Here is a 144,179-nt window from a genome sequence, read left to right on the forward strand (position 1 = left end):
CTGACATCTTAACCATATTGACTCTTTCATCCAAGAACATGGTATCTCTCTTCATTTATTTAGATCTTTAATTTCTCTCAACATGGTTTGTAGTTTTCTGTGTTCAGGTCTTGCACATATTTCATTAAATTTATCTCCAAGTGTTTCATGGTTTTTGATGCTATTGTAAATGTTATTGATTTCTTCAATTTTCAATTGTTTGTTCCTAGTATATAGAAATACAAATATTTTGCTACATTGACCTTGTATCCTATAACCTTGCTAAGCTTGTTAATTGTAGTATCTTATTTATAGATTCCTTATCATTTTCTACTTACACATGCACGTCATCTGCAAATAAAGTTTTATGTGTCTTTCTTTCCATTTTTTAAAATGTCCTGTTTTATTTCATGTTTTTTGTTTCCTTTTTTGTCTTGTTGCATTGGCTAAAATCTCCAGTCAATATTGAATACAGGTGGTAAGAAGAGACATTCTCACTTTGTTTGGTGTTATTAGAGGGGAAGTATTCAGTCTTTTTCCATTAAGTATGCTGTTAATTATCCTTTATCAGCTTGAGCAAGTCCCTTTTATTTGTAGTTTGCTGAGAATTTCTATCATGAATGTGTCCTGAATTTTCTCAAATGCTTTTTCTGAATATAATGAGATAAAATGGTTTTTTTTTTTTTTACTCCTAGTGTTGAATTACATTGATTGATTTTCAAATGTTTCCTCTAAGGTATCAATTTCATTGGCATAAAATTTTTCCTAAGATTCCTTTTTTTTTTAAATGTCTGTAGGATCTGTGGTGATATCTCCCCTTTCATTTCTGATATTGATAATTTCCGAGTTTGTTTTTTTTCTGATAAGTCTGGTTAAAGTTTATCAATTTTATTCATATTTTCTAAGAACCAGCTTTTGATTTGATTGATTTTTCTATTTTCAGTTTTCTATTTCATTGATTTCTATTCTCATCCTTATTGTTTCCTTCCTTTCTTGCACTTGCAACTACTTCTTAAATTGGAAAGTTAATTTGACCTTACCTTCTTTCTAATATAAGTGTTTAAAACTATAAATTTCCTTCTAAGTACTGCCTTAGCTGCAGCCCACACATTTTGGTATGTTGTGATTTTCATTTTCATTCCGTTCAAGATATTTTCTAATTTCTCTTGTAATTTATTCTTTGGCACGTGGGTTATTGAGAAATGTGTTGTTCTTACCTTTCTGTTACTGATTTCTAGGTTAATTCCGCTGTGGTCAGAGAATATCCCTTGTATGATTTCAATCCCCCTTAAATTTAGTGAGCCTTTTAAGAAGCAGGGGTACCTTTTCCTTGCTCACTTTCCCCTTCTGCTTGTTGGATACAGATGAAAATAAGGCCTTGGGTGATGATGTAGCTACAAGATGGGAAAAGTCCCAGACTTGAATCACCACACAGAAGAGAGAAGCACACTTACCTGGAACACCCATCCTGGTCTATACATGAGCAAGAAAAAACTTCTGTTGTTTGAACCATTGCAGGTTTGGTTCTGTTTGTTAGAGCAGTTTAGCTTACCCTGATTAAAACGCCGCTTCTCTCTTTAAGGCTCCCTTTTCCCCTCCACTACCCTGAAAGTGAGTTTTCATAAAACATGTAATCTCTATTTTAGTTCATACTATGCAAAGCATACCCAGCACATCTATTCAACTATTTTCACGTGTTCTATTAACAGACAAAAACTTCATATGAATATAAAGAAACACATATGAAGTTTATTACATCAACCAAGGTTCTTTTTGTAAAATACATTTTTATTGAAGTATAGCATACATACACAAATGTGCAAAATATCTATCTATATATACATTATATATAATACATATGTCTGCAGAAATTTACAAAGCTGTCTACATCTGAGGCATTCTCTTCCTTTCCATTCTTTCTTTCTTACTTGCTATTTTTGGAGCCCTAGTAACTGAGGAAGTCAAGAAAACAAGAGATAAAAGGGCACCCAGAATGTGTCACAGAGAGGCGCTTCCAAGAAGGTTGAACTCAAGGCTAGAAAGCCAAAGCTGGTCCTTCATGATCGCTGACATGCAGCTCAATTCTTCTGCCACACTCCTCCAGTGCCACCTTCTCCCATTTTTTAAGGGAAAGAGGATATAATGCACGTAGGGAAGAATGTAAAGACAGAAGCTACATCGTCTCCTTTCCCAGAGCAAACGCAAGACTCCAGGGCTGCCGCTAGCCCATATGGCATCTTTGGTAATTTTAAAAAACTCCCCCAAAAGGACTCCTTCCTCAAATCATTTTACTTCCACTTGTCAGATATTTGTTGCAATATAACTACACTAACTTTATTAGTAAGAACACTTTCCTGCCACTTGCTGGAAACTGGTGATAAGTCCCCATTTCCTGTGATGTGAATAGCATCCTTTTGCATGTGGCACTGCTCTGCTCTGTCCAGTCTACATGCTGCACTTGGCCTCAGGCTGTTGGCCAAGTTGTAGTTTTGATATTTTTTTAATGCATTGGGGTTATTTTTTAAAATACTTTTTTATTGAAGAATCACATACACACAGGATAAAAAAAGGGAGATGTACCTAAGAAGAATAACAAAAACAAGAATAAACTATCAGTTTGCACAGGAAGAAATGTAAGAATGTTCAGAATTTCAAAAACACATAAATGATGCAAAAAAACCATAAACATAAACACACACCTGAAATTTGCATGTACCTATAGGAATAGTGTCAAAGTGAAAATTCCAAATAAGTTGAGTTATACACAAGAGATAGGGCCAATAAGAACTTTGCTTCCTATTTTATGCTGATGGAAAAGAAAATGATACTGAAAATCTAAGACTATTTCTGGGTGGCCCACTGTAAGTTATACACAAGTGTGGAGTGGGGTGCCGGCTACAACATCAGAAAGGATGAATGCCATTCCAATTTTTGGAAGAGGTAAAAGATGGTGACAACTTGATACTGATCCCAGGAAAGGCCCTAAAATAGATCCTTATTATAATGATAATGTTTTTTAAGCCTTTAGGAAAGAACATAGTTCACTGTGAATCAGCAGATTTGACTTAATTTCACGAACATTTGGGGGCAGTTACTTGACTAACATTTGGGAAACGCAGGACTTCAGCAAGGAATGTAAGATCCTATGATATCCTTACAGATAACCCTGGAGAGAAATGGGCGGAGAGAGGGATCAGTAAATTGCTGAAATTCTTACCTAACGGTGTTGACTAATACGGTCAATCTGTACCACAATGAAGTTTCTGAGGCCTTCTACAAGCCGTTGTCCTCAGACTTGTTTCATTCAATATAGAAAGTTTACATATCAAACTCTGGAGTGATCAGAAAGAAAAAGATGGCAAATATATCTTAGATGAATCCAAAAAAATCTGAAAAAGTTAATGAATCTTACACAAAAAAACTTAATAAGAATATATAAAGGTCCTGCAAAGTAGGTTAAACAAAACACCAACTGCACAAGTGCTGGATGGGGAAAGAATGCTTAACAGCAGAAAAAGCTAACCTCAGAGGACTCAAATAGTATCATGTGGGTGTCAAAAAAGCTAGTCCAATATCTGGGTGTTAAATAGAAGAAGAGTATTAACTAGAACAAAGGACATGACAGTTTTGACACCTATAAATGTTCAGTTCTGGGTTGTATACTTTAAGAAAGAGAAAACTAGAGCATTTGGAGAAAAGGGTCTTGGATGGTAGACAATTGAAGCCATGATATATGATGAGTGAAATAGCTGGGGATAGGAAAGAGGAGATGCTGGGAGTCATCACAATAGCTGTGGTTTAATGTTTGGCCCCAAGAGTTAGTAAGACAAAGGAAGGGAAGAAACAGAGAACCAACTAGGACGGCAGAGCTGCCCCAAGATGGAAGTAGATTCTGGCCCCTGGAGAGTGAGACTGGAGGTTGCTAGACCACCTGGTATTCAGGTTTACTCCAACTTTGAGATTCCATAAATATAAAGATCTGTCCAGCTATAAAATTTATTACACTATCTTTGAAGAACACACAACTGACAATTCTTCAGAACTACTATGTTGAAACTTAGGAGGATGTAAAACTACAAATCATTCAGAGTTTGCCTTATTGGCCACTCTTTCGTCTCTCAAATGGACAAACATTTGTGTTGTACCCCCCGACCTCTCCGGATTTTTGATATAATTGAAATGTGTGTGTTGTTTTTTGATGTGAAATCAGTCAAGAAAATGTAGTTTACTTTGGCTTTTTTTCCCCAGTGTTAAAGCAATCAGCACTGATGTGCAAATTTCTGGTGGTGAAAGACATTTCACTAGTATAGTGTAGCACACCATTATACTATAATAGGGGACATTCCATCTGACCTGCCAGACTCATGCATGTCCCACCTTGAAAAAGCCCAAAGCCCTAAAAAAATTCTATATAAAATTGTATATATACGTGTATTTATATGTGTGTGTGTATATATATACGTATACACATACCCAATACAAACATGGGTTATTATAAAGGAATTCCTTCCTTTTCAAAGACAATTTTACACAGCCAGTCTTCCAGGTGCATTTAACTTATGGTTTTATTTGTATAATTTAGGTTTTCCCTAACTACCTAGAAATGTGTGGCATGAACCTAACTCTAACCAATCCCAATTTTGTCTTAGCTAAAGGTATGTCTCAATGCATTACAAGCCAGCTCTGGGCATAATTACCACATAGCTGAGATCCCCATAAGTCCATTTCAACATTCATTCTCAGAGATTATACAAAACGTGAACCCACGCCACACACTAAAGAAACATGCTATTCCATGTAACTACATCATGGAATTATCCAGAGATCAAAAAATGAAAGGAAAGTTTTCCCTAAAGGAAATTACTTACTGTCAAAATTTTTGCTATACTACCTCCTAGAATATTTACATCAATTTTCTTCGGAAAAGCAAGAATTAACCTTGGCATACCTTTGTGCTCAAGGACCAAATATGTGTTCCTTTTTTCTTACCATACTTTCTTGCACCTTTCAATCTCAGAGTGGAAATATAACCTCTCAGAAGGAATGTGCACAGTTACAGCCATTCACTACTCCCTGAGTATTTAAAAGCAAATTAACAAACGGAATTATAACAACAGGTACAAGAGGGGAGCTACCTAGGTGATGTGACACTGTCCCAAAGCACTATTTTTTGGCCACTGGGAAACATATCTATGAGAAAACACTTGCAAGAAATTCACTACTTTTTATATTCCTAAACATAGGTCTTTGAAGTCATCTAAATTAAGTGAAGAAGTGTCTAATTTAAGAGGGTTATTCAGATATGTATTCATGTAGAACAAGCCAGTTACAAATCTACTTCTCTATATATTAACTATAAACACCATAGCTAATTTCAGAAGAGATCTGGGCATCATAAAAACCAGAACCACAAGATGCTCTTACACAACATTTGGAAATTCAGTAACTTCTGATTTAAATGGTGCTTTCAGGAGAAGGAAACAATAATGACAGATTAAAGCCTGCCTTTAACCATGAGTCCCTGGAATAAAACCAAAAGTACTGCCAAGAAGCCACAGGTGTTTATTACACGGACAGAGAAAAGTATGACCTTGCAGGGTGCTGTGACAGTTCTTCTCTGCCTCCACTAATGGGGTAAGATTAAAGGTTAATAGCAGCATGAATACTATAATTACATAATGTTGGGCTCATTTTTCTTTCAGGTTTACGAAAAAACCTTTTTGTCCTTGTACTTTTAGGGGCTTGGAAGGTCTGCCAGCCACTGCCTTTCTTGTTACCAGAGCTCTCAGCAGGTTTCCAAACGGACGTGCCCAAGACTGCCATCTGGTGGAAATGCTAGAAATTGAAATGATTTTTGTAAGTGATTAAGTCAGTTATCTGCTAAAAAGATATGAATTAAAAACATATTAGAGGAAAACAGTTTATTCGTAACAGCAACAAGAAATATAAAGTAACAAGGAATTAACTTAAGAAATATGCAGAACATATGGAGAAAACTACAAAATTTTACTGGGGGCATTTAAAAACACGTTTATATAAATAGAAAGATGTAGCATTTTCCTGGAATGGAAACTCATCTCTGCTAAAGAGATCAATGACCCCCAAATTAATCTACACATATAACTCAACATTAACAGGATTTTTATTTGGCAGGGAAATCTTGGCCAAGTTATTCAAAAGTTCATCTGGAAGAATAAATATTCAATTTTTGTTAACACAGACTAATAAGGGAGCACTTTCCCTACCAGATAATAAAATGTATAATAAAACTATGATGATTAAGATGACATACTAATACACAATATAAAGCAATGAAATAGAATGCCCATAAAAATACAAGCATATACATGAATATATCATAAAAGGACATTTTCAAATAAATGAGAAAAGACTGGCTGATGTATTAGCTGGTGTGAGAGATAATGGAAAATATTAGATCTTTGCCCGTAGTAATTCCCCAAATAAGTTCCACTTGTATTATATATTTATAATAAAAAAGGCCCAAGTCATAAAAGAAAATATATGTAAATATTTACTTACTCAGAATGTGAAAAGACTGTCTATGTACACAACTGAAGGTGGAAACTGTTAAAGAAAATGATAAAATTCTAAAACTTTTGAATGTAAAAAACTAAGACACTTCTCAAAACTCAGCAAATTAAGCACCTAAAATCTTTGCAGTTTACTGTATGTAAATTTTACTTCAATATTTTTTTAAAAAGTAAAACAAAAAATAAACTCCACTATATTTGACTTAAAACTCCACTATATTTGACTTAAAACAACAGTATATGAAGGGTAAAAGCGAGTGTTTTTGACCAAGAAGAGCCATCCAGTACTGTTCAGATCAGAGCATCTCAGCTCTCTCTAGTGCCTCTCCAACCATAGTGAGTAGAAAGTCTTTATTCTGTCTGTAGGAAAAGCTGGCATAGAAAAAAAATGTTATTGTGTAAGAAAAAGCACAGAAACAGAGTGGCATGACACAAGATTTGGGGGGAAAAAAACCTATGCAATTGAGCTTGTAGTTTTTCAGGAATTAGGTCATTTCATTATTGTTAGATGTGCTTTGTTCTTAGTCCCATCCCTCAACATCTTTATTTAAACAAACAAATAGCACTGAAAGGCAAGTGGTGAACTGGGGAATTCATGACATGTAACAAAATAATGGTTAATTTCCTAAATATATAAAGAGCTCTCACAAACCAATAAGAAAAATGATAAGTGCGTTAATAGAAAATAAGCAACATACGTGAACGGGCTTTAAGAAAAGACATATAATTTAGCCAAAATATGAGAAAAAAATGTTTAACCTCACTCATAATCAAATAATTGAGAATTAATATCATAAATTACAGTATTTTACCCACCAGATTGGCAGTGTGCAACACTGGCGAGAAAGCAGAAAACAAGGGCATTTTTGCATACTGTTGGGATTATAAATTGGCACCCTCTTCTTGGAAGGCAATTCAGGACCACTTCATTTAGTTTCTGTGTTTTATTCTTTAATCCAAAATTTTTATAAAAAATTCAAACATAAGAAAATCACAGAAAAGACATGACACCTTTACCTACTACCCAGATGTAACAGATGTTAACATTTTGATATCTTTATTTTTTTGTGGTGGGGGAGAAAATAAATATCTCACTTCCCAAAGCTTCTGAAAAAGTAACCACTGTCCTAAATTAACGTGTATTATTTCTATGCGTGTTTTATACATACTATGTATCTATAAATTATGTCATATGACATATAAAGTATATGTCATAATTATGTATAATTAAGAAAAAATGCCAACTAAACTATTAAGCAATGCTTTAATAACACTTAGGATTATTTATACCTTTTGTAATAGGTTTTGTTTTTTGTTTTTTTGTGAGAAGATCAGCCCTGTGCTAACATCTGCCAATCCTCCTCTTTTTTCACTGAGGAAGACTGGCCCTGGGCTAACATCAGTGTCCATCCTCCTCCACTTTATATGGGACGCCACCACAGCATGGCCTGACAAGCGGTTCATCGGTGTGTCCCCGGGATCCGAACCGGCGAACCCCGGGCCGTGGCAGCGCAGTGTGCGCACTTAACCCCTTGCGCCACTGGGCTGGCCCCCTGTAATAGGTTTTTAAGATAGACTTTTAAAAAATCTTGTTGTTGTTTCTGTTTTGCTTACAGTAACTTTGCTTTTACGTTAAATCACAGTGTAATCATTTTGAAGGCTTTTTTTTTTTTTTGTGAGGAATATCAGCGCTGTGCTAACCAATCCTCCTCCTTTTTTGCTGAGGGAGACCGGCCCTGGGCTACCATCCGTGCCCACCCTCTTCTACTTTATATGGGGCGCTGCAAAAATCTTGTTGTTGTTTCTGTTTTGCTTACAGTAACTTTGCTTTTACGTTAAATCACAGTGTAATCATTTTGAAGGCTTTTTTTTTTTTTGTGAGGAATATCAGCGCTGTGCTAACCAATCCTCCTCCTTTTTTGCTGAGGGAGACCGGCCCTGGGCTACCATCCGTGCCCACCCTCTTCTACTTTATATGGGGCGCTGCCACAGCATGGCTTGACAAGCAGTTCGTCAGTGCGCACCTGGGATCCGAACCTGTGAACCCTGGGCCACCGAAGCGGAACACGCGCACTTAACCGCTGCACCACTGGGCCGGCCCCCTTTGAAGACATTTTAAACAGCATTTAAACTTAACCCATGTAGTCCCAACAGTGTACAAAGCCCAAAGTATGCAATTGAAATATGCATAGCTATGACCACACTGGTGCAACTATGCCATGACAGCTGCCTAGCCAATGGCAACTGTAAGATGCCACTGACCTAAGATGCTTCTCAATTTCAAAGATATTAAAATATGAAAAGTGCATTTTGGAATAAATTTTGGTGATTTAAGCTTCTACAAAATGACATCCTTTTGGACCCTGCTGATTCTCTCAGCATTATGTTTTCAAATTATTTAAAGATGGCTCACTGTCTAAGGAAGCAAAGCCAGAAGCAACTAGTGACTGCTGGAGCACAGGACTTTCTTCTCAGTCCAGCCTCTCCTCCATCTCACTAAGTGCCCCACATAAAAATTGTGTTTATGCTAAAGGGTACTAGTAGGTAGCGTTATTCCTCTGTGGTAACATCTGCCTTAAATCAGGAAGAGTCTAGAGACAGTCACTTCAAAGGCCCAGGAATTTACATACTTATCATCTGGGACTAGGGTGATGCAAGTGAGGCACACTTGCCTTGGTGACAAAATTTAAGGGGTGTCAAAAAATTCAGTCATCAGGATAAACACTTTAATGCAACATTTAAAAGAATCAAAACTAACGCAAAAACCATGATGAACAAAATATCAAAATTTTAAATAAAGACAGAATCATGATTATTGAATTTTCCTTTTGCCTCAGGCTCCAACAAAATGTGGCAGGGCACCGTTACTGGTCCCACCTTACAGGGGAAGGAGAGCAGTCAGCATGATCAACGGGGTACCTCACTACAGTTTAAAATGTAAATGTACAAGAGGAACACACAAGGTAATTTTCATAGGTAGGGTGAACAATTTTCAATATTAGACCCCAAAATGGATGCAGGCTGTTAAGAATTAGACAATGTGAGTTATTAATTGTATTTTTATTAAAAGGAACTAGGTTTATATAAGATGAAGACAATGCACGCCTGCCAGGCATCAGTATTTATGCGGCTCCAGTAATTAAAATGGTGTGATAGTTGCATAGGATCAGACAATAGAACTGAATTTAGAAACTAGAAATGGGTCATATATGCAGAGGAAATTGGTATTTGACAGGGTTAGCATGGTACTGACACAATTAGCTAGCTGTATGGAAAAAAATTAGATTCCTTATTTCATACTATATATAACACTCAATTCAAGATGGATTAAAACCCTAAATATGTGTGCTTGGGAGAAGGGAAGAAGCCTTTAAAACCACTGAAAGAAAGCAAAGAATATATGAACTTGAGATGGTGATGATTTCTTAAACAAGACAATAGCACAAACCATAAAGAAAAAGATTTATAAATAACAAAACACTCCATACACAAAGTAAAAAAAAAAAAAGACCAGGTTATAACAAAGGATTAGTATCTAGACTATATAAAAAATTACAAATAAATGAGAAAAAGACAAACCCAAAAGGAAAATGGGCAAGGGATATGAGCATTCAATTCAGACAAGAGGAAACTCAAACGGCCAACACATATAGGAAAAGATGGTCATCTCACATGTAATCAGAAATGCAAATTAAATGAGATGCTATTTCACGTTTATCTAACTGGTAAATTTAAAGTCTGACAATATCAAGGTTATTCAGGATGGGGAGGGACAAAGGAACATGAATTTTTGTAGTTTTAGTGCAAGTGTAACTCAGTACACCTTTAGTATAACGCATTTACAGTATTAACTTGAAGATATGTGTACCCTATAACCCAGCAATTTTATTTCTAGGCAAATGCTAGAGAAACAGTACATGTGCTTAAGGGACACATGCCTGGATGCCCATTTCATCAGTTTTTTAATAGTAAAAAGTTGCAAATAATCTAAATATCACTTAATAGGGAAATGGATACATACAGTATGGTGTAGTCACACAAAGGAATACTATGCCAGTTTATTTATTTGGTTCAACCATTAGCTTGTTTTATAGAATGTATTACTTCTACATCCTAACCATTAGGATAACATTCTTTCCTCCTCACAATACCCCCTGCAAAATCAAAAATAACCAAACATGGCAGGGGGATGTGTGGGGGAGGGATAATGAGGTGACTCACCTCTTATGGTAGGTGATATGTGACTCTTGTTCCAAGCCCACTTCCCCTTCCCCACCTTCTAAATATAACTAAATCCCCTTCCCCACCTTCTAAATATAACTAAATCACAATACTTGGGAAGATCACTAAATCAAAACCTGTAAATATGGTGCATAACTCAGCCAAACACTGTTAACTTATTGAGTTTCCCTTCTTGTAAAAAAGTTTCTAGTTTCATTTGCCTAGTCACATATATACTCTGAGCCTAGTGATTTTCAAACTTTTACAAAGTCAAAAAATCTTTATTCAAATGAAATCTTAGATGGAATCCCAACAAGTAACAGAAAAAAGCAGAACTGCTCTGGAGGTTGACAGTTGGTACCCGGGTAACCTCCTCTGGTAATTATAACATTTTAGAGAGTTTTAACTACATGAGAATTCTTAAGACTATTAGTTTGTTTTCGAGTATACGTAATTTTATTTATTTTTATTTTTTTGAGGAAGATTGGCCCTGAGCTAACATCTGTTGCCAATCTTCCTCTTTTTCTTTTTTCTCCCCAGAGCCCCAGAACATAGTTGCATATCCTAGTTGCAGGTCCTTCTAGTTCCTCTACGTGGGACGCCACCGAAGCAAAATGCTCAAACTTAACTGCTACACTACTGGGCCGGCCCCTACATAATTTTAAAATGTGAAGTCTTCATGAAAAGCTTTGCAGGTTCCTAAAGAACCTATAACAATTAAATTCAGTAACTTTCAATTCAGGAGTATGCTTCAATAGCATCAAAGTGCTATAATAATTATAACCAGTCTTACCTAAGATCAATTTTCTTTTTGTGAGGAAGATTAGATAATGTGGGATTATATAATCCCACATATAAAACAGATTATCTTCCTGTTTTATATGTGGGAAACCACCACACATAGCTTGATAAGCAGTACCTATGTCTGCACCCAGGATTCGAACCTGCGAACCCTGAGCCGCTGAAGTGCAGTGCGCGAACTTAACCACTACGCCACCAGGCCAGCCCCCTAAGATCAATTTTAATAGCAAATATTAAATATAAATATTTAAAATAAGCTTTATACTGTATGAACTTATAAAAAGCATATTCATAGGCAAAAATCTCATGAAAATAAGCTTCATGTCTTCAAGACTTAGGGAAAAAACCCAAACCTTTGACTCTACCCCTATATAAAAGTTATGGTTCTTTATTGCCCCACTAGAGTTGTGGATTCTAAGAGATAGAAGAAATAATAACTAATCTCCTAAAACCAAGATTTTGGACCCCTCACTCCTGAATTAGAAAAGCATGGCTACCGGCCACATGTGAGTGGGAAACAATGTACATAGCTAATAGAAGTGTTTGCCAGGTAGAATAAAACTGAAACAGAAAATAAGGGAGAGAAGACACCTTAGCCAGGAAAGCTAACAAGTGAGAATTGGTAGTGATGCTACCTGAAAAGCAACTTATTCTGTATCAGTAGCTACAGTCTTACTTCTAGACCACAACATAACATATGTAAATCACCAAGACAATGGGCAAAAATAAACACTTGCTTATAGCACTTTCATTAAGGCTCACAGAATAATTCCCCAAGTCGAACAGAAAAAAATCTTAAAGAAATTGAGCATAAAAAATGACAATGCAAATTGTAATGCCCACTAAGAATTTATCTGCAAAAGCAAGTAACTCTCAGAATTACCTTGAAATGAAATCGTTAACTTAAATTCTGGTCTTCACAATTACTATATTAGCATTTGACTGTCTTACAAATACAATGCATTTTCTGTACATTGTATGTTCCATTGTTTAATATGGGAAAAAAATCACAATACGCTATTTTTCACTAAATACTATTTAGCTACCCAAAACATGTTCTAAGATCTTTATCAAATGCTTTCCCTTACTAAACCAGATTAATTTCAAAAGTTGGAAATGTGAATTTGACATGACATTTAAAAATGCAATCTGAATTCAAGACGAATAAAATTTGGCTAGCAAAAGAAATTTAATGGACACATTCACGTTAATTTCAATGACTGGGGCCGAATAAAAACTCAGTTTAACTCAAGCCACATATATTGACGCTCTGCTTCAATTGCACACTATGCAAGGTTTTAAAAAACACACAATTTGTTTTCTGCGTGACTAATTTGTTTGGAAACAAAAACTTGGTTTATAATGTCAGAATACTTATTTACGCATGGTCTCATGCCATCAAATATTTCAGGTAGCTGTTTGGAATATAAACTAGAAAGGCTCTTTCTAATTTCTGGCTCAAATGTTGGGCTAATATTATTACAGAAACATTTCGTCCCGACTGATACTACTTCCCTTGTTACTACAAGCCATTTTGAAGCCTGGCTAGAAAAGAAGGACCTCAAGGGGCCTGGCAGCACCATCATTTTCATACAGGAAGACCAATTCATTATAACTTTTATCAATGACAGTGCAACTCCCCAAGTATTACTGCATTTAGCAACGAAGAAATGACTCTTGGTCTTAAGCTGTACTCAGGTTAATAAACTAATGGTGCAGAAGCTGGAAAGCATTTGTTGCTTAGATTGTTTCTTCTTCAAAATGAGATCTTTAAAAATAAATCTCAGAAAATATGCAACTTAATGTTTCTCTATCTGCTACATTAATAAAGGAGCCCAAATAAACTAAGCTTTTAGATAGGTATGTTAATGTTTTGTTTACTGGCAACCTTCATCTTACATGTTTTTAATTTTGCTATGATTTCTTATGAGGACTCAGTGTCTAGTTAGGTGGTTGGAGAGTGCCTGATAGCACTGTGAAAAGACATCAAAACTCATCTGAATCCCGCACATCTGAAAATAAAGCTGACTTAAAAAAGGACTTAAGGAGAAATCAGTTGCTGTCACTTTTGGCTATCCAAACACATTTAAACCCCCAAACTCAAGTAATCTTAAGTAAATATTATAATTACCAAGCCTCATAATTGGGCAAGAAACATGTGACAGAAATTATGAGTGCCTTTTATTTTTTCTAACACCTCCATGGTAACTTCCCCCAAGCCTGTTCAATGTTCAGAAAATTGAAAAACCTAACAAAAAAACTTCAGCATAAAGCCTGATCCAGTTAATTGTCATTAAAAAAGAAAAGTCCTGTCTATCTGACCAAACTGATGTGATATCTCAGTTGTGGTAAAATTATTTTACTTAAAATATGAATTTAAAAATTCAGTGTAGAAGTGTGAGACCTTTTCAAAGAAATAACATAAATCTACAGTAATTGAGGACATCTTAAAAAATTAAAATGATCTGAATATATGCCATATGAAAATCAAACTCTATTGTTATGTTTAACCTTAAATCATGAGTTTCCCAAGCTGAAACTCATCACAGAAATATTCTGGGAGAAAAAAGTACAATATTACAGATTCCACCTTGTTCCTCTTGCTTTCTAAGTTTCAGTAACAGTGACCATGTAGCCACCACCTCTCCCCTCAAGTAAATTTTATGTCAGATGTGTATGTGTTCAGATCCATTTACTATTATACTGTGATATTTGGAATAAATGCACACACTATGAAGCTGTCCAAAAGGACAGGGGCAGCAATTCTGCAAGTCTGGGGGTCCCAGAAAGCCTTTCAAGGAGGCCCACGAAATGAAAACTATTTTCTTTTTTTTAAAATTATTTTTTATTTATTTATTTTTTTTCCCCAGAGCCCCAGTAGATAGTTGTATGTCACAGCTGCACATCCTTCTAGTTGCTGTATGTGGGACGCGGCCTCAGCATGGCCGGAGAAGCGGTGCGTCAGTGCACGCCCGGGATCCGAACCCGGGCCGCCAGTAGTGGAGCGCGTGCACTTAACCACTAAGCCACGGGGCCGGCCTGAAAACTATTTTCTTAACATTACTAACACTTAAGTCTTTTTCAACGTATTGACATTTGCACTGGTTGTGCAAAAGAAAATGTGAATAAAACTGCAGGCACCTTAGCATGAATCAAGACAGTAGCGCCAAACTAAATTAAAAAAACAAGGAAAAAAAAGCCAGTTTCAGTTAACAACGTCCTTCGTTAGGCAATAAAAAATTAATTTTATTACACCTCTATCCTCGAGTACACATCTTTTTGATATCCTATATGGTGAAATGGGAAGTACTGGTTCCATAGCACGTGAAGTGTTATGGCTGTCTCTCATGCTATTATTTGAGATGTGCCACTCAATGAACCAGCCACTTTTCATGCAACACCATTTTTTACTTGAAAGAATGACTGACAGACTATGGTTATTCAGCAGACATTTTCTCTGAAATAAATGAAGTAATCCTGTCACTTAAGGAAAACAACTGACAATATTTGTTGCCAATGGTAAAATTTCACCTTTCAAGTGAAAATTACAATTTTGAAAAATGTGTATCCATCACCGTCAGCTTGACAGCTGCCCAATACTTAAGACTTCTCTGATGAGATCAGCTATATCAAAGAAATTTTTAAACATTGCATAATAACATAACTATATTCTAAAGAATTATATAATTCAGTGAGCCAGTATTTTCCAAATGACCAATGCATGATGTTACAAAATCATGCAAAACTAGATCCATTCAAACTGCAAGGTAGATCAAATGGATTGTAATGTAACAGAATGCAAAGCTGATTGATAAAAGTTTCAGATTCCACACTAAATAACCTTCAAGAAACTACTAGTTCTGAAGTTCTGATAATGTATCAAAGAGCTATATCCACAATTATCTGAAGCTTTTAAAATATTCTTTTCCAAATACATATCTGTGTGAGGCCAGATTTCTTCGTACACGTCCAAGTGCCACACTGCAACAAGATCAAATGCAGAAGCAGATACAAGAATCCAGCCCAACGTTAAAGGATTTACAAAAATGAAAACCAGTGCTACTTGTCACATAAAATTTTTTAGATTTGGAAAATAATTATTTTTCATAAACAATGCTATTTATGTTAACAGGTAATGGTTTTATTCTTTTAATGAATTAGTATGTAAAATATCTTGGTTTTAATTTCTAATACAATAAATATCAATAGATATAATCCACGAAAGCAAAAGTTCTTTGGGATCTTCAATTTTTAAGAATATAAATGGATCCCAATACCAAATTATTTGAGAACAGCTGGACTAGGGAATTCAGATTAGTAAACTTTGAATATAGGTTTTTCTTTTGCTAACTCACACATTATTTGTATTTCAAAGATGGCTAAACCTCTTGAAAAAGACTTTTTAAAGTAGTATAAAAAATGTTTTTGGAGTGTAGAAGGGGTTAATTAGTATTGTCTTGTACAGTTTGGCTAATTCCTCCTTGGAATTATAATTCACCTGCATGGTTCTGTATGATAAATAAATATTCTAACTAAATAAAATGTTTAAAATAACATTCAAAACTGGACTTTTATTTGTAAAAATCATACCAAATAGTAATATGTCACACTGTTTTTATCAATTCTTTATTTAGGTAACAAGTTGGTTATGTTCACTGCATTGTATGAAACATCACAACATCATACTGGAAAGGTACTGTCAGTACAGGGTTGGATCAGAGTGGACAGTTTGAACAATAAACCATTTTGCATTCTTCATTCCCTATCTTTTAACAACCCTCAAACCCAGTAAAGGGACAAATAGCTTTTAACATCATCATGTAAAGCACTTTAACTTACAAGGCTAAAATCTAAAGAATAAATAAAATATATTGTGGCAATAATTCCTTTTAGACCGAAAATCAGGTGCACAATAAATCAAATGATCAGGAAAGTTGTCTGTATCCAAATGTGTGGTTCTCCAGAAACAGCTTCAGGAAAATGTTACAGAAAATACCATGAATTCCATTTCACACAGGACCAGATGATGACTCATTTTAACTACACACAAGGGCAATTACATCCTGCTGAAACACAATTTAAACGCATAGGAAAATGTTTACAAAGCATCCACAACATGTAAACCATGTACAAATGGATACATTCATTGCCTTCTCCTACCCCATAGCTTCCTTTAGATAAATATTTTACTCTTCATGTTCAGCATTAATCGGATACATGCAAAACTCAAAAGAACTCAAGAACTCAAGGTTGTTGTAAAAATAGAATTAAACTAATAATCTTCAAGTACCTTATGTGACAGCCACTCTGTACCGTGCCCAATGTTATAAAATGAAAGGTTACTGAACCCATGAAAATATCTCTGTAATATTTTCTTAGATCTAAAATAGATAATTTTTAACATATTTATAGTCATTTCAATGTGATATTCTGAGCTTTTTAAAATAACATAAACAATTAAAAATTTTACCAAATTACACAAAACTTGTTGTATCTTAAAAGCTGAAAAATTAAAACTATAGAAACCCACATGTAAAAGAAAAATCACAATTTACATTATAAAGGCAAGTCTCATCATTTAAAAAAATTTGCAGCAGTGAGATGTCAAAGCAAATTATAAATAGCCATAAATTAATCCATTTGGTTTCAAAAGATTTTCTAGTGTGAGTTGACGGATGTAGTAGATACATGCATAAAATCTGTAAGGGTTTATAATATAATTGCCAAATACACTTTATCTTGAAGCAGGCAACATTACAATTTGGACATTATTGGAGAACCCGGTTTGGTAATACAGGTAAAATGGGAAAAAAATTAAATAACAATTAATAATAAATATATATCCTATAGTAAATTGCTCAAATGAAATTTCAAGCCATAGAGCTGCAAAAGGCTTCCAACTTGGTGAACTGAAAAAAGGAACATCTCATACAATTCTTTACTCTTACATGCTTATATGTTGTGTGTCTTGTTCAAAAAACAAAACAAAACAAAACAAAAAACCCATAATGTATCTTCAGAGTACAGCTAACTATATTCCCGGGCACCTCAGGCACATTTGTTATTTGTGGTGAAATAACTCCATCGGTTTCTAGGGCCAAAAGTTCAATACAGATGTAACCAGTATGCCTGAGGTTGGCGAAAAATACTGTAGTACAGGCAATGCTACAAGTGGCAATTATCAGAAAACACAAATATGAACAAATGATGGGAAATGCTAATGATTTTCTGCTCATATCACAAAACGTTGGGAATCCACAAGAATATTTTTCCCTTGTATTGAAGAAAATTGTGATTAAAAGTTTTTTCCCCCAATTTTCAGAATCAAAAGCATTTTAGAAGGTTTATAAGGCTACCATGGGTCTTCTAGATCTCCAGCACCCTACAGGAAGAGAAAAGGAAGAATATAATTATTATTTACCTACACCACTTCCGGGTTGGATTGAATTTCAAAAGAAAACAAAATTAAATGAACAAATTACCTTCCTTTCTTTGTCTGAAAAGGTACTTTTATAGAGAAGTGTGTGTATTGTATATTGTGTGTACACACATGGATCTATCTATAATATAGATAGATAACTGGTTGGGTTTTTTTCTCCCCTCTCCACCAAATGCCTTCCTCTTTCTCAAACCACTTAAAAATATTCTGGCATTGGAAAAATAGATCAAAACATCAGCTACATCCGAAGATTCCAAAGTTTGAACTTACAGTACCTTAAGTAACTTTATATATATGATAAATGTAAACATGAAGAAGAAAAGTTAATGTTCTATATTCACAAAATAATTGTTTTAAAAAATATTTTCCCATTTGACTAATAGTCATCTGCATTTAAAAACTCCATTTTAACAAAAACAAAACTCACATCTGCCACTATTTAAAACATCCTATAATTCTTGCATTTATTAATATCTGATGAATACTTATGGTAAAGTTGACAGTCTTGCAATCTTTAATATGCTTATCATGGCAATTCAGACATGTCTACCTGTGTCCAATATTTTGTATCACAAAAAGGGGAGAAGAAATAGACTTACTCTGAGTAAGCAAGACTTCTCAAAAATTTTTCCTTCTAGTTAATAAAAAAAGCCAACCCAAAAGTTTTCTAAATTTTATATAAATACAAATGAATTTCTAATGGGTATGTTTCCAAAATACCAAACCTGATAGTTTAAAAAAAATTAACTTAAAAATAAGTACAACATGCATAGATTATTCCACATCACATGCTTTATTTGGACTTAAACACTTATAATTTCATTCTAAACACTTGGTTGACATACATTTTGATGTATGTAGTTAGGCTATACAGAAGATACAAACCAAAGCTGTATGAATAGTACATAGGTTTTTCAAAAATTATGTTTCATAAAGAATACAGAGAAAGGAAAAATAACCACACATCCAATATCTCAGAACTTTCTAAAAATAAAGCTACAGAGATGTAAAATATAAACAAGTCAAAGAACACACAAATTATCATCCTTGAAAAAAATACAGGCCAGCATCTGCCATTCTTTGAAGAACTAAAGAAGACACAAATTTATTACAAAACTAACTATGAGTGTGCTAATATGTAAAATAATGTGAAGCAGTATAATTCTACATTAACAAGTTTTTCCACAATATAATATAATTTCACTAATCAGTAATCTCTAATCCTATCTAGTATGAATTTACTTACTTTAATAACTAGTAGCCTCATTTCTGGCATACAATATGAAATGACATAATTTTATTAAATTCAAAGTACTATAAATAATCAATTTTAAGCTATCTGATAAAGGTGTATGCAAAGGCCTTCTTAAAAAACAAGGCTATATGAATATAGTAAAACTAGTTTACCAAGATTCAAATAACAAAACGGTTATATAAATGCATACATTATACTTCCTAAGTAAAAACCATCAAATCAAAGATCACAAAAATATCACCACAAAGTCAAGTCATATCTTTTCACCACTCATCTTTGTCCCTGCATCTTCATTAGAGCTGTCTAATTCAGCAAGATCACTTTTTGATTCAGTATGGCTTTCCTGCATTGTCACTGGGTTTCCAGCATCACTGTTCGAAGAAGTAGCTGTGGCAGCTGGTTCAGCAGGGCTTTCTTCTCCCTCTACTTTAGCTAGCCTGTAACTAGTCAGCATCTCCTCCAGAAGTTGTCGGTAGTTTCCCCTATGATTAATTCTCATTTGCCTGAGAGCTTCCACCAATTTCCCCTGTGATCCACTTTCCTCTGCTTCATCGGAGGCCTTTTTTTAAGATTCAAGACCCCAGTGTCAGTAGACAAACTAGGATATCACACGTATTTCAAAACATATCACAGCAAAACACTCATTTCTCTACCATGAGGAATATAGTCTAAGCATGAGAACATTTCATTAATAAGTATCAAGTCTTACTTGTGTCAATTAATAAAAACTTCCAATTGAAATATCTCGTTATTTTTAGCAAATTACCATTAACTAGTTTACGTCTTATTTCACATTGTCACTTGAAGTTTAATCTGAAATTTACTCTGCTATTAGAATTCAACAGCAACACAAGCATTTCCTAAAGCTAACTTATAAAAACAATAATTGGTTATAATGATTTAGTACAAAAGAAAATTAGTTTTTAAAGCAATAGGAAAGAACAGAAAAGCAGGCCATCACATCATTAGTTTCTTCATCATTTCTCCTGAATGATAGGTAGGAGAGGAGATACAAAATATAAAACTATATAAATTTAAACCGGATTTTGGGGGAAATTTTAAAGCTTTCATGGATAAAAATTTCATTTACTTTTTGTCTTTATTTTAATTAAAATATCTCTAGATAAAAACAAATTATTTTAAACATTATAATAAGATATGAATAGTAAACTACTCAATCCTTTTATATTTTATTAAATTTTGAAAAACCTACAAGTTTCTATAATAGTAGCTACTTAACACTGTTAGCAGAACAAGGTCTAACATTCAAGCTGACCACAGTTACGTTGACAGACTAAAAGCAAGACAACCTCACATTATGTGCCTCCTGATGTGATGCCTTAGGGAGGAGTGAGCCGTGTCCTGTGTTCTTGCCAAAAATGTTTAATATAAATCTAAGAAGCTAATTCCCAATTTACAGGAAAACAGGGAATAGAGAAGCAAGTTAAAGGACACCACGAGGAAATAATCATAGGATCCAGATTGTAGGATATGCCATAAAAAGCTGGCTCAGACTCTTCATATTCAGTGTCAAGGGGGGAAAAAAAAGCAGAGGCTTGATTAAAGATTTGCTTAATTTGCCTGATGGGTAACCTGAGTAGATCACAGTTCAAAATAACAATTATAATAGTTATTCTAGGGACAACTGGGAAAATTTGGACTCCATATTAGATAATATTATTAAATTTATTATTAATTTTCTTAAGTATGATAACAGTATTATGGTTATGTAGAAAAATGTCCTCATTCTTAAGAGCCGCATGCCAAAAGATTTAGAGGTAAAATATGATGTCTGCAATTCGCTGTCAAAGGTTCAGTCAAGAAAAAGAAAAAAAAAGTGTATATACATATAGACATATAAAGAGAGATAAAGCAAATATGGTAAAATGTTAACAATTGTTGAATCTAAGTAGAAGGTATAGAGGTGTTTACTATGATCATTTCAACTTTTCTATATGTTTTGAAGTTTTCATCATAAAGTGTTGGGAAAAGAAAATACAAAAAAAGTTACTAACATAGATGATGTGACACAAACTCTTAACCATCTTTGGAGACTGTTACTCTACAATTCTGCAACAAAGATAACACTAATATAATTACGAAATAAACAGCAATATTTATTAGAAAAATGAGAACACCTGAATGCTTTAAAAAAGAAAAGTGCCTTCATGGCAAAAAGAGATAATACTGTGTATAGCATATATTTTATGTGTATGTGTTACATGTCTGTGTACCTGTTCATTTTAGGATATTATATGTAAAATGCCTGGAAGGAAAGGAAATACAGCAATATATTAATAGTGATAATGTGTAGTGAAGTTACAGATGCTTTATTTTCTTTGAATTCTCCAATTTTCTACAAATAAGCATATTAATTGTCAAATAACTTTTTTTTTTAATTCACAAAATTTATTGTGTGCAGAGAACATGATAAAATGTGCTCTATGTTAAGATTTTTCTTAGTTTTTTTCCTCCTTTCCTTTCCTTCTGTACTAAATAAACATGTTTCCCTAAATAAGGATTCTCATTTGAATCAATTCAGGAAAGGTTAAGAGGGAACAATAAGGTAAGTGCTCGCTCATCACAAACCTTATCAGTCTTTGTAATCAAGTCTTCCAAAAGGAAATTTCTACTTGATAGTGTATCACAAAGAGCTTTTAATGGAGGGCATAAGACTCTACTCCTCCCCAAAAAACCCAAACCCAACAACTCCCTTTTTATTAAAAAAAACAAAACAAAAAACCAAACTTCTAGGACATTGAAACAAAATCTGTTTCAAGTGGGCAGGTGACTTACACAGAGAGAGAAGTGATTATCAACCCTGATTTCACATCAGAATCACCCATGGAGCCTTTAAAATTATATAGATGCCAAAGTTCCATCCCAAGATAGACAGATTCAGTGGGTCAAGATTATTTTTTGAAAGCCTGACAGGTGATTCTGAAATACAGCCAAGTTTGGGAACCACTGATATGGACTAACCAACATAACTCGACTTAACTTGAACTTGTTGATAAGTTGGATTGAAGGTTGTTACATTGGTTGTATTTGAGTCAATTTTGGTGGGTCCAACAGATAAAGCACCTCTCACTCTCCATCTGACACCTTAATTGTTACAGTAATCATCTATGTTTCTGGGAACTGCTGTAGTAGTGGCAGGTGGGGAGAAGTAGTTAGCTGCTTTTTAAAAAACATACCAAAACCAAACCTGTAAATCAAGTAAGGATTTACAATGGCTGGCATCATAGAGACATTGAACTGAAAAGAACTTAAACTAATGACCACATTTAAAAGTCATTTTATCTTATATCAAATTACATTTTCCCATTGTGCTGGACAGACAATGGATGGGCGAAACCTCTTCCAGAGCCACTTCATTTGATTCTTTACAATACTGTTACACAACTTTCTCATGAATTTTCACTAATATCAGAAAAAGAACCTATTGTTTAGCTGCACTTTCTTTACCTAAACTCATACATATAGTACATCATGTTTATACATCTATTATAGCAATTAATTCTACCTTGCAACTGTTCACAAGTCTCTTCAATTACACTGTAAACTCTTTGAGGTAAACATAATTTCCTATTCCTTTCTGAATCTGCCTACCACCTAGGGAAGGAAAATTAATGTTTGTGCTGAGAATTTTAATACATAATCTCATTTAATCCTATCAGGTACCCTATGTAATAGGTATTGCAACCTTAATTTTTATAAGTGAAGAAACTAAGGCTCAGAGAGATTTCAGTTATTTGTCAAGGTGATAATGCTAGTAAAAGTGACAGCGCTCAGATTTGTGTACAGGTGTAATTAATAACCATGTCCCTTTGAATGTTCTTTTGAATACATTATGGTAAATAACAGTTTTTGCATAGATAAGTGCCCCATATAAACAGACACTTACTAAAGAAATATTGGTTAAAACTGTTATAAAACCTGATCACAAATTATTTCATATTGAAATCTATAATGTATTTCCTTGATACAGAAAGATTAATGAAATTATAGGACAAAAAAATCATATTATTGGGATGATTAAAATTATTCTGCAAATAAATTTAAGACAATTACAGAGATGAGAATTTAGGACTTATCCCTCAGTTTTTGTTTTTAAGGCTGACTGTCATCTAGACTAACACAGCTTAAGAATCAAATCTCTCATCATGAAAATACTGCCTTATACCAAATATGACATAGGAATACAGATAAATCAAGCAGACAGCCAACAGAAGGGGGAAAAAATATAAGCACATTTAAAAAGTAAAATTGAACTAGCTAGCATTTATTTGCAGCAATTTTTTTAAAAGGCAGTTGTCATAAGCAAAATTCTTCAAATGACTAGCTTGTTAAAACAGTGGAGAAAAAGAAAAGAATGCTAGTATAAATATTTACTGTGTTTTTTTGTGGAGTCCTATGCCCTGCCTGTCAGCTAAAAATAATTTCTAGAATTAAAAATTCTCAAATTTGACTTCATGAGATACAATTAACAATAACTAATGGAGAATCTAATAAATTAGATGTTATTTGAAAGGATCATGTAAAATTTAATGAATTTGAAATAATTTCAGTCATTTAAATGATCAAGACCACATAGCTAAAAGAAGTGGTATGTCAAATTGTACCTTAAAAAACAGTGACTCAAGTTACTGCATTTTCAAACAGTGTAGGTCTTCTCCATAAAAATGCTTTGACAAGTGAAAAAGTAAACAAGAAACAATTTATAAAAAACTAGTATTCATATAGTCCTAAAACTTATATAAAAATGTAAAGGCAGCTATGTTTATTGCAATTAATCTACTGAAATAAAATAATAGAGGAGATTGTATATAAAATTTAATGTGAAAACAGAATATGGAGATTCTTTTGGGTTTTTGTCCTGTTTTTCCTCTCCTTCTCAAAAATGCAACCACCTTAAAAAGTGTTTGGATTAGGATAAATAAAATGTGTATTTAAATGAAAAATAACTGATAAGAAACTGGGCTTACTGCTTAGTTTCAACAACTTTAGACAAACAATCCATCTTAAGACAAACCTGAGATTCACAAAAAATGGGAAATGATTTTTCTTGGATGGTAAACAGATGTGAGGGTACAGACACATATGTTATCTCTAAATATCTTAGGCAGCGTGGAAAGGTGTAAAGAGAATAGTTTTTGAAGTCACTCTGACTCATTCAAATTTAGGCAGCACAATATATTTAGCTTTTCGACCTAAGCAAGCTACTTCATCTCACTGACTCTTGTCTGTAGAAGAAGAGTGTGGAGGAGATTACCTATGATTTTATATATATATATGGCTTGGCACAAGTGGAGGTGGGTAAATATAAGTTTCCCCTTTATCCTTGGAAAACCATCAACTTATATAGGTACCTGATCAGTGGTATACTAATTCAAAAGCGTTGTAAGTCTTCTTTAAGGGAAGAACTTAACATTTTTGCATGGAAAATATGAAACTCTAAAAATATACTTTCATACCAATCAGCAACCTCAAATTATTTCTTTAAATATATGACTTAAGGATAGTCTTAGCAAACTATTAGAAATGAACAAATAGCAATATTTCTTATTTAGCAAGTGTTTTTTCAGCTCTCACCATATGCCAGGCACTACTGTAGGTGCTGGGACTATAGCCATAAATAAATCAGATGAAGTCCCAGATCTCACAGAATTTATATTCTAGTTATAAAACACAAACTAGCATTTTAGAAGAAGGAAAGGGAGGTGATCTCAGAGCCCTGCCTGATATAAGAACAACTTAGAGCAAAATGTATTTTTACTTTTTCTGGTCCTCTAGGCAATTATTCTTTTGGGGTCACAGACTCCTTTGAGGAACTGATGAACATCACATACATACTTATCATTAAAGAAAGTCTATGTACACACATAAATATATTTGCAAAAACGTTTTGGGCATTCACGAACCCCTTGACCAAGAATTTCTGCTAGATTCTTTTCCACAGATTTTGATTTCAAAAGTTGGGAAAATATGAATATTGCTTCCATTAAGAAGACTGAACATAGTCTAAAAAACAGATTTAGTAAACAATTTAAGATTTCCCTAAAGGTGAACTTTCTAAATATATTTTAAATCATTTAATTTCTAACTTATATTCAACTCAGCTTTTTGAAATACATTTACTAACCAAAAGATTTTTTTTAAGAAAAATGAATAAATCCCTATTTCTAATGGTACTACTTATAGGAATTTACAGCAGAACAATTCTGTCTCTGATATAGAGTAGATGTTTTAGGAATCTAAATAAATCTCTGATTGACTGACGAGGACTCTCTGTTTTTTTTTTGGTGAAGAAGATTGGCCCTGAGCTAACATGTTGCCAATCTTTCCTCTTTTTGCTTGAGGAAGATTGTCCCTGAGCTAACAACCGTGCCAATCTTCCTCTATTTTGTATATGGGACGCCACCACAGCACAGCTTGATGAGCGGTAGCACTCCATTTTTAAAAAATATCTGAATAATGATTTTTATTATTAAAAATAATTAATTTTTATAATACCTCCAACCATCTCCTCTTCTGTATTTCTACCACACTTTCGTCTTTCCCATTCTGCAAGTTAAGTATCAGCTTCTGCCACTGTACTTCCTGGCAACATCTTCCACGTGGCACAGATCTAAGTCGAGAAGCATTTATGGAGCATGGCTGTGCCTAACTTGCTGCTATAGTAGGTCAAGTTAAGAGCTAAGAATTTAATTAAACGTCTACAATTTCTTCATTTTCTCTGCTTCTTTTGTATTTTTTAGGACATTTCTGCTACTTGTGATGATGGTTCAACATTTTTCTAAGGTCGTGATTATTCTGAAAGGTAAAGTAATGTTTTCCAAAATAGGATTCTAGGCTGCAAAAGTTAGTTTTTCGTGTGTGTGTGTGAGAGGAAGATCTGCCCTGAGCTAACATCTGTCAATCCTCCTCTTTTTTGTTGAGGAAAACTGGCCCTGGGCTAACATCCATGCCCATCTTCCTCCACTTTATATGGGACACCGCCACAGCATGGCTCGCCAAGCAGTGCGTCGGTGCACACCCGGGATCCGAACAAGCGAACCCCGGGCCGCAGCAATGGAGGGTGTGCACTTAACCGCTTGCGCAACCGGACTGGCCCCAAAAGTTAGTTTTTATAGTAAAAAAGAAGCTTCTCTAATCCATCTATCTATCTACTGAGTATATACACTTGGTCATCTATCTCTGCAATTATTTCACAACTACTTGACTTCCAGTATCTCTTCAATCTAATACTGCAGGATGTTTCTAACAGACTAAAATACCACACATATTCCTTTGCGCCTATCATTCTTATGCTCCAAACACACAGTGGTTCCTCACTCTAAAATAAAAAGTTCAAAAGGCTTCTCCAGTCTCTTCAAATTTTACTTCTGGCATCCTAAATTCTTATTTTTCACCACAGCAGTTCTCTGCTCTAGTCAAAATGATGTCTTTTCTTTCAAAGACAGCTTAGACTCTGTTCTTGCCTCTCCCATCCTCTTGAACTATCATCCTCATTTCATTTTTGCCATTCTAATCATTCTTCAAATCTCATCTTTTCTCTGAAAATCTGACTTTCCCAGCAATCATTATACAATTCACATGGCAATTAATCACATTCTATATTTTGTCATTTCTTTTTATTCTTTACTAAACGATGTGAAACATTTTTATTATTTAACTTGTGTTTATATCTATATTGTGAGCTGCGTTAAGCGCATGGGACCATGCCTTGTGTTCATAGTCTCCTCCTGACATCAATTCACTACATGGCAGATTGCCAATATTTAATCTGCTGCTGATAATAGAAAGCTATATATAAATGTAATTAAGTATACATCTCCTTAATTTATATAGTCATATAATAAACCATATTTAAAGCAAGTTTTATATCCTGAGGATTTCCCTTCAGTGTCCTGGTTCTGCTGCCTATTTATTCACTGTTTATATGGCTACTATGTATAAGTATTTCCTATTTTTAAAAATGTTTAAAAGTCATCCTTGATATATGTTCAACAGAAATTTATGGTTATAAAACATGTTTTAGAGCTTGTTTGAAGTAAAAGAAGCCAACTTTCTTCAGGGACCAAGGAATTCAGGAAGATATAATGAAATAATTTTTTAAGATTACACACAGGGGTTGCATTTTCAAACACATGAGGAACGGGGGTACTTATACGGCAACAATGAATCAATAACTATCTTTCGAGGGCTTATTTCCTCTAACCATGGTGGTGGATGTTGTGTGGAACCTATAATCTAGCTGAAGAGGTACGACTCTCTTCACTCCACCTCCCCATTACCATCATCTTTTTAGTTTCATCAGTATCCTATCCACATTTGTTTCATTTAGGGTTCTCTAAATGTATCACATGACATATCTTTATTTTTAAATTAATTTTCACAGCTTTGGATACAATTCTTAATACTTTGTGGTACCTGCCACAAAAGAAAGACTCAGAAGCACTGCTCTAGATCAAGATATAAATTCTATTATTAGCAACATATAGTATCACCTTTATTTAACTCACTAAAATGTATTAATTGTAAAATTTTCCTTTTTGCCACGATACTCTTATTGTTAAGAAAAAAAGAAATTATTTGATATTGCTGTGCAATAACGACTCCTGGAAAACAATGCAATTGAGATGATACAAAATTTCTCCCAGTGGCTGATGTCTCTCTCAAGACCTGCCAAGAGAGGGCAGGAGACTTGGAGGATGAGTCTATTTCTTCTCAACAAGTTTCATTACTAAGTTTTGCTCCCTTAAATCTTTGAAGTATATATGTTAAAAATTAAGGTATTCATTTTTAGATGTCTGAAAACTTGAAAACCCTATGAGAAAATACTTATTTGAATTACTGACTTCGAAATTCAGGGCAATTAAAAAAAAAAAAAGACACTATTTTGTCTCCTGGTACTAGAATTAAAATAAAACAAAAAAACTACAGAGGAGCAGCTGAGAGCTCATCAGTATTTCTAAGGAAGGTAACGGGATAAAGAGTTTTGTTCTGATGAAGCACAGCAGGGTACAACAAAAATGGTTATCTTAGTTCAACACATATATCCACAGCACAACAATAAGATTAGAAACAAATTATCCTTAGGTTTTCAACTGGGCACACAGGGGCACTGAAAGGTCAGGTCTTTAAAATAACAACTCATTCACTAACACTAACTTGCAGTGATGGCAGCAGCCTGCTGGAGGAGAAACTGAAATATTTAAAAGCAAATTCTTTGCCTCGAAATTGAGATTTAAGGGAGAAGGAGAAGGAAAAGCAGACATACAGGGAGGAAATTAAGTATAGCCCAAACAAAAAGGTATTTGATGCCCATTAAGAGTCAACAAACCTATCTATTAAACAGAACTTAATCTCTATCTCCATTTCAACACATTTTCCTTAAACTTTAACTGATTCCTTAAAAAGGAAAAGCAGTAATAATTTATTATAGATTTCATTATGTGAACGTATTCATACCTAGTATTTATATTATAAAATTATTTACAATGCTTAAGAAATAAAAGAAAACTTACCCCATCACTTTCTCTATGTGGATTCAGCCTACTATAAACAGCTTCAATAACATTGCGCCTAAAAAAAATTATGCTTTAGTTTTATTAAATTACATACAATTATTAAGCTTCTGAGTATTTAAAATAATACTTCATCTTGACTACACTCAAAAATTAATTGCCACACTAAATACTTGCCAAGAACATAGGTACCACATTTCCCTCAGAATTTGATCCTGCACAATCCATTTGTTTTCATGTACCAAGGAAAGAAGGACCTTCATCCTCAAATAGTATGATGAGTAATTTTTTTTTTTTTAAATCTCTTTTGGATGACATTTTAGAGCTCTTCTCTAGTATAAGAACCATCAATCCATTTAATCTTTAGATAACTGATCTACTTCTTAACTGAAATTATTTAATTACTAATTATAAATGAACTCAAAATTAGTTCTTTTTGTTCTACTTACTTGCTAGCAAGTCCTCCCCCAGGAGGCAAATTTGGGATATTTTCTGCAGACAAGATGCGCATGACGTGGGCAAGATCAGGCATTCCTTCCTCACCAGACTTCTCCATAATTTCTGTAGGTTTTTAAAAAGAGTTCCTAAATTAATGTGATAACTCAGTATTCACAAAGAAGTGAAACAAGAGGCATTATTTGGCAGTTCCTAATTTAAAATATAAAAAGCAAACAGTACCTTACTATCACACAAGGAACAAAAAAAGTAATATAAAAAGTTATTTGCATATATATGCTCATTCCAGCATTATTCATAAAAGCAAAAACTGCAACAAATTAAATGTCCAACAATAAAGAGACAGTTAAGAAAATTTTGGTATAGCCACTGAGTGAAATGGTTTATAATCACTAAAAATGATCCCTATGAACATAGCACAGCTGTACAGAAAAACATTTTTGGTCTAATTTTATGTAAAAATAATATAAAAATTATTAATACCATAATTAGAGGAAAACAAAAGCAATGAAGGGATAAGGATTCTAAGGAGAAGGGGAAAAATTAAAAATAGTTTTATAGATTTTTTGATCCTAAATAGTTACATTCCACAATTTATTTAAAAGAAAAATCACAGAACTTTGCTATAGCATAGAACAAAATAAAACATTTACACATTCCACTTATATTTACCATTTATGAAAAACAGATTTTTACAGCATGATTATTTGGCCAGTATCAAGACACAAACTCCTCAAAAATCAGACAATGGCAACTTACTTTCAAGACAACCAAACACAGCAGTGTCCTAAGCAGCCCTCAAGATGCAAAATGCAAACCATTTACACCATGCTTCACAAGACCCTCACTGTGACCTTAACTTTCAACACTCTCACTCAACTCTGCTCCTGACTCCTGTATCTCCAAAGACTCTATTCAAAGAAGCCTTCTCCTCCTTCTAGATCTTCACATTTACTTTTCCCTTGGTTTGGAACACTTTTTATGCCAATCCAACCAACCTCTTTGTATGGTTAACTTGTATTCATTCTTCAGCTTTCAACTTTGTATGTCACTTTCTCACATTCTTCTCTGACCCAAGCCTGGAGTAGGTGCACTGCAACATTGTCCCATTGTACATGATGTTTACTATATCACAGACTGCAACCTTCATGAAGGCAAGACAGTAATTTTTTTGCTGAGGAAGATTCGCCCTGAGCTAACGTCTGTGCCAATCTTCCTCTATTTTGTATGTGGGTCGTTGCCAAAGCATGGCCGCTGATGAGTGGTTTGGGCCGCAACCTGGGAACTGAACCCAGGCCACCGAAGCAGAGCGCACCAAACTTAACACTAGGCCACGGGGCCAGCCCTCAAGACCATAATTTTTCTACCTTACACTTGTATCTCTATAGCACAGGGTTTCTCAACCTTGGCACTACTGACATTTTGGACCAGACAATTTTTTGTGTGGAGGCTGTCTTGTGCATTGCAGAATGTTAAGCAACATCCTTGGCCTCTACTCACTAGATGCCAGTGGCACCTCCTCATTTATGACCCCAACAAAAAGGTCTTCAGATATTGCCACATGTCCCATGGGGGACAAAATCTCTCCCCACTGAGAACCACTGCAGACTGGTGCTTTATAACCATTTTCGCACCCCTCCCCTGAGGCCATTGCCGTTCAAGCCACCACCATCATCTGCCACCTACATTAATGCATGCCTCCTGATTGGTCTCTTGGCTTCCTCTCTTGTTCCCTCTTTACAATCTCTTCTCCATACAGCAACTGAGACCGATCCTTAGAAAACAGTTAGAACAAGTCCCTTTTGTGCTCAAAATCTCCCAATGACTGCCCAAAACCATTTGAATAAAGTTCAAAGTCCTCATTTTGTTCTACAGAACCCTACATAATCTGCTTCTTAGCAACCTCTCTTAGTCTTCCACTTTTCTACCAGCCCATTCTAATCCAGCCACAATCTCTAAGCACATTCCCTCCTCAGCCTTGGCTGCTCCCTTTGCCTGGAATGCTCTTCCCACAGTGAGCCACTCTCTCCTATATACTGTACAGTGAGCTATCTACTCAAATGTCTTTCCTTACAAAGACCTTCCTAACCAATATTCCTTTTTACTCTCTGCTTATTGTTTTATTTTTCTTCTATATTAAAAACAAATTTATTGGTCTCTTCTAGAATATAAACTCCATGAGATCAAGAACTTATTTGCTTTGTTTTCTGCTATATCTCCAGTGACATAGGTACTCAAGAAAAGCTGAATAAATGAACACATGGAGAAGGTACTCACTAAATATCTATTTAATCAGTTTAGGTTAAATACTATTCCCCGTTTATTTAACACCACACCTCCCCAACTTGCCCACTCCTACTACAAACACATACACAGACCTGCCCAATACACCAGAATGCTTTTACCTCAAAATTTAATGTCCGATCACATGATTTAAAACCCTAATAGAAATACGAAGCTCTTGAAGAACACTGCCTTACAAAAAGAAGTTACATAATGCAAATTGATTTGTAGTGGCTGCTTTGTCAAGGATTTTAAAGTCTTTTGATTGAATGATTTTAAGCAAGTATTTGCCACAGGCCCCAGAGATCATAATGTTACATATTTGCCATCTCTGCCATATAACATACACTTTGGAAAGTTAAAAACTATACAAGAGAAAATTAATATTAAATGTTAACTACCCATACTGAACTGAACTGGCCACACGTTTAAGAAATTAAAATTTAGCTGGACAGAAGAGTTAATAAAAGCTACAGCTTGCTGAGGACTTACGCGTCAGGCACCATACTAGTACTTAATATCTATGTATTAAAACAACCTATATGGTTGGTATTTTATCTTTAAATAAAAATACCGTGAGAGCCGTTACAGGTTAGGCAAGTTGGCTGAGATCATAGTAAGGAGCTGACCAAACTGGAGAGTTCTTCCCAAAATGAAAACTATGCAGTTTCTTTTTTATGAATGAGGAAACAGGACAATAAGAAAATTCTTCTTGCCTTCCGATAAACTTTAGGCAGCAATCTCCCACCCAAATACACTATAGTTTATCAGAAAATGTGTATTATTAACAACTCCTATAAACAGCTTCTCTTAATAATTATGATAGCATCAACAGGAATAGAGTGCCTCTGACACAGTCTTCAAAGTGTTCCCACACGTTTCTTATCTTTCCACTACCCTAAAGCAGAACTTATTGACAATTCAGAACTGAAGAAACTGCAGACCAAAAACAAAAACAGAACCATTAGGCACTTGTTTATAGTGTGTAGCTAGATAGCTGTATACCAAGAAAGATTAATCTGCTCCCACCCCCAAATATGCAAAAGAATGTAGTCCTATGGTAATTACACATTTGAAATTGCAATCTTCGTATTTCAAAACTCTCACCAATTACTATCGCTACTATATTCAAACTTTGACTCATAATAGGCCAAATTCAACCATCCTATCACACCTTAATCATTAATTATATCATTCGAATGTATTTACTATTAAAAAAAAATCAAGCCATAAAACTGTTAGCAGAAAATATAGGTCAATATGTAAGCTTGAATGGAGGAAAGAACTTTATAAGAATGACATCAAGGCAAAAAGTAAATAAGATTGACATAATATAACTTCATAAAAACTAATTTTATATCTAAAAAACAGGACATATAAAATCAAAACCTAGTATTAAGTTAGGGATCCTGTCATAATCTCTCAACATGCATTCTCAATTTATCAGGGTAAACTAAATAAATTTTTAAAAGAATGCATAACTAATAAGCAAATGCAGGGATAAACTGGAATAGAAAACAGTGATTGATCCAAAAGAAGGCAAGAAAGGAGAAAAAAGGAAAAAGTATAGATGGCAGATATGGAAACAAATAAGATCATAGATTTAAACCCAAACATACCAGCAACTATATTAAAGATAAAGAGACTGGCTTCTCCCCTCCCTCATTCGTGAATAATAATGGATTTTTAGCAAAAAACTTTAGATAAGGCCAAGCAAGTTAAGTCTTTCAGGATGGAGGGGACAATGGTGGCAGCAGCAGGGTCTAGCATGGGGTATCCAAGCCTGAGAACAGTAAGCAGAGCTTTAGCACGGGTGGGGGTGCCACCTGAAATGGGGTTCAAAGCCAGTATGGAGTGAGGAAGGCATCCACACAAGGGCTAGCAGGGACAGAAGATTTGTTTGATTGATCAGTAGGAGCCAGGTCTCTCACTGTAGAAGGCAGTAACAAATATGAAAAGGGCAGAAACTAGAATGAACTCTAGAGCATTGGACAAGGGTTAGAGTTACTGGTGGGATGGTGGGATGGACATATAGACAGACAGATAGGTACATAGATAAGACAGATAGAAGGAAAGGAGGGAGGGATAGAGACATAAATGCGTGTGCGTGTCTGTCTATCCTTTGAGAGGGTATGGGGACAGAAATACCCCAATGGCACATCTAATGCCCAAATCCCAATTCCTAAATCCCAATCTCCCCTAAATAAAGGAAAGGAGCAATTATTGGAAAAGTGGCCAATTTTAGGGTTAGTGCAGGGAAAATAAAGCAAGATGAGCCTGGAATATCTCATTATGCCAGAAAATAAGGCACTACTCAAAAAGTTATGGAGACAGGTCAAAAAGACACTGCAGCAAGCTTGAAGAGGTTTTCACTGACCAAATCTAGGACAATATAAGCATCAAAATGACAATAAAACCAATAGATTATAACAATATGAATACCATAGGGATCTGAGTCCATGCTCATATAAATCAAACAAACAAATGGGTAGAAGAGAAAACTTTTCTTTACAGTAAAATGCTAACTAACACATATAGAAGGAATGACAATTAGAAAATCACCATTTGGCTATGACCCCAGTGGCAACTGATTTAGGCAAGAATAATCAATGGAAACTGAAACTGATAGGTGAAAAATATGAGAATAGGTTATTAACATAATCTCAAAGTATCTCCCTATTGAATAATAAGTATAACATACTTATTAACTTTTCAATGGAGGAACCTGAAAGACAACATCTCAAGCAAGTGATAAAAGTTAGGATTACCACTAATGGGACAAATTAACATCATGTGCCTCCTGATATGATGCACTGAGAAGAACCAAGCATCACTTCTGTAGTATTCCTGCCAATGTATAACCTAAATCTTATCAAGAGGAAACATCAGCCAACCCAAATTGAGGGATATTCTACTCAACTAACCTGTACTGTTGAAAAATATCAAGGCCAGTAAAAACAAGAAAAAGACTATGCAACTTTTTCACACTGAAGGAGACTAAAGAGGCATGACAGCTAAATGCAGCACATGCTCTGGACTAGATCCTGGATCAATAAAAAGTATTACTGCGACAACTGCGGAAATTTGAAAGAAATCTGTGGATTAGACTATTATACTAATGTTAACTTCCTAATTTTTTTCATATTTTTTATTGAGTTCATATTAGCTTATAACATTGTGTAAATTTCAGGTGTACATTATTATATTTCAGTTTATGTACAGATTGCATTGTGTTCACCACCAATAGTCTAGTTTTTATCCATCACCATACATAAGTGTCACTTGACCCCTTTCACCCTCCCCCTACTCCCTTTCTCTCTGGTAACCACTAATCTGTTCTCATCATCTATGTGTTTATGTTCCACATATGAATGAAGTCATATGGTAATTGTCTTTCTCTGTCAGACTTATTTCACCTAGCATAATACCCTCAAGGTGCATCCACATTGTCGCAAATGGCACAATTTTGTCTTTTTTATGGTTGAGTAGTATTCCATTGTATATATATACCACGTCTTCTTTATCCATTCATCTGTTGATGGGCACCTGGGTTGCTTTCATGTCTTGGCTACTGTGAACAACACTGTGATGAACATAGGGATGCATAAACCTCTTCTGAATTGTTAATTTCATGTTCTTTGGATAAATACCCATCAGTGGGATAGCTGGATCATATGCTATTTCTATTTTTAATTTTTTGAGAAATCTCCATACTGTTTTCCATTGTGGCTGCACCAGTTTGCATTCCCACCAGCACTGTATGAGGGTTCCCTTTTCTCCTCATCCTCTTCAACATTTGTTATTTCTTGTCTTGCTAATTATAGCCATTCTCATGGGTGTGAGGTGATATCTCATTATGGTTTAAATTTTTGTCATTGACTCTTGACAGCTGTAATATTACACGCCTTGGAGAAGGTCTTTTTCAATTGATGTAATTAGGAGTTCTCTAAGCTTCATGTCCAGTTCCATCCACAGGTTTGGGAAGTTCACGGCTATTATTTCTTTGAATAAGCTCTCTGCTCCTTTCTCCCTCTCTTCTCCTTCTGGGATATCTATAATGCTTGTTACTTTTCCTAATTGACTTGATATTTCCTGAAGAATTTTTTCATTTTTTAAAAATCTTAGTTCTCTCTCCTTCTCCACCCGAATCATTTCTAGGTTTCTATCTTCGAGCTCACTAATTCTCTTCCATAACGTTTACTCTATTTTTAACGCTTTCCACATTGTTTTTTTAATTTCACTGTGTTCTTCATATCCAGAATTTCTTTGGTTTTTTTTTTTATAGCTTCAATCTCTTCGGTGAAGTATTCCTTCTGTTCATTAATTTTATTCCTGAGCTCATTTAACTGTTTTTCTGAGTTTTCTTATAACTCACTGAGTTTCTTTTTTTTTTTTTTTTAATTTTATTTATTTATTTATTTTCCCCCAAAGCCCCAGTAGATAGTTGTATGTCATAGCTGCACAACCTTCTAGCTGCTGTATGTGGGACACGGCCTCAGCATGGCCGGAGAAGTGGTGTGACGGTGCGTGCCCGGGATCCAAACCCGGGCCGCCAGCAACAGAGTGCGCGCACTTAACCCATAAGCCACGGGGCTAGCCCTCACTGAGTTTCTTTATGACAGCTATTTTGAATTCTCTGTCAGTTAGACTGTAATCTGTGACATCAGGTTTAGTTTCTGGAGAGTTGTCATTTTCTTTTTGTTCTGCCCTAGTGTAGTTCTGCCTTAGTGTAGTTCTTCATGGTGTTTGATGAACTGATTATCTGCTGGCACATTTGTGGTAGTAATTACCTTTTGTTATTTGGGTATGGCTTTTCTTACTTTGGTTCTCAGCTGCTTCTGATTGCATCTAAGAGCCTGCACTTTCCACCTTCCACTGCCTCTGCAGAAGCGTCATCAGTGCTGTCCTTGTGCCGCTTGTGCCTCTGGGGTGGCTGGTGCTCTGCAGATTAGATGTTGCGAGCACTTCTGCTCCTTCTGGGGTTGCCTGGGTCTCATGTTCCTCCACTAGCTCTCCGTGGGCTCAGATGCTGCCGTCCTGTGCACCACCTGTGCTGCTCTTCCCGAGTTGTCTGGGGGTGCTGGTTGCACTGCTGTCAGAGTGCTGGGTTCACAAGTATCGCTGTCATTGGCAGGGGCCCAGGGACTTATATGCAGCCCCCGCTGCTGGTGGAGCTGGTGTTGGGGGTGCTGCTGGGGGCTGGGTCACCAGTTCTGCTATTGTTCCTGATGCTTCTGGTTGCAGGTTCCACCTGCCACCACTGGGGGGGGAGTGCTGTTTTTTCTGCTCCCATTCCGTGTGCTCACAGTTGTGTGGGTGGGGCCACTGCCACCTGCCACTACTCCACAGGTGTTCACACGCGCGGGGCCACAACTGCTCCATGGGCATTTGCATACACGAGCCTGGGCCACCCTCGCCTCCATTCAGAGTTGCGCAGGCTGGTGCATGAGGATCCTCACCCTGGATCACTGCCACCAGGGGAAGTAGAAGAGGCTGCTCCTCTAGTTCCACTGCTTCCCAGGGGTCCAGTCCACTCACCTCCAGTTGTAAAGCTGCATGGATCTCTTAGGTGTCCTGTTGTGCTGTGTAGAGAATCCTCTGTTGGTCAATATAGTCTGTTTCCTTGTAACTTAGAGGGGAGAGACACAGGGTACAACTCACTCTGCCATGATGTTGACGTCACTCAACTTCCTAATTTTGAAAGATGTACTACAGCTATGTAGAGACTATCCTCTTTGTATTAAGGGGGACTGGGATGTCCTATCTGCAACTTACCCTCCATTGGTTCAGAAAAAAATTTAGTAATATGGAGGCGGGAGAGGGAGCGGGAGACAGAGAAAATGAGAATGCATGTTATAGAAAGTATATAGAGAGAGGAGTCAAATGAAGTATAATGCAAACAAATGGGGAATCTAGGTAAAAGGTACTCACGTACATGGGAGCTCTCTATGATATTTTTGCAACTTCTTTAAGTTTAAAATTATTGCAAAATTTAAAAGTTAAAAAAAATAAGTAAAACCAATAATCTTTCACATCATCAATGCTAACTGTATCAGTAGATGAAAACCATATAAGGGGCTGGCGTGGTGGCGTAGTGGTGAAGTGCGTGCGCTCCACTTCGGCGGCCCGGGGTTCACAAGTTTGGATCCCAGGCGCGCACCGTCGCACCGCTCGTCAAGCCAAGCTGTGGTGGCGTCCCACATAAAGTAGAGGCAGATGGGCATGGATGTTAGTCCAGGGCCAATCTTCCTCAGCAAAGAAGAGGAGCATTGGCATCGGATATTAGCTCACGGCTAATCTTCCTCACCAAAAAAAAAAAAAAAAAAAAGATGAAAAACATATGGTAATAAATTCCTATGATTAACTTGGGAAGTGAGAATTAGTGTTAATGGAATTATAGCACTCGGTGTTCATGATAACCTGAGGCAAACTGCACTGGATTCTTCGCTTACTACCAAAAATGTAATCGAGGGGAAGAAAAAAGCAAGCTTTAACAGACTATTTTCAAATTATATTTCTCTTTAGCAGTATAATAGACAAATTCGTCTTCTCCCTGCCAATAAATTGCCACGCGTTGGTCCAAGATGTGACAGCAAATTTTAAGCAGATAGATGTTTGTTTTTTAAGGCCTTGTTTTGAAATACTTAATTGTTTTTCCTAAGGAAATTTTAAAATAACTATCTGATAAACAAGGAAGAATACTTTTCCTTCCTTCTAAATTAAAAGAGCATCTTTCTTACCTTCAACCCGTGATTCCAAGTACTTATCCAACTCTGAATCTTTTCTCACTGCTTCTTCTGAGACTTTAGGGGCATTTGAAAAGCAAACTAGTACAATACTCATGTTATCTCGACTTCCCTGTATATTAAAGAAAGAAAAAGAAAGAATTATATTTCTATAGTCTACCAACTTTCTATTATTTACTTCAAAAGAGTTAATTACAGTAAGCAACTATAGTTTATTTAATCATCCAGTACACATTCAATTCATTCATTTTCATTCCAAAGAACTATTTGAAGCACTCCCTGAAGAAACAAGGTGTCTAGATATGTGTAGATGTTATTATTTTATGACTTTTGATTCTGTGTACCTATTCTTACCCACCACCATTCCACAACCTGAGAAATGAAGATATCTTCATATATATTAATTTTTCTAAACTGTTTCCCTCTCAAGACTGTATTTTCTCGAAGTTATTTAGGTCCAAAATGCATCCTCCCAAATAAATGTGCTATTTTTTCCCAGCTAATTAACCTGCATCAGAGCAATTCTACTAAACTCTACCGAATTTGACAGAGCTTAAAACTGTTAATCATTAGGATATCCGAGACACTAAACTGAACTACAAGCAAAGAAGAAAAAGTTAAATTGGAAACTGTTCTGAGGGTACAGAATCAAACAATGGAATATAACTGGATGGCTGAGATACACTGTAGTCAGATCTAATAACTTTTGAAGAAAAGACATCAGATTGTTGTCTAGAATCACAAATACTGTCGGGGTCTGCAGAGAGCAGCTAAAACTGCTAATTTAAGGACAAATTTTACTGCTGCCTTTTAAATCACACCACCACAGATAAATGATATATGAAAGGAAGCACAGAATATATACTACTCTATTACCATGAGATTATGAGCAATAAATTTAAAACATTTTCTCATTATTTTTCCTATAGGTATATTACTTTAACTGAGTTTCTTAGAACAGAATGAAACTGTTCTTGGAATAGCGATTTTTTTCAACCTTTGTTTTGTTTCTTTTCTATTCACCACTCTAAAAAACTAAGTCCATGGAGGTGGTAAACTATTTTGTTTGATAGCGGGGTTTGCCAACCCAAGTAAAAAAAACCCAAGGCCACACCCATTCTAGTCTTTTCAGTCATTATGGCCAGAATCTAGACAGGCATTGTTTGGTTTTGACTTGCCACCTTTTCAGAACCCACATGACGCAGCCAAAAAGACAATCAGGCCTTGAAGAACTTCTGCTATCACCTCCTAAAACTCAGTGGAGCAAAGTTTGAAGGCAATGAAGGTCAGGTTTTAAGAAGGTTTCATAAAGAGTAATAATTCGGGACCGGCCTGGTGGTGCAAGCGGTTAAGTGTGCGCGCTCTGCTTCAGCGGCATGGGGTTTGCCAGTTCGGATCCCAGGCGCGCACCGCTTGTCAAGCCATGCTGTGGCGGCGTCCCATATAAAGTAGAGGAAGATGGGCATGGATGTTTGCCCAGGGCCAGTCTTCCTCAGCAAAAAGAGGAGGATCGGCAGATGTTAGCTCAGGGCCGATCTTCCTCACACACACAAAAAAATAAAGAGTAATAATTCTCTCCACAGACTCTCACTCATGCTTTAGTGAGAAGAACCATCACGAGTATATAATCAGATTCTCAATATCTGGAAAAAAAATCAGGATTTCCAAATTGGCCCAAACTAATTTCATTCCTTAATGAAACCCACACAAAACTTTCATAATGACTTAATATTGCATTGGCTATATGAATACACACAGACACACACACACATACATATATATACTATGGTTCCAAATAGCGAAAAGAGGAGTTGATACATTCCACAGGAATCAGGATTTACCATATAAATTCAGGTCAGGCAAAAATTTTATACCACAGATATTCAAGAATCAAGCACCACTTGAATACTAACGATTTTTTTAAAGGAATTTTATGAATAAAGAGAACTAACACCTTAGATTTTTAGAAATCCAGTTTCTTCTAATCATTTCCTGTTTTGGTAACAATAGCATGAGAGTTGTTTAGCCATTCCTAATCAATATTTATATAACTTTCATTAGATTTTTATAAGTTATAAAACATACATTCTATCAGTTGGAAAATTAACTGAAAGACAGTTTCAAGAAGTTTAAATATCCAAAGATATTTAAAGGAAATAATTTACATTTACACCTCAGCATGTGTGATTTCAACGATGCTGCTTCTATTTCTACATAAAGATGACTTTCCTCTAAACACAAAGTATGAGTGTGTTTCAATAATTTTTACACAGCAATTAAAAAAGATCCTTCCCTTTATGCCTCTTCAGTTTTCTAGAGATAAATCATCCTTGCATAATCAGTATAAATTTTTCATTAAGTCCAGAAATGAAAGATGATTAAAAAAAAAAGAAGAAGAAAACCCAGCTTGGACAACTAAAGCAATTAGCCATATATTTAAAACTGATTATTTCAGTACCTTTTCCTTTTCCTTTTTAATTTTGACAATAGCACAGCAAGTATAACTATAAGGAATTAGATCATTAATAGACAGTTATAGGTCAAAGTAGCCAGTGCCCCTGCCATAAGTAAGGGTATCTAAATTTAAGCAGAAAATAATTTGATGCTGTTATAGTTTTAAAGTTGAATGCTACATGGTTGTAAAGAAGTGTCCCGGATCAAGTCTTAACACAGCATATGAAATAGGTTGTGAACAGAATCTCTATCACTGCCAAGGTTAGTAAGTGAGTATCTGATAAGTGAACCATCAATATTCCTCATTTTTTAAATCAATATTTTTTAACCTGGCACTCACTCCAGTTATCTCATTTACATATAGTTCAAAAGACAGCGAAGTTTAATGAATAGACCAAATTTTCACCTATCCATGAAAGATGATGCCTATGATTACTCCCTTTCAAGACTACTCACTTCTCTCACCATTACCTTATTGCTTGAACCTATATTTCCTACATACAAATTCACCTCTTTGTTTCATAACTATCATCAACAGAACTAAAATTTGTTGAGGTCTATAAACCAGATATCGTCCAGGCACTTGCCAAAAGCTTTACTCTCAACAACTCCATGAAAAAGATATTATCTCTATTTTATAAAGATGAAGAAACTGAGGCTTTGCCCAAATTCACACTAAGTGACATAGCATAACTTAAAACCCAGCTGTCTGGCTCCAAAGCCTATGTTCTAACACTAATTCCATGGTTCTCAAACAGTGCACCTAGAAGCCCCAGGGTGCCATGGTGTGCTCACAGAGATATTTTAAATGAGGGGGAAACACAGTGATACTCAATATCTGTGGATACCCCACAAATTAGCTTGAGGTAATTCATAGTTTTAACATTAGATAACAGTATATTCCTCTCAATGACACCCTATCTTTTCAAAGCTGGGGTTTTAGGGGTTGCTGTGATATAAAGCAAGTCCCCATAAAAATCAATGTGATACAGGAAATGAGGGTGGCAGTGCCCAATGATTCCAAGGTTTGGGAAGTTGTACAGAGTCCAACAGTTGCCACATCTCATTAGTATGTAACTGTAGTTTTTTAAAGAATGAAATAAAATATACTTTTTCAATGTATGTGAATTATTTTGTTAAGACATATATACTCATTAAACTTGGATCTAACTACTTAATACTTGTAACTGTTAGGTATTAATACAGCTAAGTAGCACTGTGAAAAGATTAGTGAGATATTTGGGCACCATGAACCAAGAAAGTATGGGAATCTCTACACTACATACACTGTACTTTTACAATCAGTCCTTCTCTTCCATGCCTCAAAATACCCAACCACACTCCACTCTAATACTACTGATGTCTACTTTTGCTTTATTTATGATTACATTTTCTGAAAACTATAATGGAAAAACTCCTGAGTTTAGAGCTAAACAATTATTTTGGGGGGTATACAAGTGCATTCTCCAAGTTGTATCAATAATCTAGAATGATATTGCCTTTGGAAAATAAGTCATTAATTTCCCTCAATTTTATCCAACTATCAGATACTAACTTGTGTTTTAAAATAAATTAGGGCCGGCCCCGTGGCTTAGCAGTTAAGTGTGCACGCTCCGCTGCTGGCGGCCCGGGTTCGGATCCCGGGCGTGCACCGACACACCGCTTCTCAGGCCATGCTGAGGCCAAGTCCCACATACAGCAACTAGAAGGATGTGCAGCTATGACATACAACTATCTACTGGGGCTTAGGGGGAAAAAAATAAATACATAAAATTATAAAGAAATAAAATAAAATAAATTAACTTCTGATAGGTGGTATGTAAGCTGAATTTAGGGATAAAATAGTATTTTAAAGAACAATATAAAGGAATATTGACTTTTATATTTAAGAAAAACAAAGCAGGTGGCAAAGCAACATGATTCATTTCTGTAAACAGCAAAAACAAAAAAAGGGGGAAAAAACCCTATTTTTATACTTCTATACATTTGTATGAATAAACACAGAGAATTATTTGGAATGATATATAGCAAATTGTAAACAGTGGTTACCTAAAGGGGATGAAACTGGAAAAGAGGGACATAAAGATTAATAACTTTACTGCAAGCATCTTTGTATTTGTTTAAAATTTTTTTTATATTAACCTTATAATTACTGAAAAAAGAAAAGGAAAGTCTTAATATTGCCCTTGGGGAAAAATTTTTCATCAAACCCTCTAGGAAACACTGGTAACAAGCATTCTATACTTGAATAAGAAAACTTGGATTCTAGTCTCTGCTTCAACAATCATCAACTATATGACTTACAGCTAGCTGTCTTTTAATGTCAACTCTCCATTTCCTTACCTCCAAATTGGAAATAAAAATTTTAATTTTGTTCACCTCAGAAAGCTACTATGAGGATAAATAAAATGAGTGTGATTTATAAGTTATGAAAGGCTATGCAAATAGCAGTTACTCTATGCAATCTGAAATTAGTGTAAACACCATGAATGCTAGCAGTGGCAATGAACGGGAAGGCTGCTTTCTTAGGGACCATTCTCCCTTAGAGTTAAATATCTCAATAGGATAATACCTGACCAGAGTCATCCAACACTTACAGCTTCGTATCATTAAATGGCAACCCTGAAAAATAATCATCATCAACAATAATAATGCTGACTACCTTTTACGGTTCTTGTGAAAATCAAATGAGTTAAAATATGTGTGAAGTGCTTAGAATAGCATTTGGCTCATAGAAAGCAATAATTTACGGATACTATTGTGTTATAATAATTATCATCATCTCCCCAGATTTCATAAGTTAACATATAAAACTGCTTGTAAACCATTAAGGCATGATAAGTATTAGAAGTGTTAGAAAATATTAACACTTCATTTAAACCTATTATCAGGGAAACATATATTTAAACATTGGATCCACTCTATGAACGCTTTTAAAATTTATATTCACTCTTTCAGACTAAATTCAAAGCAATCATATTCTATTTTAATCATATTGTTTTATAATATTGCTAACCCTTGATTTTACAATACAAACAAGTGGAATGACAAAATTATGGGGTTAGGAAAACAAGAATGATAAGAGGTTTATTCAATTCCGTAAGTAACATATAGCAATTCAAAAAATTCTTAAGTCTGTTACGGTTCAACACAAAACAGCTAACTAAGCTTCTCAAAACTGATTTCAATTTGAATGCAGCTTCATTCAAAGGAACTATGACGGTCAACTTCCACTAATATTGAATCAATCATGTGTTCCAATCTCTTGTCCCTATTACTATCATTGATCACTTCTGAGATTCGAGGACTCTGCCTAGAATCTTTTAACACCATCAACAGGAATATTTAATCACTTTAAACTGATATAAGCTATCAAGTGATGATCTGGTGATGCCACCAGAATCATTTAAACTCCATTCAGAAGGGTGAGGTCAAAACTGCTGAAAACTCACATCCTTTCAATGGAAAGGGAGAGTGCAGTTTATCCACAATACAAACTTCTTTCTTTACTCCAATTTACAGACCTAATAGATTTTTGGCTGTTCCCTAAAAACTACATGTCATTCATTCAACAGAATGCTATGCAACCATGAAAAAATGACTTAGATCAACACTTATAGACATGGAGATCTTTCTATAATATATTGTTGAATGAAAAAGAAGATTCTATTTTTTTTTTGTGTGAGGAAGATCAGCCCTGAGCTACCATCCATGCTAATCCTCCTCTTTTTGCTGAGGAAGACCGGCTCTGAGCTACCGTCTATTGCCAATCCTCCTCCTTTTTTTTCGCCCCCCAAAGCCCCAGTAGATAGTTGTATGTTATAGTTGCACATCCTTCTAGTTGCTGTACGTGGGACGCAGCCTCAGCATGGCCGGAGAAGCAGTGCGTCGGTGCACGCGGGATCCGAACCCGGGCCGCCGGTAGCGGAGCGCGCGCACGTAACCGCTAAGCCATGGGGCTGGCCCGAAAAAGAAGATTCTAAAATAATAAGTATAATGATCTGATTTTTATAAAAATATACACAGTCACAGGCAGGCAAAAAAGACTGGAAAGAAACATACCCTAACAATGGAAATAGTTGATTTAGGTGGGTGACAAAATTTTTGAGTGTTTCTTTGTATATTCTGTATTATCTGGATTTTTTTTTTTAGTAACAAACATATACTATTTTAATAATCAGGGAAAATGCTGTTTTCATTTGCTAGTCAGGCAAAAAACATATGCTTGCTTTTGTCTCAAAAAGCTGTAGGTCAGAATCACTCCATTTAAAGTCCAAGGAGAAAGACATTTTTAGAGCCACTCAACTATTTGATCACCAACAACCATCAATACTTCTGTACGTAACTCATCCAGAAAAGTAAAAAGGATACAGGGTACTTAAAAAACAAACAAAACAAAACACAGAAGAGCTAGTGGTACCACCATTTAAATCCTTTCAGAAAAAAGCTGCCAACTGGAAACACCAGCCCACCAAGAAGATTTTCTCTTCTTGAAGCTGTCTCTTCCCATTCTATAGAAAAGAAGTAGATACCTCACCAAAACCTGGGCATTTCCATAGACTCAGAGATCCTTCTTGAGACACTTTTTAGCTGTGCCTGTACCTTTCACAGCAACTTACATGGTGGGGAGATAGAATGGTTCTAATCTACACAGAATAAGCAAATCAAAACCTTTATTTCACATAAGCAAAGGTTAGTTTTGCCTTGATTATCTTTTCAGTCAGAGTCATAGAATACCTGCATATTCTAGGTACTGGCCAGATAACACAAATTTTAATTGATAACTATATAGACGCTGTCAAAAACCCACCTGAAACTACCGAATATTTTAAAGACATCCAAGGGAATTGCTAATTATGTTACTCCGGATTTTTTTTCCTATTACTGTACCAAGTTAGGATTCATAGAGGGGCCAGCCCCGTGGCTTAGCGGTTAAGTGCACGCACTCTGCTACTGGCAGCCCGGGGTTCAGATCCCAGGCGCACACTGATGCACCGCTTGTCCGGCCATGCTGAGGTGGCGTCCCACATACAGCAACTAGAAAGATGTGCAACTATGACATACAACTATCTACTGGGGCTTTGAGAAGAAAAAAGGAGGAGGACTGGCAATAGATGTTAGCTCAGGGCCGGTCTTCCTCAGCAAAAAGAGGATTGGCATGGATGTCAGCTCAGGGCTGATCTTGCTCACAAAAAAAAAAAAAAAAGATTCATAGAATATCACAAATCTAAATTAAACTTTAGTGTTCCACAGGAACTATTCACAGGATTACATTTTATATTAGCCTTTGGTTTTTAATCAGTGATGATAAAACATCTATTATGAAAATAATTTTGATATCTCCTACAAAAGTAAGATATTATCTACCATGTCATATAGTACTTACATAGTCACAGGTAAATTCCTTTTAGATTTTATTGCTAGGAAAAAGCTTCTTTTACTAGACAATAAGAAAGACACAACTCATACTTTTACTTCAGTTTTAGTCTTAGCTGCTAGGAGGCTCAGAACTAAATTATAAAACTTTACTTAGCCTAGATTTCTGGTATATCTTCTAATATTTCATGTGCCTCTTGATCTTTTGTATATTTAGTACAAAATTATACTATATACATATTTTATCAAACTCCTTCATAATCAGACATACGACAGCTATTGCCAATATTGAGAATATTAATCAAAAGTTACAATTCTGTATAGATGCCTCTGCTACAGCAACAAGCCATGAAGTACTTAAAGGACAACAAATGCCACAAATTTATTAAACAATTTTCAAATTAGAAGGTTGAGGCAAATGAGGATGGCAAAAAAATATGGTTTCATTTCTGGTGAAGAAAAGAATTTTAAAATATACAGATCTTTCCTAAGGAAAATAATAAAAGTTTAAAAAAATGTAAGTTTGCTTAGTTTTACTTACCATGCCTTTTCAAAATTAATAGGGTATTTTAATTATAACAAAAAGACTTACATACCTTATGTAAACAAGTGTCCACTACCCAATTGCACACATTTTCCAGGTCATCAGATACCTCAAGCCTAGATTTAACAAATTCACAGAGCTCCTCATTACTCATAACATCCCAGATCCCATCACAAGCCAAGATGATAAATTCATCCTCTTCTGCTCTTAAAATTTCATAAACCTCAGGCTCTGGAGAAACAAGTTGTTCTGTTGGGCCCTTGCCATCAACACACTTGTAATCATAGTCCCCCAGAGCACGAGACACTGCTAATGAACCATTAACACGCTGTATCATTACGCTGCCTCCTGCATTTTGGATTCGCTCCTTCTCCCTTGGATTGCAAGGTTTGTGATCCTGGGTAGAAAAGCAGACTTGTCCATTCCTATACAGAACAGCACGTGAATCACCACAGTTGATAAAGTAGATATGCTTAGGTGAAATCATAACTCCCACTGCAGTTGAACCGCTCCTGTCCATTCCATTTCTGAGGTCTGAAAAGTTACGCATGTATTCATCAATTTTCAAAAAGCCCGTTCTGATACCATTCTTGACATTTTCCACTGAAGGCTCAAGAGCAGATCCTGATTTTCCAGCTGCCCTGAAGTCTTCATTATTAGTGATGTGTTCTAATAAATGTGTTGAGCAATAATTTGCTACTCGGGATCCGGCATGACCATCATAAACTGCAAAAAATGACCAGTCTTCCAAGCCGTGAGGAATACCTACAACCGCTGTGTGTGCGTCTTCCATTTCCACTCTCCATCCTTGCATGCTGCTCAGGCCATAACGTAAACCATTCCCAGCACCATGAGCATTATGTTTCTCAGTTTTGGGTTTATCCAAAAATGCACCCATGTTTAGCAGTGAATCTGAAAGAAAAAAAATTGTGGGTGTTATACATTTAAATTTGATAATTTATCTATTCTCTAGTAACTTCTATCTCAAGAATATTTTTCAGTATTATCCGAATTTACTGGAACAACAAAAAAGAAACCAAGAAAATCTCCCCCACATCCTTCTAGAACGGTGTTTTGCCAATCCTAGCACGTTAGAATCATCAGACCAACTAAATCAGAATCTCTGCGGGTGGGACCCAGATATCAGCATTTTTTTTAAAAGCCTCTCTGTTGATTCGTATGTGCAGCAAGTAGAGAACCACTGTTCTAGAAGAAAGGAAAATAAATACCTGGTTACGTTTTTTTAAGAGTTCAATTTATAAGATAGCTCCAGGGTTCAATATATAAGACTGAACAATGAGAATATTCAGAATGGTGCAACATCTTGTTCAATATACTAAGGTAGAAGAGTATGCTACCACATTTTAGAAAGACTTTCAAAAGCAAGTATAATAATCAAGATTTCTTCCCCTCAGTGATCCTGAAGACAACTCCAGAATTCAACTAAAACAAACCTTCATTCTACAAACATTTGCTTTTATCAAGGTTTTACTGTATATCAAATTGGAAACTTTACTTGGATTGACTGAAATCTAGTACTTGGATTCTGTTAAAAACAAATATAACTTCAATGACATGCTAAGGACATCATTAATATTGCTGAGTTTTGTAATCTATGAAGTAGCATGAGGACAACCTTTACTCAGTGCTGGCTGACAAAGACTTCAAGCCCAAAGATAGAACTGTAAAGTACCACTGTGCATCACCCTCCCTCCCAACTTTACTATTATTTTAGACGAAAGCTTTTCCAATGTGAAATGACTTAGACTTAGAGCAGTGGTCCTCCACAGTAAGCATGAGAATGTCTTGGTATGTTTCCTACATACAATCCTGGCCCTAATACTTGCTAGCTGTATGACCATGAGTAAGTTTCTTAGTCACCTGTACCTCAAATTCCTCCTCTGTCAAATGGGAATAATAACAATAGTAGCCACACTTCACAGGGTTGCAGTGAAGAATGAGTTAATGCATAGTGCTTAGAACAGTACTTGAAACACAGTAAATACTATAAAATGTTTGCTGTTATTATTTGCTCAAAATTTAGAGCCCCATTCCCACACCCAAAGATTTGTTTTCAGTACATCCTGGATGGGACCTTCAAAAAAAAGCACGCCAGCAACTGAAGAATCACATTTTAAGAGACACTAGTCTAGATCAATTGACTTTGACTTGGATCTAGTCATCTTTGTGAGATATCTTTTTCAGCACCCAACTTCACAATAAAATTATATATCCCTATGTGTAAAAACCCAATAAGCCACCACATATACATAATATTTATACATTATAGCAATTTTATAATTTTTCATGAGTTATATATAATGCTGTACTAATAAATTACATATACAAATATTTATAACAAGGAATTTTGAAAGGATAAGATTTTAAAAATACATAAAAATTATTTTTCTTTCACATATAATACAAAATTATATTTTGTATGGAAAGCAGTGTAATAATATATGCTTATTTTTGAACACAGTTTAATACTATGATACAATGATTTGAAAGTCTAGTTTTAAGTATATTTTAATTTAGATTCTTTTTTTTTTTCTTTTTGTGAGGAAGATTAGCTCTGAGCTAACATCCGTTGCTGATCCTTCTCTTTTTGCTGAGGAAGACTGGCCCTTGACTCACATTCATGCCCATCTTCCTCTACTTTATATGGGACGCCGCCACAGCATGGCTTGACAAGCAGTGCGTAGGTCGGCACCTGGGATCCAAACTCGAGAACCCCGGGCCTCCGAAGTGGAGCGTGTGAACTTAACCACTACACCACCAGGCTGGCCCCTAGATTCTTGTTTTTGTTTTGTTTTTTGTTTTTTTGTGAGGAAGATCAGCCCTGAGCTAACATCCATGCTAATCCTCCTCTTTTTTGCTGAGGAAGACCAGCTCTGAGCTAATATCTATTGTGAATCCTACTCCTTTTTTTTCCCCCAAAGCCCCGGTAGATAGTTGTATGTCATAGTTGCACATCCTTCTAGTTGCTGTTATGTGGGACACGGCCTCAGCACGGCCGGAGATGTGGTGCATCGGTGCGCGCCCAGGATCCTAACCCGGGGCACCAGCAGCGGAGCACGCGCACGTAACCCCTAAGTCACCGGTGGCCCTAGATTCTTGTTTTTAATAGCTATTTCACTTGAAATAAAAAGACAACTTGTAAAGATACCTAAATGAAAATGAAACTGAATTGTCGACTGTATTTATCAAACCACTTTTCAATCCCATCTACCAATTATGAAAAAAAGAAAAATTTGTTGTCGTTTCCATCATCTTGATGTTCTTGCAATTAAGGTGCTGCTCACCTTAATTATTATTTATTTCAACAAACAGGTTCGAAATTCACAAGAACTCTTCATTTAGAAGATTTTTAAAAATAGTTTAGAAATTTCTGTTTCCAAATTTGTTTTTACTTTAGGAATAAAGGAGGGAAGAAAGGAGGTGTCTTCAACAGAAAGCTGTAGGGGACCCTAAGAATCCAAAGCAGCCTGCAAGGCCAGCTTGGAAAACCATCAGGAAACAAAGGAGACCCTGAAGCTGAGCCCCAAACACTGTGAACGTTACACCAAGAACAGCCCTTCTTGCCTGCTGCTGCTCATCACTGCAATCATTCCTACCTGCCGTCTCTTCCCCCTCTGAAAGGCACCTGATCAAGATTCAAAGTCCTGGGAAATGAGTATCTAATTGACTGAGCTTAGGTCACCAGCACATCTATTGGCTGTACCAGGGACTGCATTCTTTCACAAACTGGTAATTTTTTTAAAAGTTCTAAATTAATCTTATTTTAAAGTTGGGGTTGTCTCACAATGATTTAATTTTTTTTTCTTTTTTTGGTGAGGAAGATCGGCCCTGAGCTAACATCTGTGCCCATCTTCTCTATTTTTGTATATGGGACGCCACCACAGCATGGCTTGATAAGCAGTGCACAGGTCCGTGCCCAGGATCCGAACCCTCGAACCCCAGACCGCCAAAGCAGAGCACACAAACTTAAACACTATGCCACCGGGCTGGCCCCTGATTTAATTTTTAAGCATCATGAAATAACATATACACAACAGTTTATATAATATATACATACAGCTAAAGAGTAATAAAACGAACACCCACCTACCCACCATACAGTTTAAGAAACAGATCATCATCAAGACCACTGAGGTCTCCTATTACCCTGAATTTTATAATTAGTATCCCTTGCAGTTTTGCCATATTCAGGTATGGTTGCTTAGTTTTTTATGTTTGATACTTTACATTGATGTGAAGTACAATATGCATTACTCTAGTACTTTTTTTTAAATATAAAACAGTGCTGTTTTGAACAATCTTGGTGCACATGTATGAATTTTCCTAGAACATATACCTAAATTCTCAAGTGCTTAAAGTATGCAAATTAGACAGTTAATACAGATGATTTTTTTTCCAACAAAAATCACAAAACAAACCATTTCCAAACATTTATTTCCCAAAAGCTCTTTTGCTAACATTACTTTCTTTAAAGTAATTATTTTATCTTGAATGGGAAGATTAAGAGTGTGTGTGTGTTTATCCAAAAATATCTGCATACTGTTGAGGAACCAGCAACTCCTATTTTAAGTTCCATAACTCTTCAAAAGCAAAGAACTTTGCTATGAGATAACCAGCAAACCTCTACATGGTAAAATGTACTTTCTTGGTCACTTCTCATTTCATTTATAAGTACGGTCAGTAACTCAGGTCTTGTTTTTATAAAATTAACTAACTTGATGACACCCTAACAGCTCTTTGTAAACTCCTGGTTCAATTTCTTGCTGCAGCCATTTGCCACTGAATGATGCAGTGAGTGATTTTCACCTGAAGCAACTACGATTTTTCTTCCATAAAAGGTTGTCTTGATTAAAGAAGCCATTTACTGTTGGGAATATACATTTGTCTAGCATCTCTTTGCTATTATTATTCACTCCCAAAACAAAGTCTTTATTACTGAAACACAACTTAGCAAATACTAAGGAGAAGGTATGTTACAAACAATTGTACTTAAAGCAAATCTTCCACAATGTGTAATTATTCTGATACTAGTTTCTTCAAATGAGCAACGTTTACTACACGTTTCAAAGGCATTTGATGACAAAGGAATACATTTTAATTTTTTGCCATATATTCTAAGTATTATTTCAATCATTTTGACCAAGGCAGGAAAAACAAGTGTTTCCCCGGTGGTATGGCTTTCTGTCTTTTACTATGCAACAGGAAACCTCAAAGGGCCTTGTGAACATTTATAATTAAATTTAGTGAACATCTGTAAAGTACTATATTGAGTGTTGTATGGCTTTATCCAATATCTCTGAAAAAAAAACTCATAAAGGTTAGTTTTTATCCTCAGAATGCATAAGTTTTTTTAAAATGCCTTGCTAATTTGTTACGATTTCATGCTATCATTTAGCTACAGGTCAAGCCACACTGTACACTTAGGTAAGGTACAGTTTCAACAATAGTAAATATAGATCCCTATTTCAAACAAACTTCTTTGACCGTCTCAAATTTTTTTGAGAGGTTGATATTTTAGATCTGATTACATCATAGTTCTTACCCCATAAGAGCTCATACTGGGATTAGGAGTTCTAACATTTTTTATGTTCTGTACCTGTGTGTGCTTTATTATAATTATAATCAATCTGATTTTTTGATAGGAATCTTTTATAGTCACTTTATCATTTTTTAAGACAGTTTAGTTAAAACTAGATCATATGGAAATCAATGTAATTATGTGTAAACTTCAATGTAATATAACGATGAAGACAAATTAAGCAGTGAAAGTTCCACCCTTCCTCAGGATCTCTCACTGGCCCATCTGACATACTAACAGTGTGGGGAAGCCAGTGTCAATCTATTAAATATAATTTGCCTTTTTCAAGATGAAAGATAATAGAATTTATTATAATTTTTAAAAAATTAATACTAATAGATCGTCCTGCATACCCACTTTAGAGACCACTGGTCTATACAACTCTGTGGGCCTTGGAGTTTTTAAAAGGCTGAGAATATATGCATAGCAAGCATTGTCTAAAGGCTGAATAAACAATGTTCTCTACATATCTGTCTTTTTCCATTGCCTTCTTTGAGAAAAATACATTACTAAACCCATAGCAGCGTAATGTTATTTACTTTCTCAACCAACTGTACATACTAATTGTACTATGAAGTAAGAATCTGAGAAATGGTATTTTAAAAGGTGTTCTCATACCTGGAAAGACTGGGGACTACTAGATGTCTTTTTTATTTACTTTAAGTAATTTGCTTAAATTACTTTAAGTGATTACATTTTAAAAATCTCTTAAAAGGTTTCACATGTGTTTCTATATTACATATAAGCATTTGATTCTGGAATGATTCTAAAATTTTTAATTTATAATCACTGCATAAAATACAGCAATAAATTATACAGTTACTCATTCAAGCATTTTCTCAGTGCCTACTACATGCCAGGCACCATATTAGGTACTCAGAATAAGATGCCCCTTCCCTAAAGTCTGGTGGAAGATAAAGACCAGTACACAAGTTATGAAGGCACACTGTGATATGCAGTACAATGGGATAACTACAGGTATGCCAAGAAGAGGTGTCAAATATAGCTTTATGTGGTTAAAATTTTTCCAAAGGAAGAAGTCTAAGCTGAGACCTAAAAGATGGAAGTGGGAGAAGGAGTTAGCCAGCATATAGAAAGAACAAAAGAGTAAGAGCACAATTAATTTGGTAAGGGTGGTGTGTGTGTGTGTGTGTGTGTGTGTGTGTGTGTGTGTGTGTACACAAGCATTTCAAGGGGCAAAGCAGAAGCAATGAAATCCTAATAACATTACTTCCTACTGAGATGTCCATTATCTATTCATCTCAGAATCATGGATCTGGGAATACAAAGATATGTCATCTCCTTCTTGCCTGAGCAAGTAGCAAACCCAACTGTGAACAACTGTGCTTTTCACTTGGAAGAACAAATTTGGAAAAAAAGTTCTAGAGGCCCTAAAATTTAGACAAGTATTTACAGTTTACATTCTTCTCTAGAATAAGCCTCCACACAAAAAAACTCTGATACCTTTGAGTTTGCTTACATACCAACTCTGAAAGGGGGTGAGGGTGGAGGGTGGGCAACCTTTACATATAACAAGTCAAAATTCAGTTAAAAGAAACTTAAGGGTTGTTCCAATAGTCAAATTGAAATATTACTACAATGTTCAAAATAAGGTCAAATACATGCAAATGTGCATATTCCAAAGGTAATAACACTACTCATCACTAGATAATTAAAACACTTGCAAAACTGAATTTCAGGTTCCTGTTTTTCCTAAATCCCCCTTTAGTTCACTCAAAATCATCTCTACTTCTTAGATCAAATGGATCCATTTTACAGAGGTTTTTTTCTCTCTTTCCCCCTAAACATACCTTTGTCTAAAGAACTGGATTTATAGTTGCTGGAGAAGAAAAAAGGCTAATCTCCAACTACAAAACACCCAAGATTCAATGGATAAAATTCTCTACTATTCCTAAAAACATTAAATATAGTGTACTTAGTTAATAATTTATTTTGACAATAAACTCTCTGACAAAGAACAAGAAAAATTATCTGATGCACAGTTTTTTAAAAATTCTTTGAATTGAAAGTTCTAGGTGCCTTGCCTTTGCTGGCAGACTGTGGCTGATTTGTTCTCATCAATGACACTACAAGAGGGACATACTTCAAAGCCGCCCTCAGTTTACAATCAAGCCCAACTCTACTTCACATTCATAAACAAAACTGACAGCACAGTAGGCAACACTTAATAAGAGGTCATCAAAGAATATGGCTTCATTTTTTCAAATAACAAGTGATTTATAAATTTAAAAGTGAAGAAAAAAACTTTTCCTGTACTAAACATTTGTAGTAACTGATTCTAATATAGCCTAAAATCAAAAGCAGGACTATTCTGTCTACCATAATTTGGACATTTAATTATTTTAAAATCGTGCCCTCCTTCTTTAACTACCCCCAACCTCTGCCAAGTTACACCTTCCTGAAAAGACAGATTTGGGTCTTACCTTTTCCAGAAATCCTTTCCCCATGGTGCTCTATTAAACTTCATTAACACTTAACTTCTTTACCATCCATTTAGCACTTAGCACATGCTACTTTGCATAATTAATAGCCCTTCTGTGTATACCTCTTATTTCCCAAAATAGTAATTTATGTTTCTTTAGTTCCCTGCCAAAACCAGTACTACTGAATAAATGTTAGGAGATTTAAAAAAAAAAATTAATTTGAGAGAAGTGGTTTAACAAAGCAACACCTCCATCCCCAATATGTGATAAATTTGCTATGTGGTCTTTACCACAAAGCCATACCCCTCTAGAACTGGAGTAGATTCCATCAAAGGAATAGACATTCCTTGTATTATACTTGTATTACACTGAAAAGAGAAAAGCTTCAGGCAAAAAACTGACCTCATTACTCCAGTGTCACAGAAAAGCCTCATTCTCTCAGAGAAAGACTTCTAGGGAGGACAGCAGCCAGGAATGGGATCTGGGGTAATGGATGCTAAAATGGTGTCCATCACATGAAGGCAATCCAGGAGTTATACTATGTGAATGAAGCTGTGCATCCCAGAAGACAAGGCACAGACTAGATTATGTATTTAGTTATTCTGCTCTATGTTTATTTCCCTTTGAATTTCCTCTACCTTTAATAAAGTTTAAAAGTTCTTAGCTTATCTCAAATATCTCACATCAAATTAAGGAGGAAAAGTCTCATGCCCATGTTCTAGAGAGGGCATAAACTGAATGCTCTCTGCCTTCCTTAGGTCAGTAATTAGGGGGAGTAGTAATTAAGGATAGTCTCCCAAAGGGAAGAGAAATTTTGGCTTAAGCAAAAGAGTTGGGAATGAGAGAACTGGCCACTCCCATCTACTTGGACCTGGATTTTTTTAAAGAATAGTTTACTCACACATAACAGTCATAAAGGCATTTTAACACTTCATTTCATAGGATCACCTATAAGGTTTGGCCATGAAAATTTTCTCAATGAATTACAAAAACATCCATTAGAGGAGAAGATTAAGACCAAGTGACATATTTTATTGAAATGATCTGAGAGAGTTTCATGCAACAGAAAGTCCAGAAAACAAACTATATAGATCTAGACTTCAAAAGATTAAACAAAATGGTCCCCAAAGAACCAAGAAATCGATATATATAGTGCCTAGAAAAATAAATATTTTCTGATAATAAATGAAAGCATACTAACTCGCACCCAAAATACCAATACATGCAATAAACATATCACCTTAAGACAATGAACTGTAAGAAACAAGAAGGAGAACGCCTAAACACTGGGTTTGACTCCGGGCTCTACCAAGTTAACTGTTTTCCTAGAAAAAAAGCTATACAAAACGATATTGAACATTTCTTCCTGTTCTGAAATTCTACATTTTTAGAGTCTGATTAGTAAATTACCAACTGCTAAACAGTGATAAGATTATATATGACATTATAAGATCAAAATACAACTCACAATAGATAGAAGAGTACCACTGGACAGGTTTGTATTTCATACGCAATACCTGATTAGTGTAAAAAAAAAAAGCATTTAAGGATTTTAACTAGATTTCTTGATTTCCAAATGAAAGTTTGAGAAAATATCCTCTTTTCCAACTTAAAAAAAAAAAAAAAAACTCAAGTCTAGCATGTCCTCTTACATGAAATCTTACAAACCGTGAAGAGAACACAGAAACTTGAAGAAATAATTTTTTTAAATAATCTAAGAAAATTTCCAAACTGAGAGGCATGAATTTCAAGATTGAAAGGGCCCACCCTGTGCCAAGCACAACAGATAAGAATAAGATATTTACAAAGGCATAATATCAAAAATTTCAGAACAGTGGAGATAGGGATAAGAACCTATAAGCTTTCAGAGAGAGGGAGAAACAGGTTTCATACAAAAGCTCAAGAATCAGAATGCACTGGGGGCCGGCCCAGTGCACGTGCTCCACTTTGGCGGCCTGAGGTTCGGAGGTTCGGATCCCAGGCGCACACCGTCGCACCGCTTGTCAAGCCATGCTGTGGCAGCGTCCCATATAAAGTAGAGGAAGATGGGCACAGATGCTAGCCCAGGGCCAATCTTCCTCAGCAAAAAAGAGGAGGATCAGCATTGGATGTTCGCTCAGGGCTGATCTCCCTCACAAAAAACAAACAAACAAGCAAACAAAAAGAACGCACTGGGGCCAGCCAGGTGGTGCAAGCAGTTAAGTGCGCGCGCTCCAATGCGGCAGCCCAGGGTTTGCCAGTTTGGATCCCGGGCGCGCACTGACGCATTGCTTGGCAAGCCATGCTGTGGCAGTGTCCCATATAAAGTGGAGGAAGATGGGCAAGGATGTTAGCCCAGGGCCAGTCTTCCTCAGCAAAAAAAGAGGAGGATTGGCAGATGCTGGCACAGGGCTGATCTCCTCACAAAAAAAAAAAAAAAAAGAATGCACTGGTCTCAGCTGGGGGAAAATTTAGGGGTGAATTAATGATTAGTATATCAAACACTAAACAAAACATTAACTCCAAGGAAAACAAGTAATTGTGTAGGAAATAAAAAGTAATCCTATCTTGAAAAGATGAGGAAGAACAAGAAGAGAGAGTGAACGTGTGTGTGCGTGTGTGTGTGTATGTGCTTGGGGTAGTGGAGTTAAAGAGTTAAGTCTCACCTTCCGTAATGACACAGATAATTCCTAGAACTGAAAAAAAATCAAGAAGCACATTATTTAGAGATCTGAAGATAAATTCCAACAGGAAAAAAAAAAAAAATCAGCTCTAAGAGTTTGAAATGGCTGGTTCTGGAGAATCTTCTCCAAGAAGAGGAGCTTGTAGAATTATTTGGTTCTTTAAACTATGTAAATGGGGCCGGCCCCGTGTTTTAGCGGTTAAGCGCGCGCGCTCCGCTGCTGGCGACCCGGGTTCGGATCCCGGGTGCGTAGGACACACCGCTTCTCCGGCCACGCTGAGGCCGCGTCCCACATACAGCAACTAGAAGGATGTGCAACTATGACATACAACTATCTACTGGGGCTTTGGGGGAAAAAAAATAAAATTAAAAAAAAATTAAACTATGTAAATGCATATTTTAATTAAAAAAACTAAATTAAAGAGGCATAAAGTAAAATAATAGCACATTACATGATAAGAAATAAGGAATTACATGTCATATTATGAGCTAATTTCCCTAATATATAAAAAGATTTTATAAATCAGTAAGAAAATGACCACCAATATGATAGAAAAAGGGACTAAAAAAATCCATAAATGGATCTTAAACTATGTCCCACCTCACATTCATAAGAGAAATGAAAATTAAGACTATACTGAGATATCATTTTTTATGTATCAGACTGGCAAAGATCAAAGATTTGGTAACCATTCTCTTGACAAGATTATGTAGACATACTCACATTGCTGGTACCAATAGACTGGTACAATCTCAGTGGAAGGCTTTTTTTTTTTTTTTGAGGAAGATTGGCCCTGAGCTAACATCTGTTGCCAATCTTCCTCTTTTTTTTTTTTTTTTCCCCTTTTTCCTCCCCTAAGCCCCAGGTCGTTCTAGTTCTATGCGGGATGCCGCCTCAGCACGGCTGGATGAGCGGTGAGTAGGTCCACGCCCAGGATCTAAACCAGGAAACCCGGGGCCAACGAAGCAGAACGTGCAAACTTAACTGCTACGCCACAGGGCCGGCCCCATTGTGGAAGGCAATTTAATAAAGTCTATCAAAAATTACAGTTGCACATACTCTTCAATCAAATTCTAAGAATTTACCTACAGGTTTACTCCTACACATACAAATGACTATTCACTGCAGCACTGATAGCAAAGTAAAATACATGAAACAATCTTAATTATCACTCATTTGGGAACTGATTATTTTATTTAATAGGATGAATCATAATACATATTTAATTGATAAAACATAATACCCTACAATTTTTTTAAAGAAGAATATATACACATGTCTGTGTGCGTGCGCCCACCTAGACAGACAGACAGACAGACAGATAGATAGATAGACAGACAGATTCATTCATTTTCTGGAAGTGTACACAGAACTGGAGACTTTGGAGAAGAGAAATCAAGAGTCTGGAAGACAGGAGTGAAAGAAATGCTCTCCACTATATACCATGTTGTACCTTTTCCATTTTAAACCATGCAAATGTAATAAAAATAAAATTACTCAAATTTAATACCACTTAATGAATGTTGTTTCAACTAGATACTTCCCTAGACATGAATATAAAAGCTGTATTATTAGGCATGTTAGCAAAAATCCAATATTTCTGATAACTCTTGCAAGATATTTCTTCAGTCTAAGACACTACAATATAAGCATACTCTGAAAGAGACTTGTCAAAAATGCTAGATTTTAGCTAGCAACATACAGCTACAGGAAAACACAAAACAATTTTTCCATATTTTCACAAAGCAGAAAACAAAAAAATTATAGATAACCCTGAGGAAAACAAAAAAGACCTAAGTTGCAATTAAAGAGTAGAATTGCATCCTATATAGGGGTTAGTGTATAAAGTCAACATATGGCTAACATTATGTAGACTCGAAATTACCCTTGCAAAACCCTTAAAATAATAAAAGCTAATATTTATATAGGCTCTTTAATATGACCAGGTACTGGAGCCTATATTAACTTCACCTATATCAATCAACTCATTTGATCTTTGCAACAGCCTTATAAGGTACATATGATTGTCCTCATTTTATAAATGAGGGCACTCAGTCACAGAATGGCTAAGTAACTTGTCCAAGATAGGTAGCAGAGCTGTTGTAACCCATGCTGTCTGGCTCCAGAGTCCATTCTCTTAACCGCCACCAACATACAATATAGTAAATAGTCAAAGTATGCCAGCTTTTTTCTCCAGAGTTGAAACAATTCTCCATTTCTTCACATGAACAAAAACATCTGCATGTCAGAGCCTTGATTCTGCTTCCTCTCACACACACTATTTATTTCATTAGGAAATCCTATCAATTCTATCTCCAAATATAGCCCAAATCAGTCCACATTTCTCCACCTGTTGCTGCACCATCCTAGTCAAAGTTATCATCTCTTGCCTTGACTACTACAATAACCTCCTGACTTGTGGCCCTGACTCTACTTTTGCTCTCCATAATTCATTCTCCAGAGTGATCTTTCTTTAAATGTAATGGAATCACGTCACTCTTGACTTCCCACTGCACTTAGAAGAAAATCCAAACTTCATACTACACCCTCTATGATCTGACCCCGTTTCGTTCTTCAACCTTACTTCTGTAACTCTTCCATCATCACTTACTGCTCTCTAGCCACAGTGGCCTTTTCTATTCCCTCAATATGTCAAGCTTGTTCCCCATCTCTGGACTTTTGTTTTTACTTTTTGTCTTCTTGGAATCACCCTTACCTCTCCACTCCCATAGCTGCATGACTGGCTCCTTCCTGACATTTAGATCTCAGCCCAACTGTCAACTCAGACAGACCTTTCCTGACTACCTAATCTAAAGTATTCTCCAAACACCATCACAGTTCATTTTCCTGTTTTATTTTATTTATAGCTTGCTGAAATTGTTTTTCATTAAATTCTTCATTTTTTTTTACCCCAACCAGAATGTAAGCTCCTTGAGAAGAGAAATCTCTGTCTTGTTCACTGCCAAAATGACTAAAACTATGCATGGCACATAGTAAATACTCCATAAATTTTGTGAAATGAATGAGCGAGTGAGCACCAAATGAAGTAGATAGCTTGCTATAAATAATATGCATTTGATAATGCTCACGTTATGGGAGGCCTACTGCAACTGAAAATGGCTGCATCATGGTTCCCAACGCAAGCTCATTAAAGCTAGAAAATATAAATACAACAGTCTAGATTAATATAAGGTTCAATACTCTGATGTGCCAAACATATAAACACTGCATTCAGTTTTAAGAACCACATTGATGGGCCAGCCTCGTGGCTTAGCGGTTAAGTGTGCGCACTCTGCTGCTGGCGGCCCGGGTTCGGATCCCCGGCGCGCACCGAGGAACGGCTTCTCTGGCCATGCTGAGGCCGTGTCCCACATACAGCAACTAGAAGGATGTGCAACCATGACATACAACTATCTACTGGGGCTTTGGGGGAAAAATAAATTAAAAAAAAAAAGAACCACATTGACAAAACTAAAATATATCATAAGCAGAAGAGTGAGAATAGCAGGCAGCTCAAAAAACATACTATATGAAGAACATCTGAAGAAGCTGAGGCTGCTTAGACTAGAGAGGATATGTTAAATCCTCACGGGACTGATGATGAATACTGAATCCTCGTAAAAAGAAGAAAAGGCTTATTCATTTGTTCTAGAGGGCAGATCCAGGACCAATGGATGAAAGGAAGGTATCTGGTTAACATTAAGACATTTTTTTAAAGATTATGTTACTTATTAGGGATGCTGAAAGAAAGGATGCAATCAAGTTAAAAAGTGGAGTTCAAATGTCCTTCAAGCACCTAACATATTTTACATGTACTCCTCACCCACCCCCACCAACAATTAAAAAAAAAAAGACATCTATATTAGAAGATATCTATTGTTTATAAATACATGGAAACCAAGATGCATCATCATCTTGGTGTCTACTGCAACATAAAAATAACAGTACCCTCTCCAATCTCAAGTCAGAATAGAACATGGAAAGAGGAGCAAATAAAAGAGGAGGAGCAGCTGAGGGGCAGAAAACAGAAATTGTGATCCCTACTAAAATGATTGATTATTGCTAACACTACTTACAAAAAAACATAAATGATAACACAAAAAAACAAAAATATGTGTACTCATTTAATAATGTAAAATTTGTATATATAAAAGAAAATATGAGAAAATGAATGAAATGAAATGAAAAGAAAAAATGAAAATGGTTGTTGTTAGACTGATGATGTCATGGGAGTTCACAGCAATTTAAAAACACTATCTTTAACTGGCTCTATGCCAATAATTGTTGAAGTAGGGTGATAGGTATATGGGGGCTCAATATATACTATTACTTCTACCTTTATGTAAGTCTGAAATTTTCTATAACCAGAATTTTTTAAAACTAATTTAAAGCTATCTCTCTAGGTTCTACCAAAATTAGGACTACTTCTTCCTAAGCAACGACACTTTGGATACTTTTGATTGTAATGAAATTTAAATTGCAGGACATGTAGAGAAAAAACTGCCCAAACAATTTCATTCTCCCTTTATTCTCTCATAATTACAAATGCCAGATACTACTCACACTTTTACCAGCCCTATGGCCAAAAGTAAGAATCTTTAGCTGTTTCAACAGCATGATGGGGCAGACTACAGAGAGGTTAGGTCAGAAACCAAACCCCTTCAGGGACAACCAGGTGACTAAGAGAGAGTTAACAGTCCTCCCACCTCTTATTATTTCAATTAATTTTTGCTCCAGAGGCTCATTATAGCAAGTAATCATAATATGCTTTTATCTTATTTGAGGCACTGAGGAATAAGCAAATACTTCCATAGCGCTCACTCTGGGGCAGGCACTGTTTTAAATGCTTCACAAACATTAACTCATTTAAATTCTACCCTTTAGAAAAACAAATAGCAAAAAAGCATACAATTCTCAGATACCTTTAACCAAAAATCTTTAGACAAAGCAAATCATAAATTTTCAACAAAGGACATTCAGATACTGCAAAATTCCCCCTCTCCTTTCTACAGTTGGCACACTATTTCTCAGAGGGGGCACCTGGACACTGGCAAGCCTTGCTTAAGAATAGCACAATCTGTCCACCCCATCTGGTTCCTATCCGAGGTGGTATCAGGGACGCCTCAGGCCCTGATTTTTCCCAAGGGTCCCTGAAGACTAGCGTGTTGTTCTTTTGACTAAAAAAGTAATATAAATAACAATAATAATAATGCTTAAAACTTTTTTATGAGTTCTATATGCCACACTTTATATTGAGATTGGCGTGCACTATCTCACTTAAATCAAATAACAATTTAGTGAAGTTAGTCCTATTAATATTCTTACTTTATTTACAATTGAGAAAACTGAGATACCTAGTGCACCCAGACAACACAACTTAAGTGGCAAGTCAGGATTCAAACCAAAGCAGACTAGCATTCTTAAACTTGAGGCTTAAGTAGGTAATGCATTAAAAACTTTTTTCTTCATTTTTAAAAATTGAAAATAGTTATATAAATGTTTGGAGACTCAAAAGGCTAGGGTACTAAATGTAAGGCGGTACCCAGATTGGATCCTGGCACAGAAAAAGAGAATTACTAGAAAAATTGGTGAAATCCAAACAAAGTCTGGAGTTTAGTTAATAGAAGAGTACCAATGTTGATTTCTTAGTTTAGACAAATGCTCCATAGTAATGTAAGAAGTCACCATTAGAGGAAACCGGTTAAGGGTACGTGGGAACTCCTACACTATATCTTTGTAACTTTTCTGTAAATCTAAAATTATTTCAAAATTAAAAGTTTAATTAAAAAAACTAAAGTGGGGGCCAGTCTGGTGGCACAGCGGTTAAGTGCAGGCACTCCACTGCAGCAGCCCTGGGTTCGCAGGTTCGGATCCCGGGTGCGCACCGATGCACCGCTTGTCAAGCCATGCTGTGGCGGCGTCCCATGTAAAGTGGAGGAAGATGGGCACAGATGTTAGCCCAGGACCAATCTGCCTTAGCAAAAAAGAGGAGGATCGGCATCGGATGTTAGCTCAGGGCTGATCTTCCTCACAAAACAAAACAAAACAAAACAAAGAATGCAATTCCATTCTCCTAGCCCTTTCTTGAAAAAAATATTAAGAGAGCAAATTTAGCAAACAAGAAATGACTAGAGGACTGGTGATAAACATATCATAATCAAGGAGAAATAATAAAATAAATAACACTGCTGGAAGGTACAGGAAAGAAGAGAAAGTAAAAGGTAGCATATACGTGTGAATTTCTTCTTTCAAGGGAGAAGAGGGTCACATTTGTTTAGAGCTATTAATAAAAGTGACAGAGGTATATTAACTAAAGAGAAGTAATTAAATAACCAAAAGCAGGTGGTAGAAGATAAATAGGAACTATTAGAAGTAAACTAATTTCCACATCTTTCAGATATCATTAAGATAGACAAAATACAGAGATTACAAAATGTCTAAGTCATAGAAAGAAAAACATGCCAAAAGAAAGAAGTAAAATATTTAAAATTTTCAAACATTAAAAACAGAAAGCAAACAAAATAAGACAACTTAGAACAAAGACACTGTCCTATTATAAATATACACTCACCCATTTAAAAAAAGAATTCTCAAACTGGAACACAAAACAAAACCCATCTACCTACATGCTACATTTAAAAAACCCACCCTGGGGCTGGCCTCGTGGCTTAGCATTAAGTGCGTGCGCTCTGCTACTGGCGGCCCGGGTTCGGATCCCGGGCGTGCACCAACACACCGCTTCTCCGGCCATGCTGAGGCAGCGTCCCACATACAGCAACTAGAGGGATGTGCAACTATGACATGCAACTGTCTACTGGGGCTTTGGGGAGAAAAAGAGGAAAAAAAAAAAGGAGGAGGATTGGCAATAGATGTTAGCTCAGAGCCGGTCTTCCTCAGCAAAACGAGGAAGATTGGCATGGATGTTAGCTCAGGGCTGATCTTCCTCACCAAAAAAAAAAAAAACAAAACACCCCCAAGAAAGAGACCCAAAAAGGTTGAACATAAAAGATCAAAAGACAAGGGTAACAAAAGCAATCAAAGAGAAAGCATGGCCAAGAAATTAACAGCAATTTAGATCAAATTCAGGCAAAAAAAAAAAAAAAAAAAAAAACCCAGTTTAAAAGATAACAAATATAGTCCACAAAGAAAATTCAACTGTAGTGATAAACCAAACACAATACCAAAATACATATGTAAAAACTACAGGTAATACAAGGAGAAAGAACCAGAAACAACAGAATAGTAGAATTAATTTGTCACTCTTGTTCTGGTAGATCAAACTTTTTTTTTTTTAATGAACACAACTGGAATAATCTGAACAACATAATAAATAAAGTAATACCGGCTTATAACCCAAAGCATAAAATAAATACCCACAAGTCCATACAGATAAAAATAGTTGACTAAATGAATAAATGGGAGAGAACAGACAAATTTCCAATGTAGAAGAATTCCAAATAATTTATGCAGATACTCCACACTCAAATAGGTGAACCATAACTTCCCACCCCTTAAATGTGGACTAGACAAAGTGACTTCCTTTTCAAAGAGCACAAAACGAAAAGAGGGAAGAAACCTGACACACACTATCTCAGCCAGCTAATCAAGGTCAACATCAACAGTCATAAATCATGTTGACGGTATGTACTCTCGATATAATGTGATGAAAAGAGCACTTTATCTCTGTGGTCTTCTCAAAACCCCATAACTCCAGTCTAATCATGAGAAAAGCATTAGACAAATCCCAATAGAGACATTATACAAAATACTTGACCAGTACTCCTCAAAATTGTCAAGGTCATAAAAAACAAGGAAAGTCTGAGCAACTCCTACAGCCAAGAGGGGCCTAAAGAGACATGATGATTAAATGTAGTATATCCCTAAATGGGATCCTGGAACAGAAAAAAGACATTACGTAAAAACTAAGGAAATCTGAGTAAGTAAGGGCTTTATAAGTAAAGTTAATAATAATGTATCAATATTGGCTCATTAATTGTAAGAGCTCAACTGGGCAGTTCCCACTTGGAGTTTCTCATATTATTTCACACAGATTTTGGCTGTGGAGACAGTCACTGGAAAACTCAATGAATGACTGGCAGTTGATGGGAGTTGTTGGCTAGGAATTCATCTGGGACTGTCCCCAGGAGCACCTTAATGTGGGCTCTCCAGTTTGACTATCTCAGAGTAGTCAGACTTCATACATGGCTCCTGGCTTTCCCCAGAGGGAATGTCCCAAGGGAACCAGGCAGAAGCTACACGGCCTTTTCTGACCTAGCCTCAGAAGTCACAAAGTACCACCAGTGCTGCATTCTGTTGGTTACATGCAAGTCACTAAGGCCAGTTCAGATTCAAGGGGAGGGGACACAGACTCCACCTCTCACAGAGGAAGATTAAAAAAGAATTCGCAGATGTGTATTAAAACTACCACACATGGCAAAAGACTGGAGGTTTATTTTTAAAAGGTTGAATTACAAAGGCTCTGGATCTAAAGACAGCAGATTTAGTTCGAGAGCCAGTGTAAGAAGCCTTACTGAAAACACAGATTGAAGCTATAAATTTGCATAATGAATGCCTGAAACCTTTAGCCTTCTTTCCCAACTCAACTCCCAGAAATCTCATAAACTTCAGGCAGGCAACAGTTCCACTGCTTCCTGAGGAAATTTAGTAGTCTCAGAGAAAGTACTTAGAGATTACTTACACACAGGAACACTCAAGAAAATGGTCAGGTCACCCTGTCCAGATAACAGTCCCTGTCCATTCACACAAAGCTTCCAAACTTAAACACAAATAGACGTCCAAAGATTACCAGGCACTGAAGGAAAACATACAACATGAAAAACAGACTAAATCAAGGAAAGAAACAAAAAGGAATCAGAAAAGAAAAAAAAAACAGTGCAGAGAGTAGGGGAAAAAATCCAAGAGAAATAAAGAGTATTATATTCATGAAACAAGAATGAGATGTTATAAAAAAAGAATATTCAGAGAAAAAGAAAGTGCTCTTAGGAAGTAAACTGAGGACAGATGTTTTTCAATAAAAGGTTACAAATCCAAGTTGGAAAAAACCCCAAAAAGTAGGATTATCCCCAACTCCTTCCCCCACTCCCCCCAAAAAACAAATAGAGAGACTCAAAATAGGACAAAATAAAACTAAGAAAGTTTCAGGATCAGACCAGGGTCCAACATCCAACTAACAGATATTTCAGAAAGAACAAGAGAGCAAAGAGAAAAAATTTATCACAGAAATGATTCAGAAAAGTTTCCCAGCATTAAACAGCCTAAGTGTCAAGACTGAAAGTGCCTAGCAAAACTGATGCAAGTTGAACCACAACAACAACAAAAAGGTAACTGAAATTTCAAAACACTGGTAAGATAAAAACCCTGAAAATTCCCAGAGGGAAAAAAACAAGTCACACAGAGAGAATCAGCAACCAGAACGTCATCAGAAATCTCAGAGTAGTATCTGGTAAAGAAAAGATGCTCAGAACTTCCTGTGAACTGCTGGGTTAACAGAGAGCATCCACCCCAGAGAAATTCTCATCTATACACAAGCAGCACACACAATGATGCTGATGCAATTTAACACTCTATAGAAGTTAAAAGTATGGGTTACATCTACATGTAGCACCACAAATAAATCTCAAAAACAAAGCTAGCTGGGAAAGGATACAGACAGTGCCATGCTATTTATGTAAAATTATAAAATTTACAAAACAATAAACAGATTAGTTTAGATGCGTCAATATGTAGCAAAAGTATTAAAAACATGCTTGAGTAGTATTAAAACTACTCTCAAGACCCACTTGATAACAGTTACTTCTAGGGAAGCAGAGACAGAAGAAATGGAGTGATAATATTTGGTAAAGTTGATAACATTTTCTTTCTTTTTGAGAGAGGTTGAAACAAACACAGCAAAACATTAATGTCCGTTAAACCTTGACCATAGGCACATGGATCCTTATGTCAAGCACCAAGTTAAATTTTCATGCTGCAAGAAAATTTTCATGCTGTTTCAAAAGCAACATGCTCTGATATAAAAATTCATGTCTCAGGAAAATTTAATTTCAACACAATAATTCTGCACCAATTTCTCCTACTATTAAACGGTCATTAATACCCATTTCCTTGACAAATATTATAGTAAAATTTAGTCAACCCAAAAATATGAGTACTTGCTCTGTTCAATTTATGGAGTGTGAAAATGCTATGTAAACACATATGTAGAAGAGAAACTGTTTAGCCAAAATAAATGTCACTTCTGTTTTAACAGATGCCTGGTCTAACACTTAGAAATAAAAGATTAACTCATTTAAATTTATCTGCCTACTAATTTTGAGACTTTAAAATTATTTTCAAAAGAAAAGACAAGCTTTAAAAACTGGAAACAAGCAAAGGGGAGAAAAGCTTCAAAAGTGCTACAAGAAACAAGACATGAAACAAAGTTTCAATATTTTATCAAGTAACAACCGGTACACAAACCAATGCCCTATAGCAGCTTAATCTTTAGTGAAATATTTTTATAATGAAAATAATCATTCCCATTGATATATTAACCCATGTGATAGAGGATTTTCCAGTTCCAGACAGATGGAACACAGCCATTTATCTCTAATCCTTCCCAATACACCATCAAAATGTTGGTAAAGGAATTTTTTTTTTTTTAAGTATAAAACAAACAATGAAAACAGGAGGGAGAAGAGGGAAGTAAGAGGTACACCATCAGGGGGGTAGAGATAATCAAAAATCTTTGGAAAGTGTAAAGCAGATGAAACACGGTGATATGATTAACAAAACAGAGTGGAAGGATCAGCAGTTTAGAATATGCAAGTAGCAAATCAGAAGTGGGGAGAGACTCCTAAACAGTTCAGAACTCAGACACAGCATGTGCTTGGACACAGTAAAATGGCAGAGCACAAGCAAATGAAAATATGGGGAGCTACTGAAAGTTACAGAGAACCATCAACCCCACTCTCTTCTCTTACCTAGTCCATATCCAGAAAAGCTTGTGCCAGACTTTTACCCCCAAACAAAACACAGAAGTGTTCTTTTCTTGAGAAATTTAAGATGAATTTTCTACTCATATTTAAGAATAAGTATGAACAGACAGCCAAGGATAATCAGACATGTAAGGAAACCCAGCAGCATGAAAGGCAAACAGTGGGGGGCAAAGATAACACTGTAAAGGGAATTTCAACAATGAAAGAGAATTTTTTTTAAAAAATCAGAAATCTGAATCCTCAGATATTCGAAAAGATACCGAATCTTGCCTCCATAAAACAAGAATAGGATGCTATGAAAATGGAACACAAGATGAGAAACAGCTCTTCAGATTTAAATATATGACTGTCCCTACCACTCCCTTTTCCCTCCTCCCCCAAAAAACTTGCTAGATGGTTTTTGGAAGTTTAAATAAGTCAAAGCAATCTCCTAGATTGTATAATAAGTACAAAAAAAAGGTGAACATCATAGAGGTTCAATCTAGGGAGTGCACCAATGGATCAAATAAGTATTCCAGAAACAGAGAACAAGAGAATTAGTTATCAAAGAAATAACAGAAGAAAAACAATTTCTCAGAGCTGAAGGAAGATACAAATACTCAAACTCAAAGCCCACTGCTTGGGGGAGAAGTGGAATAGGGGCGAGACCCATGTTTAGACAGATCATTGTGAACTTTCAGATGACCAAAAATGAAGAGAATCTCTTAAAAGCTTTTGGGGACAATATGGTGGTTCCTCAAAAAATTAAAAATAGAACTACCATATGATCCAATAATCCCAGTTCTGAGTACACATCCAAAAGAATTGAAAGCAGAATCTCAAAGAGATATTGGCACACCCATGTTCATAGCAGTATTATTCACAATAGCCAAGAAGAGGAAGCAACCCAAGTGTCCAATGATGGATGAATGGATAAACAAAATGTGGCATATACATACAATGAATTATTATTCAGCTTTAAAAAGAAAGGAAATTCATCAATGAACCTTGAGGATATTAAGCTAAGTGAAATAAGTAATCACAAAAAGACAAATACTACACGGTTCCACTTATATGAGATATCTAAAGTAGTCAAATTCATAGAAAGTAGAATGGTGGTTCCCAGGGGCTGTGGGGAGGAGATAAAGGGGAGTTGTTTAATAAGTACAGAGTTTCAGTTTTGCAATATGAAAAAGTTCTGCAGATCTGTTGCACAACAATGTGAATATACTTAACACTACTGTGCATTTAAAAATGGTTAAGATGGTAAATTTTTTGTGTTTTTTAAACACAATTAAATTTTTTTTTAATAAAACAGGCTTTTAGGGGTAAGAACAGGGCTGGAAAGTCATCTGCACAAAAATAAGAATCGAAATGGCAGGGGATTTCTCACAAGCAAAACTAGATGACAGAAAATTCCTATGAAGTTCCTCAGCAGAAAATCAAATGACAATGTCTAACTAAAAAATCATTAAATAGTTGTATAAACATTTTAGTTAAAGATAATGGAAATAATTACCAGAAGAGCCCACAGATATTATCAAAAACCGTTGTTTCTGATGAGCAATATTTATTTGCCGCATTATAAGCCTTCTACACAACTTGCTTTTTATTTTAAACTTTGCACATGATTTGCTTAAACTATTAAATATAAAAGTGTCTTTACTGAGCTGTACAGACTACTCACTCAATAGATCACCAAAATAAAGTTAAATTAACCTTGTTTTCCATGATAAAATATGAAGCATGTTTCTCTGAATTTAAAAGAAGTCAGTTGTAAAGGTAATAAAACGTCATTTAGAATGAAGAAATCTAAAGCAAATCAAATTTAAAGCGAACCTACTTGCTGATAATAAATAGTAATTATCAGCATTCGTAATAGCAATACTGCTATGTTACGTTCAAACTAGCCAGAATACTAAAAATTTATAATAGCCGGAAAAAAAATTAGCAAAAACAGCATACATTTTGATTAATTTTATGTTGTGGACTGTAGCCCTAGATCCCTGGCTGAGTACCCTAAACTTTTCAACACTTTACCTTGAGGTTGAGAATCACTGACCTTTCTGAGTCAGATGATCCAGGTTTCATCAAGTCTGGAAAATTCTCAGCTATTATCTCTTAATATAATGTATTTCCGCAATGCACTCTATTCTGTTTACTTGCAGTTAAAAGCAAGGACTCTAGAGTCAAGCTGTCTGGATTTACATTTATTTCCTACATGTGAGGTGATCTTGGTCAAGTTACTTAACCTTTCCTGGGACTCAGTTTCTATAAAATGACAGGAATAATACTTACCCTCAGAGAAGAATTATGAGAATTTAAAAAGCTAATACACACGAAATGCTTAGAACAGTGCCTCTTTCTATTTTCAACTTTCACCTGAGGCCACATATTCTCCAAAGGGTTATCAAAAAATGTTCCTATGATATAGCCAAGTACTCTTCAGTACCAGCCTGTTGCTAGACGCGAGGCCCAGATTAACAGCTTTTACTAGTATGATACATGGCTAAAATTAATGATACTAGTAATAGGATTCATAATCAGCTCATACTTGAAATGATACTTGAAAAGTCACATATTTCTAATACCAGTCCAGAGCCTTAAAGAGCATATTCTTTCACAAATATCTGCATCAAATCCTAAACACTAGTCTCTGCTTGACTGAGAAGCAAAGGAAGAATACTTTCCCTTCACTAAACTCACAAAAACAGAACATTTGGCTCTCATCCTTCCTTCCAAGTCTTAATGCTTTCAGAATTAAATGAGTTCTTCCAAATCAACTCTGGTGAATTGCACTATCAGTGGTATTTACTTAAGGTTTTTGAAATAGTAATAGATATGGAATAAGTTCAAAAAGGTATGAAAAATCATTGAATTGATACTTTCGACAGTTTTTATTATAATAGTTGGATAACCAGGCACTCACCATACCCAGCTCCAGTAAAAGAGATGTTACTGGGCCGGCCCCATGGCTTAGCGGTTAAGTGCGTGTGCTCCGCTGCTGGCGGCCCCGGTTCGGAACCCCGGGCGCGCACCGACGCACCGCTTCTCCGGCCATGCTGAGGCCATGTCCCACATACAGCAACTAGAAGGATGTGCAACTACGACATACAACTATCTACTGGGGCTTTGGGGAAAAATAAATAAATAAAATAAAAAATTATAAAAAAAAAAAAAAAGAGATGTTACTGATGGGAATATACTGGGCAGTTTTAAGAATCCCTCAAAGATTGGAAACTACAGCTCTAGATTAGATTATGAAAACAAATCAATTCAGTAAGTCATAGATTTTGTGAAACTAATTTATGACAACTGAGGTTCACCAGATAGGAGAATAATTTAGATTTTCTTGTTCTAACTCAAAAGCATAGTATAAATTTCAAATTTGAGGCAATAGTACCACTTCTTAATCCCTCCTCTAGCCCTTCGATAAGGAAAAGGTTGGTCATAAATAGCTTTGATGATAGTGGTATTCTGCTTAAGCTGCAAATTCAATGAGAAAGTAAAAACCAATTACTGTTTGGATATGTAAAGTGTGTTCTAAAAATTAGACTACATGCATATCTGAACTGTGAAGAACATGCATTCAGGCTATATCAGATTGTCATCAAACTTTGACAACAATACTCTATGCCAGAAAACAATGTTATTTAAGATATGCAGGGAAGAAAATATTTGTCACATATTTTACATCCAGCAAAACTGATTTTCAAGTATAAAAGAGTGTAAACAAACTCTTATGAACATGCAAGAACTCAGAGAAAATGATCCCATGAGATCTTCCAGAGGAACCTGACTTGAGACAATGACATAAGGATGTTGGGAGTTAGGATGAGGAAGAGAAAGAGTCTCCTGACGGCAAAGAGCCAGACTGTTGGATGAACGACCTTGGGAATGGCAGAAACCTCATTTCCAATGGTCGTCATGGCCATTAGCTCAGATTCGTGAAGCACTGCCTGCCATCACAGGCTGCCAAAAGCTAGAAATGCCAGAGCCAGTCCTGATGGTCTAGCAGTTAAAGTTCTGCACGCTCCCCTTTGGCAGCCCGGGTTCGGTTCCCAGATGTGGAACCAAACCACTCATCTGTCAGTAGCCATGCTGTGGCAGCGGCTCACATAGAAGAACCAGAAGAACTTAGAACTATACACAACTATGTACTGGGGCTCTGGGGGCGGGGAAAGGAAGAAACAAGAGGAAGATTGGCAACAGACATTAGCATGGGGCAAATCTTCCCCTGCAAAAAAAAAAAAAAAAAAGCTAGAAATACCAGAGTCTTTACTAACAAAGATCCATTTACTATGGGTTACAGGATCTGCAGAAATCCCAAGTCATGTCCTCTTTCAATCACCACTCTCCCTCTCAAGACTTCTTTTTTACATTAAAAAAAAAAAAAGGTATGGGCTTTAGCATATTTTTTTTTTATAATTTTATTTATTTATTTATTTTTCCCCCAAAGCCCCAGTAGACAGTTGTATGTCACAGTTGCACATCCTTCTAGTTGCTGTATGTGGGACGCCGCCTCAGGATGGCCGGAGAAGTGGTGCGTCGGTGCACGCCCGGGATCCGAACCCGGGCCGCCAGCAGCCAAGCGCGTGCACTTAACCACTAAGCCACCGGACCGGCCCAAGCTTTAGCATATTTCAATTGCCATTGTGCCATTCAATTTGCCATTTCAATGTGCCATTCATTCAAATGCCAGCTCAACCACTTATTGTGTGACCTTAACCTAATTATTTAATTTCTCAAAGCCAGGATGTATTCATCTAAAAGATAAGAGTAATAAAAGCACCTACATCACAGAGTTCTTGTAGTAACTGAATGAGATAGAGCAGGTTAACTGCATAGGTCAGTGCCTGGCTTAAACTAAGTGCTTTCGAAGTATTAGCTATCATTACCATTATAATCCATAAATCAAACCTTAGTCTATCATAACCAACCTAATACATAAATAAAACCAGACATATTCATGTCAAAAAAAAAAAAACAACTATAGTCTATGTCCCAGATCAACTATCAATATACAAACTGACAGACAAGAAAATATGTGATGTTTAGAGAATGATTATCCTACAGATAATACTTTGAACTCTCAAGTTTTTCCAACTAGGTTTATATTTTTTAAAAGATTTTTACTTCTGAAATCCTTTCAATGACTTCTGAAACCAGCAAACCAGGAAAAAAAAACTTATTTAACCAGATATTATCAGAACATTTTAGTTGATTATATACATTTGGTCATATTTCAAATGTAGTAAAATCACCGCATTTATCTGAATTACCTTCTCTTATATATAACTGCGTGTCAGACACATCAAGGGGTATTACCAGCGTCAGACAGCTTTACTGTCAAAAAAGGTCAATTCAGCATAAAAAACTCCGATTTGCATCCAATCCATAAAGTTCCATTCCATGGTCCAACTTGTTCTGTTGAAGACCCCTGGTTGTTGTTGTTATTTTACATATAATAAAATGTGCCCATTTTATGTGTACAGTTTTACGAGTTCTGAGAAATGTGTACACTTGTGTATCCACCACCACAACAAAAGATACAGAACATTTCTATCACTCCGAAAAGTTCCTTCATGCCCCTCTGAAGTCAATTCCCCATCCCCTCCAGACTTAGGCCACCACTAATGTGGTGTCAGTAGAGCAGTTTTGCCTCTTCTAGAATTTCATGAAAATGGAATCATACAGTACATGTACTCCTTTGTGTCTGGCTTCTTTTACTCAGCATGTTTCTGAGATCCATCCATGTTGTGTTTATCATCAGTTTGTTCCTTTTCATTGTTTCTATGACTTTCAAAAATTTTGGGTCCTAATAGATTTGGAAGACTGAGGCAAAGCCTAAAGAAAGTTTAGGCCCGTACAAAGAACATATCACCTGCTATCTGCACACGTCCATTAAAAGTTTAATGTTATAAGGTAAAAGAGCTTTTTCCCTTGACCACAACACTAAATTTTTCAGCTAATGTCACTGAAATCAGAGGGAGTTCATGTCCTATCTGTATTTGACAACCTGGATGATGAAACAAGGGCTTGGACTTCATGATTTTATGCTTGATCGTTTTATTATAAGATTGATTTCAGACATATTGACAGAGATTACCTTTTTAACTTCAGCAAAGAAGCCCAGGAATAAAATAACAGCTCTTCCTAATCCCAATAGTTTTTCAATTAGCAGTGACATTAAAATAAGTTCAGGGCTACATGATTTTACTTCTAATTGTTCTTTGTTCTCTCCTCCCTCCCAAATAAATGGCTGCAGATTACAAAAACCAATTTAAGAAAAAAATCAGACAGTAAAGGTTTCACGAGGCTTTCAGAGGAAATTTTAGGGCCGGCACCGTGGCTTAGCGGTTAAGTGCACACACTCCGCTGCTGGCGGCCCGGGTTTGGATCCCTGGCGCACACCAACAGACCGCTTCTCCGGCCATGCTGAGGCCGCGTCCCACATACAGCAACTAGAAGGATGTGCAGCTATGACATACAACTATCTACTGGGGCTTTGGGGGGAAAATAAGTAAATAAATAAAATCTTCAGAGGAAATTTTATTTATAGGTTTGATTGTCTAATTATTTTAGTGCTATGTTTATGAGTAGTCAGTGAAGTGGAACAGAACATGACTCTAATGTACAGTCATAGTCCTAACGCTCACAAAAGTGATCTGTACGTAAAATAACTTATTCATTTTGTAGAAAAAAAGACCCAAATTCTGATTTTACTCCTTTTTTGTGTGTGTGTGAGGAAGATCAGCCCTGAGCTAATATCCATGCCAATCCTCCTCTTTTTGCTGAGGAAGACCGGCCCTGAGCTAACATCTATTGCAAATCCTCCTCCTTTTTTTCTTCCCCAAATCCCCAGTAGATAGTTGTATGTCATAGTTGCACATCCTACTAGGTGCTGTACGTAGGACGCGGCCTCAGCATGGCCCAAGAAGCGGTGCGTGGGTGTGCACCCGGATCCAAACCCCGGCCACCAGTAGCAGAGCGCCCGCACTTAACTGCTAAGCCCACGGCCGGCCCCCCATTGAACCTTTTAATGATTCTGTGACTTTGTGAGTTACTTGTTCTTACTAGGATTTAGTCGCCTTAATCTGTAATGTAATATTTTTTGCCTGAGTTAAGGCAGAGGGCTGGACCAAATGCTATCTTGAGGTCCTTTTGACTCTAAAATCAAGAGTTCTCTTCTAAGTTTCTCATTTTCTACTAGAGTGTAAGCTACATAAGGGCAACAGCTGTGTTAGTTTTGTATGCTAGTTTATCCATGCATCTGTATTGTATGCTATAAATATTTGCTGAATAAATTTTTCCATAGAAACAGTATCTTTTAGGGAGAGGACAGTAGGGGGTAGGAAAAGGGGAGAGAGAGAGCTTTACGTTCCTTCTGAAAGACTTAATGCTGAACTTGTTAAAGATATGAACACAAATTTCCTGCTGTTCAATTTTTATTTAGTAAATAATATTGTCTGCTAGCATTAGGCAATTTGGGGAACAAAGATTATTTGAGTCTGCCAGTTGGGAGGTGAGGAAGGGAGTAAAACATGTATATGAATAATTATACAAGGTAAAAAGTAAAAATGCTGTAAACGAATTATAGGTATATTTTATATGTTAAGAATCTTTCTAAAATGTATAAAAATCAAATGGCAGTATACTTGTAATTTTTGCCTTGTTCCCACTTGTAGAAATCAGATGCTTAGGAAAAATATCAGGGTCGTCGTGGACTTGAGGAGAGTTTCTTTTGGGTTGATTTTGATAAGTAACCTTGAGAGCTTTTGGGGAGACTTAGGACTAATTTAATATTTGTGGAGGAGAGTGATGAATAAAATTTAATAATAAATTTTAATAAATTTAAATAAATAAAAAATCTCATATTGCATTTTTGCCTTTGTATTATGAAAATTTTTAATCCTACAGAACATTGTAGCAGTATGTGAGTACCTATATACCCACCACCTAAATGCAACAGTGTTTTGTATTTTTGCCATATTTGCTGAACCATTTAAAAATAAGTTTTAGGGGCTGGCCCGGTGGCGCAAGTGGTTAAGTGCGTGCGCTCCGCTGCGGCGGCCTGGGGTTCGCTGGTTCGGATCCTGGGCGCGCACCGACGCACTGCTTGGCAGGCCATGCTGTGGCGGCGTCCCATATAAAGTGGAGGAAGATGGGCACAGATGTTAGCCCAGGGCCGTCTTCCTCAGAAAAAAAAAGAGGAGGATTGGCAGATGTTAGCACAGGGCTGATCTCCTCACAAAAAAAAAAATAAATAAATAAGTTTTAGACATCATGTCACTTCACACCGAAATACTTAAGTATGAATCTCCAATAAAGGACCTTTTCTTCTATGCCTACAATGTTGTTATCATACATAACACAATGATCTAATCTCCAGAAATCATCTAATCCCCAGTCCATATGCATATTTTCCCAGTTGGGTCAACAATGTCTTGTATAGCTTTTCCCCTTCCACACCAGCATCCAGTGAAGGATTGTGCATTACACTGCATTTGCTATGGTGTCTCGATTCTCTTTTAAATTTAAACACTCACTTAAGAAAATGACTTTTTTTAAAAATATTCAGAGCCTTTGTGGGAAGTATCTTTATTTTGCTCTCTGGTTTTTATTTTATTTTATTTTATTTTTTCCCCCAAAGCCCCAGTAGATAGTTGTATGTCACAGTTGAACATCCTTCTAGTTGCTGTATGTGGGACGCGGCCTCAGCATGGCCGGAGAAGCAGTGCTTCAGTGCGCGCCCCGATCCAAACCGGGGCCGCCAGTATCGGAGGGGCGCGCACTTAACCACTAAGCCACAGGGCTAGCCCAATGACTCTCTTTTTAAGAGACCAATTAGCTTGTAAAATATCCCACATTCAGAATTCATCTGATTGTTTCTTTGAGGTCTTGTTTAAAATTTCCTCCTTTGTCTTCTGTAAGCTAAGTTAGAGCTAAAGACTGCGTTAAACAGGTGAAACATTTTGGTCAGGATACTGCATAGGTGATGCTGCTTCATATTACATCACACCAGCAGGCACAAAATGCCTGATTGTCACACTGTTATTGGTGCTAAGTTTGATCACTGGGTTAAGGTGGTGGTTGGTAGAGGTCTCCGTGGACAAGGAACGTTTTCTCTTTTGTGATTACCAAGTAATTCATGGCATATATTTTGTTACTAGGCAAATCCATTTCTCCTTCAGATTTTCACTTAATGGATTTGCTGATTGCTTTTTTAAGGATGGATGTAGGCAGGGGTCACCAAACTATGGCTCCTAGGCCGAATTTGGTCTGTTTTTGTGAATAAAGTTTTATTGGAACACAGACGTGCTCCTTTGTTTACATATTGTCTGTGACTGCTTTCCCACTACTATGGCGGGGTAGAGTAGTGGTGACAGAAACCATATGGCCCTGCAAAGTCCCAAATAGTTATTCTTTGGTTCTTTAGAGAAAGAGTTTGCTGACCCCTGATCTAGGATGTATTGTTCCCTTTTTTTCATTGTAGTAGTGGCAGTGGTATAAAATTGGTGTTTACATAAGTGGTGTTTAGATGTAGCTTCTGCACCCTGATGTTATTCAAGATATAACTGCTTTTAACATGGTTAAAATTGTGAAGTTTTGCTTATGTCCCCAAAACCATAAATTATACCCAATGAATGCTATACATGGTATACAAAATCATATGTTAAAAACATGGAAATATTTCAGATGTAAAAAGAGTTTTAGAGAATAATGAACACCGCAGTATTCACTACCCAGCTTAGTTTAGGATATAGAACATTGCCAATATAGTTGAAGCCCTTCTGTAATCTTCTCGGATTCCATCCTTTCTTTCCCACTATCCTGAATTTTGTGCCTACCCTCACATATATGATCTCTATGTATCTATGTCTAAATACCATATAGTACTGTTTTAAGAGATTTTATAGTTTTAGTACATGATCATATATGGAATTCTTTTTATACAATATTTTTTTCACTTAACATTTTTGCAAAGTTATTCCTTGTTGCTCTCTTCCTTTTTTTTTGGAGTATTGAATATGTATTGCATAGTATTCCATTTTATGATTATAACACATTTTGTCTGATCTTTTTGGATGAGCATTTGGATTATTTTTGTAATTGTAAAAAGTGGTGCTAAAACATAATATACATGTCTTTTGTGTAATGTATATGTGAAAGTTTCTCGCACATACTTAGGAGTGCTCATAATTGCTGAATTGTAGGCTGTTCTCATCTTACAACCTACCTAGATACTTCCAAAATTCCTCCAAAGTGGCTGTACCAATTTATACTCCCACCAGTGCTATATAGAAGTTTCTGTTGCTGTGTATCAGTATCAGTACTGTCCTATATAAATATAATGTCGGCGATACGTGTAACTTAAAATTTTCTAGTAGTCACATTAACAAAAAAGGAACAGGTGAAGTTAATTTTAACGATATATTTTATTTAATCTAGTATATCAAAAATATTTCAATATGTAAACAATAAAAATGAGATTTTTTTGCATTTTCTTTTTTTCTATTAAATCTTTAAAATATGGTATTTTATACTCAACAGCATATCTCAATTTCGATTAGCCACATTTCAAATTCTTACTAGTCACACATGGCTAGCAGCTACTGTATCATACAGCATAGCCCTATATCCCTGTCTATATTTGGTATTGAGAATCTTGTTCTTCCTTCAATCTGATGACAGAGAAATGCTGTTTCATTGTGACTTTAATTTTGCATTTTCCTATTACTAGTGAGAGTGAACATTCTCATATGTTTATTGGCCATTTGAATTTCCTCTTTTGTGTATTTTCTATTTTCATTTGCCCTATTTTCTATTTTCCTATTTGTGTTTTTCTTAATGACAAAATCTTATAGGCATAAATATGGATTTACTTTGCCATTAGGATGCTGGTGTTTTTGTTAATTGTGTTTAAGAGTTTTTAGGGATTAATTAGATGATGTGTCTATAAAATGACACATTAAACATTTTAACTTAAAGGCAGTTTTAAAAATAATTACAGAGGCCCGCCTTGTAATGCTAACTAGGATATCCTTTCTTTTTTTTTTTGGTGAGGAAGATCAGCCCTGTGCCAACATCTGCCAATCCTCCTCTTTTTTTGCTGAGGAAGACTGGCCCTGGGCTAACATCTGTGCCCATCTTCCTCCACTTTATATGGGACGCTGCCACAGCTCGGCTTGTCAAGCAGTGCGTTGGTGCGCGCCCAGGATCCGAACCTGCGAACCCCGGGCCGCCACAGTGGAGCACGTGCACTTAACCGCTTGCGCCACCGGGCCGGCCCCATAGGATATCCTTTCTTGAAGAAGTATCTTTTAATGTAATGTGTATTTTACTTAGTACCTGCTAGGTGCCAAGGTCACAAGTTAGGGTAGGAGGGGATAAGAAAGGCAAAAATGTTAAAAGGAATGTGGATGATTGTATAGGAGTGGTGAGAGGGTGGTAGGATGAAGGGTTAGGGATGGTGTCAAAGAGGAGGTATTTTATAGGCACCTTGATTTGGTTAGCTCACTAAAAGAAAATGGAACAAATTGACTATGACGTCGGAATGAGCATGATGTACTTGGCCTGTGTAAGGCCTAGGCAGGGCAGGTTAGAGAGGAAGGTTCCAGACTGGGTATTTTGTACTTAATGTCAGTTGGGAAGTGGGAAGTCACTACATATTTTTCGGACAGTTAAGGTGTATTTTAGAAAAATGAAGCTGTTGATAATCCACAGGGTAGATCGAAGGAATCGAGGGAGATTGAATTTAGGGGGACCAACTAAGAGGCAATGAGACAATCCAGATAATAGGTGGTGATGCTCCAGATTAGGGTGGAGGATAAGAGAGATACTTAAAATTTGATGGAACATAGTGACTTGGTGTATAGTGGTTGGATTTATATAAAAAATGTATGGTTTCTAGCCCAAGTTACTAGAAGACGGATTATGAATATGTAAATTAATAGGCAGTTAATGCAAATAGTTAGATTGGGATGTGCAGGTGGTTTGGGTGCAGAGATGAAGATTTTGGTTATGTTATGTTTGAAGATATGTAGAACAGCCAAGCTTGATTAAAATCTAGACTAAAATTCTTCTCAGAAGTCAATATAAAAGTGATAGCTGAGGGGCCGGCCCGGTGGCGCAAGCGGTTAAGTGCGCGCGCTCCGCTGTGGCGGCCCGGGGTTCGCTGGTTCGGATCCCGGGCGCGCACCGACGCACTGCTTGGTAAGCCATGCTGTGGCGGCGTCCCATATAAAGTGGAGGAAGATAGGCACAGATGTTAGCCCAGGGCCGTCTTCCTCAGCAAAAAAAGAGGAGAATTGGCGGATGTTAGCTCAGGGCTGATCTCCTCACAAAAAAAAAAAAAAAAAAAAAAAAAAGTGATAGCTGAGGGCATATGTTTTGGGTTGAAGGCTAAATACTGTTTTGGGGGTCCCATTTTCCTCTTGAATTTAGGAGACTGAAGGAAAAGAATGAACATTAATGATTGTGAGTGTTTTGATTGCAACTGCTTTGAAAGTTGGCAGAAGGGTAAAGAGTTTCAGGTAGGGAAGAGTTATCAGTAGTGTGAAGTGCCACAAAGTACCTTATCTTGAGAAACCTCCTTTTTTAGGACAAGACTGTTGTGTGTGCTAATTCTATCAAGCAGGAGCTAATTTTACTAAGCAAAACATCAGTGTTTGAGCTGTTTTGCCAGAAATATTGGTGATTTTTGTACTGATATGGTATATACATTCTATCATGAGAAACACTGTCTATATGAAACAGTCTAAATATGTTGGTCATACTATGACCATGCTCCAGGGTAAAGTAAATTCACTTTTGTGAGCGTTAGGACATTAGAGTCATGTTCTGTTCCACTTCACTGACTACTCATAAACATAGCACTAAAATAATTAGACAATCAAACCTATAAATAAAATTTCCTCTGAAAGCCTCGTGAAACCTTTACTGTCTGATTTTTTTCTTAAATTGGTTTTTGTAATCTGCAGCCATTTATTTGGGAGGGAGGAGAGAACAAAGAACAATTAGAAGTAAAATCATGTAGCCCTGAACTTATTTTAATGTCACTGCTAATTGAAAAACTATTGGGATTAGGAAGAGCTGTTATTTTATTCCTGGGCTTCTTTGCTGAAGTTAAAAAGGTGATCTCTGTCAATATGTCTGAAATCAATCTTATAATAAAACGATCAAGCATAAAATCATGAAGTCCAAGCCCTTGTTTCATCATCCAGGTTGTCAAATACAGATAGGACATGAACTCCCTCTGATTTCAGTGACATTAGCTGAAAAATTTAGTGTTGTGGTCAAGGGAAAAAGCTCTTTTACCTTATAACATTAAACTTTTAATGGACGTGTGCAGACAGCAGGTGATATGTTCTTTATACGGGCCTAAAGTTTCTTTAGGCTTTGCCTCAGTCTTCCAAATCTATTAGGACCCAAAATTTTTGAAAGTCGTCCTCAGCAAAAAGAGGAGGATTAGCACGGATGTTAGCTCGGGGCTGATCTCTCTCTCAAAAAAAAAAAAAAAAAAAAGGTTCAATGGGAACCTCAAACAGGGTCTTCTGCCTCCTAGTTTAGGTACTCTTTCCACTTATGGTATACCACTTAGTAGCAGCAGCAGTAAGAGTATTAATAATAGTTAAAACAAGAATAGAAAGCACTCAAATGTTAGTGGTTACAACATACCAGGCTCTATGGTAACGGCTTTACATGGATTATCTCAATCCAACAATTTTATGAAATATATTATCATCCTCACTTTACAAATGAGAAAACTGAGGTTTAGAAACATTAAGTAACTGCTTTAAGTTATCCACCGATGGAGTGGTGGAACAGGGGTTCAAATCCAAGTAGTCTGACTTTTGAGTGCATATTCCCAATCACCATCCTCCTTCTGGAACTTTTTCCAGAAACATAACCCACTGCAAGTATAAAGTCTTCTTATACTTAATAGACACTTACAAACACACACAAGTAAACAGTGCTAAGCAACCTATAGCTTTACCTAAAAACACAGAGTAGAAAAAATTCAGAAATATGTATCTAAATCTGCTGAGTAGATGCCTCATGCACATTTGTGAAAAAGTAACCTCAGTGTGTGGATATAGAACAGTTTTCATTTTTCCGTGACTAAGAAGAATTTTAACATTATCAAGGCATTACTCTCAAACAATACAGTTAAGGCCCCAAAACACACTCTTTTAAAGTCATCACCATTTGGCCAACCCCTCTGACCATCTTTCATGTCTAATCCTGAAGCGACTGCTATCTAGCATCTCCCAAACTTTGTTAGCCAAAATATCTGACAACAATTAAATATCACACTTATTTTTACCTTGTTAGATTGTTTTCAGTCCTCTTAAAACTGCAGGGTCAATGTTATTCCAGCCAGCTCTCTATAATTAACTCTGTATCTCTACTCCTTTATATTTAAAATACACCTTATACTTGACTCCATGATTTGGCCATGCAACACACATCCAAACAAAAACAAAAGACCCACCTACATGAATTCTACTCTGTAGGGTGGTCATAAAGTCTGAAAACATAGATATTATTTTAACATTTCTCTACTATAACATCAATAAACCATTTATTGTGTACGCATCTGTGTTTCCAGACCTGGTGGCCACCCTATATTTAAATAAAAATCAAGTAAGCAAAGACAGAGGCAGAAAAAGCAACACAAACCAAAAGCACAAGAGAACAGCAAATAATCTGAACTAAAATATAAACCTATCACTGAGAAAAAGACTCAAGACGTAGGATAAGAGCAATAATGGAAACTAAATCATCACTAACCCTTCCAAACGTGTACTTCTCCTACAAACCAGAGTTAGATTTTATAAAACAAAAACCAAAAAAAGGAAAGTATAACTGAAAACTATTGTGTATGAAGCTGAAGTTATCATTGCACTTTCACATTTTTATTCAAAACACCCCAGAACAACTGAATAGAAAGAAATTAAACTCGGTTTCCTTATATTTAGGACCTATAACCACCAAAGCTTTAATAAAACTCTGAATTATATAAACAAAACCAACCATAAGAGATAGTTTAAGAAATTAAGTAGAGTTGTTTTTATTTTGTTTTTAAATCTAAAATATAAGCACTCAAAGATATCCAAATGAACAGCTTAATGAACCTGGTCTTAATTACAGTAGTAAATTTAGTATATTCAAAAAGTTCAAGCTCTTTTGCACATCAGCATTTTGATAAAAGTGATAAATACAGTTAGAAAAATATATTGAAAGTGAAACTAGTCATGCGAAGACTTATTTGGGTGCTATAAATGAGGTCTCTTAGGTCATGAATGGCACTAGTGTTCATTTTTATACTGAGGCACTGAAACAAACAAAGTTCATTTGCTTTAAAATAAAAAACAAACCAATGTCATTTCACTGCAGCAAGCAAGATCACATGAGACTGACTCAATGACTCACAAATGAAAGCAAAAGACATTATGCATTAAAATAAAAACAAAGATCAAAGATCTCTCATGCTTAAGTGTGCAATGTTTGTGTAAACTTAGGAAGAGACATCTTTACCAAACTGGATCATCACTAGGAAAGCTCTAGAACAGAAAGCAGAAAACTCAGCACCTGCTTCATATCTAAGTGCAATAGGACATCCTCATGCAGAAATTTACAATGCAGGAAACAAAGGCACAACTTGAAGTAACACACCACAGCTATGGAATTAAGGGAAGCAGTGACAAACACACACACCAATCTGAGCACAATAAACCAAGAGATAGATTGGCTCCATCAGCTATCTTCAACAGAACTGTCAAATATCCAGAGAAAAGAAGTAGCAGTCACAAATCAGTTACAGCGTATCCAGACACTACTGGCCAATCACTAGTCTTTCAGCTGTACTCATAAAAGACCAGAACAGCAACAGGGTCTTTTCCACACACAAATGACAACATATATTTTATAGGTACATCCCAAGTTATTTAAACCAGACTTGTTAAAAAGTCCTGTTCACTCTGTTCCCATTATGTCACCTTTTCTCTCATTCTCCAGTCCAGGAACTCATCTATCCAAGGTGGGACAGTAAATGGAAACACTTGAAACCCCTAGCTTCCCCTATACCTAATGTAGGGATCTCTTTTCTATCTTTGGCTCACCTTTCAATCTTAGATACAACAATATTCCCCTCTTCCTACTTCCTCTTTTCATATTCCAGTGTTTGTCCAGTTACAGGAAGACGTTTCTTTCCTCTCTTGTTAAAAATAGTAAAGCTGTAATCACAGCTTCTAACCATACTGTAGAAAACACCATACATCCCAAATTTTCCACTCATAATTTAAGCCATCCACAAAGGGAGCACAGTTGTAATGTAAACTGAGGAAGAGTGTTTGTTACCAGAATCTAAGATCGATGAGGGCAGGGATTTTGTCTGTTTTGTTCTGTCTCCAGCCTGGTATGGTGCCTTGCATATCAGAAGGCACTCAGTGAATGCAATCATGGGGGGTGGGGGCTTCAAACTAAATACTATTAAACTCTATTGAATTCTTTTACTTCTCAGTGGGTTGGTAACCTAGAGTAAGTATAAGTAACAGGAAGCCTCTCATATCTAAACTTGATCTCCCATACATTCTATCATTTAGAGTTGCTTAATTATTTCCTCTTTGTAAGGGACTAAGAAGAAGGGCCGACATAAATCGAAATATAATGATGTACACCTGAAATTTATATAATATTATAAACCAATGTTACTTCAGTAAAAAATAAAATAAAAAATAAATCTAAAAAAAAAAAAGAAGGGCTGTTTATATTCAATAGATAATACCAGTTCATTAACTCAGAGTTGACTGCTTTAATCAGAAGGGGGGAACAGAAAAACTCTTTGTCAACAAGGGGTTAAGCACCCATGAGGGCCAGCGCCATGGCACGGTGATTAAGCTCAGGAGCTATGCTTCGGGAGCCTGGGGTTCGCTGGTTCGAATCCCGGGCACAGACCAACGCACTGCTCATCAAGCCACGCTGTGGCAGCGTCCCACATACAAAACAGAGGAAGATGGGCACGGATGTTAGCTCAGAGCCAATCTTCCTCAGCAAAAAGAGGAAGATTGGCAACAGATGGCAGCTAAGGGTCAATCTTCCTCACCAAAAAAAATAAAAATAATTAAAAAAAAAAAAGTACTCATGAGTAATATGAACACTCCTAGATTCTCCTACTCATAAGAACATCTATTAACTATCTCTTTTCAATATTAGGAGTACACTTATACATATCCACAGGAAGAAAATAAAATGCAATTAGATTTAAGAATCAGTGACATTACTCTCAAGCTTTAAAGTGCTTTGAAATCCTTCAGAACTTCACAAATTACTCCATATACCCTTTTTCAAATCTGCTTCTCAGGTATGTACTACCTAACAAACAAAATCTATTCACTTGGGTTTTTTCTTATATTACAAATTTGTTTATACCTGATGACATAACCACGTTTTAAAACAGTTTTCCATGTAGGTAAAGGTTTTTCATGTTTTTATCATACAAATGCACTTTTCATTCACAACCTGTTTTGAAGTGGAGGACATTCTATGTGGACAAAAAAGCACAGCAATACTAGAGACAGGTCTTATCCTCCCTGTATCACTGCCAGTAATTGTCCCATCTCAGAAAGTAAGACAAGTTCCTTATATTCAACAGAAGTCTTCCAACGTTTGTCTCTCTCTCCTCTAAGTATCACAACACGTTTAGCAGATCTTCTTTTGTTTAAAAGGATTTTATGTTTCTAAACCTTAAGATCTTTAATTTTCAAGAAACAAATCAATTTATAGCCAATAAATATAATCTTGACATTTCAACATACTCCAAAAGAAAACTGAATCCAATTTATTTTTAGCAAGTTAATATTAAACTATTTAGTAAGTCATAAAAGCTTTAAATTAGTAAACTGTGCTTTAAATGTTACAAACCATGTTAAACGTCTAAATACAGGAACAAGTTAAAATACTACAATTGATTGTTAAGTTACTGGATTCTTAAAGTTAAATAAGTTATTACAAAGGGTATCATTATAAAAGGTATATGTTATGCCAAGAAATAATAAGATATTGTAGATGTGGTTACAAGTTAGCTGTAGGAAAAGAAAAAGAAAAAAATTTCCTTGAAGAACTCAACTCCTCTGTGTCATGACTTACCATAATCCAGAGCAAAATGTTTATCTCTGTTATTAACATTAAATTGAAGTGGAGAAATAAAACATTCTGAAATTCGAATGAAAACTTAAAAAAAAGGCATGAGCTACCATATGGTATTTGTTTCCTAGGTTGCTAGATTATACTAAAAAGTAAATCTCAAAATCTTTATAAAGTCTGAGAAGTGAACTACAGTATATAAGACTACATTTTTGGAAAACTTCATAACTATCAAGAATTTAGTAAAGACTTCTTTTTATCATAACACTGATCCAACTACCTGATCAAAAAAAATGTTAGTCTAAATGGCAGTCTTGGGCCAGCCCTGTGGCTTAGCGGTTAAGTGCGCGTGCTCCGCTGCTGGTGACCCGGGTTCGGATCCCGGGTGCGCACCAACACACTGTTTCTCTGGCCATGCTGAGGCCACGTCCCACATACAGCAACTAGAAGGATGTGCAGCTATGACATACAACTATCTACTGGGGCTTTGGGGGAAATAAATAAATAAATAAATAAAATTGAAACTGTGGAAAGTAAGAAAAGTAATAGATTAAGAATAAAATTTGGGGGGCCGGCCCCGTGGCTCAGCAGTTAAGTGCGCACACTCCACTGCTGGCGGCCCGGGGTTCGGATCCCGGCGCGCACCGACACACTGCTTCTCCGGCCATGCTGAGGCCGCGTCCCACATACAGCAACTAGAAGGCTGTGCAACTATGACATACAACTATCTACTGGGGCTTTGGGGGAAAAAAATAAATAAATAAAAATTAAAAAAAAAAAATCTTAAAAAAAAGAATAAAATTTGGGGAGCAGCAACACTTAAAAAAATAAAAATAAAAAATAAATGGCAGGGCCGGCCCCATGGCTTAGCGGTTAAGTGCGCGCGCTCTGCTACTGGCAGCCCCGGTTCAGATCCCGGGCGCGCACCAACGCACCGCTTCTCTGGCCATGCTGAGGCTGCGTCCCACATACAGCAACTAGAAGGATGTGCAGCTATGACATACAACTATCTACTGGGGCTTTGGGGGAAAAATAAATAAATAAAATTATTAAAAAATAAATAAATAAATAAATAAATGGCAGTGTTCTTTAGGGGAGAGAGGGGAAATATAGATGGAATGTTGAAAAGTGTAATGCAAGTCAAATCTACACAGAGGTTAAATCACATTAGAAATGTTTCATTTGAAAAAAAGATTCCAAAACGGCTAATCGGATATTAGAATACTTAAATTAGTCTAAAAGACCAAAAGTGATTTGACTTTAAATCAATATTTTGAAGTAAACAAGTATCACCAACAAAAACAAGGATAAAATAAGGACAGATCATGAGGCCCATCCATGTACCTTTTTCTTCACCTCTACTTGATAGATCAGCTGCTAGAAGCTGATGACAAGCTCTGTCATTTTATAAATTTTATGACAGTCAAGCAAAAACTACAAAAACCAATATTCCCCAAATCTACCCTATTTTACCTTCACTATTTAGTTTGAGTACAGGATAGTGAGATGGGAAGTAATCCAGATTACATTTCCCGGATTCACCCAGTTTCTAGGAATCTTATCTCATATCCCCAATTAATCAGTCCTGTTAATCCACAATTCTGCTGATATAATATGTAAGATACTTTCTACAATAAAACTTTAAAGTTGCTAATGTAAATAGCAGTATTCAGTTTCAATGCAAATTCTGAAATTAGTTCACTAAGGAAAAATTAAGAAGATTGAATTACCATGTGAAAAATCATTGAAAATCCGGAAATAACCATATTCCCCAAAATACTCTTACCACTAATCATAATTTTACATTTTATTCTAAGTATTACTTGAATATATTTTGCTATCGGAATTTTGGAATTAAAAAATTTTTAACTATTATATTTCTGATACTATCAGTTGTTTCCCAAATAATTTTTGCTTAAAATCAGTGACACGCATATTTCACAGAAAAAGTAAAATAAGGTGTTATGTTTTAATAAGTTAATTTTATTCACTTTATTAATATCTTATGAAGGATCACTGTAAAGTTACAATCATACTATTTTACTACTTTCTATGCTAGGTAATGTCACAAAATACTTTAAAATAGTTACATATACAAATACTCATATAATGTAGATAATATGTGTAACTAACACCAACGAGTGTGGGGAAAAAAAAAATTCACTCTCAGTATCATGTGCAATAAAAGAAATGTTTACCAACCCATTTACAAGGACATGTTTGCAATCCTTCCACTATTGGCTCAGCCAGTTTTTAATAAATCTCCACCATCACTAAGCTATACCATGGCAAATTCTACTCTTCCAAGAGTGCCAAGAGACAGTCTATCAGCATCACATTTTAATTCAAAAGACTCCATAAAAAACGTATGTTACAGGAAAATAAACTTTCAACAAGAGTCACTTTTTTAGACCTTGTCAACTTGTGAATCAGGTGTTCTTAGAAGCACAACTATTTAGACACACCACCATTCCTTCAGATGATGTAATTACTGACATAAAATAGTATTTAATGACTGGACCATCAGACAAACTGAAAAGGCTTTCACCTATTCCCGGAGTCTTCATAAAAATCAGACACCCAGTACAAGAAAACAGGTGTTGAAAGCTCTGCTGGTCACTTCTAAGGGAATACTCACTGCATGAACAAATCCAAAAGGTAATGTACAAGAAACTGGGGAAATCTTAACTAACACATATGAAAGAGCAAATAAAAATACTGCTTTATGCTGATAACATATTGCAGTGCTCAGACACTGCAATAAGACTTTATGAGAGCAAAAATAAACGAAGAGGGGAAAACACAAACCACCACCATTAAAAAAAAAAAAAGACAAAGACGACATTGAGAGAAGTTAAGAAGCACAGTAAAAATCAAGATTATCCCTGAAATAAAATCTGTTGACTAAAAAAATCTGTTCTAAATACTAAATTTTAAAAGCTCTATTGAAACGACACACTGCCCATTCAGGAGGCCTACAAAAATTATTTCTTTAAAAAATTACAATTTTAATACTATAACTTCAAATATATTTTTTTAAAGGCCTGTATACTTGAAAAAGACCATTATAATAATTAAAATAACTTGCCTCACTATTCATTTAGAAATGCTCTATTTAAAAGTAGGCCAACAATAAGAAGTTTGCTATTGCACAACAGAGAAAGTAAATGAAATAATGTCTATTAACATTCAGTGTCGATGGCATGTTTCTCCATCTCCTAGAACATACCAACTTACACTGTCTACCCTGAACAATTTACCACTTCTACATCCATGCAGTAGCTCAAATAAAATGAGTTCCTGTGTTAATCTCACAATAAACCTCAGTAATTCTCACATCACAGGAGTTGTAAACGTTTAACAGAAAAAGAATGTTTTTCCCAAAATAGCTACATAACACTAAGACTACTCAAATTCCTAAATAATCCTTTTACAAGACTCCTGCCAACTTTATTTTGATACATTAAAACATGTGGAGCCTATTTTAAAAGGTCTTTAACTGTGACTTCATCAAAACAGCTTCCTAGTTGTTCTTATGTCTTCTTTTTAAAGTTTTTGAGCTGTTTTTAAGCCAACTTGAATACTGATGAATGTGGGCCGCTATCAAATGCTTAGGAAGCGTCTTTGCCAAATAAGATGGGCAAATGTTCTCGATCTAATAAATCTGACATTAGAGGTCATGTAACTCAAAAAATAAAATAACTATTTCCAACACATTGAAAAATTACTTCCGAGTTACTTTCACACTCTAAATTTAATAATACAATCTATCTTTTTAAAGGATGTTAGGCTCGGTTAAATTATAAAAAACTGATCTGCCACATAAAGCTGGTGAGTCTACTCTTAATGGGTCTCCGGTAGATTTGGGGTTCTGACGATAGGAGTTTCATTTAAGAACTTCACTGCTAAAAACGATGACATCTGAAAAGGACTGCTGGGGAAAGCAGGGAAGAGAAGCCTGGAGTCTGCTGAGAAGAGAAAAGAGAAACGATTTAAAGGCACTAAGGAGGAAGGAGGTGGTGAGACGCAGAGAGAGAAGAACGAGAAAGAAGATTTAACAAGGAAGTGAAGCGGAGCGCAGAACAGGGCAGAAGCAGATGAGGAAACAAATGGGAAAAGGTAGTGTTTTCAAATAGGCATGGTTCAGGAAGGGATGAGTTAAGGCCTGGGGTAACCCCAGCGCCTTCGTGTGAAAGAGATGCTCGCAGACTGAAGAAGAGAATAGAGGCAATAGTTGACTTCCAGGCGTTGGAGCCAACTACAATTCCTGCCCCGAGCCTCGGACAAGCGCACAGGCGGCGGCTGGGGTAGGGGCCTACCCAGGAGCCAGGCCCGGCGTCCCGCTCCCCCGGGCTCCGCGGCAGGAGGAGAGGCGAGGATAAGGCAGGCAGAGGCCCCGGCCGCAGCTCGGCGGCACCCCAAAGCGGTCCGGGGCCTCGGCGGTGCCCGCGAGCCGTTTCTCCTGCGGCGGGGCGCCGAGCGGCCTTACCTGGGGCGAGGGAGGGAGGCGAGGTCTAGGGCGTCCACTCGCGCCCGCCGCAGAGCCCCCCGCTGCACTCAGCCCAGGCTTCCAACGGAGGCGCGACCCTGCCTCAGCCGCCGCTTCCCCCTCGGGGTCTCGGCCACCGCCTCCGCCGCCGCCGGGGCTGTTTACACCGTCGGGCCCCGCACGCCGCCGCCGCCGCCGCTGCCGCCTTCTCTCCACCCTAGCGCCGCTGCCGATTCGGCCGCCGCCACCTCCTCCGCCGCAGCCTCGTCTCTCTGGAGCATCTTCCAGCCACCGAACCCTGAGAAACAGAGACTCCAGCCGCGCCGCCAGGAAACTCCCCCGCAACTGCTAGGGGGACAAGGCGGTCAGAGCACCGGCGGCTTTTCCGCCATTGAGCAGCAGTGGCTCCGCGGCTTCTGCAACCCCCTCCCCGCACCCCGTCCTTCCCCGCCCCTCGACGAGCCCCTCCCCCAGCTCCCACCCATTGGGACGCCGCGCGGCCTCTCGCTGTACCCGGTTTGCTGAGCAGCCCGTCAATCACCGTCCTCCCGCCCACTTCGGCGGCCCTGTACCTCCGTACGTGGTTTTCCCCGCCCACAATGCCCCGCCTCTGAGTTCCTAATTTCCCATTGGGCATCAGTGACCACCTTCAATTGGCAAGGTCAACTATCCATCAAACACCGCCCACTGAGTAAGACGCAACCCTTCATTACTCTTTACTTCATTCAGCCCCGCCTGCCCCATACCTCCCGGACGTCAGGGACCAACCCACCGTACTAGCCATAAGTAGAGACCGCCGTCAATCAAATAACGCCCACCTGCGCTCCGCCCCGCGAAGCCAGAACCCTGGCGATTCTCTTTTCTTATTGGTCAAAAGGGTGGCCCGAACCCTCAGTCATTGGCGTCCTCTACCTGTCCGTCACTGAACCAATTTCCAAGTCCGTCACACCGGCTTTTTTTAAATGAACGCGCAAAAGGCGGGGAAGTTTGTATCCGAAAAGCGATTGGCTAGTCTTCGAAAACGGTCAAACCCAGAGCGTCTGTGCTGATCTTTCCCTTTCTGCGAGGACCGTGACCCTTTATTTTTGACCTATAAGCCTTGCGTAAAACAAGCGCCATAAAGGAGCCAACGGGCTGTCCAGTTGTAGGTGTGGACGCCTAGTCCCACCCGGAATTGCAGGCGGTTGGCTGCTGAATGGCTAACAAAGTCCTTCTAGGCCCTCATTGGAGGATATAAACGCCTCTCTTAGGCGTAGAGATGGGAAAGGATGGCGCAAGCGAGGATAAGAAGCGGTCTGGGCAGAGGCGGTTGTTTTGCTTCAGCCTGAGGGTGGGGCGCACGGGGGAGAGGGAAACTCGGCAGGCAGGGCTCTGGGGGAGGTGTTGTGGGGAGGGGAAAAGCCCGGATGTTCCCTAACAATGAAATCATCGCCGACCAATCAGAGCTGCTGAGCTGGGATACCTGCCTGACCTGTCCCCAGAAGGGAAGAGAATGAGTGAGTTAGCGGGAAATTGGGGTGTCAGGAGAGGCAAAAAAGCGAGAAAACGGGACAGGTGATCCCTTCAGAAGGATTGTGTGCTGTTAGAGGTTATTTTTATTTCTTCTAGATCCTCACTGCCTGGCATTCAGCCCTTGACATTTCTGTGTTTCGTTTCTCAGTCAACATTGATTTTAAAAAGTCTCGGCCTAGTCTTTGACAGTCACTCGTTTGTTCATAGTTATTCAGCGCCTGCTCTTTGCCAGGCACTGTACATAGAGCTCGAGATAAAAAATAAATTAGGCAATCCCAGGACAAGACGGTAGGTGCTATGATTGAAACGTGCAAAGGATGGTGGTGATATTAAGGATCGTCCGTGTGGATAGGTTTACGGAGGAAGGCTTCACAAAGACACAGGATGAGTCTAGAATGAATGAATGAATAAGCAGATGAGGGAAGTGGACAGGATTTCTTCAGCAATCGATTTAGACTAAAAGGTACTGCCCGGTTAATTCCCCAAAAAAGAAACACAACTAATGTGTAATGAAGGCAGACGGTTTAAACTACAACCCAACAGAGTGCTATTTAGCTTAGGGGCTATGGGTGTTTTGGGGAGAAGGGCAAATTCAGTAATAGGACAATTGCCCAGGCCATAGCGAAAATGGCAGAGACAAAGACTTGATTGCAATTCAGATTTTTTTGATCCACTCCTCAAGTTTTCATAAGTAATAGTGTTTCTTACAGCATGGTGGCTAGACCACCAGCATCAGAATCACTTGGGGTGCAGATTCTTGGGTCCACTCACACCTATAACATCAGAGAATCTGGGGACAAGACTTAGGTGAATTTTAAAGTAATTTCCCAGGTGGTTTTTATGCTCACCAATGATTGAGACCCTCTAGTGTAGGTAATGGAAGCACTATAAACTAAAATTCAGTTTCCTCACTTCTGCATGTTGTGAGGAAAAATAATAAAGAAGAAAAAGTAAGCCCATTTAGATTTTGTCTTTCCCTTGTCCCCTTTGTTATCAGTATGGGATCATACAGTTCTCAGGAAATACTTCTTAAATGACTTATAGAATACATTTCCTTAAATCATACTCCTTTGCCTGACACTGTATATAGGAGGAAGGGAGTCTGGAACCCCAGCTTCCAAAATAGGAACCTAAAGATCATAAAAGTGGAGACATCTGGGGACCCTTGTCTTGAGAATCCAAGCAACCTCAGAAGGGCATCCGAGAAGTGTCTTGGTTTACTTGATTTCCTTCTCATTTTCCCTTGGTTGACCCCAAAACTAACACAAAGCACAGTCGTTTAGGTGGGCTGATGATTGCACGTCATTCATTCTTTCAGTCACTAAAAATAAAGATATATTAAATACTGTTCTAAGTGCTGAGAATACAACAGGAATCAAAACAGATATTTAGATTAACTTTGTTGTATGCTTTATTCGATTAAAACACTAAACCATTTTAAAAGGCCCAACAAGATTCACAACTTTAAAAGGAAAATTGATGTGTACCATCATAAACATATAATTATCATAAACAATGAGTACCATCACAGTGGGCTCTGCTACTAACTAGCTGTGTGACTTGAGCTAGTAAGTAAGCTCTCTGAGCCTTGGTTTGTTCTTCTGTAAAATAGGAATCATAACATCTTCTTCCAGAGCCAGATAAAGAGTTTTAGATGCTCTTAGTGTTGCAAAGCACTCCCCAATATATAATTTAAAATGGAAACAGTACTAAATGTGATGCAGAAAAAAGTTCTGATTTTTCCACTGTTGGCTACAATATTCTGATATTCTTTTTTAAATAGACATCAGATATCAATTTTCTTCAAACAAATTTGGATGCCCCAATTTTGCTGGTGCGCTAAGCCCACACTTGGTCACTGGTAATTCAGTGCTGCCTACTTCACACACTATTTCAAAGGATTAAATGGGATACGGTATATAATAGCACCTAATACAATGCCTGTCACAGTTGAATCAGAATCTTTACATGTCACATAGAAGAAATTTCATTTATTCCTTCAGCATATTTATGTGCCTGTTATATGCAGATGACTGTGCTTTCTCTGACAAAGAGCTTCAGTGTCAAACTTCAAGTAGTTTGATTTGAGTAGGTTGATCTACTCTCTACTTAATCATTGGAAATGTCCCACTAATAAACCTGTTTTCTTCATTTAAAAAAAAATTCACCAATTTCACTCTACAAATATTTATTAATCATTTACTGTGAATCAGGTACTATGAGAGATGATAGGCATTGCTGCCTTTGAAATTAATTAACTGTGATTTATGATATAATAAGAAATATAGGGGCCAGCCCCGTGGCTTAGCTGTTAAGTGCGCCCCCTCCGCTACTGGCGGCCCCGGGTTTGGATCCCTGGCGTGCACCGACACACCACTTCTCCGGCCATGTTGAGGCAGCGTCCCACATACAGCAACTAGAAGGATGTGCAACTATGACATACAACTATCTACCGGGGCTTTGGGGGGAAAAAAAGAAGGAGGAGGATTGGCAATGGATGTTAGCTCAGAGCCAGTCTTCCTCAGCAAAAAGAGGAGGATTAGCATGGATGTTAGCTCAGGGCTGATCTTCGCAAAAAAAAAAAAAAAAAAAAAAAGGAAATACATATTTGGTCCTCATCCCTGGTTCCTGGCACAGAGCTCCTAAAAACTTGGTGGTTTCTTTAGTGAAGGGGTAAGAGGAGCATTTTTTGTTATTCATAATAAGCCCCTTTGAGCCATACCTGAATTTATGCTAATGAGGTACGGGGGCTGGTTGCCAGAGGAGTCAACCATGTATGAGAGAGTTAGAACTTTCAGCCTCAGCCGCAACCTCTGGGGAGGGGAGAGGGGCTGGAAATGGACTTAATCACCAATGGCTAATGATTTAATCAATCATGCCTGCGTAATGAAGCCTCCATAAGAACCCTAAACGACTGGGTTAGGAGAGCTCCTGGTTGGTGAACACATTGAGGTGCTGGAAGTGTGATGAGCCTGGAGAAGACAGGAAGCTCCACACCTCTCCATAGCTTGCCCCGGGTATCTCTTTCATTCTGCTGTTCCTGAGTTATCCTTTATAATAAACTGGTAATAGCAAGCAAGTGCTTTCCTGAGTTCTGTGAGCTCTTCTAGCAAATTATCAAACCTGAGGAGGGGGTTGTGGGAACCCCTGATTTATAGCTGGTTGGTCAGGAGTACATGTCACAACCTGGGACTTGAGATTGGCCTCTGAAGTGGGAGGGGCAGACTTGGGACTGAGCCCTTAAATCTGAGGGAGCTGTGCTAACTCCACGTAATTAGTGTCAGAATTGTTTAATGTGAGAAAAACAACCCACACATTTGGTGTCAGAAATGTTGTGAATAGAGTAGGAAACAGTTTTTCCCTTTTATTAACCATAACTACTTGCTTAGAAATGTTCAACCCTTACTTTCATGAAATCACAATATAGTTTCTCCTAAATGTCTTTTTCAAACAGTTCCAGAGGAGGACTGAGGCCCTTTTATCCCAAGGTATCTGGGGATTTAGCGAGAATTGGGCCACACATGCTAAAAATTATCTTAAAAATCCGTAAGAATTGCCCTCTGCTCCACATTTAGTACTTATTTCAATATTAAAATATTGTTTAAAATTCTTATCATCATGAGGGAAAAAGTCTTTTTTAAAAAGCCGTATCCTATTAGTTAGAAATATGTTTGACTACAACTAACAGAATCTAAACATTGGCTTAGATAACTGGAGGGTGTGGGGTGGCATTTTTTCACCTAACAAGAAGTCTGGAGGCGAGCAGTGATGTCATGGTCAGAGCTTCTACAATTATCTTGTTGCCCCAAGATTGCAGGATGGTTACTACAGCTTCAGATAAGATGTCCCTGTTGAAGGCAGTAAGGTGGGAGGAAAATCACATGACCACCCCAGCAGCAAGGGAGGGCAGGAAATTAGGGAACTGTGATGTCATGAGTTGCTTAGAGTAAAGATTCTCAAACTTTACCAAGCATCAGAATCCCCTGGAGGGCTTGTTAAAACATGGATTGCCAGGCCCCACCTCCAGAGTTTGTGATGCAGTAGGTCTCAGGTGGGGCCTGAGAATTTGCATTTCTAACAAGTTCCCAGGTGATGCTGCTGCTGCTGGTCCAGGGACCACACTTTGAGAGCCACTGACTTAGGCTAATCATGATCCATTACCGGCCTTGGCATACTGCTGCCCAGAATGCCCATTAGCATTTGTAAATACTTTTACAGCTATATTTCTGTTTTATCTATGCATAGATGAAAATAAACTCAAGCAGAGGCAAAACCAAGACATCTTTGCAGACACCAGTAGGTCTTCGATGCACCCATCCCTCTCTTTCCCAAGCTATTAAAGACCTTGGGCTCTGAGACACCAGGGCTTTACAGCTTTCTAACTTCCATTAAAAGCAAGTGGATTTGATGCCATGAATAGTACTTTAACTGAAGTTTATCCTTAAGGTCACATAACTCTCACAGCTTACGTTAGCCAGAGTCCAAGAAACGGATGGTGCACTCAAATTAGAAATTATGAGGAGAGTATAATAAAGGGACTATTTCCAAAAGTGCAGGCAGGGTAGAGATAAATCATGTGGTCTAATCCCCTTGAGCCAGTAATAGGGAGGCACCTTATCACCCCTATGCCTAAAGGGATGAGGGTGGCAAGGGCTTACAGAAACCTGTAGATAGAGAGGGTTGTGTGCAGAGGGTCTCAAGACAAGAACTTTTGACCATTGGTCAAGGACAAAGAGAGCCCTTTCAACTAAGGAATGAATACCCCAGTCTCACACTCCCCCCCTTTTGATCCCATCTGGTGCTACCCTTTGGCCAAACCCAACTGGAGCCTGTTGATATTATCCACACAGGTCACAGAACAAGATGGAGAAAGGTAGAGGGACAGCTGGACATTTGGAGGGACAACAAGAGATATCCAGCATATCTATCATATTTGAATTTTTATACCATTTATTTCTAGTTACAAAATTAGTCTTTTCCTGGAGTTAGAGAAAATTCAAATCACAAAACAAAGAGAAATATTAGAAGAAATCCCTAAATCACCAGTTCTCAAAGTATGGTCTGAGGACCCCTGAGGGTCCACAAGGTCAAAACTATTTTCACAATGATACTAAGACGTTGTTTGCCTATTTCACTCTCATTCTTTCACAAGAATACAGTGGAGCGTTCCAGAGGTTATATAATATGTGCTATTGCAACATACTGAATGCAAAAGTAGATACAGATTCCAACTGTCTTCTATTAAGCCAGAGATTAAAGAGATTTGAAAAAATATAAAACAATGTCTCTTTCCTCGCTAATATTTTTGTAGTTGTTTTAGAAAATATAGTTACGTTTATTTATTATTATTTTATAGTTATATAAAATGCTACATAAATAAAAAAGGCTGTATATAGTTATATAAAAATGCTATTTATGTGAACACATAAGGGGTTTGTTTTTTTTTACAAATTAATAAATATTTTTCAATTTCTCAATTTTAATTTCTAGTACAATAAGTGTTTATAGATATAACCCACACAAATAGAAGTTACTTGGGTACTCAATAATTTGTAAGAGTGCAAAGGGATCCTGAGACCAAACCTCTTGAGAACTGCTTTAAATCATACTCCACCTAAGGCTGGCTCCAAAGGTAGGCCAGCATTAGTCAGTTTAATGAACTGGGGAGGAGGATGGGAAGAAAAGGATGACCCAGAAGGTAAAGCACCTGCTTCTCTTATCTCCACTCTCTTTTCTTCCCTTTTACCTCTTTTTAAGCCTTTTCTGATTTCCTCTCCCTATTGAATCCTTATAGTGCTTTGCTGCTCCAATCCTAGAGCACGTATCCTAGTCTACTTCATATTTTAATTATTTAGGTAAGTTATTGTTCCAACATTCTGCCGTCTCTGAAGGACGTGTGTTTGAGCACATGTGTGCACACACAAGCACATACATGTGTACAACACAGGATAAGAAGTTCTTAACTTGGTGTCCACAGAGTCCAAGGGGACTGAATTCACAAGTTTATGAACTTGGACAGGAAAAAAATTACACATTTATTTTTACTAATCTTTAACTGAAATTTAGCATTTCTTCCTTATGCATGTAGACAGCAAACCACAGTGGCACTAGCAGTACCCATGACTTTATCACCAACAGAAATTATTGATATTTTTACATCACATTGGAGTTGTTGCCAATCTCTCGAAACCATTTACATTCATCACTATTTTGAAATTACAGGAATTATTGGACTCACCACTAGACTTTGTTATTTAAAGCACTCATAAAGAAGCACATATATCACTGTCTCAGAAATTTGCTTGTTTTTTTCAATAGTTTGATGACTATTTCCATATAATTGGTTTCCTTTGAAATCTTATGAACTTTTCTGTGTATTTAAAAACATTATTCTGAGAAGGAATCCACAGGATTCCTTTGGGAAAAAAAAAAGAAAAAGAGGTATAAGAATAATAACCCCTGCTGAGACAGGAATCTCCAGTTCAACAAGAGCATTATTTCTCTAGTTGTGCACTGAACACAGTAGATGCTCAATAAGTATTTATTGAATTGAATTTGGGGGATCTCAAGTAGTTCACTGAATGTTTTCCCTTTCCTCGGTGCCCTTTCACCAAGGCTGGACCAGCCGCCACCCCACTTCCTCCTAAGAGAGGAAGTTGATCAAGCTATCGTCATCCTGCATGCAGTCCCCGCAGCCATGGAGGCCAGAGCTGGCTGCCTCAGAGCCAGATGCTCCTTTGTGCTTTAAAGTGAGTGTTGTGCACATGAGATGATTGAGATTACGGTTACAACACAGTGGGTGGGGTATCAGAAACACTTCTCACTTGAAGCCCAACTATATAAATGCTGCAAATCTACAAAACGTTTAAATATACTTGGCTGTGGAAAACTCTAATATCAGCTATTTATGTAAGCGCTTTGGCATTTATGCCCAAATTCCTTTATATTATTCATTCGCTTTGTTATGTTTTGTTTTCTTTTTACAATAAACTATACATTTCTGCCAACTGTTCATCTTTTGCTTCTTAGTAGAATTGCCATTTGCTTATGCAATATGGTGGTTTGCTCATGCTTCAAAAACCTAAAGGAAACACTGTGCTCCTTTTCTTTTATTTTTCTTCCACATCTGCAACAACTCCGTTCCTGTTTACTTGTCTGAAAGCTCTTTTTCTCCTGCTATTAAAGCTGCGCATGAGTGCTGACCTTAAGAATCTAAGCAGACTTTCAGGATGAAGGAGACGTTAAGGAGATGAACATAGGAGTAAAGCCACAGGTTGATTATTCTAAGAAGCAACATGCAGGGATATAGTTGTAAGAAAACTCTCAAATGAAAAATTTATAGTGAAAGAGACATAGAGGACTTGAGTGCTATTAGTTTAAAAAGTTTCATAATAAGGCTCACATTTAATGTCCTTTAGATAAAGGCCTTATGTTTCTGGCAAATAGCAGAGACCCAGCAGTTAGATAACTGGTCTGGAGGCAAGTACCTTATCAGGACCTGGCCACAGAAAGATTGGAGATCAGGGTTGAGAAATTCAGGCTCTGGGGCCAAGTAGAAATAGCGATGGGGGAAGAAGCCAGAGACTCCTAGCAAAACAGCCAGAGCAGACTAGCAGCAGAAATGGCTGGAAACTGCATCAGTGGGGGGCCAAACTAGGCTTCTTAAATTCTCCCTGCCTGCGACCAGAACTCATCTCAAAGTATGGGAATGAGTTTAAACCTTAGACAAGAGTTAAGAAACAAGGCTACAGCAGGGTTGGGAGGCAAGGACAGGAAGCTACTTCATAGTGAGAGAGAGCTTCCAAGGCTCTGTGGTTGGTTTTCATTGTTTTTTTTTTCCAAAAATTTTTATTAGGGAAATTTTCAGATACATGCAATAATGGAAACAGTAATATTATATAATGAACCTCATGTACCTATCACACAGCTTAAGTAATTCTCAACTTTTTGACTATATTGCTTCAACCATCCTGCTCATCAATTTTTTCAGTGTTCAGTTCGTAGCCCTCTGATCTATATATCATCTTCCTCAGAAAGGTGCCCCATTCTCATGACTCCAACTACTGCCTCAATTCATCTGAGACTGAAGTGGCGAGCACCACCCCATCCATTGGTGTATACTCAGCTACCTCCTGGATTCGTCCATTTCAATGTCCCATGGCCCTTCTTCAGTCTGTGGCAGACACTGTTGATTCCTTCCCAGCAGCCTCCCCACCTCGATCTTGTGTCTTGCTATAGAACCTCACTTAGTTGGTGTATGGAGGGAGGCTTAGCTACTCTCCAGCCCCAGAGATTAGTATTGATTAGTCTAAACTATCCATGATAATTTCATCCCCCTTTTGGGTGATTGGTTTAAATGTACATGTGATATAAATCAGGCTAAGGACACCTGAGAGGAAATATGCAGCAAATAGGGGATTCTAAAGAGTTTTCCTTACTTTATAAAGGAACATGAGAAAGGTACTCTCTTCCTTTCTTGGAGCCAGACTGCCTGCAGTTGTATCTCAGTGATGCCACTGATTAGCTAGGTGATGCTGGGCAAGTTATTTAACTTCCCTGTACCTCAGCTTTCTTATCTGTAAAATGGGCATGATAGAACTATCTCATAGGGTGGTTTTAAGGAGTAAAGGAATTAATATATCTAAAGTACTTAGAACAGTGTTTCACCTATCAAAAGTGCTATGCAAATTTTAGCTATTATTATTTTTTGAGGATGTGATGCTTGGAGCTATGGCAGCCATCTTGTGACCATGAAGGGGCAAGCTTGAGGGCAAAGACCAACTCACTATGCATGAAAGAGAGGAAATGTGGAAAAGACCTTAATCCTTGATGATGTCAAGCTACTGAATTAAACAACCTTGGAACCACTCTATCCCTGAATTTCTCATTAAGTGAGATAATAATTTTTCTTATGATGCATGTCTCTTTGGTTGAATTTTCTATTGCTTGCAGCCAAAAGCATCCTAATTGATCTATATGCCTCAAATCATATTTATTTTTTTGTAAGGAAGATCAGCCCTGAGCTAACATCCATGCCAATCCTCCTCTTTTTGCTGAGGAAGACTGGCCCTGGGCTCACATCCGTGCCCATATTCCTCCACTTTATATGGGACACCGCCACAGCATGGCCTGACAAGTGTGCATCAGTGCACGCCCGGGCTCCGAACCCAGGCCACCGGCAGCGGAGCGTGCGCACTTAACCACTATGCCACAGGGCCAGCCCCTCAAATCATATTTCTTTTCCCCAAAGCTTGCTCAAGTTTATTGCCCCTGCCAAAGCAATACAATTTCCTCATTCAGTCTTCTTTATAATTCTCCATCTCTAACCAGTTTTGTCAATGTTTCCTTCCAACTTTTTCTTTCTCTCCATTAACAAAGTTACTTTAGTGGCAAAACAAAAAATAGTGCAGCTAATGCCCTGCAATAGCCCTCATGAGAAGTGAAGGGTTCGTATAAAGTGAAAATATTGGTCATGGCAATCTCTGTCCCGTTCACAGAGTGTAGCACGTAGTAGGCATTCAATATATTTATTGCATGAATGGATGGAGGGATGGATGGATGAAGCATTTTCCAAGTGAAGATTTTTCAGAGAATAATTTTCAGAGAAAGGAAACTTCCTCTGCCAAATAAGTTTATTTATTTGATTAACCATTAAACAAAGGACACCTCAGAGCCTTCAACATGCTTCTCTGCATTAAGAATCAAGAGTGGGGGGAGGGCAAAAAGGGTAAAGGGGGACATGTGTACAGTGATGGATGGCAACTAGACTTTTGGTGGTGAACGTGACTTAGTCTATACAGAAGCTGAAATATAATGATGTACACCTGAAATTTATATAATGTTATAAACCAGTCACCTCAATAAAAGAAATAATTTAAAAAATTTTTTTAAAAGAACCAAGAGGGGACTCTACTATTCAGTGCTACTCTAGCTTAATTGAGCAGAGAGGCCTTTGTTCTCCAATCACAATTTTCTGGAGTTCCATAGAACATAGCTGGAGAAATGCTAAGGCAATATATTTTTTAATGAGCACAGTAGCATTAGCTAACAAATAAAATTATACTTGAATAGAAATCAACCTTAGTTGGATTTTCTTAAAAATATAAGGACAGCATTCTGACATTGGAACCCCCTCCCACTTTTATGTGGGACTGAGCCTTCACGATAATACAGTAGGTGAAATTCCGTAAATATTCCAAGGCCTCTGTAAGTTAACTCAGATGTCATACACTCAAATGCCTACAGAGGCCAGCAAGTAAATGAATGGAGCAGGTGAGTATAAAAAAACATACAGGGAGCTCGCCCGGTGGCGTAGTGGTTAAGTTCTCATGCTCTGCTTCGGCGGCCCAGGATTCGCGATTTTGGATTCCAGGTGCAGACCTACACACTGTACATCAAGCCATGCTGTGCAGGTGTCCCACATATAAAATAGAGGAAGACTGGCACAGATGTTAACTCAGGGACAATCTTCCTCAAGCAAAAAGAGGAAGATTGGCAACAGATGTTAGGTCAGGGCCAATCTTCCTCAGCAAAATCAAACAACAAACAAATGAAAAACATACAGCACTAGCAAGATATTAAATGGCAATTGATCCTCAGTATCAGTGTCAGGGAATAACAAGTACCCAGCTAAAGTGCCAGCTGATTCACCACTATGGCTGAGTAGTGAATACACACCCAGTGTGGCAAAAAGTATTTCTTCTTTTTTTCAAGACAAATGTATCTGGATTTTTATGTAAATTTCCCAGCTTTTCAATATTAAGAATTAATTCAATTAATTTTAAAAAATTGCATGGGCCAAACACAGCCCTAGGCTGCCAGTTTTAGACCAATCAGCCTATCAACAGCATCTTTTAAGGTCTATCCTCATAACTGTATAAATAGTTGTAAACTCAGATTACATAGAACAGTGAGCAATCACTCACCCTGAATTTTTGTGGCCTAACCTGTTCCAGAGCAAAGAATATTCTGGAGTTTAGGTATCTTAAAATGCATAATGAAAGAAAAAAAGACATTTTATCCATGATAAGCAAATATTAAATAGTTAATATTCATATATATTTTATATATTCATGTAACATATATGTGCAGATATAAAATTGCAATTTAACGCTTTAAACAGCTGTTACTCAGAAAAATTAAGCAATCATTTGCATCCTAAGTAAATCATACTGTCATTTCTAACCACGACTACAGCAAATAATTCTTACATTACTTCAGTGGGTTGATATTTTTAAATGGTTGATCATTAAAATAATCCTTTTAGAAAAATTCTGTTGTCTGGATGCCATCAGTGTCTTGCTTCTCAGATAAACAATTTTATACTCCACTGAAGAAATGTAAACAGATGAGTATTTTAATAGATCATAGTATTTGTCATATTTACTCTGTATAATTCAGACCACTATTTTGTCCAAAAAAAGAAAAGACTCAGGCGTTTATTAATAGTAGGTAATTGGAATAGAGCAGTTGGTCTCAAAATATTTTTGTCAATGACAGCTTTAGGCAGGAGAGAAAACTCTAGAACAATCTACAACCTATACTTGCTTTCCTATCTACTCATTCTCATTTTCCAATGGAAAAAGAATTGGGGATAACAATGAAGTGTCTCTCTATGGGAAAATTTGGGGAGATTATGTATGCATCTATTTTTGCAATTCTAGTATTATTTATTTATTTATATTTTCCAAGAGATGAATTTTATTTATTTATTTATTTATTTGTTTATTTATTGCTGAGGAAGATCAGCCCTGAGCTAACATCTGTGCCAATCTTCCTCTACTTTATATGTGGGTTGCCACCACAGCGTGGCTGATGAGTGGTGTAGGTCCGTGTCCAGGATCCAAACCCGCAAACCCGGGCCACTGAAGCAGAATGTGCCAAACTTAATCACTACGCCACAGGCCGGCCCCTATTTAGTTATTTAGTTATTTAGTTATTTAGTTATTTAGTTATTTTTATTGAAGTATAGTTGACATACAATATTGTATTCATTTCAGGTATACAACATAGTGATTCCACATTTATTTACATTACAAAATGATCAAGTAACTTGATAAGACCAGTAACCATTTGTCATCATACAAAGTTATTGCGATATTGTTGACTATATTCCCTATGCTATACTAGAATGGCTTATTTATTATTTGAACAATATGTTCAATATGTCTAAAGTCTAAATATCGGAAAATTCCATGCTAAAACACTATTGATGCAAATATATACTACTGCATGTTGTAAATTAATCAAAATCCCAGAGTAAACTGATAATGATGAAGCTTAACTGAGCATGGAATGTAAGAATAGCAACTTTTAAAAACCATAACCAACTTAAAACAATACTAGTAAAGCTCTGATAACAAAAATGTCCTTCCTGAAAATTGTGGGAATTTCTACCAACTATATATGTACATGTGCTATAGCAGCTTTGCATGCATCCTGTCTTCCAAGAACACTGAATTAGTCCTCACTAATAAATCACTGCTTTTAGTTTACAAATACCAGAAGTTCATAACCCTTAATAACTCAGTACGTTTGAAGTAGGCCTTAGTTTTATATGAAAATGAAAGTTATTGGAACTGCCTTAGATAAGGCTTATAAGAACCAGGGACCACACTTTTTTTGAGAATGACTTCAAAGAGGTCATGGCCTGCCTAAATTTGTACAATGTCCAAAGAGATCATCTGTTCATCTCCCTTATATGTTGGAGCCCCTCATGGAGGGCCCAGATTAGCCTTTATATCAGGCCTATTTTATTAGCTGTCCCTAGTTACTGTCTACCATATCAGTCCAGACCATCATCTCCTCACACCTAAAGAACTTAGTACCTACTAGCAATAAAAGTTATCAGCTGCTATATTAATAGCTAGCATCTCTAATGGTGCTCAAAAGTAATCAAAAGAACGTAAGTGCTATTTTCAGTATTTCAAAAAACCTAAAGAAATTCATGCATTTACTTGCAATACGATTGCATTGGGCACGTTTGTTACTTTCAGTCTGGAATTATACCAACTCAGTGAAGAAGTACCCATTATGTCCCAGTGATCTGAAGTTTAGAATGACAGTTTTATATCTTTGATTTATAAAACATGCTAAAGTTGTCCTCACTTCCATGTCTTCGCTCATTTTGATCCATTCAACTGTAATTTTTTCCTTCTTCCTATTCAAATCCTCCCCATTTTCAAAGGATAGGCTCAAGATCCCACTACTACGGTCCTCAGAGATCTTCCATTACTCTTAAATTCTCCAGCACTTGTTGATTATTTTATTATCCTAATTTCTTAACATGTGCTAATCATAATCCCAAATGCTGGATTTTTGTCTTCTACATCACTTTTGAATCAACATTGCACAAATAGAATGTTCTCAGTTGGGTAGATACTCAACAAATGAATGAAACTCACTTTTTGAATCAAACTGATTTGAATTTGTAGGACAGTTGATTGAAGTTCATCTATTTAATTTACATAATTTGTAAGGTCCTTAAAAAAAACTGAGGTTAAGCAGAGGTTCACAGACTAGATTTCTATCTCCCTAAACTTTTTATTATGTACATATTCATACATGGAGAGAAATTGAAAGAAAATTACAATAAATACCTGTATACTCTCCACCTAAATCCAACAACTCTTATCATTTTACCATATTTATTTCATCACTCTCCAATGATCTATCTATACATATTTTATATTGTTGTTGAATCATTTAAAAATAAGTTGCAGATATAACACTTAACCCTTAACTACTTCAGTATGCATCCATAAGAAAAGGAAGCTTCTCCTATATAACTATAATAATATCATTATACCCAATAAAATTAATAATTAATTCAATAATGTCATCTAATTCTTATTCAATTTCCCCCCATCGTCCCAAGAATACCTCTTATATCTTTTTTTTTTCCCTAACAAGATCCAATAAAGGTTTATGCATTGTGTTTGGTTGTTATATCTTGCAGGGAACGAAAGGTTTTCCATATTTTGGGGTAGTGTGTCCCAGACCCCATCAATCTCTTTACACGCTTTTACTCTAAAACAGTCCCCCTTCTTTTTTTATGACATTGACTTTTTAAAGAGATAGGTAGTTGTAGAAACAGTTTAATAATGTTAAATAAGTCTATAGGAAAACGATTTTTCAGTTTCCCTTATTTACAAAAAAAGAAATTCCTATTTTGAGATTCTGAGATTTTGAGATTTAACCTAACCATCAGTTGATATGGTTCCAAAGAAAATAGCCACTGAAGAGAAAAGAGAAAACTGTGAAGTTACAAGACAGTAAGTGGGTCCCAGCAATCATTAGCTAGGCCTCCTTGAGCAAGTTGTTCAGCTGCTCTGAGGTTCGTTTTCTGCTACATAAGAGGGAGATTATACCTACTTTGTAGAGTAAGGATTACTATGAGAGAATTAGGTGAATGCCTAGCATAGCATAGAAGCTTAATAAATGCTGATTTCTTTCCCCTAAATCCCTATTTTTTGTCTAAGAATAGAGCATTTCCAGATTGATAAACTTCCCACGTATGCTTCTTTCTTTGAACATTTTATTGCCAAGTCAATTGCAAAACATAAAGTCCAAACTGAAGTTTTATACCAGATTTTACCTTGCTTTGCTTTGGGGTTGTATTTTGAAAGTAATAACCGTCCTCTTTCATTTTGAATTTATTATATAAAATGACTTCTAAAAAGTACTTCTAAAAATAATTTAGGACAAAATCATTACTATTTTAAGTTAACATTTTAATCTAAATATGTTTTTAGTTTTCTTTAAATTATATTTCTGCCAGCATTATGTCTTTAAAATATGACATTTAAAAAATAATAGAGGGGCCAGCCCGGTGGCATAGTGGTTAAGTTTACACGCTCCGCTTCGGCAGCCCAGGGTTCACGGGTTCGGATCCTAGGCGTGGACCTACACACCACTCATCAAGCCATGCTGTGGTGGCGTCCCACATACAAAATAGAGGAAGACTGGCACAGATGTTATCTCAGCGACAATCTTCCTCAAGCAAAAAGAGGAAGATTGGCAACAGATGTTAGCTCAGGGCCAATCTTCCTCACCAAAAATAATAATAATAATAATAATAATAATAATAATAGTAGAATACAATTTCAAATAACTTACATGAAGTTATGGACACGGTTCCAATAGAACTACTTTTAAAAATTAAACAGATACATTTTGGACAAGCTTTACCATCTTGCTGGTTCTGTTATTACTAAATCAATAAATCTTTGATATGTGTTCATTCTAAAAATAGTAAAGAGATACATAGAACGTAAAATTATAATTTTCTAAAAAAATAATTAAAATAAAAGCTAATTAATTATCTTGGAAGTGGAAAGATCAAATAATTCACTAAAGATTAAAAGAAAATTATCCATTTTTAAAAAGATACAGAATGGATAGAATGGATTATGAAAAATTCTCTACTTAAATTTTTCTTGTATTCATCACTATACTTTAAGATTAAATTTGACACAGTAAGTAGCTATAGAGGAAAAAAATGAGCCACCTTTTTAAAGCATAGTTTTCATTGTATTATTTTGGAACACAATTGGTCATCAACAATAAATTAAATATAATCTTTAAACTATATCATACTAGTCATCTACCCACATAGGACAACTGTTTTGGTGGTTTTGTTAACACAAAGTTCATGCAATCTATGACAAAGTAACACCAAATAATGGTCCTTGTTCATTAATTATATAGGTCAGTTCTAGAATTATAATAATTTCATAATAATAAGTCATAAAAGAATGTATGTATATTTCTGTTTCTTTCTCCAAGCTATATTTTTTCTGTTTTAGAAGATTATATACAACTACTGTAACAATTTTCTTTCACTGTAACTTCCTAGCATCACTTCTATTTGCTTACTGTAGGGTGATTATACTATAAAGTAAAGCACTTTGTGAATTTCAGTTGCTACATGAATATGCACGTATTTGTTCATATTTAGATGATTGTATTAGGGTTTCTTTGCTATTAATCACCATTACACAGGACAACATAGAATAACCAACTTGAGGTGTTAGACATGATTGTGAATGTTTGTTGCAAAATACTTCTAGTAGGACAGATAGCTGATTGGCCCCAGGAAATCTAATCTCCTTATATCAAGCTGAAATGAGTGAAAGTAGACTGTGCGCTGAAAACACTGTAAGATTATAGAGAAGAACAACTTCAATTAAAGCAGTGTGCTTTTATAATTTCCCAACATCACAAGAGAACTCACCACCAACTAGAAGCTAGTAATCAGAAATAAGAGAACTACTTTTAAGCAAATTTCCTACCAATTAGCAATGTGAACCCTCTTATCCAGTCCTGCTGGTTTGCTCAATGTGGAACCCCTCCCCCTCCTCTCTCATCTCTGCCCCTTCCAGCCTCAAAGATCTCTCTCTCGCTCTTTCCTGTATGGTAGTAATGTTTTTGTGCCATGCAATTTAATACTTAATTATATACCGTTTTGTGCTACTCTCTAATTGTTTTAGGTGTGTTATATATTCTCTTCTCAGCTAGATTGTAGTCCCTGAGGCTAAGACCATGTGTCATATTTCTTTGTTAACGCTTTTTATGCTAAACATGGTAGGAATAAGTAATGCCTTGTTGGAAAATCTAAAAATAACCATTGGTTTTGTATAACTGTGGCCAGAGCTCAAAGCAAAAAAACTTCGTGTCTGTATGAGGTAGAGAGGACACTCACTGGGCACTGATGTTTTCAAATTCATTCAGATCCTCTGGTTACAGTGAACATAAATCTACTCAAGTTGACTTAGCTAGATCAGTATCTATAATAAGCAGACAGGATGATTTCATGCAACCCAACTGCAGATTGGTGAACTGAACCTGGGAAGTGGAAGGTCAGAAATCAGTCAGTGTCTTTTTCTAAAAGCCAGCATGGTCTCTCTTTTTTCCATTTCTCCAGCCAGCTCTTTCTATCTTGCTGTGTAGGTGAGGCCAGTTTCCTTTGTGTGTACGTGTCTTAGAAAAGCTACTCCAGCATCAACCTTCCATAGTTTCACAAGTCCAGGACCCATGAGTAACTGACCCAGCCTTCACATTCCATTTCCAAATTTTTGACAGAAAAAATATGATTGGCCTATAACGGATCAGATATTAATCCCTGCCCAAATAAGCTGTCACCTGAACAGCAAAGGTCATATGTTTTGATATCCATTCTCAGCAGGATTATGGGAACACCTTTCAAAGAAGGGGAAAGATAGAAGGCAGGCAACCTGACTGATGCAACTACTACAGATAAAATCAAAAGGAAATTGCAACAAAAGCTTTATGGGTGTCTTCCCAGCTCATAACCCTTTTCCTCTGAGAATTTTACCCCTTGCCCAGTGGTGTAGGCCCCCAGCAGACACATTGGGACTAAATGACACTGAACCTCTGGCCAGCTGGCCAAACCAGAGTGATCACCCTTCCCAAGCCAGGTCACACTGGTTTTCTCCTGAGAAATTTGATTTGAGGCCAAGAAACTGCCCATCAGGCTAGGCTGGTCTTTTGAGAGGAAAAGCTGTCAACTCAGAACTGTTTCAGGAACATCCTTCCCCATTCTGTGCCCAGGGGAAGGAAAGAGAGTCAGTCTGTTGTGACGGAAGAGTGAAGCACACATCCTTAAAGAAGCAGGGCTGAGACAAGGGAGCAAGCTCTGCCTGGTTCTTCAAGGCTGAACAGTTTCTGATTCCAGAAGCCCAACTACTTTACTGCCCTTGAGTTCTGTGAGACATCTCCACATTCTTTTTTGCTTAAATTAGCTTGAGTTGGTTTCTTTTATTTGCAACCAAAATAGTAGTGACTGAGGCATCCAGCTAACAAGCAAGAGTCTTTCCTGCACTTATACATTGAGACAAGTCAGTCGTGTTAAGATGCCAATATTTTGTTGCCCTGAAAAGCTTCTAAATTTATCCTGTAGACTCACATATCGGTGTGGCTATACAGTACATCTGTTGGTGACTCATGAAGATTAAATAGTATGGGAGGCCTGCGTTACCTGACTCTCAGTTGGGTGTTATATGATTTCTTGAAAGAGAACAATTTGTGAAGGAAAATTGGCCTTGAAATTTTTTATAATTTAGTATATGTCTGTTATTATAACTGATGCTTATTACAGTTCTTAAAGCACATTTACACACATTCTCTCATTTGACATTCAAAACAAGCTTCTGAGGAAGTATTATTATATCATTCCTATTTCCTAAATGAAAAAACAGAGGCTCAAAGAGATCAAGAGATTTGTTCAGTGTCATTAATCTAGGAAGAAGGTACAACAGACTCAAAACCAATGTTTTTCATATATTTCTGACACACGTTTGGCTTTGTCATCTTGTAGCAGGGTTAAAAAATTGTTTTGTTTTGTTTTGCTTTCCCCTTAAAAACTCCTTTTTCTATTGAAGGATAAAATGGGTACAGAAAAGTGCACAAATCGTAAGCATATAGCTCAATGAATTATCACAAAGTGAACATACCATGTAATCACCAATGGGGCATGAAATTGGATATGAGCAGCATCCCAGAGCCCCTTTTCTGCACCCTCCCAATGACTATTCCCTTCCTCTTCCCAAAAGGAAATCACTTTCTTGACTTTTAGCACCATAGATGTGCCTGGTTTCACACTTTATATAAATGAAATCGTGCAGTATGGATACTTTTGTGTTCAACTTCTTTTACTCATGGGCGATTCATCCACTTTGTTGTGTGTAACAGTAGTTCATTCATTTCTATTCCTGCATAGTATTCTATTTTATGAATGTACCACAATTTATGTATCCATTCTATTATCTGTAGATATTTGGATTGTTTTCAGTTTGGGGCTACAATGAATGATGCTGCTACGAGCACTCACGAGCATGTCTTTTAGTGTACCACATGTATGTCCTATTGAGTAAATACCTAGGAATGAAATTGCTGGGTCAAAAGTTCAGATTTAATAGCTACTACAAGGCAGTTTTCCAATGTGGGTGTATCAATTTACGCCCCACTGGTATAGGAAAATTTTGGCTTCTCCATATTCTCATCAACACTTGGTATTTTTTGTTTTAATATTAGCCATGCTGGTGAGTGTATAATGGTATATATCATTGTGGTTTTAATTTGCTTTTCCCTGATAACTAATGAGCCTAAGCACATTTTTATGTTTACTGGTCATTTGGATATCCTCTTTTGTGAAGGACTTATTCAAGTCTTTTCCCATTTTTCTACTGATTTGTAAGAATTCTTTATGTATTCTTAGTAATATGCATTACCTTTTGTAATATGCATTGCAAATATCTTCTCCCACAGCTCTCCTCTCTGTGGTTTGCATTTTCGGCCTTGAATTTTTGACATCAAAGAAATTATAGCATCATAGGGCCAGCCCCGTGGCTTAGCGGTTAAGTCCATGCGCTCCGCTGCTGGCGGCCCGGGTTTGGATCCCGGGCCCGCACCGACGCACCGCTTCTCCGGCCATGCTGAGGCCACGTCCCACGTACAGCAGCTAGAAGGATGTGCAACTATGACATACAACTATCTACTGGGGCTTTGGGGGAAAAAATAAATAAATAAAATTTAAAAAAAATTTTGACTTTCTTAAAAAAAAATTATAGCATCTTATTTGCATTTTTGTTTCATTTAAAAATGTAATGATTTCAATTATTTCGGATAAAATCCAATGAAAAAAGATGCTCAAATGATACTTCTCTCTCGGTTTTGGCCAGGCTCCCAAAATTGGAACCAATACAATGGGTGACTAGTACTACCACAGTCACTCTGGATCTGCTAAGAGTGTGTAAACACTCTGGCTTTCATGAACCCACCATTGACCTTGAAAGTACAAGGAGATTGAGGTAGAAAAAACGGGAGATGAGCATTTCTTTGGAAAGCGCATTTTCCTCCCCTCATCTTCACATGGGGTCAGGGAGGAGTGTGTTCCCCCTTCACCTCAAGCCAAATGGGAGGTGCCTCAAGGAGACCTCGTAGAATTTGTCCCCTGGAGTTTCGGGAAGAAGGCCTTGGGTGTGAAGACTGAAGGGTGTGGCTGAAGCTTCACCTGCTTGTAGGGCCTCGTTGGGTGTGAACTGGACTTTCACCTACGTGAGGCAGAGGGGAGTATGTCCCAGGGAACAAAGTGGAATCCACAAAAAGCATCGGCCTGGGATCATCTGAAAAGGAATCTTCCCTCCTTGCTCCCCAGTGGAGGAAGGAACCACCAGAAGCCCAGGTTTGAGGGAGTTATCAAAAGCTGACAGCCAGAGAGCTGCAGTTGTCTGCAACAAGGAGCTGCAGTCAGGGTATGTGGAGGGAGAATGGGCGCTTCTGAGAAAAAATCTGGAGAGAGTCAGCTTTGGACAGTCTCCATACCCAGAGGGCACTGAGGCCAGATGACACAGTACCAGGCATACAAGACTGTTTCCCTTTCCCCCTAATCCTCTTTTCCCTTGGCACAGGGCAGAGAGATCAGAAACAGCCCTTAGAAGTGGGGGAGGCATAGGGGGAGGAGAGAAACAGCTGACAGGGCGACTCCCTCACCTCAGGCTCTGAGGCCTGAAGCAGGCCTGAGCTGGGGAAGTGGGGATGGTTTGGCTTTGAACAAGTTTGGAATTTTGAAATTGCCCTCGACCAGCCTGGAGCTATGTGATTATAAGCCTGGACTGGACTTTGCTACAAATTCTCTCCTCAGATGTTTCTATTTTGATGCTTAATTCATCTCTTGAGTTTTCAGCTTCAATGATTAAAATTTCCACCTCCAGAAATTGTTTGGCTCTTTATCATATCTGCTTACCCATTTTTATAGTCTTTTGTTCCTTGCTCCTATTTTCAAGCCATTCTTTTATTTCCTTAAATATTTTAAACATAGTACTTTTATGTTGGGTCTGACAATGGCAATCTCTGAAGTCTTTGCAGATCCGATGCTTCTGTTTTGTTTCTGCTAGTTCTTGCTTTGAGTGCCTGATTTCCCCATGTTGTTAGATTTTTATTTTTTACTGTGAGCTGAATCATCTGCATTTTATCTGTGGAATTTCTTTGAGGTCCAGGTTGAAATTGCAGTCCTCCTGCCTGTTGCCTAGGGGAACTACCAACCTGAGACCACTTCAAGTCCCATGATCATTTGAGGTTTTCAAACCTCACAGGGAGCATGCTTTTGGACTGAAAATCTACTTGGAGGCCAGCTTGTGTTATAAATGCTCAGGGGAGATTTTTCTATCTTATTGTCCTCAACAGGGGTCAAGTTCAAGACAGGCAAGTTTTCTTGCTGTCTACTTCTGAGTGATGAGTTTATTTCTCTTTCAGATCTTTGGGATCCCAGCTTTGTGCAGATCTTCTAGTAGACTCTGCACTTGGGTGTGCCCTAGGCTTAGCATTATCTCCTGTGCAGACCCTCAAAGTGGAAGCTCAAGGTCACCAGAGTTCTTCAGAAATCTTAGGGCTAAGCCAGCTTTGGCGCTCACGTTACCCCTTAGAATCCCTGCTTTCACTTCATTTTAGGCCCTGATAGGTTTCCTTGTAACAAGCCAGTCAGCAACACATTTTAAATATTTTTTTCAATAATTTATTCCAGGTAAAACCCCAAGTCGGGGTTTACCAAACCTCTTACAGCCTCTGTAGGAGAGAATGATTGGCTGCTCACCAAAGCTGTATCACTTTGTTCCAAGACCATCTGTCCTAGCCTCCCTGACGGATAGGCGTGGTCAGCGTTTTGGCCAATGGAATGCGGGCAGAAGTGACATGCAGCACTGTCAGCCTGGCCCATAGAACCCTCCTGCATAGTTATGGGTGAGCTACAGCTATTGGCCGGGCATACTTGCCCCTGCTTCTCTGATGGAGGTAGCTTGTGTCACCTCTTTCCATCTGCTGAGCCTCTTTGCTCAACCAGATCATCAGCAGGGAAGAGTGATGTGGAAGAGAGATACTTGCGAACTTATGAATATTGCATAACACAGAATTCAAGTGGTTCATCTGCTCAGCTGGTACCTTCTCCTAACTCTGGTTATCTATCTCATTTTCTTTCCTCTTTCTGTGTGTTTAAAATTGATTCAATAAACCATATAATTCTAAAACCAAAACTAAAACCAAAAACCTGCGTGGTCTTTCTCTTCTGCCACTGGAAGCAAAGGACTCCAAGGCTCCAGAAGATGGCAGATCATGAAATGGAAGAAATACGAGAGCCTGGGTTGCTATATGAAAGGCCACTTGCCAAACACCAATTGGAATTTGACTGAGAGAGAAGTTAAATTTCTATTGTACGAAGCCATTGGGATTTTACAGTTTTCTGTTACTACAGCTATTATATTAATAAATACAACCCAAGTCACTCTGAAATTCCAGCGAACTTATTTAATGTGGTTGTGAAATGTGCATTTAGCAACTCAGGTCATCTGGATCTAGCAACTAGAATTTAGATATAATGCTTTACTCTGTCACTAATTCCACCTTGCCTCATTGTCCACAGGGTTATTAACACATAGTCTCACTGCAACAAGGTAACAATGATCAGTCCACGGGCAGTGTGTATCATTTATCTATGAAGCCTAGGAGGGACTGAGCTGAGCAAGCCTGGCCAGGGCCCACCAGTTACACATACTGATAAAAATGTGTTTCTACGTATAACCTGAATAACTAACTCTGGAGATCCCATATGGATGGGCCTTTTGTGTGATGTATCATAATCACGTTCAAAAAACAACACTTTGACTCTAGAAACCCTGAAGATAATGTTGATCTTTGCCCTAGTAAAGCAGGAATTTTACACGATGTTTTCTCACATTGTAGGGGTGAGAGTACTTGGTAGAAAATAACAGAAGCCAATTCTGGCTAACTCAACAAAAAAAACTAAATTATAAAGGATAGCTTGCATACTCAAAAAAAAAAAAAAAAAAAGTCTGAAGAATGATACTCAATAAACTGGCAAGAACTGCAGAAAGCTAGGCCAGACAAGCACTCCAAGACGACGACACAAGCTAGTTACATGTCCGAAAATATCACCCCATGGATTACTTATTAACTAAAAAGAGGGAAAGCTACTTTACAAAGGAGGGATCTGGCAGACACCACCTTAACTAAGTGATCTAACTTAATATCACTAATAATGGGACAAATTGATGTTACATGTCTCCTGAAGTGATACAATGGAGGATACGGCATCATCTGTGTAATATATTGTGAAAAGATTTAACCTGAAGATAATCACGGGGAAACAATCAGACAATTCCAGACTGTGGGACATTCTACAAGACAACTTACTTGTAATCTTCAAAATTATTAGTGTCATAAAAGGCCAAAGAATGCAAAGGACTTTTCTAAATCAAAGTAGACTAGAAAAACATGAACCTTAATTAAGTCTTAGCTTTAAAAAAATTGCTTTAAAGGGCATTTGGGGAACAATTTTAAAACTTTGAATATGTCTTAGATAATACACCCTATCAATGTTAAATTTCTGGAGTGAGGTAATAGTATTGTGGTTATATAGTGGAGTGTCCTTGTTCTTAGGAGGTATATGCTAAGTATTTAGGGGTAAAGTTTCATGGTGTCTGTAACTTACTTTCAAGTGATTTAGCAAAAAATAAAGATAGGTGGTTAGGTAAGTAGATAGACACAGACAGACAAACAGAGCAAGCAAATATCATAAAAGGTAATGATAGGTAACTCTAGGTGAAGGGTACATGGGTGCTCTTTGTACAATTTTTTCAACTTTTTGTAAGTTTGACATTTTTCAAAATAAAAACTTTGGAAAGCTTTAAAAAATCTGTGATGCTTCTGAATCGTGCCTAGGAATTTACACTGAAGGAATGGGCAATAAATTATAGTGGGATGGGTCTGTGGGGAACCACCACCTTCAATGTTTACGTTAGTCTCTGACAAAATCTCATGTAGCTTTTTGTAGGTATAGTAGTATTTCAATAAAACGTTTTAAAAATGAATGAGAAAAAGAAATTACCAAAGGTCACATAGCTTGCTAGTAGCAGAGCTGGGATATAAACTCATGCTCATGCTTTTTTTCTCTATGGACAGCAAAAAAGCCAGAGGCTTGCTATGCTCTGAGATCAAATAACCTACTTAATTTTGCAGAAGGCCGATCTTGAAAATAATTTCTAAATAATTCTTAAATGCTAAAGATAGTTACAGAATGAAAGGAAAAGAATGTTTTAAAAATACTGTTCTGTTAAGCCAAGCTTAGAGTAGGTTTGGGATTTATAAGAGGATTTGAGGAATTTAATGAAACAGTTATTCAAAAACAAGAGAACAAGAGGCTCTTTGATATGGTTTTAACAAGAGTTTAGGAACAGTTAGGCAAGACTCACTTCCAGGTAGTCTAATTAATGTGTGGGATTTGTGGGGAAAAATTAATTGTTAAAGTGGAGAAATATTCTGAAAAAGAATACGATTTTCTAAAAGTCACTGAATCTTACGGTAATAGACCTTTGCATTTTTCTCCTAGACTTTCAGAATTCTGTTCTCAGATCTCTTCTCTTTGCTCTTTTTCAGCACTCTTCTCTGCTCTCCTTCCATTAACCAATGACTCAATGCAAATATCTCCTAAAATCCGTGTCTCTGGTCTTAGCCTCTTGCTAGGCTGCAAAAGTACATTTTCTTTTTTTTTTTTTTGAAGATGCAGACTTTCTTTTTTATTTTATTTTTTCCCCCAAAGCCCCAGTAGATAGTTGTATGTCATAGCTGCACATCCTTCTAGTTGCTGTATGTGGGACGTGGCCTCAGCATGGCCGGAGAAGCGGTGCGTCAGTGCACGCCCGGGATCCGATCCCGGGCCGCCAGCAGCGGAGCGCGCGCACTTAACCGCCTCGCCACGGGGCCGGCCCCAAAAGTACATTTTCAACGGCCTCTAAAATTGTGCTGTTAACATCTCGAACTCAAAACAAATTTATTATTCTCCCTTAAAATTTGGCCCTCCTTCTGACTTCTCTGTTCCTGACATCGTCATCTTCCCAGTTATCTGCTTTACACCTTGGAATGTTTTTTTAAAATCCCACCTTCTCCTCTGCGTTATGGATTCAGTTGTTTTCAAAATTTTATGTATTCCGCTTCCACAGTGCCCCTCATGTCTGCCCCATCCTTTCCTTTCTTGTTATCTATTCTAATCACCTCTAACTCAGAGTTTCTCAAGCAGGATACTATGGACATTTTGACAGGATAATTCTTTGTTGCGGGGGCTGTCCTGTGCATCGTAGGATGTTTAGTAGCATCCTTGGCCTCTACCCACTAGATGCCAGTAACACCCCCTTAGTTATGAAAATCAAATATGTCTCCAGACATTGTCAAATGTCCCCTGAGGGGCAAAACCATCTCCAGTTGAGAACCACTGCTCTAACCTAAATGATTGCCATAGCCGTCTATTAGAAACATCTTCCCGTCAACTAGGAGTCCCACCACCAATTCATTCTAGACATAGTTACTGGTTTACTCTTCTTAAGGTTTAGCTCTGATCATATTATTTCCCTGCCCATAAACTTTTAGTGGTTCCCTACTGCCTACAGAGTAATGCACAAATTCCTAAATTTAGCAGTTAAGCCTCCCTACGATTGGGCCCTACCCTCCATCTCAATTGTATTTCCCACTGTTACTCTCTATATTCCTTGTTTCAGCTCTGTGACCTCTGAAACTTTGCTTATGAGATTTATTCATTCATTGTTTACTCATTCAACAAACATTTATTGAGCAACTATGAAGTATTCGGTATGATGTTGGGCACTGAAGCTGTAAAGTGAGACACAGCCCCATCCCTCAAGGAGTTTAGCATCAAGTGGTGATTAACAATGGTCTGGACATCAGTTGTTATGGGCTGCCTAGGATTATTCTCTACTTGTTCCAGCAACAGAGCCTCTCTTTGTTGTGGGAGACCCTTTCCATGAGGTTCAGGTAGGGCTGATTCATCATTCACCATTTTAGAGATGAGGAAACTGTGGCTTAGAAAAGTTGATGAGGAAATTTAGACTTGGGGGAAGTTCAGTGTAATTTCCAATTGACCGGGACAAGGTCACACTGCTGGTGAATCACAGAGCCAGGATTTGAAGGTAAGCATTTTAACTCCAGAGTCGACATTCTTGACCACTATGCCACGCTGATTCTCCATTACTTACAGAAAACAGAGGAGTAATGTCATGACTGAAACCCACCAGGCATCAATATCTTAGCAGCCAGAAAGCTCCGCCCGTGCTTGTGTTGCAGAAATACAATTAAAAACAAATCTCCTCTCAACCGAGAAAAGCTCTCCACAAAGGTAGGGAAAAAAGAGAAATCTGAATAAGCATTAAACCAGAATGTGATGTGCAACACAAGTATCCTGCTACAGGGATTGCAAAGACAGGAAGGAATCTCCCTCTTTTATATAGCTAAGTGGATATGACCTCTTCAATACATTAGGTAGGTTTTGCAATTTGGAGTCAGGTGACAAGTTAGACCCATCTCATCCCAGGAAACTGGGAGATTGGGCTTTATCTTCCTCGATGATTACACTTCAAAGAGATGGCTCCCAGGCCCTTGAGGAAACATTCCAAGAGTTGTGAGACTGGACAGAGGCTTATTTAGTCCTTAAAAAGATTTACATACTTTTGAAAAGGACAGAGGAAGAAATTCAGGAAGAAAAAGAAGGGGAAAGTCTCTTGGCTCATTTTCAGTGGGGAGAAAATTTTTTATTTGCCCTCACACTTGTTCCAGTTTAAGAAGATCTGTCAATATTCTCAGACTGACTTTCTACACTATATTTTTGCTCCATTTATTTATATGTATGTTGCTTTGTAAATTTTTTCAAGTCCTTTTCTTGGACTGATATAAACTCTCTTTATATAAACTCACAATCCCTTTGCCAAGAAAAGGAATTCAATAAATATTGTGAAATGGTTGACAGCTTTCAGTTTCAAGAACTTGGGAGCAACTGTTAAGCTATTGAGCCACGTGCTAGGGCCCAAAGATAGTAGATGAGTCTCTTCCTCTTGGCAGAAAAAATCATGTTCCAAGGAATACGTGAGTAGAGGATATATTCAAATCTACCTTAATACTGGCTCCCAAGCAAGCTAGCTAGATAAACCTTGAAATAATGCTTAGAAAATTATCAATCCACTTTTTTTTTTTTTTTACAGTCAGCTCTGCTCTTAAGGGAAGTACAAACATTTTTTTAATGCTCTGATTGGGATTTATAATTGACCAAAAAAAATATTAGCATCATTCTGAACAAGTGAATGGAAAGCCATTGACAAGAGTAACTAACACATAATGAAATAAGTAAAACTATAAGGCCTAGGACAGAGATAGTGTATAAGATTCACCTTTGTTAAAAGAGAAACTAAGGCATATTAAAAAATTTTTAAGAGTTTATTTGAGGAAAAATCGACTGGAATTGGGCAGCACCAAACTGGAAAGTAGTTAGGAGCAGTCCACCCACAGGAGCTCGGGGAGAGACTCTTATAGAGAAAAGGCAGAAGCAAAGCAAGGAAATTATTGATTGACTCTAGCTCTAGCTTAAAGCCTAGACGGCTGTTTGTGATGGGTTGTTCTTAGCTTTCAATTTTGTAACCTTGAGGCATTTACAGGCTTAGACTTTGGTTTGCTTATCTGGCCTCCTTGTTTAATTAATGTCACACCTTTTAAGTTAACCTTAGAGGTTGGCATTAGATTGGAGTTTAGTTGTCTGATTTGCACAACGTTAAGAGTTTCCCAGACTCCTGGGTTAAAATGCAGCTATTACGAGCAGGGATGTCATGTTAGGCCTTTATCTATGAAGTCTTCCTTAACTTTTCACTATCAATTAATAACTTTATAATTTTATTTATTTATTTATTTTTTCCCCCAAAGCCCCCGCAGATAGTTGTATGTCATAGCTGCACATCCTTCTAGTTGCTGTATGTGGGACACCAGCCTCAGCGTGGCCGGAGAAGCGGTGCGTCGGTGCGCGGCTGGGATCCGAACCCGGGGCCGCCAGCAGCAGAGCACGCGCACTTAACCACTAAGCCACGGGCCGGCCTTCAATTAATAACTTTAGAAGGGAAGAAAGGCCCCCGCATGACTGGGAGTGTGGAGAGGCTGTGGTAAATCTAGCGATTCTGGAGGGAAAAATAGCCACTGTACGGGAAAATAGACAAATTGCAACTACCTCTGTAGCAGTGTTCCCAGGGTTAGCTCTAGGCCAAATTTCTACTAGAATGAAATGTTTTCTGCAGCTCTCAGAGCCTCTGCACTGATTTTTCCCTCCCTTCAAGAGTCCTCAAGCTGCTCCTTCTCCTGGGCCTACCACCCTGGCTGACTCTCCAGTACAGGGCCATGCAAGACCCGATTCTCCCGCCTTCCCACCTTCCTACTTTCCTTTTTCCTCACATCATAACTTACTTGTCTATTTATGTATTTAGGGATCTGATAAACCAGGAGATAAATGGAGCTCTTAGAGGATCAAGATCTAGTTTTATTCATCTTTGTTTCTCCAGCAGCTAATACATGGAGGCTGTACAAAGATGACTTTCAGGTAGATGCTGGATATATTAATATATATTAACGGAAAATACTAGCTTAAAGTGTTTCCTATCAATAGCCAATAATTTGGAGGGAGCTATTTTGGGGGAAGGTAGGCCTTGTATTCCTCATGTCTCCTTCAGGAGAACTACCATCTCCATTTGAAAGACCATTCCTGATTGTTCTGGGGCTGGAGGTGACTTGGCCACTGCCTGAATGTAAATAACAAAAGAGGGAAACACATAGGGGGCTGCCCCATGGCAAAGTGCTTAAGTTTGCATGTTCCACTTCAGCAGCCCCGGGGTTCTCGAGTTAGGATCCTGGGTGCAGACCTACTCACTGCTCGTCAAGCCATGCTGCCGCAGCGTCCCACATAGAAGAGCTACAACTCTACAACTATGATATACAACTATGTACCGGAGCTTTGGGGAAGAAAAAAAAAAAGAAAAAGAGGAAGATTGTTAGCGCAGGGCCGATCTTCCTCAAAAAAAAAAAGAGGGGGAAACATGTTAAAAGCCACCCTGAGGTTTCCCATATGGCAGGGGGAGGGAAAGTCAGGTAGGAAGGCTCTTGGAATAATGAAGCAGGCATTGCTCTAGAAATCAGAGCACAGTCAAGTACTCTCTGTAACCTGATTCCACCATTCACTTTCAATTTAACCACATTACTGTAAATTTACTAAAAGGAGCTTAAATCTTCAAATGTGTGCTTACTTATACTTAACCGGAATTTGACCCATGATACTTTCAGTAAAAGGAATTTAAATAGTTATGTTGAATATGTGCTTACATATACTTAACCAGAATTTGACCCATAATACTCTCAGTGCTGTTGTATCTCACAGAATGTCCTAGATATACTGTGATCTTATTTCTAATAGCTGAATAAGCTAATCCCCATAAAGCCACATGAGTATCTCACTGTGATGTAGTACAAGGAAGAATTAGGATGTTCTCAGTAGGCAACTGCAGTAAGCTACCTGCTGAGTCACTGAGCTGATCTATTTTTAATCCAATGAGCAAAACTTCTATTTGGTGTGACCTTATCTGAATGATATCTTCTGTAGAGCTTGTGTAAACTATACTACTCCAAAAAAATTGAGGAAATGTTCATTTTCATTACTCCCTGACAAAATAATTATGCTGCTTATTCAATTGGACATAAATCTTTTATTTTAACTAGAAATCAAATAAGTATTACCTTAATAAAGACAGACAGGCAGCCAAGTTGTAAAAACAATATAAAATGAAAGAAATCTTAGTAAAATGCAATTTCTATTTTTCTTTGAGAATTTATCTCTACAGTAATAATTGTTGGAAATGCATTAGTCATGGTGAAAATTATCTTCTTATTTTACATATACTTCTCTACTGGTACAGAAAAGTGAATTTGGCTAAGGTCACCATGTGATCCTGCTTTTGATAATCTCAAATTAGATGAACAACTGGTTTTGTTATTGACTGAAAACGTCCCATCAAAATCGTGAAACTCTTGCTGGCTTAACCAGAAAAAAAGAACCAATAGTGTTTGTAAAACCACTACTAAAGAGAAAAAAATCTTCTACTTGGGTACCATTTGTTAGTAATTTCCTTTTCAATTTCCACAAGAAAAGAAATAATTTGATGCTAATTATATGAAGAAGTTGAGAGAGGTGTCAGTGTCGATGATACTTAATTGTCTCTTGGTAAAAAAATCATGCACATAATACTCTCAAATCAGGGAGAAAACCTCACTGTAAAATTGTATTGGATGAGAGGACATTAGTTTTATCAGGTCTAAGAGTTTTTGGCCTATGGAGATAGGATTCACTACTGATATCTTAGATGAATTTCTTTTAATAGACTTCAGTACATTAGCAAAATCATTATGCATCTTCTGGCTGATAGACCCTTTCTTGGTGATAGCTTTTGGGGTATGGTTCTAGGGACCCCCATTTCCGTTTTGAGATCATACATATCAGCAGTATCTTGAGCTTTCCCCACTGGTTTTCTAGAGTTAAGGCTATCCTTAAAACTATGGGCGATAATTTCTCAGGAAGGTAGAGGACCCTAAGGATGGTTAAAACTAACAATGGGAAATTCTATCTTTTGTTTCTTTCACCTTCCAAATTCACAATGCATATGTGTATGATAAAAATAAAAACATTGGAACTTACTTTTATCTTTCATTGCAGATATTGCAAGCTGCCTATCCCAAGTTTTCTCTTTCTCCTTCCTAATGGAAATCCAATTTGCTTAGAGTTGCAGAATGCCCAATTAAAAATATTCACTAGCTTGGTTATCTTTGCAGCTAGGGACGGCCAGGCAACCAAGTTCTGGCAGATAAAATCTAAGTGAAGCCTATTAGATGGAGGTTCCATAGATGCTGTTGCTTTCCCGAGTCCAAGGGTCAAACTCAGCTGGCTTAGGACTACCATCTTCCTCATTTTTCTTTCCCCCATTTCTCCTGCCTAGCACATGGATTTGATGCCTCGAAGCAGAGCATCCATTTTGCAACCATGAGGACAAAAGCCACAAAGAAAGAATTGTAGGATAGGATGCTAGAAGGAGCTTGATGACATCCTTGAACAGCTGTGCCAGCCCTGGACAGCCTGATTCTATGATTGCCAAATAAAATACTGGTTACCTAGTTAAATTTGTGCATGGGACAGACTTATAGTAAAAAATTGTTTATCTGAAATTCAAATTTAATGGGATGCCCGGTATTTTTATTTGCTAAAGCTGGCAACCCTACCTGCTTCTACACTTCTTGCTATTCGAAAACATTAAAATCCTGTTTGCTTAAGCTACTACTGTAGTCAAGTTTCTATTATAAGCAGCTGGAGTCAACCCCACTGATACACTTTTAAAAAATAGTTGTTTTAAATTAATTTAGGCTTTCCTTTAAAGCCCTGACTTTTAGATTAATTATTTGGAATTATGAGCTACATAATGTCTTCTTTCTTAGAAAATACAATCCAGGTACAGTAATTGTTAAATTAATTAAACAAGGAGGTCATTAGACTGAGATGGTTCTAATGCCTTGGTGGGGCATTATGTAAGCAAATCAAAACCCAGGCCTGTAAAGAATCAAGTTAAGAAATCAAGCTAAGAATCAAAGTTAAGAAATCAAGGGGGCCGGCCCCCTGGCTTAGCAGTTAAGTGCACGCGCTCTGCTACTGGCAGCCCGGGTTCAGATCCCGGGCGCACACCGACGCACCGCTTGTCTGGCCATGCTGAGGCCACGTCTCACATACAGCAACTAGAAGGATGTGCAACTGTGACATACAACTATCTACTGGGGCTTTGGGGAGAAAAAGGGAAAAAAATAAATAAATAAAAATTGCAGTTAAGCAAGTTAATTATAAAAAAAATCTTTGAAAAAAAGAAATCAAAACCTAAGGACAACCAATCACAAACAGCCAACTAGGCTTTCTGAAATAAGGCAACTGCTTAAGCCATAGCCAATCAAATAATTTCCTTGCTTTGCTTCTGCCTCTTCTCTATAAAATCTCTCCCCAGCTCCTGTTGGTGGAACACTTTTCAGTTTGGCCCTCTACAATTTAAATGGATTTTTGCTCAAATAAACTCCTAAAATTTTTGATATGCCTCAGTTTATTTTTTTATTTTTATTTTTTTGGTGAGGGAGATTGTCCATGAGCTAACATCCGTTGCCAATCATCCTCTTTTTGCTGAGGAAGATTGGCCCTGAGCTAACATCTGTGCCCATCTTCCTCCACTTTATATGTGGACGTCACCACAGCATGGCTTGATGAGCAGTGCGTAAGTCCGCACCTGGGTTCTGAACCTGAAACCCCAGGCCGCCTAAGCGGAGCGCGAGATCTTAACCACCATGCCACCAGGGCCAGCCCTGTCAGTTTATCTTTTAAAAGTTCGAATGATTGGGTATTTGTTCTACCAGCAGTTGGCTCTTGAAACTTAATAGGATTATTAAATAGAATTCAAATTTGTTTGTCCATATGATTCATCAAATAGAGGCACAAAGATTAAAAACAATAATCCCAACATCAAAAAACTACATACGTGAAATATAGTTAGTAAATTTAAAGGGAACTATTATTCATGGAATAACTGATATATTTCTAGATTTACTGCACTTATCATACCAAATGACTCAAATTATTGAAGGCAAATTGACTGATTCAATTGAATTATTGACTACTATGCTTAACACTGCATAAGAAAATTTGGAGCATAAAGAAGTGGAAAATAATGGAAAGGAGTTACAATCCTTTGCAGGAGGTAAAACTTATATGAGTCAAATACTTAAGGATGAAGCATAGATTAATAATATAAAAAGATAAATTGCAGTTAAAATGGAATATAAAAAAATACCAAAATATACGATACATAAAATAGACTGTTAGGACAGAAGTTATTCAGGAAGATTTCATGGAGGAGATGGGATTTGTGATAGGCCTTAGATTTGCCCCATTCATGTCTGTGATATCTACATAGCATCTCTAATTTAGGGCCAAGAATCTGCTTTGTTAATTCCCAAAGAACACCCACCACTCATATATAACGCTATAGGGATGGTGTCACCACCATGTGAATGGTATCCCCTGGAGCTGTGCCAGAAGGCAGCACTGTCAATCATTCTAAAGCATACCAGGGCTTGCAGGTCCAGGGTCTGATCTGTTCCAAAGCAGTTTATGGAAGTGTAATAAATATAAAGCAGCAATAAATCCATTATTTCCATGGGTATTCCAACCACACACTCTGTTTCCTTGTTCTCCATTTCTAAATAGTTCCCAAAATTTCATGTACCAGCTACAAGTTTAAGTTCTCTCTTGCACCTATTTATATCATACTGCTTGTGTAAAATAAGACTCCTCATTCATAAAATGAGAATGATAATACCTTGTCCTACTTAACTAAAAATAGTTTCGTATCCACAAAATGGGGCTAATAATACCTACCCTATTGATTTCATAGGGTTGTTCTGAGCATCAGAAGTGATACTATGTAAAAGCAGGTTGAAACTCAAAGTGTTACACAAATCAGAGGCATCACCATAGTTCTGCTCAGCACTGACTAGCACTGGAAGCAAAGCATTTGTGAGAAAAGCACCAAGCTGTTCACTAGAACAGGTCTGACCATGAATGGGTATGATATTTACTAGCCCAGGGGACCTACCAAAATGTGCTACATCATGTTTAACATTTTTATGAATAGCTATTTTTAAGAGTTGGCAAAAGCCTATGCAACTGGTGTGACTACTTATCAGCCCGCCCATAAATGGTTTAGTGTTTAAAGCAAGAAGGTGAATTCTATTTCTCCTCTCTTACTCTGTTCAGTTTCCCATTTCTTTCCACAAAGGGTGACATTGTTCAGAGAAGAATTGTAGATAGAGTACTTTTCTTGTAGATACTTTCTTTTTACCTCTTAGGCTGACTCCAGTTTGAATGCATTTGGTATGATCATTGGAATTTTCTTCTCAGAAGTGAAACGGATATTGTAATACTGCTCTGGGGGATGAAATGCACTCTACCGCAGGAACCAGAAACCCGGGTTCTTGTCCCAGCTTTTGTGTGACTTTAAGTCAATCATCTCTCTCTCTCTGGGGCTTCAGTCTCCCCATCTTGAAATTCTCTCTCTAATCTCTAATCTACATCTCTCTCTCCCGTTTAAAGTGTACAATTCAATGGTTTTTACTATATTCACAGATATGTGCAACCATCACCACAGTCATTTTAGAACATTTTCATCGTCTCAAGAACAAACTCCTTATCCTTTAGCTATTACTCCCCTACCACCGCATCCTTCTCACCAGCCCCCCACTGTCCCCCCACCCCAAGTAACCACTAATCAACATTCTGTCTCTATAGATTTCCCTATTCTGGACTTTCATATGAGTGGAGTCATATAATTTGTGGGGTTTTTGTGATTGGCTTCTTTCAGTTAGGTAATGTTTTCAAGTTCCTCCATGTTGTTGAATGTATCTGTACTTCATTCCTTTTTTACGGCCAAATAACATTCCATTGTATAGATATACCACATTTTTTCCTCCCTTTGTCTGTTGATGGACATTTGGGTTGTTTTCACCTTTTGGCTATTAGAAATAATGCTGCCATGAACATTCATATACAAGTTTCTGTGTAGACATATGTTTTCATTTCTCTTGGGTGGAATTGCTAGATCATATGTTAACTCTGTTTAACTGTTTGAGGAACTGCTAAAGTAGTTTGGACGAGGAACTGTTTTCCAAAGTAGCTGGACGATTTTACATTCCCACCAGCACTGTAAGAGGGTTCTGATTTCTCCTCAGCAATACCTGTTATCTGACTTTTTGATTTCTAGCCATCCTAGTGGGTGTAAAGTGTATCTCAATGTGGTTTTGATTTGCATATCTCTGATGACTAATGATGTTAATATAAACAAAATATTCTTATTGGCCATTTGTATATCTTCTTTGGAGAAATATCTATTCAGATCCTTTCCCATTAATGTAATTATTTTTTAGATGATAAGTAACAAGAGAGAGAAAGCTATCTCACTAATAGATCTTCTAATGCTTGAAAACAAAAATATAAATAACTAATCTAACTTTAAAGTCTCTAAACTTTTGACCCTAAGTTTATTTTTAAGCACATATATTAGAAAAGCTTAATTAGTACTACATCCTGTTGTTTTTCTCATTCTGTGATTTTTATAGTAGTTATCTTATTAAAAGGGCATATATCATAACCAGTGATCTACTCCAGCATTCTGTTTCAGATATCAAAGATTCTTTGTGAGGAAATATGGCTATTTTCTATGATAGTGCTTCTCAAAGTGTGGTCTCCTTCTCCCTGGGGGTCGCTCAAACCATTTCAGGAAGTCCATGAGGTCAAAACTATTTTCCTGATAATACTAAGACATTATTTGCCTTTTTCATTATGTTGACATTTGCACTGATGCTACAGAAGCAATGATGGGTAAAATTGCTGGGGCCTCAGCATAAATGAAGCAGTTGCTCCAAACTGTAATAATAGCCATAATATTGTTCCCTGCCAACTCTATTAGTAAATAAATAAGTAAAATTTCACATACCAGTTTCACTTAAGAATGTTCTTGGTGAAACAATAAAAATTCTTTATTTTGTTCAATCTTGACCCTTGAATTCATGTCTTTTTAAAATCTGTGTGATGAAATGGGAAAGATACATAAAGCCTTTGTGCTGCATACTGAAATAAGGGGCTATGCTGAGGAACAGCACTTGTTCTTTGAGTTGCAAGCTGAACTAACTGCTTTTTTCACGGAACCCCGTTTTGACTTAAAAGAATGCCTGGTAGACAAATTATAGTGACTCAGACTTGGGTATTTGGGACACATTTTCTCAAAAATGAACAAAGTGGGCCTGTCAGTTCAAGGAAAACCATTGAAAGTATTTATTATTACCAGTGATAAAATCTGAGCTTTCACATGAAAATTGGAATTTTAGGAACCTTGTATCTGCCACTGTGAACTTGACAGCTTCCCAGTATTTAAAGACCTTTCCAGTGAGATGGGTGGTGATATTAATGAATGTGATTTTTTTGGTTTTGTATAATGATACATGTCAACATTTGGAAGATCTGCATATCTCAGTGAGCAATGCATGACGTTATAAAATCCTATATGGGTAAAAAATCCATTCAAAATGCGAGATAGATAAATTTATTTTAATATAACAGGGTATGAAAAAGTCACATCTCAGTTTGCAACTAACCTTTAAGAGACTACACCTTGTCAAGTTTTGGTGTAATATCAAAGAAGAATATCCATAATCATCTGAAAAGACTATTAAAATTCTCCTCCTTTTCCAACTACCTCTGTAAGGCCAGATTTTCCTTGTGTGTTTCAACCCAGACAACATATTGCAACAGACTAAATGCAGAAGCAAATATGAGAATCTGTTTTCTTTTAAGCATGACAGTATGGAGATAAGCCAAAAAGAAAAAAAGTAAACCAATACCACTCTTCTCACCAATTTTTTTTTGAAATAATTATTCTTCATAAACATATATTATTTTTGTTAACATATAATGGGTTTATTATTATTTTAAGTGAATGAATAAATATTTTTAAATTCTCAGTTTTAATTTCTAAGTTTCTCCTTAGTAACTCAGTATAGATCTAATCCACTATGGTTCTTAACATTTTTTCTTCACTAACACACTTAAGGAAAATACCATAAACCCCTCTGTAATGGTGGCTCGGTCCTATTAGGCAAGGAATAGCATCATCTTAGCCTCTGCTGTATTCCCAGCATAGAACACAGAGCCTAGCACATAGCAGTTATTCAACAAAAACTTTGCTGAATTGAATTGACTGGAATTATGGAATTGATCCTCAGCTCACACTGTGTTTACTCATGTTTTGGAATACATCATTTTTCGGGGCAAGGATTTTATTTTGTTCCAAACCAAAGCAATCACTCTTTAGAGGCATCCAAGAGGAAACTTGATTCAACCACTGCATGCCAGACGTAAGGGGAAAAAAGCAAATCACAAAACCCAACCATGAAATTCATTCATTAAACATTTTTTTGCTTCAAATTGGCAATGGCTATAAGTGCTGCTCCAGAAAGACTAGAGTCAGGCTACCTAAGCTCGAATTCTGGCTCCACTACTTACCATCTGTGTAACCTTGGGCAAGTCTTTAATCCATCTGTGCCTCAGTCTCCTCATCTGTAAAATGAGATATTAATAGTATCTATTTTGTAGGGCTATTTTGAGAATATAATGAGTAATAGATATAACTCATTTAGAGTTTTATATATTAGAACAGTGCTTGGCACTTAAGTTATCAATAAATTTTCCCTATGTTCCATAAAATGGGGGAAATTCATAAAATACATATGTTGACATGATATATAATTATTCACGGTGAATAAAAGTACTTTTGAATCTTTTTAAAACCACTGCATATATAGAAGATAATATTGGTATGGTACACTGGGTGAACAGAGGGGGCTGCTCATGACCTAAGCTGAACAGTCTAGAGGCTCCCACCCCCCCAGGACCTACTCAGCTACCCCAAGGAGGAGGGGAACAATATCTTAGTATCTTTTAACTCATTCACAGGCTGTAACACTCAGCACATCACACTCACACATACACACCCACACACGCATCCTCATATATAAACATAAATTTGTATGTTCAAAACAAACACATCCTGGGGCCGGCCCAGTGGCGTAGTGGTTAAGCTTTCACTCTCTACTTCGGTGGCCCGGGGTTCGCAAGTTGGAATCCTGGGCACCACTCATCAAGCCATGAATGGTGGCGTCCCACATACAAAAATAGAGGAAGACGGGCACAGATGTTAGCTCAGGGCTAATCTTCCTCAGCAAAAAGAGGAGGATTGGCAACAGATATTAGCTCAGAGCCAATCTTCCTCACCAAAAACAAACAAAAAAACACATCTTCATTTCTGTTCCCAGGAAAACTGTATTGGTCAGGATAAGCTATGCTATGCTGTGATGACAAAATAAATCTCAAAATCTCAGTGACTGTTAGAGGCTGAATTGTGTCCCCTCAAAATTCATATATTGAAGTCTCAACCCCCAGTACCTCAGTGTGTACCGTTTTGGAGATAAAGTCTTTAAAGAGGTGATTAAGTTAAAAGAGGCTGTTAGGATGGGGCCCTAATCCAACTGATGTTTTCATAAGAAGAGAGATGTGCCCACACAGAGAAAAGGTCATATGAGAACACAGCAGGAAGGTGGCCATCTGCAAGCCAAAGAGAGAGGCCTCAGAAAAAACCAAACCTGCCAGATACTTTAGCTTAGACGTCTAGCCTCCAGAACTGTGAAAAAATTAATTTCTATAGTTTAAGCCACTCAGTCTGTGGTATTTTGTTATGGCAGCCCTAGGAAAATAATACAGTAACTTAACACAGCAATAGTTTATTTTTTACTCACTCAAAGTCCAAAGGTTGGTGAAGCTCTCTTTTATTTGGTGATTCAGGAATCTAGGGTCCATCTCTTGTGACACCACCATCTGAATACGTGATTCCATCCCCACTACTTCCAAGAAGAAGCGCTTCTTCTCTGACATTGCACTTCTGTTCACAGTCTCCTGGGAAGGACTAGTTACATAGCCCTAACCTGACAACAAAGGAAGCCGACAAATATAGGGAAGCATATGGAATATTGGGTGAACACTATTTTCTCTGCCACAAAACTAATTTATTTTGGGATCTGGTTAAAACAAATAAGTGTAGTTCCCCAATGATCCAGATTGTCTCTTAATATGAGTAGTAACAGATCTATTTATCCTTTTGTGGAAAGCAGGGCTTTATTAGTATTTAATAAGAAACAAATGGGAATTCTTTCCATTGTTTAAAAAATACATGCTGATTTCTTGCCTTGTGTTACTTTTAGCCCTTTTGAGATTTCTTTTATGGTTTTGCTTTCATCATTGAGCATGTATTATTTTACACTTCTGTTAAAATATAATTTCCAATGAAAATAAACTCTTGACCAATCTTAGAGGAAACCATCAGGGAAAACTGAAAAACTCCTTGAATTCATATTTATTCTAGAATACTGTTTGCATCAAATCTCAACTCTTCAGACTATCCCTCAAGACCCTCCCTCGATAATCATTTCACCGTTTCCACCACACACATACACATACACACATACACACACACAAAGACACACACGCACTTGTGCTTCTCCAGCCTATTGTCTTCTTCTCTGAAAACAGGTTTTCTTCGCTCCCACCAGAACTATTTTCAATTCAAAACAAGTTAATAACCGTTTATTGGGACACTATGCCATTTGTTTTTACCCATTTGATAAATTGTTAGCAATAATAATGTTCCAAATTTTTCTGAAACAGTTCTGATTTTAAATGCTGTAGTTTTCTCATTGTCAGATCATAACTAGTCATCTTAGCTTTTATCCATGACCCTTCTGCCTTGGATTATTCGAGTCTATCTTATCTACTAATGAAAAATTGAAAACAAAATAAATTTCTAGTAGTAAGCAAGCTATAGAATACTGAGATTATCTGGGTAATGAAAATGCCAGCAAGGAGACTCTATCAAATTATAGAAATAGATATAATAACAATATTATGTAGGGTTTATTGACTGCTTACTATAGGCATGGTGCTATGTGTTTTTATAGCCATTACCTTATTTAATTCAGGCCATAATCCTACGACATAGGTAAAATTATCAAGCCCAGTTTACAGATGAAGAAACTGGGACTCAGAGAAGTCACTTCCCCAAGTTCAAACAGCCAGAAAATGATACTGAACCCAGGAGAGACTGATTCTTTACCACAATGCTATTCTCTCCTATAGACACAAGAAATAATGTAAAGTTTTTGAAATTAGATGATAAAAAACACTAGATGTGTACAGTGGTTGCTACCAATTGGGCTCAAATGTATCTCCACTGAAAAAGATTGAAAATATAAATTTTTAATTAAAAAATTGAGGAAGTACAGAAAAATATGAAACCGGAAAAAAAATCTAGCCATTGTTCTACCATCCTAAACCAACAAGTTAATAATTTGGTATATTTCGTCCCTATATATCTTCTATGTGTATGCATACACAATTTTGTCTCTTGCATTGTTTTCCGTTATCATTACAACATAAGCCTTTCTCCATTAAAAACTTACAGGCAGCTTGAAGTTTTGTAAATTAGTATTAGTTTGTATTAGTTAGGATTAACTTCAGCTGTGAATGAAGGCAACCCTGCCCCCCCCTAATAACAGGGAATTACAGTTTATTTGTGTCTCAAATAAACATAAGCAATTTAGGACTGGTATGATGCCATCATGAGACTATCAGGGACCAGGCTGCTTAACTTTTGCTGCTTCTCCATCCTCAATATGTAGCTTCTACACTATGGCCCAAGATGACTTCTCTAGCTTCAACTTGCAAGGTCCCAACCCATCAGCAGAAAGGAGAAAATGGAAGGAGACAAGCAGCCTCCCTCTCTTTAAGGATGCTTCCTGGAATTTTCTCATGCTGTATTTATTCATATTTCCATTAGCCTGAGCCAGCACTCAGGCACATGGTCACATCTAACAGTGAAGGAGGCTGGGAAATGTAATCTTTTTTCCAAGTGGCCACGTAGTTGACATAAATTAGGGCTTATGCCACTGTAGAATAAGGAAAGAATGGATTCTGGAGGACAACTAGCAGTCTTCTTGTAGCTGAGTTCTTTTTTTCTATAAAAGTTAATAAAGTTGATTTATTAGTTTATTTATAATCTTCAATACATTGTAAGCTCTTTGAAAACACTATCTCTTGAATTAGAAAGTATATTCTTTTTATATTTTTTTTTTGCATTCTTCTTCGATCCCCAATATTTCATAAAATACTTGACATACAACGGAAATTCAGTAACAAGCTCCTTTCTTACTATAAAGGAGAAAGAATAAGCATTTTTTTCACTATCTGCTGTGTCTTACGCACTTTATTTCATTACATCCCATTTTCCCTCCATGAGTACATATATTATTCCCTCTGTGCATACGTAGAAAGTCTTTTCTGACTCATGTAATGAGGAAGCAGACTCAGAGAAATGAAACAACCTACTTGAAGTCACACAGCTAGTACTTGGCAGAGCTGAGATTTGAACCCAGGACTGTCCAACTCCCAGATCCATCTATTTTTCCTGCAGCACAGTGCATCAGATCTCAGAACATCATGAGGAAGAAATAACAAGTTCAGAGAAGCAGGTTTTTCATCAATAAAACTGCAACCTGCCAGTGATAACTATTGGAATCCTTGATGCTGTGAATTACAACCAATGAGGATCTACTAAAGAAAAGCAAAATTCCCTGAGTTTAAGAATCTCTTTTAATTTTTCCATCTTGTATCAGATTATGTTTACTTAATAAAATCTGAAAATTGTGCATTTGTTTATTTATTCACAAATGCTTATTAGCGACCAGTACATTCCCAGGACCCTGCCAGGCTCTGGGGACAGAGATGAAAGAAAGAAACAGTCCCTATTTTAACCAGCTCACCTGGTGGTGGAACAGACAAGTAAACAGCAGCAACAATAACAAACTGCAATTCTGTGCCTTAAGGGTAATGCAGAGGCTAGCTCTTCGGCAGCCTAGGGGAGTCAGGGAAGACTTGCTATGGGTGACTCTTAAGGAAGATTTAGAACTATTCTAGAAGCACAGTCCAAACTCAGCCAGGCAAAGAAGTGTGTGTGTGTGTGTGTGCACGCGCAGGACACACAGCACAAAGAAAGGCATGAAGAAGAAAGAATTGTGGGACATTGAAGAAGTAGTTTGGAAACGCTACTGGCAGCTATCAAACTTCCATGTTGCCTGAGAATCACCCCAGAGCTTAACAATGCAGATTTCCGGCCCCACAGCCCCATAGTTTCTGATTCTATAGACCTCAACAGGATCCAGGATTCTGCAGTTTTAATGAGTGGTGATTTTCTTGGGGAAGGTCCAAGGACTACACTTTGAGAAATACTGAAGAAGCAAAGGAAGTGGGTGAAGGCATGAGATAAGGCTGGTGAAGGAGGCAAAGGCATGACCAGTCTGCCTCAGGAGTTTGAAGTGTACCCTGATGGCAATGGGGCAGAGGATTTTAAGCAAAACAGTGAATGACACGACTAGATTGATGTTTTAGAAAAATCATTCCAGGTCTAGTTTGCAGGAGAGAAAGGCTGAGAGACTGAGGACCTCATCCAAGGCAGCAAGGATAACGATGGCAAAATGAGAATGCTTCTGAAAGATATTATGGAGGAAGAACGTCCTGGATTGGACTTGAATGTGGTGTGTGTAGGGGGGTGGCTGAGTGGGAGGAGTGAAGGATACTTTCTGAATTACCGCAAAACTGGAAAAGGGGCAGATAGATTAGTCTAAAAATAAAAAGACAATTGCAGCATAAGTGAGGCCAAGGAAATCTGGTAAAAATATTGCCAGCAAATTTTAAAATCTTTTTTATCTGAAAATAAAAAAAAGAAAACTGCATTTGATTTAGCTTCTGAAACTTATCAAATAAAATCACCATTGGGTGACAAGAGAGTTTCCTAAAACCAAGCTTTCTAACCGCAGGTTAAACATTGGTCCCAAGCAAAACTCTTCTATTTCGGGGATTGTCTAATCATTCCTTCCAGCACTGTAGGGCACCTCAGAGGGGGATAATTCTTCCTTTGTTACCCATAGAGAATGAAGGAGAAATGAATTCTCAGTCCTGGAGCAGACCCTCAGATGCCTTCTTCTAGAACTATGTGAGCACATTGCCAACACATCACAAAATCAGTTTACAGGAGTATAAAATGTGCTGGGCACTTTTAAAATGTAAGTTATTTGCATTAATGGGTCATGCATAAAGGTAAAACGATAAAATCCACGTGTATTAGAAATACTTGTGCATTAAGAAGTTTCTCAGAAATAAGAGATATTGCATCTGGAGGCTGGTAGGACTGTTTTCACATCATTACCTAAGAAAAGAACGTCGTAATTTGTAAATCAGGCCTTAATGCCCTGCCGTGGTCCCAGCCTCAGCAGCAAACAGGGACAGGATGAAGCCATGGTTATGGAGTAATAACTAGCACTAAGAATAAAACAGACTCATAACTGGAAGGGTCTCAATTATACCTTTATGAGTCAGACTAGTCATTCTGGTTTGCCCATTATGTAGCGATAGTTCCCCGGTCAGGCTGGCACTCACAGGAGATCTGTAACCTCGATCTTAGCAACTGAATGTTGTCCCAGGTTCTTATTTATTGAGAGAAAACAATAGCTACTTGCTCTTTCTCAAGAACATTTCAATTTGCTTTTGCGGATAGAAAATTCTTGAAAATCAGGCTTGCCCATCACCCTCCTCCTACACTCCCATACTCTTAGAAATAGAAACTGTAAAAACTTGATTCTTGCCATCAAGGAGCTTACCATCTAGGGGTGTAAGAAAGGTGAAGTTCACAAAGTGCCAGGCAGTACATGACATCTAATCCAGAATGATGAAAACGAAGTCCTACAGGACGAGAGAGGAGAAAAGGCTCACTCTGGGGTGATAGGGAAAGTTTTCATAGAAGATTACAAATGAACCTTGAAGTATACAACCTCTGCTTAAGTTGAATTCAGGTATCCATTTATATTAGTTTTCTATTGCTATGTAACAAAGCACAATGATCTTAGCAAGTGAAAACAACATTCACTTATTAGCTCCTGGTTCTGTAGGCCAGAAGTCTGGGCAGCTCAACTGGGCTCTCTGCTTAGAGTCTCACAAGGCCAAGATCAAAGTGTTGGCCAGACTAGGCTCTCTTCCGGAGGCTTTCAGAAAGAATCTGCTTCCCACTTCATTCAGGTTGTTGGTAGAATCCAGTGTCTTGCAGCTGAGGTCTCCATTTCCTTGCTGGTTGTCATCTGGGGGCCACTTTCTGATCCTAGAGGCCACCCACATTCCTTCTCACATGGTCTCCTCCATCTTCAAAATCAGCAATAGCATGCTGAGTCCTTCTTGCCCTTCCAACCTCTCTGACTTCCTCTTCTGCTACCAGCCAGCTCTGCTTTTAAAGGACTTTCCATATCTTCAGGTCAACTAACTTGGGACTGTAATTCCATGTGCAAAATCTCTTCACAGCATTACCTAGACTAGTGTTGACTGAATAACCAGGGAACAGGGATCTTGGAGGCTGTCTTTAGAATTCCACCTACTATATGGTTATTCTGTGAAGCTACCTTAAGGTGTTTATCAATCAGTTTATCAATTCAATAATCTATTGGCCACTTATTAAGTGTATCATACCAGTCACAGTCACCCTAAGTGGAATCTTAATTTTAGTCTGAAAGATTTTTCAGATGCTTCAAAACTTGAAGTCTACTCCAGGCTTAAAAAAAAAAAAGTCAAGTATTTTCAGTAAACAATTAAACATAACATATCAAAGGGTATTTCAAAATCTTTCAATGAAGACATGCGCCAGCATAATTTAGGAGGCTTTTAAAGCTACACACGCTACTTTCTGCCTCACTCCCACCTAGGGACCAGAAGGTTAACTCTCTATTTCTCCTACCCTCACTCCATTCGTTCATGGAGAATCACCACCATAATGAGTCGAGGCTATCCATTTCTTCATCCATGATGATCTCCCCTCTGTCCCTCACAGATGCTTTGTTCTCTTTTGCTTCAGGAACTTTCAGACATGTAATACCTTCCCATCCATTACACCTATCAACATTTCACACACACATCAAGACTTTGCTCAAATCCTGCTTTCTCCATCCCTTCTGACCTTCACTTTTTTCTGTGCAATCCATTTGGCAATCAAAAGTATCATTGTGCTATAACACTTCTATTTCAATCTTAATTGTATACATACATACACACATAGAAATTTTTTGTGTGTATGTGAGGAAGATTAGCCCTGAGCTAACATCTGTTGCCAATCCTCTTCTTTTTGTTGAGGAAGATTGGCCCTGGGCTAACATCTGTGCCCATCTTCCTCTACTTTATATGTGGGATGCCTGCCACAGCATGGCTCAATAAGCAGTGCATAATTCCACGCCCGGGATCCGAACCTGCGAACCCCCAGCCACTGCAGCAGCGTGTGTGCACTTAACCACTACGTCACCGGGCCAGCCTCTTTTTAAAAAATTTTTAAATGACAGTGTCTTTCTTATATTACACATAAAGTATCGAAAAATATTCATTGATCTTTTGATGTAAATTGCTCTGATTGGAAAATTCTGACAATTTCCCATGATTTACTGCTATTAATATTATCTATTTAGTTGTCAGTTTCCATTAATTTTTTTTAAATAATCAGAGTTTTTAACAAACAAGCAATATAAAATCACCTGGTTGTGGCCCCATGTTTTTCATTTATGAATAGGCTTCTATCTGAAGTTTTTTAGAAGGGTACATATGGTCAGGTATTGATATTACCAAGCAAATTACCATAAAATGCTCTGGAGCTGAGAAGCATTCTCATTAGTATCTTTCTAACTTAGCTCTTCTGTGACTATCCATTTTCTTTCTTTCAGTTCATGTGATGAAGACAGTAGCTGCTCATCAAAATCTTCCTTGTCCACATCAACAGAGTGGTGGCTGGAAGCAGCTGCTCAGCCTGGAACTACATTTCCCACCAGCCCCTGAAGCCATATGTAGCTATGTGACTAATTTTTGCCAATGAAATATGAAGGGAAATGATATGCACCAGTCCTCGGTGTAGCTCTTGAAGAACGTATTCATACTTTCTTTCCCCTTCCTCTAACTGGACACAGAGAGAAATCAAGGTCCTAGAGAAGCAGAATCTCAGACGGAGGAGCCTGGGGCCATGATTCTCCAGGTGGAAGAGAGATGCTGCTGACAGATTGTTCACCCTGTTTCATGAGTGATAAACTTCTACTGGATTTCAGCCTTTGTATTTTAGGGTCCATTTGTTTCAGCTCTTTAGCCTCCCATAACTAGTACAGTTCATTTTCATATTTTTTGTCAAGTATCCAATAGATATGTATTGTGGCTCCTGTAGCATACGCTTGTTTAGAAATCATCCAAAGGAGGTGAGATCTAAGTGATCACAGAGGAAAAACCCACCCAGCTCTGATTCTGAGGAATAGCTGTTTTCATCTCTGTGAGAAAAAATAATCTTAAAAAACTATTTATAATAACTGAAAGCAGAACTTCTAGTTAGCAATAGCCCTGAGGCAATGTGGTTTGGGTTTTGATCCATCTGTGGCTTATGGTCAAAGAGACTTGCTGGATGGCCCATCTCTGCCTCATCAGAAAAACTAGAAAGAAACTAAATTCTATTCTACCTAAGGTCGGAACAATGTCCTCCTACATCAGTCTTCTCGAATTGGAATTCTTCTCAGGTGTTACATCTTCCATGAAGGGTTTCCTATCACCACCCTCTCCCCACCAATGGCAGGATAAGATGCCCCTTCTGGAAGTATCCCCAGGACTCTGTAAATCTCCATCATTGCTCTCACCATACTAACGCCTCTGCCTCCTCACCACCTCACTCTACTCCAGTTAGTCAGCCCCTTGAGTGCAGGGACACTGTCTTATTCATCTTTGTGGTCCCTCTGCCTAGTACATTGCCTAGCATACAGTAGATGTTTCATAAATGATGGTTGAATGAACGAATGAATTTAAGGGCTTCACGGAATGTTATTTCTCTGCTTACTCACCCATAGGAGACAACTTCATTATAATCACTGACATCATTTCCGAGCCCCTCTCCAAATCTTTTAAAATTATTTTTGTTACCATGCCCCATTACTTTCTACTGGTTGAGCCTTCCACCACCTTTGCTTAGATCAGCCAGACCTGTGTGCCTTCTTAAGATATTTCTTTAAAAAATTCTTTACTACATTGGACACATTGTGTCAAGACATAGGACTGAGGAGTAAACAGATACCTGGACCAGAAGTCAGGAAACCTTGAGTCTCTTTATCTCTTAGGCTTCAGTAAAATGTCCCCCCAAAAGGCCATTGTAAAATGATAGTGAGTGAATTAGAAAAAAGTAAGCCTTAAAACCTTTCTTCAGACAAAACGCTATTTAGAAATAATAATACATTTTAAAAGAGATAAAAGTGGAGCTTGGTATGGGGCCTCTGAGAAGCAGAGTTTGAAAACCACAAGCCTAGATCATCTCAAAGGTCCCTTTTGCCTGTAAAAGCCTGTGGTTCTATGTAAATTAATTACCCTGCATTTTTTATATGTAAATGATGTGATCTTTGGTAACTTCAAATCTGTCTAATAATGGATGGTAATGTAAATTAGCTGTATTTAATAAAATTATCTTCTGTTGACTTAGCATTCTACAGGGGCATTTATAGAGGCAGTGGGGCACTGTGGTTACCAGCATGGACTTTGGAGTAAGACAGAACTGAATTCAAATGCTAACACCCCCACGAACTAACAGTGTGACTCTGGCAAGTTACTTCATCTCTCTAAGCCTCAGTTTCCTGTAAACGGACATGAGAATGCCTGCATGACTGGCTGTTGGAAGGATGACATGAGATATTGTACATAGAGCATTCAGCCCAGTGCCTGGCATGTGAGGCATTCTCTACAAAAATTAGCTCTAGTTAATTTCACATTCATTATTTCATTTAATCCTCACAACACAAGTGTTACTGCTATTCTTATTTACAGAAAAAGTTGAGACTCAAAGAGGTGAAATGACTCTCCAAAACTCACCCAGTGAGGGCAGAACCAGTGCTCTTCCCAGCACCCCACTCAGAGTTTCAGCGACAGAAGGAACTAAGACAGGTAAACTCAGGGAGGGGAAAATGAAAGAGAGGAGTCCAGGTTGGGAGCCACAGAAGCAAAGCCTGACGAACACACAGGGATGACCCCCCGACAAGGTAGGGGTGGGGACTAACTTATAATAATAGTGTGGGAGACTGAGACATTGCCTAAACAGGGTGCAAGCCAGGATGTCACGGTGACCTCGCCACCCACGCAACTCCCAGTCCACAGCAGGGGCGGGGCTTCTCCTCCACCCAGCTACGGCTTCTGCTCGGAGCAGGTGTTCACTGAGCATTTGCTAAGTGGCCTGGGTAATAAGGCTTCTCTTTTTATTCCCCACCCTCACACAATTTAGAAGACTTTCCTTGTCCTTAAAATCATGAGGAATAAAAGACTTTGCTTCTTCCTTCCTCAAAACAAAGGGAAGAATCTTCCTCGACAATTCAATTTTGTATCAAGTAGTTGATTGATCCTGACAATTACTCCATTAACTGTACTTTAAACAGCAGCTCCAGCCTGCTTTCCTCCCTCCTCCTCCTTCTCCCCACGCTGAAGTCATGGTGCCTAATTTAGTCCACCATCATAATTTCTACCCACAGCAAGCTGATATCATCGCAAGCAAGCACAGCCCCAGACTACTCTAAGACAGAGGCAGAGACCCAAGAAGGAAAATTAAGACGCATATTCGTTCCTCCCTCCATTCCCTGCCCAGTCACTTGCTTATCGCCCTGATGTATTATGGAGCCTGCTCTCTTACAAGAATATCTGTGGTTCAGAAGTACATTGCAGAGAAAAAGACTGAAATGTCTTATTTCTACAGTATATTTCAATACATATATTTAAAGTACGGGAGGAAATGCAAATGTTGGTCTTATTCCCTCTAATAGATTCATGTATTTGAGTTGTTTTCATTTTAGAGAAAATTACAAAAACAGAGGACCAGAAGGGTTAAATAATCACAGAACGGCCTGTCCTCATTACTTGTGTGAAAGCCCCACTGCATCACAGGGACAGCATGTTAAATCAATAGAGACTTGAGCTGTTAATTTCCAAAAAGGAAGAGATGATTGAACTAAAATAGTCCAAGTCGAGTCTCTGCCCATAGGGAACGGAAATCCCCTTGGTTTCAGGTCTTTTTGCAATTAGGCAAGTTCCAGGAAGATCATGAACCACTTTACAAATTTCCTGCTTTTTTGGGGGTGGAGGGTTAGGGAATGGGAGTGGGAGAGGGAATGCTTCCTTGACACAAAAGCTTCAGTTTCGTACAGCACTGTTTTTACTGTAAGATGATAAGAGGTATAGGTGTATATATAGGTGTATGTACATGAAGGGTGACGAGGAGGGGGTGGGGCTAGGGAGATAGGGACATATCAAGGTCAGTGATAAGTAAACTTCTTGCCTTTTGTCACTGTGTTTCCATCTGCTCTCCTTCCCTGGGCTATGCCTCTGCACTGAAGGTGGAGGGGAGCTGCCACTTTTACTTCTTACTGATCCATGGCCATCTTTTTTTATTCCCTTCTAGGCAGAGGCTGAGAAGAGGCTGCTTGCATTGCATAGACTCATGATCAATGACATTTGATCAGGTTTGCATGACCAAATATTTGTAGGGTCTAGTGAGGACCAGGGTGATAAAATAAAGGGCAGAATTTACTAGAAGTCACTTCATGATGCCCCTTCTTGGTGGCTCTATTCCTTGTGAACTGTAATAGGTGTCATCATCCTGATTACTTTTTACATGCACAGATTGTGGAAATCCACAGAGTGGAAAACTAGGCATTTTTCAAATAAATGTCAGCTGATTCTAATTTTTTAATGAGTTCCTCCCTTCATTTTTTCTCATTCTTGTTTATGACCTCTTCAAACTAAGAGTCTGCTGCACTTGGCTGGGGATGCATTTCTTATCTTAAAAAATTCCTTACATTCTTAGAATGGCCATGAGCTCTAAGCTGCCATCTCTGAGCTGTTCCCCAGGAGAAGTGAATGGCAGCTCCCCACTGGCTTCCCTCTCTGCCGTTGGAGGGATACAAAAGAAGAGAAGGTGTTCTCCACCCCGTCACCTCCCAAAAGACCTCCCTCCTCCCAAAGAGCAGCTGATCTCTTCTGGGGAGGACTGGAGAGGCAGGCTGGGATTTTGAGATCAAGAAGGGTGGGTCCATCAACGTCATTTTTTCTACCCTTGTCTTTCCTGTTCCCTGCCACTTGGTGCTAAGCTAGTCCTCACCTGGACAAGTAAGAGAGTAGCAGCCACCCTCCACCATCCATTCCCTTAGTTATGCTCAGCAGGAACAGTCTGGGAGCCTAGGGTCAAACTTAGTCCCCATGTGGCCTGTGAGGTGTGACATCACCTCGGCACACTAAACTGGGCTGCTTTCACTCCATGGAGGCACTTCTCAGCTTTCCCTGCATCCCTCTTCAGAACTCTCTGAATTTTAAAAATGCCTAGTCCTGGGTCTACCTCAGAGCTCTTGAAACCAAACCTCTGGAGGTGGGGACCAGGCAAGTGTGTTTTCAAAGCTCCAGAATGAGGGTGAGAATGTGCTTTCTATTGTCCAACACCAGCTTCAGGCGCGTGGCAAGTCTGCCCCTTTGAGCCAGGCCTTCAGTAACGGCCCTGTCACAGCCAAATGCTGCACGCAATCTCATAGAGACCTCCTGCATTCACTTTTGTTCTTCCTTGTGTTGCTCCCCATCAGCGCTTGCCTTATCTTGCTCAATTAGCTTTTCCTCTCTAGATGGAGTCTGGCCTTAATTCCACCCAGCTCTGCTGTCTCTCTGCATAGAGGGCTGAGGCCATGGTGACCCACACAGGCCTCTCTCACAACTGACCACAAGCCCATAAGCCTATTGGGAGCTTCTCTTCCTGCACTTCCTTCCTCCAACATTTATTGAGCATCTACAACGTGTCAGGCTCAATGACAAGTGCTTTGTATCATTGCCACATCTAATCCTCACAACAGCTTATGAGGAAGTATTACTGTAGAGCTAATGAGACAGATTTTTATCTTGGGATGGTAAGAATCTTGCCCAGGGTGTCTTACCTCAGGTTTGGTTTTCAAACACAGGTCTGGCTGGCTTCAGAGCCTTTGGTCTCTGCATTGCTGTGCTGCTCCTCAGTGAAAAAGACCTAGTTTCTGCCTGGAAGTCTTCACAGTCTGGTCAGGAAGACACAACACAGGAGACAAGCATAAGCGTTGAGGGAGACTTGGGTTGTAGAAGAAGGTGGGAAGGGTACCTACCCAGAGAAGGAGTCCTCGAGAAGATGGTACCTTGAATTGAATCTCAAGAGATGAGTAAAAGTTACTCAGATGAAGAGAGTGAGAATCTCATGTAACACTTGTGGAGTCCAGAGAAATCAAGGCTTCCTCAGGGACCTGCAAGCAGTTCAACATGGCTGGAGGATGATGTGGAGGAAGGGCCAAGAGGTGAAGATGGACAGGCAGGTGAGGCATGTCGTGAGCCTTTAAGTCATGCTAATAAGTTTTGCACTTTATCTTTGGGACAATGGGCACCAGTGAAGGACTTTAAGCAAAAGAGAGATAAAGTCAATGTTGCATTTAGAAGAAAGGATTTGCAAAGGACATGCATATCTAGAGGCAGGGAGAACAGTTAAGAGGTTGTAGCACAAATTCTGGTGAAGAGGTGATGGTGAGCAGAACTAAGACAGTAGCAGTGAAATAGCAAGGAGGGGAGAAAATTAGGAGCTATTTAGAAGGCAGATGCAACTGGATTTGATGAAAGACTAAATATGGTGAGTGAGAAGAAGGAAGAGTCGAGAATGAGTTCCTTCCTTGAGACAAAGAACATAGGAAGAGGAGCAGGTTGGGAAAAGCTGGTGGGTTTCTTTGGACATGTAAGTGGAGGGGTCCAGTGGGCAGCTGGATACGAAGGTCTGGAATCCAGGAAAGGGGTCTAGAAGGGGTACCTAAAATAGGACGTCATCAAGGTGGTCATTGACTCCAACGACATAATAAGGTATCCAGAGAGAGTGGGCAGGATAAGGAGAGCTATGTCGGCAATGACCACTAGAAGGGACCCCACCTTCCCTCTAGAACTTGAGAGTTATTCTGACCACTGGCCTGCTTATTCAGGGCCCTGATACCCTGCCTTGTTCT

At 37.5% G+C, this 144,179-nt stretch overlaps 1 protein-coding gene across 3 annotated transcripts; it reads right to left on the reverse strand.

The window, feature by feature from the left end:
• Nucleotides 1–16,159: 16,159 nt before the first annotated feature.
• On the reverse strand, nucleotides 16,160–91,027 carry PPM1B (protein phosphatase, Mg2+/Mn2+ dependent 1B). 3 transcript variants are annotated; one of them, XM_058551327.1, is made up of 6 exons: nucleotides 90,957–91,027; nucleotides 46,691–47,550; nucleotides 38,259–38,376; nucleotides 29,229–29,340; nucleotides 28,780–28,837; nucleotides 16,160–17,934 (listed from the first exon to the last, which is right to left on the reverse strand). In XM_058551327.1, exons 2-6 carry the CDS (start codon nucleotides 47,534–47,536, stop codon nucleotides 17,905–17,907), a joined length of 1,164 nt encoding a protein of 387 aa, XP_058407310.1. In that variant the 5' UTR covers nucleotides 47,537–47,550; nucleotides 90,957–91,027; the 3' UTR covers nucleotides 16,160–17,904. The 3 variants fall into 3 exon arrangements, with proteins under 3 accessions (XP_058407310.1, XP_058407311.1, XP_058407309.1); XM_058551328.1 differs by lacking the exon at nucleotides 16,160–17,934 and adding an exon at nucleotides 18,762–19,805 and having other exon boundaries at nucleotides 47,408–47,550; XM_058551326.1 differs by lacking the exon at nucleotides 16,160–17,934 and adding an exon at nucleotides 18,762–19,805.
• Nucleotides 91,028–144,179: the final 53,152 nt, after the last annotated feature.

This window comes from Diceros bicornis, chromosome 12, assembly GCF_020826845.1.
Source record: "Diceros bicornis minor isolate mBicDic1 chromosome 12, mDicBic1.mat.cur, whole genome shotgun sequence".
Taxonomy (NCBI): Eukaryota; Metazoa; Chordata; class Mammalia; order Perissodactyla; family Rhinocerotidae; genus Diceros; species Diceros bicornis.

Bases quoted from the DNA above. Each gene is read 5' to 3' on its own strand.
- PPM1B (XM_058551326.1), bottom strand. From the start codon at position 47,536: ATGGGTGCATTTTTGGATAAACCCAAAACTGAGAAACATAATGCTCAT. The intron at 38,377-46,690 runs GTATGTAAGTCT...TTTAATATACAG, and splicing joins TGGACACTTGTTTACATAAG to GGAAGTCGAGATAACATGAG. The intron at 29,341-38,258 runs GTAAGAAAGATG...AAAAACCTACAG, and splicing joins CTTGGAATCACGGGTTGAAG to AAATTATGGAGAAGTCTGGT.